This window comes from Hemitrygon akajei, chromosome 11 (genome assembly GCF_048418815.1).
Source record: "Hemitrygon akajei chromosome 11, sHemAka1.3, whole genome shotgun sequence".
NCBI classification, from domain to species: Eukaryota; Metazoa; Chordata; class Chondrichthyes; order Myliobatiformes; family Dasyatidae; genus Hemitrygon; species Hemitrygon akajei.
Window position 1 is genome coordinate 108,670,035 of NC_133134.1, and position 144,179 is coordinate 108,814,213.

The window sequence follows — 144,179 nt, forward strand, 5'->3', positions numbered from 1 at the left end:
GAATCAGACTTTAATCGCCAAGTACCTATGCACATACAAGGAATAATCTACATTATCATGGCTCTTACACTGTAGTTGCCTACCTGCATTGCACATTCTCTGTAGTTGCTACACCATTCTGGTTTTTTTTTGTTACTATCTGTATGGTATGATCGGACTGGATGGCACACAAGTTTTTCACTGAATCTTGGTACGGGTGACAGTGCTCACCAATACTAGAGTACAATACTCTGCATGCCTTGCTGGAGGAACCTCAGCTCCAGCAGGCTTCAACATAAGGAAGAGACACAAGATGCTGGACTTTGTAGCAAAAAAAGCAAACTCTGCTGGAGGAGCTCTTTGGCTCATTTTGGCTGTGGAGGCAAAGGGACAGTAGGTGATAGGACAGTGGTGTCATAGAGATTCAGGACAAGATTCCACTTCAGAACTGGCATTGTTGTGTATTTAATATTTCAATAATCTTTGAATTATATTGTAGTTATATAGTTCGTTAAGTATTCATTGTTGCTTAAATAATTGATTATGGATTATATGTAAAAGTATGTGAATGGCATGCATCATTATGCCACCACATTATATTTGCAAATCTCGCTAAAGTAAAAACAAAATTAAGAGTGCATATGTGACTTATTTTTCTTCCGCGTTTTTTTGTATATCTCTATCTAATCTCCACTCATTCTGCTACAGTCTAGGGAAGGAAGCTTCACATTTTTCTTTCAATTAGTTTTATGCTTTGGACAGTGCCAACCAGTCAGTTTTAAAATGAACCTGAGATGAGTATCTACCAGTTGAAATGCAGTGAGACATTCAAGTTTTAAAAAAATCACATCGTGTGTATCTTCGGAAGAGGGACTGACACAGTCAAATTAAAATAAAAGGCAGAAAATGGATGAAATTCACAGGTTCAGAAACAGTGAGTACTGGATGATAATAATAATTTTTTTTTAAAAAGCAGAAATGGCTAGCCACATGGATGCATTCAATTGCACAAAAGATTAACTGTGTGATGTATACTGAGTGAATTGAGTAGTATTTTAAAGCAAATGGAATAGCCAATAAAAAGTTTTGCTGCATGTAGGTGGAAGAGCATACAGTTTGCTTAGAAGTTTAATTGCTAATACCAAACCAGCTGAAATGTGCTTTGCTGATATTGTTACGGACTCAGCAACAATAAATATATGTTAGGCAGGGTTTTTATAACAAATAAAACATTTATTAAACACTGAAAAACAAACCCCCAAACAGCTAACGTAACCGGAAATCAGCTGCTGTGCGGCAGCTTAAACAGTTCTTAAAGGAATAAAGCAAAAACAGTTCTTAAAGCGATGTTGCCAAAACAGTTCTTCAAAGTAGTACTGCAAAAGTTCAAAATGCTTACAGTCCATTAAAGGAGAGACTTTTTAGACAATTTAAATTCTCTTTCATGTCATGTTGTTGCGGTTCCCAGTCGAACTATACTTTTCCCGGAGAATTTACGAAGATGAAAATGAAACGGCTTAAAGGCACTGACCTTTCCTTTACAAAACTGTACCCAATCCTTTCTGCTATTATTCGCAGGGGTTACCAAAGGGACAGCCAACGAATTCCTTCTGAATGAGGATCAAACAAAGTCGAACCTGTTTCACCGTCAAAATCGACTTTCCTCGATCTTTTAGCTTCCGAACTCCAATCTTCACTCTCCACTGATTTTTAACTGGCAGTATTATAAAGAAACTGCCGGCAATGACCTTTTAAACTTTAGGCATTAAATAAAACTCCACCTTTCAACCAAACTGCGTCATAATATTGGACCACGCAGTGGCATGGAGTCAAAATGGCAAATCCAGCCACGAACTGCCCCTCCTCACAGGGAGGGGTCCTCCTTACAGGGAGGGGTCCTCCTTTTATACCCTGTAAAAAAAACCTGTCACATGACCTCTACTGGCGGGAAAATGACGTCACTCCACCATCAGAAGACCACTACCTTAAGTCCAGTATAGCTTCAACACCACTGTCATGTGACAAGTACAAGATACCCACGAGTACGTAACAATATTGTGAAAGTGATGCAGAAACATTTAGAACCAAAACCATTGTTGATGGCAGAATACTTTAGGTGTCATAAGCTAAATAAATCAAAAGGAAGGGGAGTCCATTTCAGCAATTCTGGCTGAATTGAAGAGATTGCTTGAGAATTGTGAGTTCAGTGATGGGCTTAATGATGCATTAGGAGATTATATAATTTGTGGAAACTTACAAGAAAGCATTTAAGAGAGCACTTGAATCGCCGTATCAATGGAAACTGCAGAAAGGAACATAATTGAGTTGGACACAATTAAAATGAAAGTTAGTGCAAACAAAATTGCAAAGACTAGACAGAAACCTTTCTGGCTGAAAATATTGTGTCACCATTGTGACAGATCCTAAGGGAAACCGGAAAAGATCCCACACTGTCTTAGGTCTACATGGCACCTCCAAGTGGCTGGAATGTGCAGCAGAACTTCCAATTTCTTCATTTTTACCAGCACTGGAATGAACTTGCCCTTGACAGAGTTTGTCTTATGAGAGATTGTGAGGTGTTGCACCATCTAAGCTGAGAGCTAAAGTATTGGAGAAAATATATGCTGGTCATCAAGGCAGAGCCAAAATCAAATCATTGGCTTGAAGCTTTGTCTAGTGTCCTGGGATAGATTAGCAGATCAAGCAGTTTACCATGCACTGTCCCAGATGCTAACACGTCCAGAAGATACCAAGAGTATCTTGGAGAAGAAAGAAGAAATGAGAAAAATGGTGTGCAGAGTGCTCAGAACCATTTCCTGCCATCCCAAGAGTCAACACCTACAAATATCATGGAGGACGCCACAGAAGCTGATATTGTTTCACAGCCTCAGGTCCCTCCTGCCAAGCAGAGTGACACCCCCTTGTCAGGAAAGACGTTATCCCACAAGAGTAAGAAATCAACCACAGTGATTAAATCTTTATATCTGAATAGGACAAATAAAAATTTACTATGCTGTGGATCTCAGTATAGTAGCTGTATGATATAGTATACAATGTATATAGTTGAATTGTATTCTATAGTGATTTGGAGTTTAAATCTAAGCAGAGAGGAGTATTGTGTATTTAATATTTCAGTAATATTTGAGTAATATTGTATATATATTGCTTGATTAAACATTCTTTGTTGTTTACATAATTCATTATGGGTTCAGCAAACATCATACATTATGCCACCACATCATACTTACATGCCTCATTAAAATAAAAACGAAACTAAAAGTAGAAACATTACTCCTGACTCCATGTTTTTCTTTCAAGGAGTTTTATGTTTTGGAGTTACAACGCATAACAGAATTGGCTAATACCAATCTCATGGCTTGCTAATTACTTCCATATCACTTCACGCAGTTGCACTCCAGATGGCCCAGGAGAGAAACCCTTTGATGGCCAATCTATTTTTTTTTGTTCTGTTCAGGTAACCACCGAGAAGGCATCCTTCGCCAGGCATTGGCAAATTTGTGGATAATGGGCATTATGCATGTAGATTTATATATTTCTTTGTTTTGTTTAAGGCTATTAAAGGAAAAGTGTAAATCTCTCTGTGAAAGATTATGCAGATCAGAAAGAGACAAAAGCATAGCATGCCAAGTCAGTCATGCATTTATGAGAAAAGTGCATGGGTATATATTACAAATTAGGTTTTTTACCAGCCCATGTACTACACTTTGCACTGGAGATGGCTTGAAACTGCGGAAGACAGCATCTTGCAATAACCTGTAAATTCAGGCTGCTACATGGGATATCATGGTACAGTTCAGCTATAAACACAGACTGGATAGTCTGAACCAGTTCCTTGGAGCAAAGGAGTTTGAGGGATGACTCAGAATCAGGTTTAATACCACTGGCATATGTTGTAAAATTTATTGTTTAGCAACAGCAGTACATTGCATTACTGAAGTAGTATTCATGGGTTCATTGTACATTCAGAAATCTGACAGCAGTCAGGAACAAGCCATTCCAGAAATGTTGAGTTTGTGGCTTTAAGCTCCTGTACCTCCTTCTTGATGGTAGTAATGGGAAGAGGGCATATCCTGGGTGATGGGAGTCCTTAATAATGGATGCAGCATTTTGGAAGCATCATCTTTTGAAGGTTTCCTGGATGCTGGGGAGGCTAGTGCCCATGGTGGAGTTGGCAGAGATTAGAACTTTCTGCAGCTATTCCGATCTTGTGCAGTGATCTCTCCATACCAGACATTGATACAGCCTGTTGGAATGCTCTGCATAGCATATCTGTAAAAATTGGCAAGTGTTTTTGGTAACATAATAATTCTCCTCAAACTTCTATTGAAATACATCTGTGGTCCCTTCGTTGTAACTGCATCATTATGTCAGGCCTAGTATGGATCCTCAAAGACGTTGACACCCAGGAATTCAAAAATACTCACCCTTCCCACTTCTGATCACCCAATTAGGATTGGTGTGCCTTCTCTCAACTTCCACTTCCTGAAGTCCACAATCAATTCTTTGGTCATACTGATGCTGAGTGCATGGTTGTTGTTGTGACACCACCCAGTCAGTTGATCTATCTCATTGCTCTATGCATCTTCGTCACCATCTGAAATTCTGCCAACAATGGTTGTGTAGTCGGCAAATTTATAGATCATATTTGAGCTGCACCTTGCCACACAATCGGGGATGTAGGGAGAGTAGAGCAGTGGGCTGCACATATATCATTGAGGTCCACCAGTACTGATTGTCAATGGATGGGGGGAGATACTATTTCCAATTTGCACAGACTGTGTTCTCCTGGTGAGGAAGTCAAGAATCCAGTTGCAGAGGGAGGTACAGAAGCCCAAGTGTTGTAACTTGTTACTTAGAACTGGAAGTGTGATTGTGTTAAACACTGAGTTCTAGTCCAAAAGCAGCAGCCTAACATAGGCATTATTATTGTCCGGGTGATCCCCGGCCGAGTGGAGAGCCAGTGAGAAAGCATCCACTGTAGACTTATTGTGCGATAAGCAGATTGCAGTGGGTCCAGGTCCTTGCTTATGCAGAAGTTGATTATAACCATCACCACCTCTCAAAGCACTTCATCACAGTAGATGTGATTAGAGTTTCTACAGGTTTATAAAATTACGAACTGCACAAGTAGGGTAACTAGTTACAGTTTTTTTTTAGAGTAGAGGAGCCAACTACTGTACTAGAGGGCATGGGCTTAAGATGAAAGGAGAAAATGTACAAGGAATCTAAGAGGCAAGTTTTTATACAAAAGGCTGTTGGTATATGGAATAAGCTGCCAGTAGAAGTGGTAGAGACAGGCAAAATTCACAGGTTTAAGAGATATTTAGACAGGTAGATAGATTGGAAAAAGTTAGATCAAAATGGCCAAATGAAGGCAAATGGGATTTGGTTTGAGTGGACAAGTCGGACTGAAGGGCTTGCTTCTATGATTTATGACTCTCTATGAATCACCCTGATCATTATGGTGAATGGAAGCTATTTCATTATCTTAAATGAATGAAAGCCACCAGTGGATAGAGTCCATTGAGGAGAGGAAGAACAGCATTTCACTGGCAGCATTTAAGCTCATCTCCCAAGCAGGTGTTGTATCAGTCCAGTCAATATTAACCTTAGAGCCGATTGCTATTGCATTTACAAACGTGTTAGATTATTGCAACAAAAGAACAGTCGTGCCTTCAAATTATCGAGTTTGATCAGTTCCAGAAGTACAAGTGCCTATAAAAAGTATTCACATTTTATTGTTTTACACCATTGAACACAGTGGACTTAATTTGCTATTTTTTGGCACTGATCAACAGAAAAACATGACTCTTTCATGTCAAAGTGAAAACAGATATCTACAAAGTAATCTAAATTCATTGCAAATATGAAACATAAAATAAATGATTGCATAAGTGTTCACCCCCTTCAAGTCAGTATTTAGCAGAAATTACAGCTTTGAGTCTCGGTGCATAGGTCTCTAACATCTGGACACTGCAATTTTTCCCCATTCTTCTTTATAAAACTGCCCAAGCTCCGTCAGATTGCATGGGATTCATGAGTGAACAGCCCTTTTCAAGTTCAGCCACAAATTCTCTCAATTCAATTGAGGTCTGGACTCTGACTTAGCCACTCCAGGATACTAATGTTCTTGTTTTTAAACCAACCCTGTGTAGCTTTGGCTTTCTGCTGGGGTCATTGTCTTCCTGGAAAACAAATCTTCTCCCAAGTCACAGTTCTCTTGTGGACTGCATTAGGTTTTACCTGTATTCTGCTGCATTCATTTTACCCTCTACCTTCACAAGCCTTCCAGGGTCTGCTGCTGCAATGTAGCATCCCAACAGCATGATGCAACCACCACTATGCTTCATGGTCGGGATGGTGTGTTTTTGATGATGTGCGGTATTTGGCTTACACCAAACATAGCATTTAGGCTGATGACAAAAAGCTCAATATTGGTTTCATCAGACCATGGAACCTTCTTCCAGCTGACTTCAGAGTCTCCCACGTACCTTCTGGCAAATTCTAGCTGAGATTTCATGTGAGTTTTTTCAACAGTGGCTTTCTCTTCACCACTCCCCCATTAAGCTGTGACTGGTGAAGCACCCAGGCAACAGTTGTTGAATGCGCAGTCTCTCCCATCTCAGCCACTGAAGCTTGTAACTCCTCCAGAGTTGTCATAGGTCTCTTGGTGGCCTCCCTCACTAGTCCCCTTCTTGCACAGTCACTAAATTTTTGAAGAAGGCTTGCTCCAGGCAGATCTACAGCTGTGCCATATTCTTTCCATTTCTTGATGACTGACTTACTTGTAGTCCAAAGGGTATTCAGTGATTTGGAAATTTTCTTGTATCCATCTCTTGACTTGTGCTTTTCAATAATCTTTTCCCCGAGTTGCTTGAAGTGTTGTTTTGTCATCATGGTGTCCTTTTTGCCAGGATACTGACTCACCAGCAGCTGGACCTTCCAGACACAGGTGTATTTTTGCTACAGTCAATTGCAACAGCTTGACTGCACAGAATATATAACTAGGACACCTTAACTATTTATGTGACTTTTAAAACCAATTGGCTGCACCAGTGATGATTTAGTGTGTCATATTAAAGGGGGTGAATACTTATGCAATCAATGATTTTGTGTTTTATATTTGTAATTAATTTAAATCACTTGTAGAGATTTCTTTTCACTTTGAAATGAGTACTTTTCTGTCAATCAGTATAAAAAAAAGCCAAGTTAAATCCACTGTGATGCAATGTTGTAAAACAATAAAACTTGAAAACTTCCAGGAGTGAGGAGTGAATACTCAGTATAGGCACTGTAATACAATAGAAATACTGTAAAGTGCATGCCTGTCATTTAAAACTAGTATCTTGTGATACGTCACATAAAAGTGTGGTCAGGCAAAACCAACACTGTAGGGGCACACAGAAAGTCCACAAAGAACTGGTGTTCAGAATACTGGCTGACTAATTACTATTGGTGCAGTCAAAGATGATCTACCTGAGCATGAATTTGGTAGAGCTTTTACATTCTCAGTTGACTAGATTACACAGAAACTGATTATCAGTAAAACTAGGTTTTGTTAATAGAAATGCGGTTGCAGAAGGACGTAATTAAGTACCAGACTAGGTCTTGATTACAGAATAAAATGATTATCCACAAGTCTAACTTGGATGACAGTTTATCCAATCTCCTATTACAGCAAAGAGATTAAAGAAGTGTGGTGAACTACATATACCTGTCTGGACTGCTCCTGTGGCTCCTCCCACAGAGCCCTGCTGACTGCTCCTGTGGCTCCTCCCACAGACCCCTGTATAAAGGCGATTGAGGCCTGAGCCCGGCCTCATTCTCCAGGATGTAGTGTTGTTCATTCTTCCAGTAAATAAAAGCCGATATCTCGTTTCTTAGGCCTCAGAGTGAGTTATTGATGGTGCATCAAGAAGTTCCTGAAACTAGGATGTCATCACTGCTGCATTATACTGTGTGTCTCTACTTTTAGTCTTTGCAATTCCCTGTTAACACATTAGATCAATCCAGATCCCTATTTACTGACTATTAGTCCTCACTATTCTTTCCCCTACACCTGACACCTGAAGACCGAGAGCACAAAGGAAATGCTGGAAGGGATGTATAGCCTAAAAGCAAATGCAAGAGGGAGAGAAGTGAAAGTGGCATTTGACAAGGATTTGCAGGGGATATTTGAAAATTTGAAGGAGTGGCTCCTGTTGAAAAGCGGAGAGCTTATGTAAAGGGTAATGGCCACAGAGACACAGGGAATGCTTCATGGACAGAGCTGTATGTTTAAAGATCCAGACCAGTTACAGATATAGGGAGATGAGTAGCCTTCAAGGGGATTAAATGCAATGATGAAGAGAGTTGATTGGCAAGGGTCACAGAGCCCATGTGAGAGCAGCAGTAGGGTGTTAATGCAACAAATATACCATGAAAATCCAGAGGAGGTGGAAGAAGAGATTAATACAATGGCGGGGAAAACAGCGGCAAGGAATAAGCATTACTTAATTTACATTTCTATATAATTAGTTAATTATGTACATACACTTTTATTCTTAATTGTTTTGAGTATTTTGGTTACTGATTATTTTGTTTTTGCCTTAACTTTAAGGATGTTGGGACCTATTTCTGAATGTTGTTAACTATCTGTAAAAGTTTTTCAGCTACACTTTGCTGTTTTACAGCTTTCTTTCTCGACCCAAGATCCCATTAAGATTCGGAAAGACCTCTCCAAATATAGAGTTCTTTCGCAAAGGATCAGGCTTGATCTAGACCACACTTTTCTACTGACAGAATCTCACTGGTGAGGTACCAGCATTGTTCAGAGATCAACACTAGAAACAGATTTAAGTGGGTATGGTAGCAGGGAGACTAGGTTACCAGACTAATGGCCTGGAGTTTAGAACCATTGATACAATCCCACTATGGTATTTTTAATGAAAATTGAACAACATTCATGTGCTCAGATGTTGTAAAAAGCCACTTGATTCACCAACATCCACAAAATCTGTTTCTTCTACCTAGTTGGGCGCATATATAACTCTAAACATACCAACCTAGTTAAGTCTTAATAATTTCCTCATTTCAGGTGCATTTAGACAATAAACACTGGCATTGCCATGAACATCAGTATGAACAAAGAAATAAAATAGAATGAAATGTTGAATTGAAAGTATCCAGCATTTGAATGTCACCCTGGACATATGGTTCACCCAGTGAACATGATATGCTTATTTGTGCCAGTGCCACAAGCTAGCTTTTGGAGTGCACTGAATCAATGGCATTTGTGCTGGGTTTGCAACAACAACCAAAGCAAAAGCTTCTGTCCTGTCTATTATAACTGGTAGAAGAGAGTTTGAACATCTCAGCTCTCGTCCAATGAACACAGCTCAGTGAACTGTAGAGTCGACTGCTGTTGAAAGACAGTAGAACACTCACAGACAATGTATTAACATTCTGAAGTGAATGCATTGGCTAATTTCACAGTTTATTAACATCAAAAATATTTGTAATATAATAGGCTGTTAATCTCTTAATTGGATGATATATAACTCAAAACTCAGTCTCGATGAAAAGAACCAAAAGTAGGATGAGTTTATATGGCACCAATTAATTCCAGCATTCAAATGGACATAAGAATTCTGACAAGCATTCACAATCAATAGTTTTCAAAGTATATAGAGTTTGAAACTGTCATATCTGTTCCATCTTTCTAAACATAAGTTGTGCGCTTAGCAATAATCAGTTGACTAGAAAACCATCAAACTACTGAACCATACGTCAATTACCTGACTTGTATTGTTCAGTCAAATGACGGTCACGGTCAGCTCTCCACAGAACAAATTACACACTTCACCAACATTCTATTGGCAGTTAGATCAATACATTGTCGTTGTTTTGCACAACCACACAACCTTTGTCCTTTCTTGACTGGCAGGAGAGATATATGATCATGGTAAATGAAAGGAAAGTTTCCAGTAAATTCAAATTCATACACAGTTTACTATGAAATGCTCTTTGTATTTAAATGATCAAGAATGAGTAATGTTGAAAAATTAAGTTTTGCCTTTATTCAAATCAGAAGTTCCTGTTTTACTAAACTAGCATTTCAATATACAGTATTTTGATTAGAAGATTATATTTTTGCTCTGTGTGTATGTACCGTGTTGAAATTTCTGCCTCTTGGCATTTGAAGATAAGAAGAATCAATTCAGCCAGCATCAGCAGGCCATTAACTTTCAATACCCTGCTGGTTCTGTGCTGGACACCCTTGGCTGAACAGAATTCAAGCCACTTAGATGCAGCCAGAAAGATGACAGAAACTGGATGGCTGCCGGTTTGCCTCTTTGACAACTGATTACGTTTTTTGACTGTTCCAGCAGCATGGTCAACCAGATCTTTGATATGCAAACTGTATTGCCAGAAGTATGGTATGAGCCATTTGAAATCTATGAAGGGATTTAGCATTCATCTCCCATCTTAACATTATTGTACAGTTACTACAAATATCAAAAAGCTGAGCCCTCAACCCTTTGTAGCCTTTCTATCACAGAAATTTTCGCTCCATTTGGCTCCAGGCCCTAAAGTAACTTTTCTTCAAAGAGGTCTATTAATACCCACTTGGAATTTTTTTATTGATCTTAACTTAATAGCATGTGTGGGATGGGATCCAGATTTGCACTACACTCTATATGAATCATAATATGGTGCAATATATTTACTTCAATTCTACATCAGCTCTTTTCAAAAGAAATCTGTTTTCTCCATATCACTGAAGATTTCACTTCTTCAAATATTTATCCAATCCCTTCTGATATAGGCTATGGAATTTGTAAACGCTGCATTATCTGACAGTGCATCCCAGTTTCTTACTACCAATGCTACTTAAAAGAGTTTAATCTCATATCAATGCTGGTCCTCTGCTTATGACATTACCATCAATGTCTGGTCGGATTTGACCATATCAGAATCGGCACCTAAATCACATCACTTCGCTAATAGTTTAAATTGAATTATTTCGGACTGTCCAGCAGGTAACAAGGTGAGTAAGATCAGAAGGAGGAATTATAAATGGAAATAAAAATCTTTAAGGTAGAATGTGGGTGGTAACTGATAAACCTAGGGATGATGATAAAACCCCGGTCTATAATGATTATATACAATTATATTGAATCACGTTGGGGAAGTGACAGTCATGGAGTGGGACCTCAGGAAGCAGCGAAGAGCACGCACCATTCTATGTATCAATGAGGTGGAGATTGTTGAGAGCTTCAAGTTCCTAGATGTGAACATCAAAAACAGCATGTCCTGGTCCAAGCATCTAGACATTGTAGCAAAGAAAACACATCAGCACCTCTAATTCCACAGAAGAATAAGGAAATTCAGAATGTACCCATTGACCCTCACCAACCTTTATAGATACACCATAGAAAGCATCCTGCCCGGGTATAGCACAGATTGGTACGGCAATTGCTCCACCCAGGACTGCAAGAAACTTCAGAGTTGTGGAGACAGCTAACTCCATCAGGAAAACCATGAAGCACGTGGACTCTGTTGTCATATCTCACTGCTTTTGAAAAGCAGCCAACATAACCAAAGGCCCACTCACCCAGAACATTCTCTCTTCTCCCCCACCCATTAGGCAAAAAAGACAAAAACCTCAAAACACAACCCACCAGGCTCAAAGACAGTTTCTATCCTGCTGTTAAAATGCTCTTGAATAGACCTCCTGCATGTTAAGATGAACTCCTGACTTCACAATCTGCTTTGTCATGGCCCTTGCATCTTATTGTCTATCTGCACTGTTCTTACACTGTCACCATAACAGTAACATTATAGTTTGTTGCAACAAGAGATCTACTGGAAGAATTTAATGGATCAAACAGCATCTGTTAGTAAAAGGATTGCCAATGTTTGGGTCAAAACCCTACATCAGAAGTACATTTTAGAAACAGAAACATAGAAAACATAGAAAACCTATAGCACAATACAGGTCCTTCGGCCCACAAAGTTGTGCCGAACATGTCCCTACCTCAGAAATTACTAGACTTCCCTATAGTCCTCTATTTTTCTAAGCTCCATGTACCTATCCAAAAGTCTCTTAAAATACTCTATTGTATCCGCCTCCACTACCGTTGCTGGCAGCCCATTCCACACACTCACCACTCTCTGAGTAAAAAACTTACCCCTGACATCTCCTCTGTACCTACTCCCCAGCACTTTAAGCCTGTGTCCTCTTGTGGCAACCATTTCAGCCCTGGGGAAAAGCCTCTGACTATCCACACAATCAATGCCTCTCATCATCTTATACACCTCTCACCCTCCGTCGCTCTAAGGAGCAAAGGCCACGTTCACTCAATCTGTTTTCATAAGACATGCTCCCCAATCCAGGCAATATCCTTGTAAATCTCCTCTGCGCCCTTTTTATGGCTTCCACATCCTTCGTGAAGTGAGGCAACCAGAATTAAGCTCAGTACTCCCAAGTGGGGTCTGACCAGAGTCCTATACAGCTGCAGCATTACCTCTCAGCTCCTAAATTCCTAATGAAGGCCAATGCACCATATGCTTTCTTAACCACAGAGTCAACTTGCACAGCTGCTTTGAGCGTCCTATGGACTCGGACCCCAAGATTTCTCTGATCCTCCACACCGCCAAGAGTCTTACCATTAATACTATATTCTGCCATCATATTTGACCTACCAAAATGAACCACTTCACACTTATCTGGGTTGAACTCCATCTGCCACTTCTCAGCCCATTTTTGCATGCTATCAATGTCCCGCTGTAACCTCTGACAGGCCTCCACACTACCCATAACACCCCCAACCTTTGTGTCATCATGCAAATTTACTAACCCATCCCTCCACTTCCTCATCCAGGTCATTTATAAAAATCACAAAGAGTAAGGGTCCCAGAACAGATCCTTGAGGCACACCACTGGTCATCGACCTCCATGCAGAACATGACCCGTCTACAACCACTCTTAGACTTCTGCGGGCAAGCCAGTTCTGGATCCACAAAGCAATGTCCCCTTGGATCCCATGCCTCCTTTCTTTCTCAATAGGTCTTGCATGCAGAACCTTATCAAATACCTTGCTGAAGTCCATGTACACTACATCTACTGCACTTTCTTCATCAATGTGTTTAGTGTCATCCTCAGAAAATTCAAACACTCTCGTAAGGCACGATCTGCCCTTGACAAAGCCATGCTGACTGCTCCTAATCCTATTATACTTCTCCAAATGTTCATAAATCCTGCCTCCCAGGATCTTCTCCATCAACTTACCAACCACTGAAGTAAGGCTCACTGGTCTATAAATTCCTGGGCTATCTCTACCTCCTTTCTTGAATAAAGGAACGACATCCACAACTCCCCAATCCTCCAGAACCTCTCCCGTCCCCATTGATGATTCAAAGATCATCACCAGAGGCTCAGCAATCTCCTCCCTCACCTCCCACAGTGGCCTGGGGTACACCTCATCCGGTCGCGGTGACTTATCCAATTTGATGCTTTCCAAAAGCTCCAACATATCCTCTTTCTTAATATCTACATGCTCAAGCTTTTCAGTCTGCTGCAAGTCAGCACTACAATCACCAAGATCCTTTTCCATAGTGAATACTGGAGTAAGGTATTCATTAAGTACATCTGCTATTTCCTTCGGTTCCATACACACTTTCCCAATGTCACACTTGTTAGGTCCTGTTCTTTCACGTCTTACCCTCTTGCTCTTCACATACTTGTAGAATGCCTTGGTGTTTTCCTTAATACTGCCCGCCAAGGCCTTCACATGTCCCCTTCTGGCTCTCCTAATTTCCTTTTTAAGCTCCTTCCCATTAGCCTTATAATCTTCTAGATCTCTAACATTACCTAACTCTCTGAACCTTTTGTAAGCTTTTCTTTTCTTCCTGACTAGATTTATTACAGACTTTGTACACCACGGTTCCTGTACTCTACCATAACTTCCCTGTCTCATTGGAACATACCTATGCAGAACTCCACACAAATATTCCTTGAACATTTGCCGCATTTCTTCCGTACTTTTCCCTGAGAACATCTGTTCCCAATTGAAGCCTCCAATTTCCTGCCTGATTGCCTCATGATTCCCCTTACTCCAATTAAACCCTTTTCTGACTTGTCTGTTCCCAGCTCTCTCCAATGCTATTGTAAAGGAGATAGAATTATGATCACTATCTCCAAAATGCCCCCTGTGCACACTATGAGATCTGACACCTGACCAGGTTCATTTCCCAATACCAAATCAAGTATAGTCTCTCCTCTTGTAGGCTTATCTACATATTGTGTCAAGAAACCTTCCTGAACACACCTAACAAACTCTGCCCCATCTAAACCCTTTGCTCTAGGGAGATGCCAATCAATATTTGGGAAATTAAAATCTCCCATCACGACAACTCTATTATTACAAGATGTACAAACAAGCTGGATAAACTCAGCAGGTCGGGCAGCACCTGTAGAAATGAGCCGTCAACGTTTCGGGCCGAGACCCTTCATCAGGACTCGGCCCGAAACGTTGACGGCTCATTTCAACAGATGCTCCCGACCTGCTGAGTTCATCCAGCTTGTTCGTACGTCTTGATTTGACCACAGTATCTGCAGTATACCTTGTGTCTGTTATTATTACACCTTTCCAGGATCTGTTTCCCTATCTGCTCCTCAATATCCCTGTTACTATTGGGCGGCCTATAAAAAACACCCAGTAAAGTTATTGACCCCTTCCTGTTCCTAATCTCCACCTACAGAGACTCCATAGACAATCCCTCCATAACATCCACCTTTTCTGCAGCCGTGATACTATCTCTGATCAACAGTCCCACGCCCCCACCTCTTTTGTCTCCCTCCCTGTCCTTTCTGAAACATCTAAAGCCCGGCACTTGAAGTAACCATTCCTATCCCTGAGCCATCCAAGTCTCTGTAATGGCCACCCCATCATATCTCCAAGTACTGATCCACGCTCTAAGCTCATCCGCTTTGTTTACAATACTCCTTGCATTAAAATAGACGCATCTCAAACCGTCCATCTGAGTGCATCCCTTCTCTATCACCTGCCTATCCTCCCTCACACACTGTCTCCAAGCTTCCTCTATTTGTGGGCCAACTGCCTCTTCCCTAGTCTCTTTAGTTTGGTTCCCACCCCCCCAGCAATTCTAGTTTAAACTCTCCCCAATAGCCTTAGCAAACCTCCCCGCCAGGATATTAATTCCCCTGGAATTCAAGTGCAACCCGTCCTTCTTCTACAGGTCACACCTGCCCCAAAAGAGGTCCCAATGATCCAGTAATCTGAATCCCTGCCCCTGCTCTAATCCCTCAGCCACGCATTTATCCTCCACCTCATTCTATTCCTATACTCACTGACGCGTGGCACAGGCAGTAACCCTGAGGTTACTACCTTTGCGGCCCTGCTTCTCAACTGCCTTCCTAACTCCATGTCGTCTTCTTTCAGGACCTCTTCCCTTTTCCTACCTATGTCATTGGTACCAATATGTACCACGACTTCTGGCTGTTCTCCCTCCCACTTCAGGATATCTTGGACGCAATCTGAAACATCACGGACCCTGGCACCTGGGAGGCAAACTACCATCCAAGTTTTTTTCCTGCGTCGGCAGATCACCTGTCTGACCCTCTAACTATCGAGTCCCCTAATACTACTGCCTTCCTCTTCATTTCCCTACCCTTCTGAGCCACAGGGCCGGACTCTGTACCAGAGACGTGGCCACTGTTGCTTCCCCAAGCAGGCTGTTCCCCCCCCCCCACTGACAGTACTCAAACAGCAGCACTTATTGTCAAGAGGTACAGCCACAGGGGTACTCTCTAGTACCTGACTCTTCCTCTTCCCCCTCCTGACTGTGACCCACTTATCTGTCTCCCGTGTCACCTGCCTATAACTCCTTTCTAGCACCTCCTCACTCTCCCTGACCAGGTGAAGGTCATCGAGCTGCTGCTCCAGTTCCCTAACATGGTCCCTTAGGAGCTGCAGCTCAACACGCCAGGTGCAGATATCGCTGTTCAGGAGGCTGGGAGACTCCAGGACTTCCCACATCTGACACCGAGCACAGAAAACCGGCCTCACACACAGTCTTCCTTTCCGCAATTAACACAGGTAAACCTACCTCACCGCGTTACCACCTAAGCCCGTTGAGCCAAAGTCCTATTACTCTGCCACCTCTCACTCTGCTGCCCGCCGGATATGGCGGTCTTCTTTTTAAACTTTTCCTGCTCTACTGGCTGACATCACGCGCCTCCGCAGTCTTGCCTCTCTTTTACCCCAAGTAGTAAAACGCCTTTGTTCCGGAAATCCTTAGCCATTCTTTTTGTAGCCTTCTTGCTCCGAATTTTGTGTCACTCAATTTTGTATTATATTTTGCATTCCATTATTGCTTTTCACTTGTGTTATTTTAAAGTGCTTATGTTTTGAAATGGTCTGTATTAATGGCATGAAAAAGGATGTTTTTCCCTGTAACTCTATACAATCATAAATTAATTACCAATTTCAATTCTAGTGTTTGAAATATGCAAAATGGAGTATAAGGTCAGAGGCACAACAGATAGTAATTGATTCTGATTAAAGAAAAGATAGAGTAACTGAAGAATTAGAATGATTTGATTTAGAATTGCCCATTTTAAGATAAACATGTCATCTAATTCCTTGCTTCAATAATTACAGCTGGGCATGCTTTCAAAAGCAGGAAGAAACTGCCTCCTCCCCATTCCTTCTTCCTCACCATAAAACCTAGAAGGAGAATTAGGCCATTCAACCCTTCTAAATCTGGTCTGCATTTCAATTAAAGCGGGGGGGGGGGGTTTCAAGCCCTTTTTCCCACCTTCACTCTTATGTAACCTTTAACCCAATTACCAGTCTGGAATCTATCAGCCTCTGCCTTAAATACACCCAGTGACTTGACTTCACTGCCCTCCATGGTAATGAGTTCCCCGCTCTCCACACCTCCCAAGTTGCCTTATCCCTCCCCCCACCTCACCATCATCAGCATTGTTTATAGAGATCATTACATATTTGACGGTTATTTGCCATTCATTCATTTTGGCTAACAATAAAATTCAACATTTTACTGCCTTTTATATTGAATTCCTTAATGCAATTAACTGCATCACCAAAGGCCCAAGGGCATTCATGAGATCGAGAGAGAGGGAGAGTCGTAGTGTTATACTTAGATTTCCAAAAAACACTTGATCAGGTACCATGTGGCAGACTCATGATAACGTTCTGAACAGCTGGGTAATAACTGGAATAACTGACCCCAATGGTATGACAGTGTCATAACAAACAGTGGTCTTTTTTCTATACATTCTTGGAACCTTTGAATGGCAGATCAATTCTCCCTGGTGAAATGAAAGAATTGGTTTCACAGGATGGTACCTGCACGCTCAGGTTATTGTGGCTTCCTCCATCCCCCAGCATCAACTGCACAGCTCCAAAGTGCAGTCCTCAGAACACTTTCCAGTACCACTCTGTCCTCTCCAGAGCCAAGATATCCCATTGCAGCAAGGAGAAGCAATGAATTCATAGTGTTCAAGGAATAAAATCTCACTATTAATTCTGATTTACCTCGAGGCTAAAGTTCCAACAAGGCTGTTTACATTCTACAGGTGTTATAAAGTCTCTATTCTGTTTCAAAGTCAAGCCATACCTGTGTCCTGTATGACCCACATTCCCATATTATTGGTTTGATATCACCACTGAGGATTCTTAACCCTTGCCTTCATTGCCTTGCATTTATCTATACTACAGTAACACTTGTATAGTACCTTAAGCACAGCAGAAAGTCCCAATATCCCTCAGAAGCATGCTAGCAATGGAACTGTGACTTTGATCTATAATAAAGAAGCTCCTCTCTTCCTCAAATTTTACATCTGACCAAATTTTTGACTCCCAGTTCTCCTAACTTCTCTTTCTGGGCACCATGAATTATTAACCTCTAGTAGAGCACTTTGGGGCACTTCATGGCATAGGCACTACATAAAGGTAGCTTTTCACTGCCGATGTTGACCAAAGGCTGCCCTTTGTTTTCCTGACCCAATTTCTGATGTGATTTACCTCTCCCTACATGGGTAAAAGAAGAAAAAGAAGTAGGTACAAGTATAACATTTAAAAGATAATAACAATCAAAATTTGGAAAGATTTGTCAGAATCAGCTCTTTGAATGAGATAGAACAGACATAAAAGGCCAAATGGACACCTTTTCTGCTATTATCATTCTACATCATGTCAATGATTTTAACTGTTTTCTGACTCTTGGTTTCTGTACTTGCAGTTGAATTCAGAGAATCTCTCCTTTGCCTTTCTCTCCAGTGATAGCAATGTGTTAAGATGATTCAATAGGGCACTTCAGCTAATGGGCAGGCTCTCATGAGGTTTGTGTTATCATAGAAATAGTATTGGCAGCTGGGATTTACTACAGAGGTCACCAGCAAGGTCTTCATCAGAAGCAAACTGACAAAGTTTCTATCTCCTCACTTATAGGAATCAAGAATTAACTAAGTAAAATAATGGAGTCATAGAATCCTACCACACAGAAATAGGCCCTTCAGTCCATCATGTCCATGTTCTCCCATAATCTTCTATACCTTACCTATTTAAATGTCTGTCTAAATGTCCATTAAAAGCAATTATTGTATCTGATACCACCATCTCTTCTTGCAGCAAGTTCCAGGTCTCAACCACTCTCTGTGAAAAATCACCATTAAAGCTCCTTCCTTTCACTTTAAACCTATCCCCCTTGTTTCTCATATCCCTACCACGGGAAAAACATTCTGACGATCTGTTGTCTCTGTGCCTCCTATAATTTCATATATCTCTGCCAGGTCACCCCTCACTCATTTACTCCAGGGAAAACTAACACAGTCTATCTAAACTCTCCCTACAATTACAGTCTTGTAATCCATGGAACATCTTGACAGATTTCCTGTGTACTCTGTCCAACACAATCTTCCTACAGTGTAGTGACCAGAAATATACATGAAACTCCAAGTGTGGCCTAACCAGCATTTTGTAAAGTTGCAACATAATGTCACAACTCATATAATCAGTGCCCTGGTCTATGAAGGCAAGCATGCTATATGACTTCTTTACCATCCTATCTATCTATACTGCCTTTTTTCAGGGAACTATGGACTTGAACTCCAAGGTCTCACAGTAATTCAGCATTCTTTATCATCCTACCATTTATTGTACAGAGCTTGCCTCTATTTGTCTTCTCAAAAATTATCACTTTACACATATTGGGGCTGAATTCCAACAGCCAAGCCTCCACCTTACTTTTCGTCTAATCCCTATTCTACTGCAGACTTAGAGAACCTTCGCTGCTATGCACACCACAACCAGCATTTGTGTTACCAGCAAGCTTACTAAGCACACCTCCTAAATTCACACTCATAAAGTCTTCAACCTGAAGCTGTTTTACAGTTGCTACCTGACCAGCATTCTCTGTTTTCATGTAAGCAATGAAGTTATTCTATTTGCTTTCTCAAACCTAGTCTTGCTGACTGCAATTGGACAAGAGGAATATGGAAGAGAAAATCACCAGACATCATCACTCACAGTGATAACTTATACCTCTCCCCTTATGTTGTTACGAAGGTCATTGGAGTACGATTTGACATCAATGAATGGCAAGGATCAATCTTCCACTGTCAATTGACGTCAATGAATGTTAGCAAGCAGAAAGTGGGTGATAGATGGAGGAAGACAGCATACATTTGAAATGAATTTAGAGGATAATTCAATGTTATAATATACAGTCACTGCAGTTCATACGACAACTCATCTCCAGAAAGTAGTTTTCACCATCAATAAGCCTTTTTCAAAATCACTTAGTTTGATGGACTGGCTCATATTATTTACTTTTAACTTCACAGATTTTATTTCTCTGCAAAATGGGATTCATTAAGATGGTTAGAGAGATATGCTTCCGCTGGTGGGTAAATTGGGAAAATTGGCTTAAGTTTAGAGTTAGCCCATCGACAAGTAAAATCAGGAAGCAATCTGTCTTGCAATGGGAGAGAGAAAGCTCATCACAGACAAGTTGGAGGAATTGAGTGAAGATCAGCTTTGATCTGATTGAACAGTTGAGTAAGTTTCGAACTATCAAGTGTTCTGTTTCATCTCTAATATTCCCGTTTCCCACCACACAGACCTACCAAAAGGTAAGGAGGTGCCCTGTGTAAGATAATTTACTCCAGCACAGAGCTTTGCATCCTGTGAGGTAAAGAAACAAAAGGGTCATGGAAAATGTTCAGATAGAGTGTTCTGAAACAAGGAAACCTCATTTGAAAGAGCTGCTTTTGGACAGCATTAAATAAACTATTAATGGAACATAAATGTTCTGTGTGCCACAGTTCCTGAGGAGACACTGGATTGTGTAGCAGGAGGGAGATTTCAAAGGAAACATGCAGAGCAGTCAGGACATTCTACGCAACCCAGTTCTCAAGCGCATAATTAGGCACTTGACAAGGGCCAATATAAATAAATTAGGTTCAAGTGGAGTAGCCATTGTGGGAGGGGTCATTGTGTGAGTGAGCCAGTGTTAAAGTGGGGACTTCAAGCTTTAGCTCAAAGAGGTGAGACGGAGACTGTAGGTAGATTTCTTTTTCATTTGATTTTTATTCCACACTTATGGCAGGGGTGTGCCAGGCAGGATAGTGGAATACTTCTCTTGCAGGGTTTGGGAAGGCAGTGTCCCTGACAACTATACCTGCAAGAAGTGCATTCAGCCGCAGCTTCGTTCAGATCATGTAAAGGAGTTGGAGATGGACCTGAAAGATCATTCAAGAAGCTGAGAGGTTGATCGAAAAGACATACAGTACTGGGAGGTAGTTACACCCAAGGTGCAGGACACAGGTAACTGGGAGACTGTCAGGAGGTGTAAAAGGGATAGGCAGCCAGTGCAGAGTACAGCTGTGGCCATTCTCCTCAACAGAAGGTATACTGCTTTAGATATAGTTGGAGGGTGATAAGGTCCTGCAAAGGAAGTTCCAGAAGTTAGGTCCTAAGTTAAAGGACGGGACCTCCAGCGTTGTGATCTCAGGATTGCTACCTATGCCATGAAATAGGTCAGAAATAGGAAAATCATAAAGCTTAACACATGGCTAAGGAGATGGTGCAGGAGGGAACATTTCATATTTTTGTATTATTGTGCTCTCTTCCAGAAAATGTAGGTCCTTTGCAAAAGGAAAGGTTTGCAGCTGAACTTTAGGGGAACTAATATCTTTACAGGAAGGTTTTCTAGTGCTGCACAGGGGGGAGAGGTTTAAACTAGAGTTAAAGGGGTATAGAAACCAGAGTGCCAGAGCAGACAGTGCAGTGGTTGTAGGGAATGTTAAGTCTGCAAAGTCAGGAATCAAAAGGCCGAGCCTGGTGGGACTAATGTTCTGAATTGTGTGTATTTCAATGCAAGGGGTATGGTAGGAAAGCAGATGAGCTCTGGGCATGGATCAGCATGTGGAATTATGGCTTTGCAGCCATTAGTAAGGGCAGGACTAGTAGCTCATTGCTCCAGGGTTCTGTTGCTTTAGATATAATAGAGCTTGGTGGATTAAAGGGGGAGGGGTGGCATTACTTGTCAGGCAAAATGTCACTGTAGTGCTCAGTCAGAACAGACTGGAGAGCCCGTCTACTGAAGGTATATGGGAGGAAATGAAGAATAAAAAAATGGATGACCTTGTTAATGGGATTATATTATAGAACATCCAACAGTCTGCAGGATTTAGAAGAGCAAATTTGTAGAGAGGTCGCAGACTATTGCAAGAAACCTAAAGCTGTGATAATAGGCAATTTTAGCTTATTGACTAGGATTCCCATACTGCAAAAGGGCTGGATGGGATAGAGTTTGTCAAATGTGTTCAGGAAAGTTTACTTAATCAGCACAGAGCGGTCCCAGCTAGAGAGAGTGTGATACTAAATCTGCTATTTGAGAGTGAGACAGGGCAGGTGACAGAAGTTTGTGGAGGAGACACTTTGCATCTAGTGATCGTGTCATTAGTTTCAAGATAATTATGGAGAAGGATAGGTCTGGGCCTCAGGCTGAGATTCTAAATTGGAGAAAGGTTGATTTTGATGGTATGAGGAAGAATCTGGCATGGCAACTGTGCATTGGGTTAGGTTATCTTCTACAGAGGTGTACCTAGTAAGCAGAAGGCCTACAAAACTGAGATTTTGAGAGTACAAAGTTTGTATGTTTCTGTCTCAATAAAAGGCAAGGATAACAGGTTTATGGTTTTCAAGAGATATTGAGGCCCTGAAAAGAGAAAGAAGGAGGTGTTTAGCAGGTATAAGCAGGAAGTAGTAAATCAGGTACTTGAAGAGTATAAGAAATGCAAGGGAACATTTAATAAGAAAATCAGAAAGGCTAAAAGGCATGGAGTTGTTCTAGCAGACAAGGTGAGGGAGAATCCAAAGGTCTTCTATCAACATATTGAGAGCAAAAATGTAGCAAGAGACAAAATTGGTCTTCTGGAATCAGGATGGACAACTATGCATGGAGCCAAAATAGATGGGGGAGATATTAAATTGATTATTTTTTGCGTATGTATTTACTCAGAGCCTATAGCAGTGAGGCAAAGCAGCAGTGAGCTCATGGACTGTATACAGAATATAGAGGAAGAGATGTTTGCTGTCTTGAGGAACAACAGAATGGATAAATCCCCGGGGCTTGACAAGGCGTTCCCTCAGACCCTGTGGGAGACTAACGCAGAAATTGCAAGGGCCCAAGCACAGATATTAAAATGTCCTTAGGCGTGGGAGATGTGCCGGGTGATTGGAAGATAGATAATGCCATTCCATTGTTTAAGAAAGGCTCCAAGAGTAAATCAGGAAATTATAGACCAGTGAGCCTGACACCAGTAGTAGGTATATTATTGGAAGGTATTCTAAGGGACTGGATATATAAATATTTGGATAGACAGAGACTGATTAGTGATAGTCAACACAACTTTGTGCATGGTAGGACAGTCTCCTGTGCACTCTAATCAATCTAATAGAGTTTTTCGAGGAAGTTACCAGGGAAGTTGATAAAGGCAAGGCAGTGGATGTCATCTACATGGACCTTAGCAAGGCACTTGACAAGGTCCTGCATGAGGGGTTGGTCAAGAAGATACAATTGCTTTGCATTCAAGACGAGGTAAAAAATTGAATTAGACATTGTCTTCACAGGAGAAGCAAGAAAGTGATAGTAGCTGCTTGCTTCTCTGACTGGAGGCCTGTGACTAGTGGTATGCCACAGGGTTCACTGCTGGGTCATCTGTTGTTTGTCATCTATAACAACGATCTAGATGATAATACGTTGAACTGGATCAGAAAATTTGCTGATGACACCAACATCCCATGAGAAGAGATTTCTGGGGCTTTAACTGATATTTTGCAATCTTCACTGAAAACCAATGAGGTTCAAGTTGAGGAAAATGTCAGCAGGGAAAAGCTAGGCAATTACATATTTGTAAGCCCAGTGATAATGCAGTTCTTGGAAAAAGTGTGGAGGAACAGGATTATCAACTACTTGGAAATGCAGGGACTAAACAGAGATAGCCAACATGGCTTTATCAGAGGCATATCTTGTCTGATTGATCTAACTGAAAGTTTTGAGAGGCTACCAGGTGTATCAATGAGAGCAGAGCAGTAGAAATAGTTCACATGAACATCAGTAAGGCCTTTGACTAAATCCCACATGGTCCTAAAGGTCAGTGTTCCTGGGATCTAAGGGAAGTTGGGAAATTAGATCCAAAATTGACTTGGTGATAGGAGACAGGGTGATGATGGAGGGTTGTTTTCACAGTTGGATTCTGCTGCTAGTGGTGTTCCTCAGGGATCAGTGTTTGCAATGTATGTGAATGATTTGGATTTAGCTATAGGAGACATGATCAGTGGGTTTGTAGGTGGTGAAATTGGCAGAGGTGATGACAGTGTAGAGGGTAGTCAGGCTACAGAATGATTTTGATGTGTTGGTGAAATGGGGTTTGAAATGGAAGGTGGAGTTCCATCCTGATAAATATGAGGTGATGCTTGAGGCTAGGGCATGCACCATGAATAGTGGGTTCTTAAGGGAGCACTGAGGAACAGAAGGACATGGAGTACATGTCTAGAGATCCTTGAAATTGCAATGCAGGTATACCGTATACATGTTTGGGGGGAAATGGGTTACTTGACTTCATTAGTCAGGGTACTAAATGCAAAACTAGGGAAGTTTCACTCCAACTTCATAAACCTTCAGCAAATGCTCCAGAAGAATTATGGCAGTTCTGGATGCCACATTATAGGAAGGGTGTGATAGTACCAGACAAGGTAAAGAGGGGATTTCACCAGAATGTTACCTCGGATGGAGCATTTCAGTTATGAGGGTGAAACTGGAGAAGTTAAGTCTGTTCTCCTCGGCGAGGAGGATGCTAAGGGGAGATATGATTAAGGTATATCAAAATTTAAGGGTCGAGATTGGGTGCTCTGCAAGAATCTTTTCCTCATATCAGAGGCAGACAAAACAAGAGGACATAGACTTACAATAAGGGGAAAGAGGTTCAGAGGGGATTGGAGAGGAGTTTTTTGTCCAGAGGATGGTGAGTACCTGGAACGGATTGGCCAAGGGAATGGTTTAAGCAGGGTTGCAGACAATCTTTGGTAAGTCTCTAGATGAGCACTTGAATCACTAACCAGGGTAGCAGACAAGTGCTGGGAGGTGAAATTAATGCAGACGTGTGCCCATTGGGTGGAGTGACTGTGCTGGGCTGAATGGCCTGTTTCCCTGCTGTACATTCACTGACTTCATCTCTCCATACCTGCTCCATCATTCAGTATGATAATGGCAGATACACTACCTCAGTTCCATAAACCTGTATCCCCCAATTCCCTCCATATCCAAACATTTACCAGTATAAGGTTACTCTATATAAATGTGTAGCATACAGCTGTATGAGGGAGGTGATGGAGGAGAAATCCATCTTGTTCATTTTGCACAGAGGACACACAGCTTCTCCAACACGTTGGGCTTCCCCTGGGCACACAGGGTGATTGATTACATCTCTGTGGCACACAGAGCTAACCTGGAACTGGAAGGCATTCCACTCAGTCTATAAATCATGTAGGACCACACACTAGAAAAACCCGTTGGGGATTGGGCCAACTGTATTTATTCCACCACATGCATCAAACAAAGGCAAAAGCTGTCACCAAGGCTCCTGAATGTACTCAGAGCATCAACCACAAAAGCTGAGAGCTCTTGTAGTGTGAGCCATACAAGAACAGTCATCAGGACCATCACTGGGACACACATGGAAAGCTTCTGACTCCCGGACAGAGGTGGAGGCGCACTCTAATTCCTTGCAGGGAAGCTCTCTCCCTTATACCATCCTACATGATATCAACATCACAATCAGGGTTATTATCACCGACGTATGTTGTGAAATTTGTTCTCTTGTGACAGCAGTACAGTGCAAGACATAAAAATTACTAAAATTTATCATAAAAAAATAAATTAATTGTCCAAAAGAGGAATAATGAGGTATTGTTCATGGGTTCATAGATCATTCAGAAATTTGATGGCAGAGAAGAAGAAACTGTTTCTAAAATTTTAAGTGTGGGTCTTCAGGCTGCTGTAACTCTACTTGATGGTAGTAATGAGAAGAGTCAGAAACAGAATCAGATTTAATCTCACCAGCATATATCATGAAATTTGTTAACAGCAGTACAATGAAAGACATGATAAATAAATATAGAGAAGACCGAGTTACATTAAGTGTATATATGTGTCTATTAAATAGTTAAGATAAATTAAGTAGTGCAGAATAACAGAAATAAAAGAAGTAATGAAGTAGTGTTCATGGGTTCAATGTCCATTCAGAAATCATATGGCAGAATGGAAGAAGCTGTTCCTGAATCGTTGAATGTGTGCCTGCAGGCTTCTCTACCTCCTCCTCGATGGTCACAGTGTAAAGAGGGCATGTCCTAGGTGGTGCACATCCTTAATGATGGACACTGCTTTCCTAAGGCACCGCTCTCTAAGATGTCTTGGATACTACAGAGACTGGTGTCCATGACAGAGCTGATTAATTTCACAAGTTTCTGCAACTTATTTCAATCTTGTTCAGTAGCCCCTCCCCCCCCCATACAGGACGATGATGCACCAGTCAGAATGCACTCCACAGTACATTTGTAGAAGTTTTCGAGTGTTTCATCTGACAGATCAAATCTCTTCAAACTCTTAATGAAATATAGCTGCTGTCTTTCCTTATTTATAGCTGCATCAAGTCAAGTTCATTGTCATTTAACTACATACATGTATATAACAAATATAACCATTTTATGTATATAGAAACGAGACAACATTTTTTTGAATCAGGGTATAAAGCACAGTAGCACACATAACACAGGATAACTTATGAAGGTAAGGATAAATCTACAGATGAATCACACATCGATAATAAACTAAAGTGTATTAATATTAAATATTGCAACGTACAGAACAGATTAACCAGTGACACTTCGAACACAATGCGGCAGGGAGTTCAGTAGCCTAATGGCCTGGGGGAAGAAACTGTTTCTCATCCTGACCATTCTAGTTTTTATACATCGGAGTCTCCTGTCTGATGGTAGAAAGCCAAAGAAGATGCTGAATGGATGGGCGGGATCCATAATAACACTAAGGGCCCTGCATACATGCCGCTCCTGAAGAATGGTGGAGAAACACCTATGTTCCTCTCAGCTGTTCTCACAGTTCTTTGTGGGAACTTCTGGTCTGATGCTTGACTGCTCCCATACCAGATGGAGATACAACTTGACAGGATGCTCTCAATTGTGCTCCTGTAAAATGCAGTTAAGATGGGAACAGGGAGCCTTGCTTGCCTCAATCTTCTCAGGAAGTGGAGGCACAGCTGTGTCTTCTTTTCCAGGGAGGTGATATTAAGGGACCAGGTGAGGTCATCTGTGATGTGAATTCCCAAGAACTTGGAGCACTTAACTCTCTCTACGGAGGATCCATGTACTCTCAGAGGGGGATGGTTTGTCTGCACCTTCCTGGAGCCCACAATGACTTCCTTTGTTTTCTCCACGTTCAGGCTTAAGTTGCTCTTCTGACACCGCCAACCACACCACTTCCTCTCTAGACTCTCTCTCATCATCATTCTAGATAAGACCAACCACTGTTGTGTCAATATATTGTGTTCAGATTAGGTCCTCAGAGATATTGACACTAGAAGCACGACATTGCTCACTCTCTCCACTTATGTTCCCTCTGTAAGAATTGGTTGGTGTTCCCTTGCATTACTATTCCTGAAGCCCACAATCAGCTCTTTGGTCTTGCTGATGTTGAGTGCAAGGTTGCTGTTGATACACCACTCAACTCATTGGTGTATCTCGCTCCTGTACGCCCTTTCAGCACCATCTGATATTCTGCCAAAAATGGTCGCATCATCAGCAAATTTACAGATGGTGTTTGAGCTGTGCATTGCCACACAGTCAAGGGTGTAGAGAGAGTAGAGCAGTGGGCTAAGCACACATCCTTGTGGAGCGTCAATGTTAATTGTCAGCGAGGTGGAGATGTTATTTCCAATCCGCACAGATTGTGATCCAGCTGCAGAGGGAGAAACAAAGGCCTAAGAACTGTCGTTTTTTGATCAGGACTGTAGGAATGATGGTGTTAAATGCTGATCCGTAGCCAATAAAGAGCATTCTGACATAGGTATTTGCATTGTCCAGGTGATCCAAGGCTGCATGCAGAGCCACAGAGATATTATGGCAACAGGCAAATTGCAGGGGGTCCAGGTCCTTCCTGAGACCAGTGCTGATTCTAGCCATGGCCAACCTCTCAAGACATTTCAGCTCCATAGAAGTGAGCACGACTGGATGATATTCATTTCGGCAGCTCACACTGCTCTTCTTGGGCACTGGTATAATTGTTGCCCTTTTTGAAGCAGGTGAGAACTTCCAACTGTAGCAGTAAGAGATTGAAAATGTCTTTGAATACTCCCGCCAGATGGTTGGCAAGGTTTTCAGAGCCTTACCAGGCACTCCACTGGGTCCTAATGCCTTATGAGAGTTCATCCTCTTGAACGGCAGCCTCTGAGACAGAGATCACAGGGTCATCAGATGCTGCAGGGATCTTCATAGCTATGATTTGATTCTCCCTTTCAAATGTACAGTATGTCTTTGTAGGCACACACTCATCCACAGAGGTTTAAATGAAGTCAGTAGCAACTGCAGCATACTCATCCAGTCTCGAAGACGACTCCCTGAACACAGTCCGGTCCACTGATTGAAAGCAGTCCTAAAAGCACTCCTGTGCCTTCCTGGTCCATACCTGCTTGGTCTTCACCACCGGTGCTGCAGCCTTCGGTCTCTACCTACACTCAGGGAGTAGACGTACAGTCAGGTAATCAAACTTTCCAAAGAGTGGACTTGGAATAGCACAGTAGGCATTCTTGAACTTAGTGCAACAGTGGTCCAGAGTGGTAATTCCTCTGGTACTACAGGAGGTTTGTTAATAATTATTTAGTGGCTTTCTCAATCTGGCCTAGTTAAAATCCCTCAAAATGGTGGGGAAGGCATCCAGGTGGGCTATTTTACGCCTGTTGGTTACTTTGCTCCATTTCTCTAGAGCCTGCTTGGCATTAGCCTGAAGTGGAATGTACACCGTTACCAAAAAGATCGCTGAAATCTCTGGCAGCAGGTAAAATGGTCGGCACTTAATTGTGAGCCATACTGGGACATCACTGGCACTTTAGTGCACCATGAGGAGCTGATCATGAGGCATACGCCTCCACCTCTGCTTTTGAGAGACTCAACTGAATTATCTTGGCAATGTGTTGCAAACCTCTCTATTTGAATGTCTGCATCCGGCACGGAAGGGGTTAACCAAGATTCCATTAAACAAAGGACGCACGCATTCCTAATGTCCCTCTGATACAATATCCTAGCTCTGAGATTGTCAGTATCATTTACCAGAGACTGCACGTTTGCCAGCAAAATAGATTTTATTATAACTCAAAAGACCAGCATGAAGAGGGAATGCACTGGATGGTGAGGCACTGCCTTTTGAAATTATCCTTGATGAGATCAGTGTAGGATTGATGATGGCTGATGCAGACTCATTGGGCTGCACGGCTTGCCTTCATGCTCATTCTGTGACTCTCTAACAGCTGGACAATATTTTGTTACGTACCAGCAGCAATAGATCACAAATTGAGTCAGGTTTTAATGTTAAAACCACTATCTTTATTAGTATCCACTCATACTATAGAAAACTAAACGAAATAAACAGAAGTTAACAGTGTTATGTGTGTGTGGCTCCCGAACAGTCAAGCTTAGGAACAGTTCCTAAAGTCTTAAGATGGCAAAGTAGAAAGGTCCAGTAATCCACGGAATAAATGAGGGGTGAGATTTATAAATCCACGTTAAAATGTAGAGAGGAGGCAATTACGAAGAATTCCACAGATTCCATGCTAGGTAAACAAAGTAACAGTCACCAAAGATCTTGTCTGTCGAGTCATTCCAAAATCCACGTAGAAATATCACAAGGTGACAGTCACGGAATATCCCTTCGCACAAGTGGTTACCACGTAGCACACCCGAATCTAGGTAAGGGTTAACAAAAACGGTTGCCACAGGATACTCCAACAAAAATCCACATATGGATTATACAAAGTGACGGTCACACATCCAATGTGCACCGTGTGCCGTTAATCAACCCAAACTTGGGCATGGGGAAGTATCAGGCTTTACCCATATTGTAGCGAGCTGTTCCTGCCCGCAGTCCAAAGCTTTCTCTCTCTCTCTCTACCACTAAAAGTCCCAGCGGTCTGTCGCAGCTTGTTACACTGACGTCATTATCCCGCCTCATCTAAGTGTTTGAAAGTGACACCCACAGTACGAAACCATGGTCACATAACAATTTAAATTGGAGTTGTGAATGGCAGGCAGGAATTGTATTCCACAAATGCCAGGCAAGCTCAACCACGTCTAAGGAAAAATAAGCTAATTGCTTCAATCTGACATTGAACAGCATTCTCATCACTGGGTTCCCTGCCGTCAACAATCAAGCAAACAGAAAAATACTTGGACCTGACAGATGTGTGTATGTCAGAGGTCAGGTGATCTGCAGTAAGAGGCTCACCTCCTGATTACTTTTAAATTTCCATAGCCAATAATTTGTAATGTAATTTTTTTTGCATTTGCCTAGATGAATACAGCATAGATATGCCAGTATAGGATGTAAAACATATAAGATTACAGCACAGGAACAGGCCCTTCAGCCCATAACGTCTGTGCTGACCATAATGCTAGTTTAAACTACACATCTGCCTAATGTGTTCTACATCCTTCAATTCCATTCCAGCTCATGGATTTGTCTAATGTGCTTCATTGGAGAATGCCATTAAATATGACAATAGCTATCATCTGCTTCCAGTACGCTGAAGGATTTTGGAGGATGGTACCAGTGGATTAGGGAAGTGGTGAGTGTTATTCCCTTGTTCAATAAAAGATGTACAGATAAGGTCAGCCTTTACAGGCAGTCGGCTCTAAGTGTGGGCTTCAGATACATTGCACTGGAGAAGGTCCACAAAAGATTTATAATAAAAAGTCAATTAGATACTCTGAGACCGATAGAAAACTGAAAGCTTTCTAGCTTTCTAGCGCACAGAAGATCATTAGGACATGGCTCCCAGCCCTGGAGGACACCTACAGCTTGCGCTGCCTAAGGAAAGCTACAAGCATCTGTAAGGGCAATACACACCCATGCAATCATCTGTTTGAACTTCTTCCGTCTGGCAGATGTTATAAGATTTTCTATGCTCGCACTTTCAGACTGAAAAATAGCTTTTTCCCCGTAGTTATAATTGCTCTGAACCAATTGATCAAGTATCATCCATAAATTTGTTACATTGCTACTTTTAATACTGATTTTATGGCTATCATGCATCTGAGTTGCGCTTTTGTACTGCTAGACATTGTTTGTACTGGCTGGTTACTTGATTTTATTTATTGTTTATTTATTTTATTTGTTGTTTTATAGCATTGCGTACGAGAGTTGCAAACTTATTTTCGCTGTATTGGTGCATGACAAATTGGACTATGCAATGACAATAAAGATATTTCATTTCATTTCAAAGCTGAGGCAAGCTTTGATATATGCCTAAAATGATGAGAGCCCAGATAGTGGAGGTTGATAAATTCTTTAGTCAGGGTGTCAAAGGTTAATGTGAGAAGGCAGGTTAATGGGGTTGAGAGGGATAATATATATCAGCCATGATGGAATGGCAGAGTAGACTCAATTGGCCAAATGGCCTATTTCTTCTCCAATGTCTTATGGCCTTTTAGAGTAAATGGTGAGAAGTTGTTTCCTTTGCTAGAGGTCACAAGTTGTCACTATGTTCAGATATGGCCCAAGAGCGGAGTGAGAGATACTGAAGCAGGTCTTGCTGCGAACAGAGGGAACACAATAAACGCTCGGCCAAACCATGCTGTTAACTAAAACTCTCAAATGGAAAACAAAGCCAACACTGCGGCTGAAAGGAATAACTAAATATAAAATGAATATCGCTAGTCTTCAGAGCCAGTTGATTCGACAGTCCGATTTCTCAGGCAAGGCAGTGAAACATTGCTGTGCTTTGCTCAAGGCTCGACAAGCACTATGACAAAAAGAATGGGGTTAAGTACCATCATAATGAAATAATTATTAGCTGACATGTGCATATTCACGAGCACAATTACAGTATCTGCTGTGCTGCCGGATCCGTGGTTGTGACACAAGTGTAAAATATGAGAAGAAAATTAATGGTGATGAGAAAGAAATCGTGTTTACATCACGTGTGTTTGGAATCTGGAAGGAACTACTGGTAGAGGTGACGGAGACAGGTATTGTAACCTTCTCAAAGGAAATGGATACATATGAAAAAAAAAGAAAATGTAAAGAAATAGAGGAAGGGGCTGCGGGTAGAGCACTTTTATCTGGGACATAGCTGAAATGAACACTATGGGCTAAATGGCCTCCTCTGCTATAACCAATGTTTGATATTCTGAACAAATCTGTGCACCCTTTGTGCTTATTCTGTACTTCCCAGTGTTTGCTGATTATTTAAATATTCATAACTGAACTTGCCATGTGAGCAGGTAGTCAGAACAGTGACTGAGATCAACAAATAGATCAAAGCCTCGGTAAGATCAGTATATAGCACAGTTACACAAGATCATATGTTAAAAAATACAATTAAATGATTAATATGCAATCTGATACAATTACATACACATTTAATAAAGATGTTTATTCAACATAAATGCTTAATTGTAAATTATTCTGCACACGTGGTTAACTCAAATCTCCTTTTGAAAACAAGATATCTAAAATTAGTCCGAAAGGTACTTATGCTGAGTAGAAGGGGATCTTTTGGAATATTCATGCAGAAGGTCATGGTTGCTCAAAAAATAAGGGAAACAAGTGGTGATGTCTTGGAGGACATTTACTTTACCAGGGAAGAGGTATTTGCAGGCTTACAGAGTGTTAGGAAGGAAAACTCCCCAGGGCTTGACAGAGTTCATCCCTGGGCTTTGTGCAGGGTTAGTGAGTAAACTATGGAGATATTTGCTCCGTTATTAGCAACTGATGAAGTTCCTGAAGACTGGGAGGTGGCTAATGTCCCATTGCGTTATAAAGGTAGCAATGGCAAGCAGGAAATTACAAGGCAGTTAGCCTGACAGCAGCGATGGGCAAGTTAACAGAGGGAATTGTGAAGGACAGGATCTACCTGCATTTGGATAGCCAGAGTCTGATTAGGAAGAGCCAGCTTCGCTTTGTGCAAGAGAAATCATGCATGATAATTTTTTCCTTTGAGAAGTTAGCTGTAAAGGTACATGACATAGGCAGTGAAGGTTGTCTGTTTGGACTTTGGCAAGGCCTTTGACAGCTTTGACTGTAAATAGCAGGACAACTGGGAAGTGTAATGGAAGAGAAGAGTACAAGTGTATAGTTAATTGAAAGTGGTGAAGAAGATGATGTTAAGCACATTGGCCTTCATCTGTCAGGCACTGAGTAGAAGAGTTAGGACATCATGTCGTAGTTATATAAGGCTACACTCAGAGTACTGTGTACAAATTTGGTTACAATATTCTAGGAAAAATGTGATTAAACTGGAATGAGTATTGGACAAAAATTATGAGGATGTTACCAGAATTAGAGGGCCTGGGTTATATGGAGGATTGGCCAGGCCAGGTCTTTTTCCCTTGGAACATAGGTGAATGAGAAGTAGCCTTAGAAAAATGTTTAAAATTAGGAGAGACATAGATAAAGTGAATAACAACAGTCTTTTTCACAAGAAAGGGAGACGAAAACTAGGGGACATACAAACGATTTAGGATGAGAGGAGAAAGATTTAAAGGGATTTGAGGAGCAATGCAGAAGGTGGTGAGTATGTGGAAAGAGCTGGCAGAGGAAGTGGTTGAGGGAGGTACAATAGGATGGGTATATAAAGGGGTGGGACTCAGAGGGTTATGTGCTGAATGTGGGAAATTGGGACTAGCTGGGTGAGCACAGTGATTAACATGGACTCAGGGTCTCTATTCCTGACAACATCCTTATAAATCTATGTGGACCTGTCCATTTCTGTCCATAGATGTTTCCTGGCTCAGCAGGTCATGTTGCACCCCTAGAGAGAATTGAACAGCAATTTTTTTGGATCAAGATATTCAGCTATCCATTTCCCTTTATCGATGCTGCATGACCCATTGAGTTCCTTTAGCTCTTTTTTTGTTGCTCCAGATTCCAGAATCTGTAGTCCCTTGTGACTACAGTAAGAACACACTGAATCCCACACCACAACAAAGCAACCAATACCACAGTACAAGATCATTATGAACATTCACCCTGTTGGTACCACTCTGCAGGTTTCATATTGACTTGTGTAAGTTGTGTTCCTTCCTTGCTGCCAGTAACACCACATCATTGCCATCTTCACAAAGCTCTCAAGGAGAAGGTGCTCAGTGTCCTTCTGGTGAAGTTACTTCCGTTCGGAGAGGGAGTTCCAAGGCTCAGACTCAGGGATGGTGAAGGAACGGTGATGGAGCTCTTGGGGTTTCAGTGACACTGAAACCCTTTTCCTTCTTTGGTGATAGTGTATCTAGCAAAGGGAGGTGCAGGAACTGCATAGATGAGTAGGTGAGTAATTGCTGTGTGTTTTGTAGACGAGATACAATTCAGTTATTCTGTACTGATGGTGGAAGGAACAACTGCTTAGAGCCCTTGATGAAATGTCAATCAAATTGACCTCTTCACCCTGATAGTATTCATCTTCTCGGGAGATGTTGAAGTTGCATTCATCCAGGCAAGTGGGAATTATTCCATCATGCTTCTGCCCTGCAATTTGTAAATTTGAAACTACTTGCTGTGACTAAGCGCTGTCTGGGTGTGGCTGCATGCAGAGACAGTTACACTTGTTGAGAAGTTGCAAGTAAAAATGAATATTCTGCAATCTTTAGAGAACTCTCTGATTTTATGATGGAGTGAAAAACAGTCAACAATTAAAATGGCAGGTCATTAACTTGAAACAAACTCTTTTTCTCCCTCGACAGATGCTGCTTGACTTGGTGAGTATTTCCAGGATTTTATGCCTCTGTGTTTTGGATTTGCAGTATCTGAAATGCTTTATTACTGAATTATTGTCAGCTAATAAGTATGTTTCTTTTGAGTTCTCTTTATGATATGATAGCTTTGTTTTGGTAACTGGATTGATTTCCAGAGGCCAGATTTCAAAATCTAATAAAATTAGTTTCATCTTCGCAATGCCAGGTGTTTTTGTTTTACAATTTAGTTAAACTTTTCTGCAATTGGAAAAAACTCCACTGAAATGAAATCACTGGACTGCATTAAAATCACAGATTTACAGATTCACAGATGTTTTGTGTTGGGGGGGGTGGGGGGGGATTCTGTCATCTTCATTTTTATGTTGAGTTACAGAATCACCAGAGCTATACACAGAAACAGGCCCTTCAGCCCAACTCATCTGTGCCAGCCAAACTGCCTGACTGGCCTAGCCCCATTGGCCTGTGTTTGTCCCATGTCCCCTAAACCTTTCCTATCCATGTATCATCCTCTTTTGAATGTGACTCCAGAGCAACCATCTCGGCTTTAGTAACACATGCAAAATGGTGGAGGAACTCAGCAGGTCAGGCAATATCTATGGAGGGTAATGAGCTATTGACATTTCGGGCCAGGACCTTTCATCCGGACTCATCTGGGCATTGACTGCATTCTGAAGAAGCCTATTTACCTACACAGGGCAACTTGGAATGGGCATAAATCCTCACCAAGCCAATGATGCCCACAATGCATGAATGAATAAGTTCCTTTTTTTAATATTAACCCTGTATTTTTGCTTTCATTTCTCAGATGCAAAACCATACATATTTTTAACTAGCTGCAGCATGCAGACATCTCAAGCCGTTAAATGGATGCCAGTTGCAATTTCAATTGATCCACAAGTTTTGAACTATTTCTGGGCAATAAGACAATAAGACCATAAGACATAAGAGCAGAAATAGGCCATTCAGCCCATCGAGTCTGCTCTGCCATTCAATAATGGGCTGATCCAATTCTTCCAGTCATCCTTTCAAATACATTATTTTTTAGCTAATGAATTTAAGCCTTCTAAAAAGCAAATGACACAATAAGTCACCCACAGTTCAGGACACTGCAATGATTGAATATGCATTACCTATTTTTAATGATTCTTGTTCAGAAAGATAGCTCCAGTTAATATTACAAGGCAAATAATTATCCATGAGTCACCACCTCATCTTGCTAAGTCATCTTTTTCAAACTTGCAACTGGAAGGTCAAGAAACAGGAAGTCTAATGGTTGAGCCGTGGTGACACGTCTGTTTGGCATAATAATAGCATTCTGAGACTGTTAGCTCAGCAAGGGATATTTAAAATATTGATTCAAAAATGCCTCTAAGACAGATGGAGCTCCCTTTATTTTTGTCTAAGCAACATGCTTTTAATGATGCTCATATACCAAGCAGCGAACTTGTTCTATTTGTTCTGGATAGAAAGTAAACGATTTCTCCCTATTTACAAGTAAGGAAACAGGTATCATCTGCATTCATTGATAGCAAAGGTAGAAATAATTCTTCAACCATACAGGCACAAATTGATCACGCTCCAGTATACTGTAGATGCATACAGTGTAGATAGAATATACACTATAGTGCTGATAGAATATTTATAATTTGGAGCCTTTAATAAAAGTATTATATTTACAATTATCAGGTGAATTGTTGATCTGTACTCCTAGATGTCTCTATCCCACCATACTCCACTGTTCTACCGCTCACCATGCAAGTCCTACCCTGGTTTGACCTCCTAAAGTGCAACACCTCACACTTGTCTGCATTAAAATCCATCTCCCACTTCTCAGCCCATTTTTTCAGCTGGTCTAGATCCCACTGCAAGCTTTGATAGACTTGCTCGCTGCCAACTACACCCTTAATAAGCTTATAGAATATATCAGAATTGAACTTAACCCCATCTGCCAATGATATTTTCTAACCTTTCTTTGCCTTCCTAATTTCATTTTAACCACCTCCCTACACTTAAGAACGTAGAACATAGAACAGTATAGCACAAGAATAGGCCCTTCAACCTGCAATGTTGAGCCAAGCTAATTAAGCTAATGATGCCTAATTGCTTCTACAAGTCCATAAACCCTCCAGTGTCTGCATATTTATCTAAGAGCCTGTGAAACACCTCTGTCCTATCTTCCTCCACCACCATCCCTCGCAACACAGTCTTACCAGTCTCCTTGGAACATTCCCTCTTCTAGCCTAATGCCTGACTTCTAGTATTAGATATTTTGACCTTGTGAGAAAGATACTGGCTGTCTACTCTATATACGGTACGCCTTATAATCTTGTAAGCCTTTATCGTGTTTCCCCTCAATTTTTGCCACTCTACAGAAAACAACCCCAGTTTGTCCAACTCAGCCTTATAGGCAGTAACCTGATAAACATCTTCTGCACCCTTTCCAGAGCCTCCATATCCTTTCTATAATGCAGCAATCAGAACTGAATGCAATGCTCCAGATGCTGCCCACCCAGAGTTTTGTGAAGTTGCAATCTAACTCAAATTCAGCGCTTCTACCAATTAAGGAAGCATGCCATATGCCTTTTTTTGCCACCCTAACAAATTGTGCAGCCACTTTCAGGGAGCTATAGGCTTGGACCCTGATGCCCCTGTGTGTCACATGTACCAAGGCACAGTGAAAAACTTTGCTTTGCAAGCCATCCATACAGATCATCTCATCACAATGGTGTAGTACAAAGAAAAAGCAATAACAGAAGGCAGAATAGAGTGTAACAGTTACAGGGAGTGTGCCGTTCATTAAAACAAAAAGGTGCAATGCCTGAAGGAGGTAGATTGTGAGGTCAAGAGCCCATTTTATTGTACTGGGGAAATGGTGAATAGTCTTATAACGGTGGGATAGAAGCTGTACTGGATCCTGGTGGTATGTGATTTCAAGCTTCTGTACCTTCTGCCCAGTGTGAAGGGAAATGAAGGGAGCATGTCTTGGGTGGGTGGGGCCTTTGGTAATATTGGCTGCTTTACTGAAGCAATGAGAAGTGTATACAGAATCCATGAAAGAGAAGGCCTCTTTCTGTGATGTGTTGACCTGTGTCCATAATTTTTCCATCATTGTCAGCCTTGTGTCACTTCCACAACTTCTGACAACTCCTAACTTCTGACAACATTCCCACTCTTCCCCTCCTTCATCTACCTATTGTCCCCCCCCCACATGGATCTTTCTCTCATCTGCCACCTTTCCCTCAACACTTTATACTATCGCCCTTCTTCCCTTCCAGTCCAGATGAAGGGTCCCAATCTGAAACATCGACAGTCCATTTCCCTCCATAGTTGCTGCCTGTCCTGCTGAGTTCCTCCAGCTCCTTTGCATGTTGTGACTAGTTTTCCACCATTATTTTGTGGGTTTAACTATGCTGGTAGGTTTTGTAAAACAATAGGGTTCTCCTAAGGATATTACTCAAAATACAAATATAACATTTATGAAATACTGTAAAAAAAAAGCTATGCATCAGAACTTTTGTCTCCATTTTTCTGCCCTGAAAACAGTGACTCTCTTTGGGCCGTTGTTCCTTAGGATCTACAAGTCTGATCTTGAATTGTCAGCCATGATCTATAAACACTGTGTCTCCACTTCTCATTATCTTACATGCTACCATCATGTCTCCCCTCAGCCTCTGCCGCTCCAGAGAACACAAATTTATCCAACTTCTCCTCTAATCCCAGAAGCATCTTGGTAAAACTCTACTGCATCCTCTCCAAAGCCTGCACATCCTTCGAATAATGGGGCAACCTGAACTGAAAGCAATAATCTAGATGCTGCCTAACCAGAGTTTTATAATGCTGCAACTTAACCTTCCTGAAATCTCAATTCAGTGCCTCTTCTAATAAAGGCAAGCATACCTTATGCCTTCTGTAATATCTTATTACAAACGCTGTAGTTCAGGGAGCCACATTCAAGGCACTATGGCATTGCACCGCAGGATTCCCTCTGTACATCAGTGCTGGTAAGAGTCCTGCCATTAAGTTGAACATCCCTTTACGTCTCAGTTCCCAAAGTGAAACAACTCACACTTGCCCAGATTAAACTTCTCTGCCGTTTCTCCTTCCAGATCAATATCCCGCTGTGTCCTTTGGCAACTTTCTACACCATCTACAATGCCACCAATCTTCTTGTGCCCCTGATAGGCCTCACTCATTTGTGGTTACCAGCTTCTGGGTTGTTGTGTCATACAAATAGCGGGGGTGGCATCAGATTGGCTTTGCCAGTGCCTGCTCTGCCGATTTCTCCCAACCAGTCACCTCTGTCACTGCACCATCTTAATTTGTAAAGAAGCTCAGTCAGCTAAACTGTGCACTCGGTGCATTCAAGAAATAGAAAGTGAATAACCTTCAGGGTAAACCATCCTATGTGCTCTAAGCTTCTATCCTATTGTTACAAGACCAGTGACTGGACCTCTTATGCAATAAGATGTATCTTGAGCGCACGAATTACCTCGTCATAGCTTTCCACCTTATTGCCTACCTGCACTGCACTTTCGCTGTGAATGCAGTTCTATGTTCTGCAATCTGTTATTGCTCTTTCTTTGGACTACCTCAACGGTCTGTATGGATAGTGTGCAAAACAAGGCTTTTCATTCAACCTTGGTGCCTACAAAATAATAAACCAATTTAGCAATGTATTGTATTTTTATTTAGGGATAACCCTTCCTGGAGAAACACTGGCACTGCTAGTAGAGCTGCTGTCACACAGTGTCAATGACCCACGTTCAGTCCCAACGGCAGGCGTGGAGCTTCCGCATTCTCCCTGTGAACGGTTTCCGCTGGGTGTTCCAGCTTCTTTGCACCTCCCAAAGATGAGAGTGTTTCAGCCACTGTGAATTGCCCAAAATATGTAGGTGCGTGGTTAAACCTGTGAAGACTGTGCGGAGTGGTGGAGGATGTGTGAAGGATAAGTAGGATTTGTGGAAACAGCGCAAACTCGATAAACCAAGATGTATGACCCTGTTGCCCAGCTCTGCTTCTGCCATGACTCCATCTCCACTGCAAGCTAAACATACTGTAAGTTGTAGAGTGGTATCATCACTCGAGTAGGAGTCCAGTTTTATGAAACAAACCTATTCAGAGGGTTTAGAGTGAGGCCAGGTACAAGTATCCCTGAGAACCTGCTTTTCTGGGTGACAGGATGTTAGAAACAGAAGCAAAGTTTCAGCAGCACACGGTGGGTCCAATTTTATGGTTGCCAGCTGCTCCACAGGCCCTCATCTTCCCAATGAAGCTAAGAGTCTTGTGTCACAGTCAGTACTTGTAAACTGTCACCAACTCTCTCCTCAACTTCATCTGCAGTTTGCTAAAAGCCTGTCAGGCTTTACTTTGTATAATCCCCGTAAACTAAGTAGCCATCTCATATTTGTCAATTTCATCAACCTAACTGTATTATCATGTCAGCAATTTGTGATTCCACGAACTGGCACACGTTCAGCTCTGTTCTAGCATCATGAAACATTAATAGGTGAGCACATTTGCTTGGTACAGAAATATTTAAGCTTGTGCATAGTTAATTAAGCATGAAATTCTAATTAAGGGGACAGTTGTAGGGTTTTAAGGATTAGCTTTAATTGTCAGATTTACATCGTAACATACAGTGAAATGTATCAAATTAAATCATCAGGGATGATGCTGGGAAGCCGGCAATGTGGCCACGTTGCTGGCACCAGCATAGCATGCCCACAACTCACTAACCCTATTCGTATGTCCTTGAACTGTGGTGGGAAACTGGAGCACCCAGAGGAAGCTGCCGTAGTCACAGGGGGAATGTACAAACCCATGCACACGACAGCGAGGATCCAACCCCAGTCTTACAGACTGCGCCGTAAAGTGGTGCCCTGACCTCAACGCCATCATGCCACAGGTGGACTTTGGTTGCCATGCAAACAAGCGCAGTTTGTGAAAATTTAACGTGCCATAACTCACCAGCCAATTTGGACACAGTCACTGTGTCTGCACCTCACTCCAGCCTCACAAAAATTAGCAAAATAGAATTGCTCCAACTTTAAGGTTGCTGCAATTACTCTTCACGTCATCAGTAACACCGTAGGTAGCCTAGCATTGTCTGTTAGTCCAGTTACACTGCCCCTTCTATGCCTCACTCTCTAATAACCCCAGATCCATTGCTTCCACATAGTCCCTCTCCTGACTTCACTCGACCCTTGCTTACCCTTCACTTGCTCCTCGCTTCATCCTTGTACTCCCCTCACTGATCCTCACTTGCCCTCTCACTCCTCTCACCACCTATCATTCCCCTCACTCCTTCTTAACTCCACTTCACTGATTCCTCACTTCCCCCACCCCCCTTGCCCTATCTCTGACCTCTCTCTGGCATCTTCAGTCCCCTCACTTCCCCCACACTACACGATCACCACAGACCTGCATTCCATCGTACAGTGGTGTGTCCACCAGTGAGGTACCTCTAAGAACCAATGTCAGCGTGCTAAATGAAGCAAAAACAACAAGCATTGAAGCCTACATCATCAAGAACCAACTAAGATGGAGAGGCCATGTTGTTCGGATGAAAGATGAACGACTGCCGAAACAAATCTTCTACTCCCAGCTTAAAGAAGGAAAATGTAAAAGAGGCAGATAAACAGAAGAGATTCAAGGACGTCTTAAAAGCCAACATGAAGAAATGTAATATCGACATCAACAATTGGGAAACCAATGCCAAGGACAGGAAACTCTGGCAAGCCATCATCCGAGAAGGAACAGCAACTTTCGAAGCCAAAAGATGTGCAGAATTAGAAGAAAAGAGAAGAAAATGGAAAGAGAGGCAGCAACAACCAAAGCCCGATCTGCCATCTGGAACTACCTGTCCTGAATGCAGAAGAACTTTCAAAGCCAAGATTGGACTCATAAGCCACTTGAGAACCCATAAATAGGTCAACAGAATGAAGACCGTCATCCTTGACCACGAGGGATAGCCACGACCATGACGACGACCCCTTTAGCACCAGACTCTGCGTGTGTAGATAATAACATATTGTGCTTCTTTTGACAACATCAATGGTTTCTCCATTTAAGATACTGAGACAATTCAGAAAAGCCCTCTAGACTGTTGGCCAGTCTACAGAAGAGTCTTCAAGTGCCCAGAGGGGGTATAACCGGAGCGGTGCAGATGTTGAACTCAGATATTACCCCTGGACCAGATCCAAAGGCAGGGTCCTGGAGGAGGACACCACAGGTATTGACATTGACATTGGATGGGGTCATATTGCAGGTGACTTTCTGAACAGGTAAGCAGATGAGCACAGTCCTACCAGCTGACAACAGTGAGGGGGGAGTGGAGCGGGCAAGCAAGTCTGCATCTGCAGACAAGCTGAAAATGCCAGAAGCAACACGTTGCCGTGGTCACACAGGATGTGATCTGTCACTTGAATAAGAGCGGTTTCATTTCCATTTCCAGCTGATTAGAAAGATTCAAACAAAACGCTCCAGGAAAGAAGGATAAAGCACATTTAAAAGATTGAAAGAGAATAGAAGGAAATGGGACAGGAGCTCAAAAGGACCGACAAGTGAGATTTGCTGCAGCTTAATGCCATTTATTCACATTGCTCCTTTAAGATTCTAATTACCACAGAAGGAGCATAGAAACTTGTTGCTATGAGGAGCACCAGTTGTGGAACATGAAAAAGACATATAATTTCACCCGGAGTTCAGGCCATTATTGAGCTCACTCGACTAGTGGCTGGGATCCTGGGGCATAACACAGGGGTGCAATACAGTTAATGGGCATTTCTTTTGGTGGTACTGAAATATGCCAAGAAAGTGAATTCATTAAAATTCAGCATTCCAGTTTATTTAAGGAAATAGTTGCAATCAGTTAACTCTAGTTATCTTAGAAAATGTTTCCCCGATGTCAATTCTCCGATTCATTGCATACTGTCTTAGATAACACCTGACAAAAGATTGTGATAGACTTTTACAAATTAGCTTTTTATGATATTAGTTGGTGCAATAATTTCAACTGACCATGGGACACAATATCAATGTGCACACTCTCTTTGCAATCATATATTAAACAGCATAATAAATCTGCAGTGTATGTGTCGTAAACCTGGCTCCAGTTCCCAAAGGATTATCAACTTTCTTTCAATTTCAAGTTCAAGTTTAATTGTCATTCAGCCAACTACACATGAATACCCATGAGCCAAATGAAACAGTGTTAATCTAGGGCCAAGGTGCAAAAGGCATACACAGCACAAGTCACATGTTGCACATCCTTATAAGATAGCAGTAAACATACAGTCACACAAAAAATATGTAATATACTGCAGGTTCCTGAGTGTCATGTCCTTAGATTGACGATGCATGGGTACTGTCAGCAAGAACAAGCCCGCAGCAGTCCGCAGACAAAGGCTATCTAGCTTGTCTTTCACTGAGCGAACACTGGAGGGCAGCACCAACCCAGCATGGATGCTGAGCCAAACCGTCTCTGACATCTCCTCCCCTGGGCGACTGCAGCAGCAACCCTGAGGCATGAGGTCTACTCCACGCTAAACGAAGTCCATGCAGCTTCCCCGTCATTGGTCTCACCAATAAACCAATGAAATGGCCTTGAGTATTCTAAAATGCATTGCCAATGTCAAACAGGGCCTTGCAATCACAAGAATAATGTCCAAGACAATCGCTCACTGTTTGACTGCACACTCCAACAACTTTCTGTAGCAGACAGCAACATGGCCTGCACCAAGTCCAGCAACTCCAGCTCCTCCGCTGATGGGATAGACCGGCAAGTGGCAAATCTGTGAATATTCCTGGGCACCACTTGTGTTTTTGACCAAGAGTTTTCCAGCAGTCAGAAGCCACCCAACGGAGGTCACGATGATCAGAGAAGGTCTGGTCTCTGACGCTCCATGACAAGTTGAAGTAGTTTAGGAACAGTCATTTGCCAAATAGGTTCTGCTTCATCTCCATAGTGAACAAAGATATGCTCTGCGAGATCTCACAGCAGCAGTCCAATGATCAGAGTCTTGTTCATCTTTCATTGGAAGCTGATTCAGAGCAGAAGCAGATACTTACATATCAGTGTGTTCAACATACCACAATATCCATTACACTTAGCTGTCTTGATAAAAAGAGAAGAGTTACTTGACTGCTACCTGGAAAAGGTGAATTATTATGGGAGGAAAAAATTGGATAGGTTGTGTCTGCATCTATTGGACTGAAAGGGACTTAATTAAAACACCATTTGGGGCATTGTGCTCATTTCTGGTCACCTCCTTATAGGAAGAATGTGAAGGCTTTAGAGAGGGTGCAGAGATTTACCAGGATGTAGCCTGAATTAAAGAACATGCCTTTTGAGGTAAGGTTGGACAATCTAGTGTTTTTCTCTTTGGAGCTGAGAAGAGTAAGACACCACATGATAGTGATGTATAAGATTATAAGAGGCAAAGATGGAGAGTTTCCCCAGGGCGTCAATGACTAATATCAGAGGATATCCTCTTAATGTGAGTAGAGGAATGTTTAGGGAAATGCCAGAGATAGGTTTTTCACACAGAGAGATATGGTTGCCTGGAATGCACTGTTCCAGGCGTATAGGAGGGAAGGGTTAAATTGGTTGTGGAATATGTTAAAAGATTGGCACAGCATCATGGGCCAAAGGATCCATGCAATGCTGTACTGTTCTATGTTCTACATAAGATCTGATGATCTGAAGGATCTTGACAGCTTGAATGGAAATAGTTTTTTCCTCTTGTGGGAGAATCTAGAATTAGGGGCCACTGCTTCAAACTAAGGCTTCACCCATTCAGTACAAAGGTAACAAATGTATAATCTTTCCTTTTAGACAGTTGTAAGTCTTTGGAACTTTCTTTATCTGATGTTGATATGAACAGAGTTTCTGAATATGTTTATGATTACATAAGCAAGGGGTGGAAGATTACTAGGGGTAGTTGTGAAGGCGGAGTTGATACCATCACTTCAGCCAGGATTTTATTGAATGTTGGAGAAGGCTTCAATGGCCAAAGAGCTGGCATCTGGAAATGGAACTGGAATTGGAATTGGCTTATTATTGTCACATATACCAAGACACAGTGAAATATTTGTCTTGCATATTGTTCAACAGATCAATTAATTACACAATGAACAAGGTAGACGTGGTCAAACATTAACGATGCAGAATAGAGTGTAAAAGCTATAGAGAAAGTTCAGTGCAGGTAAACAATGAGGTGGAAACTCATAATGAGGTAGATTGGGAGATCAAGATTCCATCCTATTGTACTGGGGAGCTAGTTAATAGTCAGTTATCAACAGCGTAAGAAGCTGTCCTTAAACCTGGTGGTACATGCTTCCAGGTATTTGATGAGAGGAGAAAAGAAAATGTCCAGGCTGGGTGGGGTCCTTGAGTACATTAGCTTCTTTACTGAGGCAACAGGAAGTATAGACAGAGCCCATCGAGGGGAGGCTGGCTCCTGTGATGTGCTGGGCTGTGTCCACAACTCTCTGCACTTCCTTGTGGTAACGTGTGAAGCATTTGCCAATCTTCTGGATGCATCCAGACTGAATGTTTTCTATGGTGCAACATTAAAAATTGGCAATTGTTGCAAGGGACATGCCAAATTTCTTTAACCTCCTGAGCACATTGAGGCGTTTGTGAGCTTTCTTGGACCAAGATAGGCCATTGGAGATGTTCACTCCTAAGAACTTGAAACTCCCAGCCCTTTCAACCTCAACACTGTAGACAGGGCGATGTGCATCAATCTCCTTCCTGAAAGCTGATGACCAACTCTTTCGTTTTGCTAACACTGAGGGAAAGGTTGTTGCCATAAAACCGTGTCACTAAACTCTCTATCTCTATCCTGTACATATAGTGTTAGATATGTCAAAGAAGGGGAACTTTTTCCTGGCGTCAACACACCAAGGTAGAGCTTCTCCAAGAGTGGAAATCAGCCGGCTTTTAGCAACGTACCGTACTCCTCCTGCTTCTGCTCACCTTCAGCTTGAGCTTCCTCAGGCACCAGCTGTGGTTTCCAGTTTGCCTCATTGAGATGCAGGAAGGACATAACCCTGAAATGTCCACAGTAACTGGGCAACCCCAAACAGAAGGAGTCACCTGAATCTCAATTTCAGGAGTCCAATGTCATTCTCCGCTAATATCTCATTATCGCATGGTTTTCATTGCATTAAGCCCAGTCGAAGTGAGTCCCAGCCAGAGGGCTCAAAAATCCATGGAAGTAGAGGGTAATCACCCAAATGCATTCCCAGGAGCAGCATGTTTTTTTAAACATTAGAGAGTGCAAACCACTGAAGGATGGTTTACACAGGAGAAAGCAGGGCGCAACCAAGCTTATTGCCATGTTCTGCAACCTTCCCTCTCACGCTATTATGAAAGGCAAAAGTTAGAAGTTTTATGGCAGATTTCTCACATGAAGTCCTTCACCACTCCCACACAATAAAATTATCAAGAAAAGTTGCTATAATTTGGAGCCTTTATTGGTTGAGCAGAATTGAGTAATTGTGTGTCCAACACAGAGAAAGGAGATCAAACAACCCAGGCTTATTTACAATTACAATTGTCAACAGTAACGACAGGACTAGTAACAGATTGTTATTTCTGGGACATAAGCACTTAAATGAGAAATTTAAATAAATTAGGATCAAATAATATCAGAGACAAAGACCATTAAAAAACTGAAAAATAATGTCCTTTTGGGAAACAAACATAACGTCCTTAACCTGGGTTGTCAGGTTCCAGCCCCACCAATGTGGCTGGCTCTTCACTGCCCCCGGAGTGTCACAGGATTAGACTGGTTTTCGGGCAGTCAGTGGATGTGTGCTTTCCAGCTTCCAGCATCTTTTTCTCTGAATCCTCTTCCCTTTTCATTCTTTTTATATTCAGGGAATGTGGGCTTTGTAGGCTGAGCTGGCATTTCATTGCCTGTTCACGGTAGCATCAGCAACCCGGGTTCAATTCCCGCTGCTGTCTGTAAGGAGTTTGTACGTTCTCCGCACGTCCATGTGGGTTTCCTCCGGGTGCTCCTGTTGCCTCCCACAGTCCGAAGATCTACCGATTGGTAGGTTAATTGGTCATTATAAATTGTCCTGCGATTAGACTGGGGTTAAATCAGGGGTTGATGGGAGGCGTAGCTTGAAGAGCTGAAACGGCCTACTCAATAAAATGTTTCATAATAAATAAATAATGAAAAAATTTGCTTTGAGATGTGGTGGTGAGCTGCATTCTTGAACCACTTCTGTCCTCGAAGTGTGGATATACTCTGTGTGCTTACACCTCCTTCAGAGTGACCAGCAGAAAATAGCAAACCACCACCTCTGGCATCACCACCTCTGGTGCCATTTACATTATCTTGGTCACCACCTTAACATGGGCATTTCCTTTGTTCACTCCGCTCATTCCCTTCACTTGTCATGAACTCATCAGATCAGCAGGGGGCACCAGAGAGTGTCAGTCCTTGGCGTTGCGATGCACCAGAATATCATTGATTTGTTTTAAGTGGAACTTGTTAGTGACTGGTTTTCCTTGTGTTTTACATGCCACTTGTTTTTTTTTTATTAAATGCAGGTTCCTCATGCACCCTGTTTTGAGGTTATTGAGTTTTGATTTTGATACGCCTGGGGTTCCCATGCTATGTGCACTATTTAAGTTTGTCAGGACTAGTGTTCCCACCTGAGTCATGAATTTGGGTTCCAAGTGAATGAATGAATGCTCTGTGTACACTAACCCTCTCGAGTAAGTTCACATTGAGTCATTTGTTATTCCTCTGTTATGGTCTTCGGATAAATCCTCTTTGTTACTTTCTACCTTCAAGTCTCAAGTTTACTCCCCACCTGGGTTTGTTCGCCTGACAATCTCATTACAGCAAGTCTTAGCCACCATGGACCCAGAGGAGTCTGATTAATTACGTATGGTATTGACCTGCCAAGAAGAAGCAATTGGACAGCATGAACATTTAGTCCAGGAGATACTAGCATCATTGCAAAAAGGCTCTGAAACTGGTTGGTGAGGATATTCTTTAGGGATAGGCTCGGGTTCTGAGCATTCACCTGAGTGTCTGGCTACGTTTGTCCTGAACTACCATGAGGGGTCCCTGCCTGCCCCCAAATGGTACAATGCAATGGTACCCCAAGCCCTGTCATGGTTTCTTATCTATGTTCTCAGTGTTTGAGTTACAGCCCACTACGTTCCCCTCAAACAGGAGCCCCTCCTTTGTGACAGGGCCCTTTCATGGGCTACGGCCTTCTGGAAGAATGGCTCTCACATATGTTTTGAAGGCAATTTATTTCTAGGAACTATGAGGAGGGTATTCTTTCACCCTGCCAGTGGTCCAAAGGTAGCCAGCAGACTCTTCTGTTTGTGACGGGGGCTCGATCCATTGCCGACTGTTCAACTGAGTTCTGGACCTTGGCAGCAGAGAGTGGGTGCAACATGGAGGTTGTGGTAGCCCTTTTTCAATGGGGATTACATGACTAAATGAAGGATGATCTAGCAACCAGAGACCTAGTAGATGCTTTGGAGGAGATTACGGTAATGGCTATCAGAATTGATAATTGCGTGTCTGAGAAAAAGAGGAAGAGGTGCGGCAACTTCACCCTTGCCTCCTCTAGTTTCACAATTTGAGACTCTACCCAGCTCCTCGCAGGTCTTTGCACTCTTCTCCAGAGGAATCCATACAACTGGGAAGAACCTGGCTCTCCCCAGTACCAAGAGAGACATGAAGCAGAGGAGATGCCCATTTTTGAGTCTCCTGTCTCAAGTTGTCAGGAGACACCCAGAACTGTCCAGTGAGGGTAAGAACTGTGACAGCCCCTAATCTCTCTCTCTCTCCATTCAATGAATTACCTTCCCTATTGAGACATCAACATTCCCTTGGGGCCTTGGTAGATTCTGGTTCAGTGGGGTATTTCTTAGATCTTGGACCGGCCAAGAAGATCCAAGTTTCTAAATTACGTCAGAGCCAGCCGCTCATTGCTACAGCCCTGGATGGGAGACCATTGGGACCTGGTCAACTTTCTCAACTTTCCATTCTTCTCAGGTCAACAATTGGTATACACCAAGGGACAATTTAGTTCCACCTTATTCACTCTCCAGATAATCCCCTAATCCTTGGTTTCTCATGGTTACTTTTCCATAATCTGTGTATTAATTACACTTCAGGCACTGTTCAGGGTTGGTCAAACCTTTGTCAGAATAACTGTCTTTCTAAAGTTTTTAAGGTACCAAGGCACCAGCCAGAGTTTAGCGATGCCAGCCCTAAATTATGACAAGTCATTGGTCGTAAGTCCTAAGATGCCTTCTGATTCCTCAGAACTGGACTCTAAGTCAACCAAATTGTCTAGAGTGCTTTCAGAACATTCAGACTTGCTGGAGGCATTTAGCAAGAGGAGAGCCTCCATCTCCTCATTACGTTGATGGTCAACAATTATACACAGGTCAGCAACTGCTAGATTCTCATTTTATTCATGGTAAGGTACGGTACCTTGTGGACTCGGAGGAGAGATGCTGGGTTTCCTCCCATAACATTTTGTATCCTCAGTTAATTACAGATATATTAGCAGATATCCAGATCACCTGGACCAGCAGGTGCCAGCCATAGGAGGGCGAGTTCTGTCATGAACTCTTTGGATCAGCATTGGGCACCAGAGAGCATCAGGCCTCAGTGTTCAGACACACCTGAACTGATCCTCTGATTTGTTTTAACTAGAGCTTGTTAAGCAACTGATTTAATTGCCAGTTATCCTTGTGTTTTGAACTTGGGCTCCTCGTGCATCCTGTTTTGAGTTGATTAAGTTTTGATTTTGATACATATAGGGTTCCTATGCTTTATGCAAAGTTCATCACAACTAGCGTTCATCACTGAGTCCTTAATCTGGATTCCAAGTGAATAAATGTTTTGTGAATTCTAGCCCTCCTGAGCAAGTACACTTTGAGTTATTTTCTATTCCCCTGTTGTGTTTTTGAATAAATCTTTATCATTAGTTTTTGCCTTTTGATTTCAAGTTTACTCCACACCTGGGTTTGTTGGCCCGAAGATCTCAATGCATCAATAAAATCTAAATCATTTGTTTTTGTTTATTTTTTTCAATTCTGTTGAAAGATGATCAATCTGAGATACAGGTGTCCTCCGCTTTCCAAACATTCACTTTACGCAACTTCGCTTTTATGAAAGACTTACATTAGTACTTGCTTTCACTAACTGAAAGAGGATTTTCACTTTTATGAAAAAAGATGCCCGCTTTAAACTTGTGTTTACCCCGAGAAAGACTACCATGACTGTGAAGCCTTGTGCGGGCAGGTGTGTGCGCATGCGTGTACGTGCCAATTTTTTTCTACAAATCGGTTTTGGCTCAATCTTCCTGATTCTGAGAAGTGAAACTACACTGTACATATATTATTTCTACTTTATATAGCTGTGTATTTATCATATCATTCCTGTTATTACTATATGTTAGTGTTATGTTAGGTTTTATGTGCTATTTGGTATGATTTGGTAGGTTCTTTTTTGGGTCTGGGAACGCTCAAAAATGTTTCCCTTAAAAATTAGTGGTAATTGCTTCTTCGCTTTACGCCATTCCGGCTTACGAATGGTCTCACAGGGAAGCTCTACCTTCGGATAGCGGGGGAAACCTGTATTCACTCTGGTGCAAACAACAAGAAGCTGGAGGAATTCAGTCAGGCAGCATCTGTGGAGGGAAGTGGACAGTCAAGCTGAGACCCTGGACTGAAAGTTCACAAGACATGGGAGCAGAATCAGAACATTTGGCCTATTTAGTCTGCTCCATCATTCCATCATTTATGATCTCTCTCAAACCCATGCTCCTGCTTTCTCCCTGTAATCTTTGTTGCCTTTAGAAATCAAGAACTGCTTAAAATATAAACAAGAGAAAATCTGCAGATGCTGGAAATCCAAGCAACACACACAAAAACCTGGAGGAACTCAGCAGGCCAGGCAGCATCTATGGAAAAAAAAATACAGTTGACATTTCAGGCCGAGGTCCTTCTTAAAAATGCCCAATGACTTGGCCTCCACAGCCATCGATTGCAATGAATTCCATAGATTCACCACACTCTGGCTAAAGAAATTCTTCCAAAGTTCTGTTCTAAAGGGATATCCCTTTATTCTGAGGTCCTAGACACCCCAGTATAGGAAACTCGGAGGGGCCTCCCCATGTCCACTCTGTCTAGACCTTTCAATATTTGATAGATTCAAATGAGATCCTCTCATTCTTCTAAACTCCTGAGAGTACAGGCCAACAGCCATCAAATGCTCATCATACGTAATCCTTTCATTCCTGGAAATCCTCAGGACCCTCTTCAATACCAGCACATCCTTTCTTTGATAAAGGATCCAAACCTACTCACAATAATCCAAGTGTGGTCATATCAATGTTTTATAAAGACTTAGTATTGTGAGGCCCTCCATTGGTCAGAGTCAATGATGGATATTGCATCCTAGCTGTCTGTGAAATGCCAACCAGTACACAAGTCAGGGCACTGTGATATGGCGAGCAAGCTGTTGCCCATGCAGCAGACTCCCCTCTCCACGCAAAGGAGAGGCAGAGACCAATACAGTATGGCATCAGCAACATCGCAGGCATTGCCTGTCAGCATTGAACCAAGCCTTAGGGACTCCAGCTCTGGAGTTTTCCTTGAGGCCTTACCTATACCCTGAGTGGGTATAGCTGCAAGGCAGTAGTTTGAGATCCGAATTTTCTTTCTCCGAGATGAGCTGCCAACCATAGCTATCTGTCCAAAGTGACTGGTTTTAAGGTACCAATTACCTTCCTTTGCACCTTCTCCTGTCAGTAGAAACAGTTCCACCGGGCTTAATAGCTAAGCCACACATGAAAGGCAGTAGCTAGACTTGGTTGTCTGAGGCTATTTGAGACACACACCATTGGGAGCATTTAATAGGTAGCAAGAGCTTAACGCCACTACCTCCGCCGGCAATGACAACCTTAAGAAAGCTTCGGCAATACATTCCTACTTTTACAGGAGCAACAGCCAGTATAAAGATTGGAAGGGAGTTAAAGATTGGAGTTAGCTTGCTAACTCTTGATTCCACATCTGCAATCTCTTCTGCCTCCCTTCACGTTGGTGCTCTCTCCACAGATGGTGCCTGACCTTTCATTGGCTCTGCTTTTAATTCAGCAGTATGCCACAGCCACAAATTAATTAAAACAAAATATCATTCATCAACAAATATATGATATCATTAATAGAAGTAAATTATGTCATTTATCAGTTGCTTCCTTTGGGGCCAAATATGGACCAACAAATTTAACCACCAGCACTGGTACAAGATTGACTTAGCTGTGGCATCTAGGCCACAAGGAAAAGCATACACATAATTATACAAAATTATACAAGAAAGAACACAATTAGAACGGAAAAGAAAGAAAAACTCTTGTACAAAGTCATCATAGTGTTGATGTACTGAGATAGTGATGAGGGCTGTGCAGGTTGGTTCAAGAATCAGATGGTTGAAAGGAAGTAACTGTTCTTGAACCTGGTGGTGTATGACTTCAGTGTTCTATACATCCTGGTGGTAGCTGTGAAGATGACTGTATGTCTTGAATGGTGGGGTCTGCTAAAACCAAGGGTGATAGAGATCATGGAGAAGTCATATTTAGCATAAGGGAAGGTGATTTAGGTGGCTGGAGACCAAACTCAAGGACATAAAAGCTGAAGTTCTTCAGAGGAGTTTTCTTGACTCAAGTAGCTTCATCTCCATTCTCGACTCTTGAGAGAGCTGGAACTCGGTTTGTATCTGATGGTTGTCTCCATTCAGAGTTCCTTCTTGCGCTCTGTATAGCCAACTAGATTGAGTCAACAACAAGTCTTGTACTGGATAAATGGTAGAAGAATAAGAACATCTCCAACATAAAAATTGGTCTATTTATATCGATTCCTTCCAAAAAAATCTTCCAAAAGTTGCAACTTCTATCATGTAGAGAGCAAGGAGAAAGGAGCGCATACAACTTTGGTTTACCTTCTAAATCAGGCACCGTAATGTCTTAGAGATGTGTCACCTTTTTTACAAAGTTTATAAAACTTTTTTCTGAAGAGCAATGTGGAAACTCCTTCATCAAAGGCAATAAATCCCATGGGTAAAGATGTTAATAAATGTCACGTCTTTCCTGACGTCCCTATCCTGTGAGTTAATTCACAAATACCTAACCTATTACATCTCCAATTTAGTATTGCTGCTGCATGTCTGGTTTTCAACCTCAGCTAATGAATGTCAAAGTAATTTTGCCTATAAATTTATAGCAAACCAAGGCACACTGTGGGTAGTTTGTCTTATTTCCTGAAAACACCTCAGAGTCAGAATGATTATTGTTTGTACTATGGCAAGCATAACTCAAATATTTAATGTACAAGATTTATCAGAAGCCAGCAAGTTAAGTTACCGGAAAGTTTATTTCTGGCTTCCAACACCTGCATCTTTTTGACTTTTAAATATCCTGGAAAGGTTTTGGAATTGTAAAAATCATCAGGTGCATCTTCAAAAGGTCTTAAAGAAGAGGAAAAGCTCCTGATCAGTTGCCAAGATTGTATGGATTGATCAACAGAGGTATGACTGTCAGAAGTACTTGGACAGATGGAGAATGAAGTTTATCACCTGAGATGTGGTAGCCAGAAGGGAGAAACCCCCGAAGAAATTCTGCCAATTACCAAATTTTAGCAATCCATCCTAGAAAACATTCGGTCGAGATGCATAACGGTTTGGTATGGTAACTGCTCTACATGTGATCACAAGAAACTGCAGAAAGTTGTGGACACAGCTCGGCACATCAGGAGAGGCAGCCTCCATTCTATCTATAACAAGAGAAAATCTGCAGATGCTGGAAATCCGAGCAACACGCACAAAGTGCTGGAGGAACTCAGCAGGCCAAGCTGTATCTATGGAAAAAAGAACAGTCGACGTTTCAACATGTTTCAACGTCACCTGTACTTCTTTTCAGTGATGCTGCCTGGCCTGCGGAGTCCCTTCCAGCATTTTCTCTGTGTTGCTCCATTCTATCTATATTTCTCAGTGTGCCTCAGGAAAGCAGTCAGCATAAACAAAGACCCCCACACACCCTGGATGTTCTCTCTTCTACCCTATGCCATCAGACAGACCTTGTGCTTTATCACTGACCTGAATTGCACTTTTCTATAGTTCTTACACTGTATGCTGCATTGTTACTGTTTTGCCTTGTTCTACCTCAATGCACCGTGTAGCGATTGGATCTGTATAGACAGTGTGCAAAGCAAGCTTTTCACTGTATCTTGGTACATGTGACAATAATAAACTAATATCAATAATGAAGAATAATTGGAGTCCATCTGTTGACTACAGTACAGGTGTCCCCCCCCCCCCTTTACAAAGGTAGAGCGTTCCTATGAAACCTTTCTTAAGCCGAAATTGTGTAACGCAAAGAACCATTAATTTATATGGGAAAAATTTTTGTAGAAGTGATCATCCTCTTTGTAATGCGAAAACAGGTTACTAATGTAGGTTTTTGGTAAAAGTGAAGTGGCGTAAAGCGAACATTCGTAAAGCAGGGGACACCAGTAATGGGAAATATTAGAGGATGATTTTAGTAAGAGCTGCTCGTATAAATGATGGCCCATATGTCAGAATGCTATAAGACATAACAGCAAGTGATTTCCTTGGACATTCCTCTTGCAATCATTAGGCCCTGTGGGACATTGGTAATGTAAAATTCCGCAAGTCCACTTCCCTTGTTTATTGGAGAGACAGATGCTGGGGGAGACGCTTGGCCTTGGGTGCAGTGAGGAGCAGGCCTCATGCTGCAGGCTTGCCTGGTGCAGCAGTCTGGGAGAGGAGACGCCGGAGACGCTGTAGCATGGCATCCATGCTGGGATGGGGGCTGACCTCTCCCATCGGTGCTGCCCTCCAGTGTTCAATCAGTTGAATGACAAGCTGAAATATGTGCATGTGTACCTGTGTACATTCATGTGAGAAATGTTTAGTCTTGCTGACAACACCCAAGTCCACCTGTTTGCAGCATATACACTCAGGGACTTGGGTTCTATATGTTTATTTTGTGTGACTGTAAGTTTACTTGCTGATTTATATGTGCTATATGTGCCTTGTGCAGAGTATGACTGTTGTTACAGTGTCTTGTACCTTGGCCCTGGAGGAATACTGTTTTGTTTGGCTGTATTCACAGGTCGAATGATTCAACAAATGGTTGAATGATAATTTACCTGAACTTGAACTTGGCTTCTTGATACACTAAATGGATTGCACTGCTTATTCAGAGAAGGCACAAGGTGGGGGTTTGTCTTTCATGATAAACATTATGTGGTGCTCAGACGTAGCAGTTTGGTGCACTCTTGTTCCCCCAACCTGAACATCTAATGATTAACTGCCTACTGTTTTACTCCTCTGTGGTCCTGACCACCGTTTACATACCACCAAAGGCCAATGTTACGCTGGCACTCAAAGTACTGAGTGCCACCATCAGCAACAAGAAACGGTCTACCACAACGCCCTCCAAATCATTGTCGGGGACTTCAATCAGCCTTGTTTGAAGAAATCTCTGCCCAGTTATCATCCACATATAACCCACAGCACCAGGGGTGTCAACACATCCAAGCACTGCTATACTACGTATAGATACATCTTGACCAGGTATGGAAATACCAATGCACTTGAACAGAAAAGCCTGCAGAAAGTAATGGATATGGCCCAGTCCAGCACAGGTAAAACACTCCCCACCATTGAGCACATCTACACAAAGCACTGTTACAGGAAAGCAGCATCCTTCATCAACGACCCTCACCATCCAGACCATGTTCTCTTCTCACTGTAGCCATTAGAGAGAAGATACAAGAGCCTTAGGACTCACACCACCAAGTTCAGGAACAGTTATTACCCTTTAACTATCAGGCTCTTGAACCAAAGGGGATAACATCACTGAACTGTTTCCACAACCTATGGACTTACTTTCAAGGACTCTTCATCTCATGTTCTCAATATTCATTGCTTGCTTGCTTGCTTATTTACTTATTTGTTTGTTTGTTTATTTACTCACTTTTTGTGTTTGCGTAGTTTGTTGTCTTTCCCACATTGATTGTTTGTCTGCCCTGTCTGTCTTTCATTGTTTCTATACTGTTTCTTGTATTCAGCAAGGAAATTAATGTCAGGTTTGTATATAGTGACATATATCTACTTTGATAATAAATTTACTTTCAACTGTGAATGTTGGGATTCCAGCATCTGCAGTCTCTTTTATCTCTAAGAGACTGCCTTCCCTGAAATCTTTGTTACCTACCGAGCTTGGCAGAGAGGCAAAGCATTATTGGTCTAATAGTTATGTAATATTTTAATCTAAAGAACCAATTTTTTGAATAATGTAGTTTTATGGTGAACAATGTAATTTTGCCTTAGACAACTAACAGGTGTTCCTTTTTTCTGACAGGTGATGTTTGCTGTTCTACGTGCTGAGAAGAACCAATATCCTTTATAAGACAAAATGAAAAAGTAACAACAAACAGTGAACAAAAAACAAGGTCAACAAATCAGGAAAGGTATTCAATAACAGCATTCAGTAGAATTTCACAACATGATTATCCAGAACAGAAAGCTGAGTTCCCTCAATACATTTATATTAAAGTTTAGCATCAAGCCGCAAGAAAGAGCTTTCAGTAAACATACTGAGCAGAGCATTCAAACAGACCAACTTCAATCAATGCCTGAAGTAGAGTTAAAGTTAAAGTCTGTATAGGCTTTATAGGCTCATCAGGCCAGTGCTTATGCCGGTTTCCGTGGCGTGAAGTGACTGAGAATACGAGACTCCCCCCCCCCCCCCCCCCTCCCCCGGATAGGACGCCAGTCTATCGAGAGGTTAACCCCTAGCATTTTGCCTGTATCCATTTTCAGCTGGGTGGATGGAAGAGTGTGTGGTTAAGTGCCTTGCTCAAGGACACAACACGCTGCCTTGGCTGGGGCTTGAACTCACAACCTTCAGATCGCTAGTCCAACACCTTAACCACTTGGCCATGCGCCACTGAAGTAGAGTGGGTTCACATTAACTGGGGCACTATACACTCAGTGACCACTTTACTGGGTCGCTCCTTTACCTAATGTAACATGCTAAACATGTTGAGAAGTGACATAGTAGAAGTATACAGTATAAAATGATGAGAGGCACAGAGATGGTAGATTGTCAGTGTCTGTTTCACATGGGCAGGAATGTCCACAACTAGAAAATATAGTTTTAAAGTGTTTAAAGGAAATCTGAGGGGTACATTTTTCACCCAAGGAGTAGTTGGTATTTGGACAGCTAGTGACACAGATAACCAGTTCATTCTGGCTATGAGAAGATATATAGATAGCTAGATACTTGCAGCCTGCAAATAATGAGCTGTATGCCCCTGACTACTTTGTACATGCTACGATTCTACTTAATATAGAGCAGTGCTTTCTTTCTCTAGGATCTGAGATTGACCTTTAAGGACAGTCAGTCTGTCCTTTCTCCAGTAGACCAGCTATGTTATGTGTAGCAAGAGGAACATAATTAAAATTTCACAACAAAGATTATATGTCAGAACCGTTGACTATTGTTTCACTGTTCACAATTGCTGTCAGATCTGCTGAATGTTTCCAGCATTTCCTGTATTTATTTCAGTTTTCTAGCACTTGCAATTGAGTCCAATTATTCTGTTGCAGCATGGTATTATATTAATTTCAGTTATTCTTTGTTCTGCTATTTAGGCACAGATTTGGTTAATGCTTCTTCATGTTCCAATGTGATTTGTCAGTTCCTAAAGACTTCCTCTCAGAAATTATTGGGCAGAAGATAAGTTTAAATAAAATAACATCAGGTAAGTCTCCTTTAAGGAACATGATTTTAAGTGATAACTCAAGGCAATTGGTTGCAATACCATGGATCTTTTGTCAAGGAATTGTTCAAGTGGACCAGCCTGTGTCAAAACCATAACTGGGAGATTTTAGTAATTTTGACAAAGGACAGGAATCCAATTACATGGTACACTTCTTCCTTCTGCTCTGTGTTTAAATCACAAGAAAGATGTATCTCTCGATGCAAGAGCTGCTAAAGTCACTCACCTACCTGTTTGGGGACTGTAACACATTAAATCATTTACCAGTCGCCAGTTGCACTCAGCTTTATTTCATACCGTGCTAGGTTTCTATATGTAAACATGGGCTGGTAGCAGGGTTAAAGAGCTCTTTGCCCTTGCCCAAAATGTTAACTCTTCCAGTTTTCCCCAAAATCCTGCTTGGATGGCTTGACATTGTGTAAGTGTATTATTAAAACAGTACAGTACAGCACTGGAACAGACCCATTAGTCCACAATGCTGTGCCAAACTAATTAAAGTCGTAAATCAAATGCCTACTAAATGAGTCCCTTGTGCCTACACAAGTACATATCCCTCCATTCTCTGCACATTCATGTGTCTAACTGCCTCTTAAACATTTATATTGTACTTTTCTCCGCTACCGCTCCTGACAGTGTACTCCAGGCAGCGACCATTCTCTATGTAAAAAGCTCTGAATTTATCCCCTCTCACCTTAAATGTATGCCCTCTAGTGTTCAACATTTCAATGCTTTCTATCTATGCTTCTCTTCAGCTTATAAATTCATATCATGTCTCCCGTCAGCCTCTGCAGCTCTAGACAGCACAGGTTTATCCACCCTCTCCTCTAATTCAGGCAGCGTCTTCATAAAACCCTTCTGCGCCCTCTCCAATGTCTGTAAATCATTTTAATAATGGAATGACCAGAACTGAATGCAGCCTAACCAGAGTTTTATAAAGCTGCGACATAACTTCCTGACTGTTGATTTCAGTGCCTCTACTAATAAAGGCAATCATGCCTTATGCCTATCAAACTGTGAGGGATCTATGAACTTGGACCACAAGGTGTCCGTGTGCATCAGTGCTGTTAAGGATCTGCCATTAAAGGAGAATTGTCCTTTTACATTTAATTTCTCAAAGTGGATCACCTCACACTTGCCCAGATAATAAAACAATTAGTTTTCCAGGCGGCAGGAACAGGAGCTAGAAGCAGCCAAAGTTAGCAGAATCCACCCATGGGAGGGGCAGAAGGGACACAGATCATCTATCCAATATGTTCTAACCCTCTGTGAGGTTCCTTACTTTCTCCTCATTAACCCTCCTCAGCATTTCTTTGAACTCCTGTTCCAGGCCTAACCCCTTTGTGGGAGCAAGGAGACTAATCAAATAAGCAAGCAGAAAACTGTTTGGGCATGCCTGCATTTGGAAATTACTCCCAAAGGAAGTTGTTAAGGAAAATGGAATGACCACGTTAAAGTGCAAATGTGATGGATGAAGGAAGAGGGGCTGGGAAAGATAAGATAGAATCCTGTGCAAACACCAATACTATGTTCCAGACCCCTAAAGACCACCAGCAAAACTACATGAGATGGTTTGATTCTGACGAGAATGGGTCAGAGCAAATGTTCCTGATGTTTAGCAGTGCGCCTGATTTTGCTATAGTTTGAAGGGAACATTAAAATATGGAAGGGGAAGCTAGTTTCTGTGACGTGCTGAATCGCATCCACAATTCTTCCATCATCTTCAGCCCTTCATCACTTTTACCCATCAACTGCTAGCTTCTGACATGACACCCACTCTTCCCTTCCCTCGTCTACCTATTCCCCCCCATCGCCTGAATCTACCTATCACCCACCAACTCATGTTCCCCACCTTCCCCTCACCCCTTTATACTGACTATCTCCTCTTTTTTATTTCTAGTCCAGATGAAGGGTCCCAACACAAAACATCGGCTGTCCATTTCCCTCCATGGATGCTGCCTGACCTGCTGACTTACTCCAGCTTCATTGTACACTGTGACTAGCTTCCAGCTGTTATTTTGGGCTGAAATGTTTTTCAAAACCATATGTGTTCATCTATGGAGCTCACCCAAAATATAATCAGAATGTTAATTAAATACTATCAAATAAACTGTGCATCAAAACTGTATCTGCCCTGAAGACTGTGAGTCTTTCTGGACCATGGTTCCGTAGAGTCATTCTACTGGTCTTAGCCAGAATTGGCAGCAATTTACTTTATTTTATTATTTTATTGTTACAGTGCTTTCAGCCATGTCTCCCCAGCAACCCCCAACAATCTCGAATTTATCCCTGAACTAATCATGGGATAACTTACTATGACCAATTCACCTACCCAGTACGTCTTCACAGCCAGGGAAAACCCTCGCATTCCATGGGGAGGAAGTTCAATCACCTTCAGATGACGTTGGGATTGAACTCTGAACTCCAATGCCCCAATCTGTAATAGTGTCACTATAACTACTACACTACTGCGGATCATTGTGCAAACATTACGACCCTTATATTCTACATCCAAAGGCTGTCTTCCACTGGGAAGAAAGATTACTGTCACCCATTCCTTGAGGACAATTATAATACTTCCCTCTATGCAATACCTGATGTGTAGGACACCCATGACTGTGTGGCTACGTCCTGCTCAAATGTCATCTATAAATTTGCTGACAACACAACTATTGTTGGCACAATTTCAAATGGTGATGAGAGAGCATACAGGAGCAAGATATATCAGCTGAGGAAATCTGCAGATGCTGGAAATTCAAACAACACACACAAAATGCTGGTGGAACACAGCAGGCTAGGCAGCATCTATAGGGAGAAGCACTGTCGACGTTTTGGGCCGAGACCCTTCGTCAGAACTAACTGAAAGGAAAGATAGTAAGAGATTTGAAAGTAGTGGGGGGAGGGGAAAATACGAAATGATAGGAGAAGACCGGAGGGGGTGGGATGAAGCTAAGAGCTGGAAAGGTGATTGGCGATATATCAGCTGGTTGAGCGGTGCTGCAGCAACAACCTTGCACTCAATGTCAGTAAGACCAAAGAACTGATTGTGGACTTCAGAAAGGGTAAAATGAGGGAGCACACACCAGTCCTCATAGAGAGATCAGACAAGGAAAGAATGAGCAGTTTCAGGTTCCTGGGTGACAACATCTCTGAGGATCTATCCTCAGCCCAACAGATCGAGGCAGTTACAAAGAAGGCACCACAGCAGTTATATTTCATTAGAATTTTCAGGAGATTTGGTATATCACCAAAGACACTCACAGATTTCTACAGATGTACCATGGAGAGCATTCTAACTGACCACATCACCATCTGGCACGGGGTGGGGGCTACTGCACAGGATCAAAAGAAGCCGCAGAATGTTATCAACTCAGTCAGCTCCATCATGGACACCAGCCTCTGTAGCATCCAGGACATCTTCAAGAAGCGATGCCTCAAAAAAGCGGCTTCCATCATTAGGGACTCCCATCACGCAGGACGTGCCCTCTCCTCATTGCTACCATCAGGAGGTACAGGAGCCTGAAGGCACACACTCAATGATTCAGGAATAGCTTCTTCTCCTCTGCCAAGAGATTTCTGAATGGACAATGAATCCATAAACACTACCTCATTACTTTTTTTGTGGTGTGTCAGCCATTGCTTCAGGTCAATGATTGATCATCAGAATTTACCATGTTTCCAGCATTTTCTGTTTTTACTTCAGAGTCTGCATTTTCACATACCAAACCTGACATTTACTGCATCAACATGGGTCTGAGAGTGTCAAAGAAGGAAAATAAGAGTTGTTGGAACATTACCCCAGAACTTGTGCTTTGACATAGAACATGGAAAAGCACAACACTAAAAAAGCCTTTCAGCCCACAACATTGTCTCGATCGTGATGCCAATTTATACTAAATGGCCTCCTCCTGTGTGTCGTCCATTTACTTCAGGTTCATCTGTCTATCTAAAAACCTCTTAAACTCCACTAACCTGCCTGCTTTCACTACTCATTCTACACACCGACCACTCTCTGCATAAAAACTTGCCCCTCCCTTCCCCCTCTAAGTTAAAAGCTTGTTGACTGGTGCTTGACGTTTCTACCCTGGGTGAATGATTTTAACTGTCTACCCTATTTGTGTCTCTTTTTTTTTGTATTTTATTTTTTATTGAAGTTTATCATCAAACAAACATTTCCATAAGATGTATTTCAGATACTGTACGTATATATCATATAATCATATTTGTCACAAATCTCCGCATAATAATTATCTGAGGTATACACTCATAGAAAGGAGAGAACAATCGAGATAAGAATACTAAGTGCAAAGTAGGGAGTGATCTTTTTTTACAACATATTCACTGACTTGTGAGAATAAAATCAGGCGTATGAGGTGTTAGATAGATAGATAGATAGATAGATACTTTATTCATCCCCATGGGGAAATTCAACTTTTTTCCAATGTCCCATACACTTGCTGTAGCAAAACTAATTACATACAATACTTAACTCAGTAAAAAATATGATATGCATCTAAATCACTATCTCAAAAAGCATTAATAATAGCTTTTAAAAAGTTCTTAAGTCCTGGCGGTAGAATTGTAAAGCCTAATGGCATTGGGGAGTATTGACCTCTTCATCCTGTCTGAGGAGCATTGCATCGATAGTAACCTGTCGCTGAAACTGCTTCTCTGTCTCTGGATGGTGCTATGTAGAGGATGTTCAGAGTTATCCATAATTGACCGTAGCCTACTCAGCGCCCTTCGCTCAGCTACCGATGTTAAACTCTCCAGTACTTTGCCCACGACAGAGCCCGCCTTCCTTACCAGCTTATTAAGACGTGAGGCGTCCCTCTTCTTAATGCTTCCTCCCCAACACGCCACCACAAAGAAGAGGGCGCTCTCCACAACTGACCTATAGAACATCTTCAGCATCTCACTACAGACATTGAATGACGGCAACCTTCTTAGGAAGTACAGTCGACTCTGTGCCTTCCTGCACAAGGCATCTGTGTTGGCAGTCCAGTCTAGCTTCTCGTCTAACTGTACTCCCAGATACTTGTAGGTCTTAACCTGCTCCACACCTTCTCCATTAATGATCACTGGCTCCATATGAGGCCTAGATCTCCTAAAGTCCACCACCATCTCCTTGGTCTTGGTGATATTGAGACGCAGGTAGTTTGAGTTGCACCATATCACAAAGTCCTGTATCAGTTTCCTATACTCCTCCTCCTGTCCATTCCTGACACACCCCACTATGGCCATGTCATCAGCGAACTTCTGCACATGGCAGGACTCCGAGTTATATTGGAAGTCTGATGTGTACAGGGTGAACAGGACCGGAGAGAGTACGGTTCCCTGCGGCGCCCCTGTGCTGCTGACCACCGTGTCAGATCTACAGTCTCCCAACCGCACATACTGAGGTCTATCTGTCAAGTAGTCCACTATCCAATCCACCATGTGAGAGTCTACTCCCATCTCCGTTAGTTTGTGCCTTAAGATCTTGGGCTGGATGGTGTTAAAGGCACTAGAGAAGTCAAGGAATGTAATCCTCACAGCACAACTGACCCCCTCTAGGTGAGAGAGTGTTATGTAGTTAAACCATTTTTCCCTGTATGAATCAAATTGTTCCAGCTTATGATTAACAGATGCTGTTATCTTCTCCATTTTGTAAATGTCTATTGTAGTCGCCATCGCCATTTAAAGTTGGACTCTCCTGTGATAACCATTTCCTGGTAAGGGCCTTTTTACCAGCCACCAGCAGTATATTCATTAAATATTTATCTCTTTTCAACCATTCTTGAGGTATAAACCCAAAATATATGGTCTTACTCTCTAAGGGTATTTCACATTTAAAGATGTCTTGCAGGGTATTATGTATCCCACTCCAGTAGTCTTTGATAACGGGACATTTCCAGAAAATGTGATAATGGCTTGCATTTTGATTTCCACAACTTCTCCAGCAAACAGGGAGGTTACTATCATAATGGGATTTCTGAAAAAATATCTTATCAAGTTTTACCACCCGAACTCCCTCCATTTCTGTGAACTGGTACACTTCCATTGATACCTCTATATTATTGTCCATTCTTCCTCAGATATAATTATCCCTCCTTCTTTCTCCCATTTTGTTTTAATGTATGAAGTCAACTGTGTCTTAAGATTTGACAACCCTTTATACATGCTTGAAATGATTCTACTACCATTATCTGAATTATATGCTTTTCTAAGTAACTCTATCAGACATGTACTTGCCTTGTTAACATTTTTTACCATCCTATTAACATACTTATTTGTGTCTCTCTTAATGTTAAAATCCTCTATCAGGTCTCCCTCAACCACTGACGCTCTATGAAGATCAACCGGTTTGTCTAACCTGCCCTTATAGATCATACACTCTAATCTAGGCAGCATCCTAGTAAACCTCATCTGCACCCTCGGGGGGTGGGGGGGGGGGGGTAGGAGGGAACTATCAATTCCCAACTGTGTAAGTTCAAAGTGCAGCTGATTGAGTTAAGGCAAACAGTGTGCTGGTCAACAAATCTATGCACTAATCTTCACCTCAGATACACACACACACACACACACACACACGTTTTCAGAATGAGATTAACACTGAAGATTTAGGATCAAACGAAACAAATGTTTTCTGTTATGGTCATCATGGACTCATCAATGTTTCTGGTTCCCTTTCTGAAACATAATACACCACTGACATTTAGTGGCAAAGTTGGTACACTGCAACAGTGTGTTATCTGACTTCAGTTCCACCATTACCCAGTGGAAATATCATCTATGAAACAGTATGTGATTAGTCTGTGGAATAGTTATGTCTCAGTACGGTTACTCATCAATGTTAAGATTAAATTTCGGGGGAGGTCTAGGAGAGGTCCATATGGCCGCATAAGTGTGAATGATATGGCATTTTGACAAAATAGCCTTCAATTAATCAGTGCGGGTTGAGAAGAATTTACACCATCCACATCAAAGAGGAACATACTACCGGTAGTTGGTGTTCACCTGAACACTGCCTGTCACATACTTCTGTGAATACTAATTCATAAAAGACGGGATGTATAAGTCAGCAGATGTGTCATTTCAACAGGCAGAATGGTGTGAGACCTGCTTGCTATTTTAATCTCCTTTTGGGTCACTGTGCAGAGCCCCATACTGCAGCTAATGGATCTGTGACCTGACTAGTCCTTGCTGAGTAGTGTAAAATATATATATATATCTATTAAGCCCTTCAGTGAAGCATTAAATGTGAAAGATCAGGGTCAAGAAATTAATTCCTTCTGCTATCTTCTAATCGGCTAAAGGACTACGACATGTTTTAGGCTGGTTTATGCAGCAAGTTATTGAAATGAGCTGCATACTTAATTCCTTAAAATGAATAACTTGCAGGGTCACAGGGAAAGCTGTACCACATAACAAATGGGCACAGAGACATGGAACAACTGACGCGCTGAGCTGTATAATTCAGGCAACAAGTCTAATGATAAACAACAGAACAAGGACTGATACCAATCTGTGAAAGCGTTTAGCATTTCTCAGCTTTAAATTTATGTGCAATAAAAAAAGAACCTGCATTTCAGGCATGGATTACGTCGAAACCATGCATTCTTTGAAGGCATTGCTTGAAGGCAACAAAGCACCATCTAATTTGCACAAAAATGCACATCAGGAAGTATAGAAAGTATCAGACAGTTGCTAAGATCACAAGTACCTCAGCTGTACCAGTCAGTTATATGACTTCAGCAACACTAATACTTGTAGCACCTTATTAACGGTGTTCAAGACGCAAAGAGGGTTATCTGTTCAGGGACAGTAAATTCACCTTGTACACAGGATACAAGCTACGCGGTACATGTGACTCCCTCTAGACATGTGCAGATTGTCCAGGAACCACAAGAGAATCAGAATCAGGTTTAATATCACTGGTATATGTCTGTGAAATGCGTTATTTTTCAGCAGCAGTACATTGCAATACATCATAATAAAAAAATAAATTACAATAAGTAGTTCATATTAAATTTTTAAATTAAATATGTACAATGTACTGAGTATGTTAATCAAAATGGCTTCTTTGGTTTGCTAGAGTAGGAATGCTTTTATGTTTGATAAGTGTTTTCTCTCACAGTTGTTTAGCTTTGGACTTGCTGATATGGGGATTGTATTAATTTGTTAACCAATGGGGAGTGTTATTTTGTCTTGTGAGGCTGTGAGCTTGGGGGTTTCGCGGTCTTTTCAGGGGAGGTGGGAAGGAGACGCCGGGGAAGGTGGATGTGCGCTGCACTGCTCGGTCGACCACCGGGGGTGGTCCCAGGTGCGAGGACGTGGAGGTCGGAGGAAAGTGACGAGGGGTCAAATGGTTCGATGGTTGAGCTCCAACAATGTACACTAAACTGATTGAACTTTGATAAGTTGGTGCCTTTTACTTTATTTTCTTTTCCTTCATATATACTGTATTGCATAGTACTCTTTTAGTTTTAGTAAAATCTTTAAAGTGTATTCCATAATGGTATTTGGTGTGAGTTTGACATTGTGTGTGTACGAGCAGCATAAACTTGATTCCCACAGCACCTGTGTGTATGGGAGGTGGGGTTGGAGAGTGGCTGGATCTCCTTTTCCCCGAGACATATACCAGCCTGTTGGGTAAGTGTTACATTTGTGGGGGCTTGTCCGGGATTGGATTGTCAGGGGCTGTGGAATCGCGCAGGCAGCAGAGCGGAGATGGACAGAGATAAGATTGTTAGCTGGTGCGAGTTGGAAGATGTACCGGTGCAGTATGCCTGTGTAGTGAGCGGGGTGGATTTTCGAATTTCGGGAGACGCGTTAGTGCAGTGGTTAAGTTTGGTAAAATGTATTGGGCAGGTAGAATTGGTAGCTAGACGGTGTGGTAAAGAGATGGAGTCCAGCTGGGTGTTGGTTAGTACGAGTGCTGACGTCATGACGTTGGAACTGCCGGCGACAGTCACTGTTCCGGGGGAGGCGGGGCCGTGGGGGCTCCACACCCTCTCCGAGGATGAGGATGACGAGACACCGGAGGTGGAGCTAGAGCTAGAGGTGGCCCCCGGGGAGGTGCCCATCACTAGTAAAGGGGGGTCGGAGGGGGAAGGTGTGACTAGGCCCCGCCCCCCAGGTAGGGGGGAAGCCTCGTAGCTGGCAGCCGCACTTAACTCCCTGGTGGGAGTGGCCGAGAGGCCACGGCTGAAGCTGGGGGTGTTCTCCGGAGCCAAGCCTACTCCGGACGGGGAGGTGGACTATGAGACCTGGATCGAGCATACATCTTTGATGTTAGAGGAGTGGCCAGGCTCGGAGGAGGAGAAGAGGCGGCGATTGGTGGGAAGTTTGAGGGGTTCGGCAGCCAAAACAGTCCAGGAGTTGAAAGCTGAAAAGCCTGAGGCTTCAGTGGAGGAATGTATAGAAGTTTTGGAGGGAGCATTTGGGTTGTCAGGGGAACCCTGGCTGCTTTTAGCAGAGTTCCAACGCCTAGAACAATGGAGAGGGGAAAAGCTCTCCGAGTACATATTTCGGATGGAGGGGATGCTTACGGGGCTGCGGCGCCGGGGGGTAGTGAAGGCGCCTGACGTGGCTAGTGTGAGGATGAGTCAGTTATTCAGTGGCTCTCTGGAGGAGGACAAGATGGCGTGGACTATCCGGCAGGCTTATAGGAAAGGCCCCCTCCATCCTTCGGGCAACTAATCAGAGAGGTGCGGGAGGAAGAGAGAGCGTTGGGGCGGAAAAGGGGCTCGGGCCGCTGGGAGCGATCCTCAGCGATACAGGAAGTGGTGGCTGGGTGAAGGACTGAAAACCCCCAGGGGAGTAGGGACCCCCCTCTGGAGGGGAAGAACAGGGAAGGTACTTACTCCCGGGTGTGGCCCATGCAGTGGGTTGGGAGCGGGGGTCGTCCTGGGAGAGGAGGGGCGGCGGGCAGCGTGTGCTTTAACTGTGGGAAAGAGGGGCATTTCAGGCGGGACTGTGGGCAGTCAAGGGTGTGCTATAGCTGTGGAGAGGAGGGACACTTTAGGTGGGATTCTGAGAGACAAGAAGTCTCGCGGAGGGAAGCCCCCCTGTGACTAAGAAGGGAGAGGTGTCGGGAAACTTAGGAGAGGCTCAGTGGGGGAATGGACTGGAGCCTCTGGAGGAACACGTTCCCAGAGATCAGCCAGGGGACCACCGGGTGCCCATGCCTCTATTCCGGATGGGCTGGTAGGACCCCGTGCCCGTGTGTGTCTACGGATAGAGGGAGTTTACACAAAAGTCGTTCTTGATACGGGATCGCAGGTGACCTTATTGTACCGGTCTTTCTACAACAAATATCTAAAGCATTTGCCCGTAACCCCATTTGACGCCTTGCAGATTTGGGGTGTAAGCGAGGGTGATTACCCGTACGATGGGCACCTATCAGTGAGATTGGAGTTTTCGGAGGGCGATGTGGGAGCATCCGAAGCTATTGAGACGTTGGTGTTGGTGTGTCCTGACCCGGTGGAAACCGGTGGTGCTGCCCTCCTGGTGGGGACTAACTCCCCCATTGTGCAACGGCTCCTGGGAGCTTGTAAGGAGAAAGGGGGGGATCACTTCCTGGAGACCCTCTCGGTGCATCCAATGTTTTGAGCGGTGTTCGAAGAAGGGGTTGCCTCCCAAGGGCTGGACCCAGAGTGTAAACGAGGGACGGTGTGGTGTACGCAGGCGAGGACCAAGGTGATCCAACCAGGGGAGGTAGCACTCGTGATGGGGATCCCCAGATTCCCAGGAGTGCCGACGGGCGAAGCCCTGTTAGTAGACGCCCCAGACGATCTTGAAGGGGAGACACGATTTCCGGCGGGGGCGCTGCTAAGGCCCGAAGTGCAGAGACCAGGGGTGGTACATGCGAGGCGTATAGCCGTGTCAGGAACACTACGGCAAGAGAAATCACCTTTAAGAGGGGAATGCCGCTGGCACATCTGTTCCCGGTGACGGTAATGTCTAGCGCACCAGTGAGGACCCCTAACGGGGAGGGATCGGAGCATCGAAGGGAGCTGACCGCTGAAGCCTTTAACTTCGGGGATTCCCCTGTGTCGCCGGAGTGGAAACGTAGGCTAGTGGAGAAGATGCTGAAGATGGAAGCTGTTTTATCTCGGGGCAAGTTTGACGTGGGCTGCTCCAAAAGCACTCGCCACACAATCAGGGTGACGGAGGACACCCCGTTCCGAGAGAGATCCCGGCGGCTGGCCCCAGCAGATGTTGAGGATGTGCGGCAGCACTATGCCAATTGAAGGAAGCCGGAATCATGGCTGAGTCTTGAAGTCCTTATGCATCCCCAATAGTGGTGGCACGGAAGAAGAATGGGAGGGTGCACATGTGTGTTGACTACAGGACTTTGAATTGGCGAACTGTCCCTGATCAATATACTGTCCCGAGGGTCGAGGTTGCGTTGGCCTGCCTGAGCTGTGCGAAGTGGTTCAGTGTGCTGGACTTAAGAAGTGGGTATTACCAGATCCCGATGAGTGTGGGCGATAAAGAGAAGACAGCCTTTATCTGCCCGCTGGGGTTCTTCCAGTTCGAACGAATGCCCCAAGGCATATCGGCGGCCCCAGCCACCTTCCAGAGGCTCATGGAGAGAACTGTGGGGGATATGAATCTGTTGGAGGTCCTGGCATACCTGGACGATTTGATAGTGTTTGGATCGACTTTGGAGGAACATGAAGAGCGGCTGTTAAAGGTATTAAGCCGGCTTAAGGAGGAAGGGCTGAAGCTTTCCCTGGACAAATGCCAGTTCTGCAAGTTGTCGGTCAGCTATGTTGGCCACGTCATTTCATGAGAGGGAGTGGCTACTGATCCAACTAAGATAGAGGGCGTGACCACCTGGCCGAGACCCCAGAAAGTGGGCGCTCTGCACTCATTTTTGGGGTTCTGTGGGTATTACTGCCAATTCGTGAAAGTATATGCCAGAATGTGTCACCCATTGACTCAGCTGTTGTGTCGCTATCCCCTGATGGGAAAGAAAAGGAAGAGGGACCGGAGGCAAGACAATGGAGGATACTGGAACCCGGTGGAACCTTTTGGCTCGAGATGGGATGACCGATGTGAAGAGGCGTTCCGATCTTTGAAAAGGGCGCTGACCCAGGCCCCGGTGTTGGCTTTTACCGATCCCCAGAAGCCATATGTGCTGCACACGGATGTCAGCCGAGAGGGTCTAGGGGCTGTTCTGTACCAGGAGCATGGCAAAGCATTGAGACCGGTAGCCTTTGTCAGCCGAAGCTTGTCGCCCTCTGAGAGAAACTATCCCACTCACAAGTTGGAGTTCCTGGCACTGAAGTGGGCGGTGGTGGACAAGCTGAGCGATTACCTGTACGGAGCCAAGTTTGAGGTGAGAACAGATAACAATCCTCTCACTTATATTTTGACTTCGGCGAAGCTGGATGCCACAGGACATCAGTGGCTGGCGGCCTTGTCGGTATATGAGTTCAGCCTGAGGTACTGCCCAGGAAGCAAGAATGTTGATGCAGATGCTGTGTCACGTCGGGAGCTGGGGGAACAGGAGAGGGACGAGGAGTGGGAGAGTGTCCCTGCCCCTGGAGTGAAGGCGATGTGTCAGTTTGCTATCACCGTGAAGGCCAAGGGAAGAGGGAGGCTGGAACAAGCCGTGGACCATTTGGGGGTTTTTGACGACGCCATACCCCTAGCTTACTGTGACCTGACTGCACTGCAGACTAAACAGTTGCCAGAACTGAGTCCGGGGGAAGTGGCAGCTGCTCAGCAAAATGACCCGGGCATTGGCACTGTATGGAGAGCGGTCGAGAGGGGGGATGGGGGGTTGGCCGAGAAGGCGAAACACCCGTCCGTGCCTCTGTTATTGAAGGAATGGTCTCGGTTAAAGTTAAAGAACCAAATCTTGTACCGGGTCACGGCACCTCCAGACCAACCCCGCCGTTGGCAACTGGTCCTGCCGGAGAAGTATCGGCAGACTGTACTCCAGGCCTTGCATGATGATTCTGGACACTTGGGGGTTGGAAAAGACCTATGGATTACTCAAAGACCGGTTCTACTGGCCCCGGATGAGGGGGGAGGTCGAAGAATACTGTAGGGGATGCAGTCGTTGCATCCGGAGGAAGATCCTGCCCGCGTTGGCGGCTCCACTGTCGCACTTGCAGAGTGCGGGACCTCTGGACCTGGTGTGTATGGATTTCCTGTCGATTGAGCCTGACACCAGCAACACCGCGAATGTCTTAGTCATCACCGATCATTACACTCGCTATGCTCAGCCATTTCCCACTAAGGATCAGAAGGCGACAACAGTGGCGAAGGTGTTATGGGAGAAGTATTTTGTTCATTACGGCCTTCCCAGGCGAATCCATAGTGATCAGGGGCAGGACTTTGAGAGCCGCCTTATCCATGAATTACTGACTATGCTTGGGGTTGAGAAATCCAGGACTACCCCTTATCACCCACAGGGAGATCCGCAGCCAGAGAGGTTCAACAGGACCCTGTTGGACATGCTCAGGACACTGGAGATTGGCAGAAAAGTAAGTGGAGTCATCATATTGGACAATTGTTCACTGTTACAATTGTACTCGCAATGATGCTACAGGGTACTCGCTCTATTATCTGATGTTCGGGCAGGAAGCGAGGTTGCCCATTGACTTGTGTTTTGGGGGTGAAGTGGGTGAATTACCCGGGAAGCCCTATCTAAAGTATGTGTCCGACATGAAGAGGGGGTTACAGAGGGTGTACGAGTTGGCCGAGGCGGCAACTACCAAACAAAATCAGAGGAATAAGATGAGATATGACCAAAAGGTGAAGTTTGTCCAATTATTGCCGGGCAACCGGGTCCTTTTACGGAATTTGGGACTCCCTGGTAAACACAAGCTGGCCGATCGATGGGCGGCCAGCCCCTATGTGATAGAGAGCCAGATGCCAAACCTGCCAGTTTACCGGGTGAAACCAGCGGATGGGAATGGGCCTATCAAGGTACTCCATCGGAATCACCTGCTGCCCCTGGGTCAAGCAGTGCAGGTGGACAAGGAGCCAGAGTGGGAGGTTGCGCCTAGTACAAGGACTCTGCGAGGGCGCGGAGCGAGGGAGGAGGCCGCTGCTGAAGAGCGGGGACAGGTCCGTAACCCGGGAATGGATACCGATTCGGAAGATGACGACTCAGATGAGTGGCCCCTGCTCCCATTCGCTGGCGCTCCAGTACCAGAAGAGGAGGCTCCTGGCCCTTCCCCTACTGAGTTGGGCGAGTGGGGGGAAGGTGTTGAGGGTCAGATGGAGAGGCAGCCAGCGTTGGGGGGAGAGAGGGTGGAACCCGAGCATGAGCCAGAGGGTTCTCAGGTGAGGGGGGAACCCCGTGAGGGTCTGTCAGGTAGACCTGGGGTGTCCGAGGCAGTGGGTTCGCAGGTGAAGAGGGAGCCCAGTGAGGGAGGGAGTGAGGATCTGACAGGTAGACCTGGGGTGTCCGAGGCAGTGGGTTCCAGGTGAAGAGGGAGCCCAGTGAGGGAGGGAGTGAGGATCTGACAGGTAGACCTGGGGTGTCCGAGGCAGTGGGTTCGCAGGTGAAGAGGGAGCCCAGTGAGGGAGGGAGTGAGGATCTGACAGGTAGACCTGGGGTGTCCGAGGTAGTGGGTTCCAGGTGAAGAGGGAGCCCAGTGAGGGAGGGAGTGAGGATCTGACAGGTAGACCTGGGGTGTCCGAGGCAGTGGGTTCCAGGTGAAGAGGGAGCCCAGTGAGGGAGGGAGTGAGGATCTGACAGGTAGACCTGGGGTGTCCGAGGCAGTGGGTTCGCAGGTGAAGAGGGAGCCCAGTGAGGGAGGGAGTGAGGATCTGACAGGTAGACCTGGGGTGTCCGAGGCAGTGGGTTCGCAGGTGAAGAGGGAGCCCAGTGAGGGAGGGAGTGAGGGTCTGACAGGTAGACCTGGGGTGTCCGAGGCAGAGGGTTTGCAGGTGAAGAGGGAGCCCAGTGAGGCGGAAGGGTCGGCAGAAGTGGGTACGGAGATCTCAGAGAAGTAGGCGCCCCCCGGAGCGGTTGACATACGTGGTGCCAGGAGAACCGAGTGTGATTTCTGCTGCTCTGGGTAGTTATGTCGCTGCTTTCTGCACCTGGGTTGGGTTTTGTGTTTTGCAAGAAGCCTTGGGGAACTCTGGTAATGTCATGAGGGCATGACATTTGCTGGTGGGGGAAGAATGTACAATGTACTGTGTATGTTAATCAAAATGGCTTCTTTGGTTTGCTAGAGTAGGAATGCTTTTATGTTTGATAAGTGTTTTCTCTCGCAGTTGTTTAGCTTTGGACTTGCTGATATGGGGATTGTATTCATTTTTTAACCAATGGGGAGTGTTATTTTGTCTTGTGAGGCTGCGAGCTTGGGGGTTTCGCGGTCTTTTCAGGGGAGGTGGGAAGGAGATGCTGGGGAAGGTGGACATGCGCTGCACTGCTCGGTCGACCACCGGGGGTGGTCCCAGGTGCGAGGACGTGGAGGTCGGAGAAAAGTGACGAGGGGTCGAATGGTTCGATGGTTGAGCTCCAACGATGTGCACTAAACTGACTGAACTTTGATAAGTTGGTGCCTTTTACTTTATTTTCTTTTCCTTCATATATACTGTATTGCATAGTACTCTTTTAGTTTTAGTAAAATCTTTAAAGTGTATTCCATAATGGTATCTGGTGTGAGTTTGATATTGTGTGTGTACGTGCGGCATAAACTTGATTCTCACAGCACCTGCGTGTACGGGAGGTGGGGTTGGTGAGTGGCTGGATCTCCTTTTCCCCTAGACATATACCAGCCTGTTGGGTAAGTGTTACATATAAGAAGTGTAAAAATAAAGGAAAAACAGTGACACAATGTTTATGGATTCATTGCCCATTCAGAAATCTGATGACGGAGAGATAGAAGCTGTTCCAGAAACATTGAGCATGTGTGTGTTCAGGCTCCTCTACCTCCTCCGTGATGGTAGCAATGAGAAGAGGGCATGTCCTTGGTGAAGCAGGTCAGTAATAATGGATGCTTCCTTTTTAAGGTGTCGCCTCTTGAAGGAGTCCTCGGTGCTGGGGAGCCTAGTGCCCATGATGGAGCTGAGTGACTTTACAACTTTCTGCATCTCCTGCTTATCCTGTTCAGTGACCCCTGAACATTGAACATTGACCAATATTGTTTCCCAAGGAGCCTTCTTAATTCTCACTCTGCCATGTCCACACCAAATCACCCAGGATGCCACGATAAAAAGTGGCCTTCAAGACAAAAGGGCATGTTCTTGAATTCCTGGATCCTGAACCACATCTTGTCCAATAGCCTCCTGTTTCTACGTGGGTCTGCCTTGAGAGGAGATTACCAGGCAGCCTGAGGAAAATTTTCAATGGTGTTTTCAAAACACACAAATACAAGACCCTCACTGACTTTGGGAACCTGTGGCCAATGACTATTCAAAGTGGAGAAGGAACATTCAGAAAGTGAGGAAATCAGTTCAAAACACAGTCAGTGATGGGCCTCTAAATCAACTTGAAAACAATAATAATAACTTTTATATAGAGCCTTTCATACATTAAGATGCAGGCTCAAAGTTCCTTACATAGATATAATATAGGCAACCATTAGTCTCCTGAGACCATGGATTTGCACTTTGGAAGGTTTCCAGGGCGCAGCCTGGGCAGGGTTGTATGGGAGACCGGCAGTTGCCCAAGCTGCAGGCCTTCCCCTCTCCACGCCACCGATGTTGTCCAAGGGAAGGGCACTAGGACCCAAGCAGCTTGGCACCGGTGTCGTCGCAGAGCAATGTGTTGTTAAGTGCCTTGCTCAAGGACACAAACACGCTGCCTCAGCTGAGGCTCGAACCAGTGACCTTCAGACCACTAGACCGATACCTTATCCACTAGGCCACGTGCCAATATCTTACATCGATATTAAAGATAAATCATTATAGTCATAAAAAATGCAAGACAAATTTAAAACTCATAAGTAAAGACAAACATTCTATAGAATAAAATGTAATCAAATCTACCAAATTATATAAATGTAATCAACATCAACAGGTATTCAGTAATCCTATAAGTAGGGCAAATTAGAAAAGTAGGTTTTTAGAAGTATTTTGAAACGTTCCACAGTTCTAGCCTGGTACATCTCAGTCAGTAGAGTATTCCAGATTTTTGGTGCACATGCCTACAGCACCAGTTTTTATATGCTTGGCTCTGGGAACACCGAGCAAACCAGTATTCGCAGATCTAAGATTATGATTAGGGGTGTAAGGGGAGAGACACTCCAAAATATACAGAGGATCTAGGTTATTCTGGGCCTTATATACAATTAAGAGTATTCTAAAATTGATTCTAAAGGACTCAGGCAGCCAGTGTAATGAAGTCAAAATTGGTGAAATGTGTGAAATGTGGATCATCCCCCCCGCCCCATCCCTTCCCACCGATCTCCTTCCTGGCATTTATCCTTGTAAGCGGAACAAGTGCTACACCTGCCCTTACACTTCCTCCCTCACCACCATTCAGGGCCCCAGACGGTCCTTCCAGGTGAAGCGACACTTCACCTGTGAGTCGGCTGGTGTGGTACATTGCGTCCGGTGCTCCCAGTGCGGCCTTTTATATATTGGTGAGTCCCGACGCAGACTGGGGGACTATTTCACTGAACGCCTATGCTCTGTCCACCAGAGAAAGCAGGATCTCCCAGTGGCCACACATTTTAATTCCACATCCCATTCCCATTCTGATATGTCTATCCATGGCCTCTTCTCCTGTCAAGATGAAGCCACACTCAGGTTGGAGGAACAACACCTTATCTGGGTAGCCTCCGACCTGATGGCATGAACATTGATTCATTGATTTATTGAGGCCATTTATGACCTCCCGTCCCATGATCCTTTCCCTTCTCCAGCTCTGGATCCCTTTCGCCAATCAGCTTTCCAGCTCTTAGCTTCACCCCACCCCCTCCTGTCTTCTCCTATCATTTTGGATTTCCCCCTCCCCCCACTACTTTCAAATCTCTTACTATCTTTCCTTTCAGTTAGTCCTGATGAAGGGTCTCGGCCCGAAACGTAGACAGTGCTTCTTCCTATAGATGCTGCCTGGCCTGCTGCGTTCCACCAGCATTTTGTGTGTGTTGCTTGAAATGTGCTCAGATTTTCTTTTTCTGGTTAAGATACTTGCTGCTGCACTTTGAACAAGCTGCAGCTGATTTACAGTATATCTTTCTTAGGCAGACCTGAAAAGAGTGCAGTCCAATCAGCTAAAAACAAAAGTGTTTATCAATTTTTCTGCATCTTCAAGTTCGATTAAGAAATCAAACTTTTGCTATGTTTCTTAAATAAAGAACATAGTCTTAATAACTTGGTTAATAAGTGATTTGAAATGTAGCTCACAGTCAATAATAATGCCTAAATTCTTTACCTCTGGCTTGATTTGTAAGGCCAGGTGATCATTTTTTTTGTTAGTGTCACACTTTTTTTTATTGCTGCCAATAACCAGAATTTCTGTTCTTGTTCCTTAGTGGATTTAGTTTAAGGAAATTCAAACACATTTATTCTGTAATGCTAGTAAAACGTTGGACCAGAGGGTTTAGAGCCTCAAGATCATCTGGTGTAATAGACAAATACAGTGTGTGTCCTCTGCGTAGCTGTGCTAATCACATTGTCTTTTGAAATAATCCGACCTAATAGGAGCAGGTAGAGTGAGAACAACACGGGCCGAGAATTGGTCCTTGCAGCACACCGACACAACATCGTGGATTTTTGATGCACAATCACACAGAATTTTCTTTCTGTTATATAAGACTGAAATCAGATTAAGGAAATACCAGAAAGAGCTACCCATTGAGAATGCTGTGATCTACGGTATCAAATGCTGTGGTCAAATCTAAGAGAACAAGAATTGATATGTTACCTGTGTCGGCATTAAGCCTCAAGTCATTAACTCATTTAAGCAATTCAGTTTCTGTACTGATTTGATCTAAAACCTGACTGATATTTGTCAAGAATAGAATTTTTATTCAAGTAATCACTAAATTGTCAAAAAAATAACTTTTCTAAAATTTTACTCAGAAAAGGCAGATTGGATTTAGGTGTAAAATTGTCCAAAACAGAACAATCTAGATTATTTTTCTTAAACTAGAGCTTAACTGTGGTAGTTTTGAAGGAATATGGAAAAAGTGCAAGAAACTAGTAATTAACTATGTCAAGTATACTGTTGATTAGTGCATCTGAAGCTTCTTTTAAAAAGTCTGCAGCAAGTGGATAAAGGGCATGAGTTGATGGGTTTTAGCTGAGTAATTATTTCTTGAAGTTCAGGTAATCTTATTTTAGTAAAGGGGTTTTGTCCCCAGTCTTGAACTCATTGAAGTTCAACAAGTTTTATTCATGAGGTCTGTATTATATTACATCTTACTGTATATTATTTATTTTTTTCTGTAAAAATTGCAGCAAAACTCTCACTTTTGGCCTCAGAAAGTTTTCAGCAGCCATCAATGGATGAAAACAATACTCTTGAATTACCTCCATTGTCATTAATAACTTTAGAAAAGTGCAACTGTCTCTCGAGGCAAACTCAGAGTACCGGTAGTTAAATTGAAGCAAGTCACAGGCAAAATAAACCCACCTGAGAGGAAAGTATCCCAGAGAAGTTACTTGGAATATCCTTTCAGGTTAATTTTCTCTCTCTCTCTCTCTCTCTCTCTCTCTCTCTCTCTCTCTCTCTCTCTCTCTCTCTCTCTCTCTCTCTCTCTCTCTCTCTCTCTCCCTCCCTCCCTCCCTCCCTCCCTCCCTCCCTCCCTCCCTCTCTCTCTCTCTCTCTCTCTCTCTCCTCTCTCTCTCTCTCTCTCTCTCTCTCTCTCTCTCTCTCTCTCTCTCCCCCCCCCCCTCTCTCACAACAAATTCCACAGATTTATCACCCTCTGACTAAAGTAATTTCTCCATATCCCTGTTCTAAATGGACATCCTTCAATCCCGAAGTCATGTTGTCTTGTCCTCGGCTCTCCTTCCATGGGAAATAACTTTGCCATATCTAATCTGTTCAGGCCTTTTAACATTCGGAATGTTTCTATGAGATCCCCCCTCATTCTCCCTGAAACTCCAGGGAATACAGCCCAAGAGCTGCCAGACATTCCTCATACGGTAACCCTTTTATTCCTGGAATCATTTTCAAGAATTTTCTCTGAACCCTCTCCAATGCCAGTATATCCTTTCTAAAATAAGGAACCCAAAACTGCACACAATGCTCTAATTTTAGTCTCACGAGTGCCTTATAGAGCCTCAATATCACATCCCTGCTCATATATTCTATACCTCTAGAAATGAATTCCAACATTACATTCACCTTCTTCACCACCGACTCAAACTGGAGGTTAACCATTAGGGTATCCTGCACAAGGACTCCCAAGACTCTTTGCATCTCTGTATTTTGAATTCACTCCCCATCTAAATAATAGTCTGCCCATTTATTTCTTCCACCAAACTGCATGACCATACACTTTCCAACATTTCATTTGCCACGTCTTTGCCCATTACCCTAAACTATCTAAGTCTCTCTGCAGGCTCTCTGTTTCCTCAACACTACCCGCTCCTCCATCTATCTTTGTATCATCGGTAAATTTAGCCACAAATCCATTAATCCCATAGTCCAAATCATTGTCTTACAGTGTAAAAAGCAGCGGTCCCAATACCAGCCCCTGTAGAACTCCACTGGTAACCAGCAGCCAGCCAGAATAGGATTCCTTTATTCCCACTCTCTGTTTTCTGCTGATCAGCCACTGCTCCACCCATGCTAGTAACTTCCCTGTAATTCCATGGGCTCTTATCTTGCTAAGCAGCTTTGTGTGTGACACCTTGTCAAAAGCCTTCTGAAAATCCAAGTAAACCACATCTACCACATCTCTTTTGTCTACTCTGCTTGCAATTTCCTCTAACGATTGCAGTAGGTTAGTCAGGCAGGATTTTCCTTCCAGGAAGCCATGCTGGCTTTGACCTATCTTGACATGTGCCTCCAGGTACTCCATAATCTCATCCCTAACAATCGATTCCAACATCTTCCCAACCACTGATGTCAGGCTAACAGGTCTATAGTTTCCTTTCTGCTGCCTCCCACCCTTCTTAAGTAGTGCAGTAACATTTGCAATTTTCCAGTCATCCGGTACAATGCCAGAATCTGTCGATTCTTGAAGGATCATTGTTAATGCCTCCGCAATCTCTCCAGCTACTTCCTTCAGAACCCAAGGGTGCATTCCATCAGGTCCAGGAGATTTATCCACCCTCAGACCATTAAGCTTCCTGAGCACCTTCTCAGTCATAATTTTCACTGCACAAACTTCACTTCCCTGACACTCTTGACTGTCCAGTATACTGCATATGTCTTCCATTGTGAAGACTGATGCAAAATACACATTCAGTTCCTCTGCCATCTCTGCATCTCTCATCACAATATCTCCAGCGGCATTTTCTATTGGTCCTATATCTACCCTCGACACTCTTTTACCCTTTATATACTAAAAAAGCATTTAGAATCTTCTTTGATATTAGTCGCCAGCTTCCTTTCATAATTCATCTTTTCCTTCCTAATGACCTTCTTAATTTCCTTCTGTAAGTTTTTAAAAGCTTCCCAATCCTCTATCTTCCCACTAGCTTTAGCTTCCTTGTATGCCCTCTCTTTTGCTTTTACTTTGGCTCTGATTTCACTTGTCAGCCGCAGTGGTGTCCTTCTTCCATTCAAAAATTTCTTTTTATTTGGAATATATCTGTCTTGCACTTCCCTCATTTTTCGCAGAAACTCCAGCTATTGCTGCTCTGCTGTCCTTCCTGCTAGTGTCCCTTTCTAGTCAACTTTGGCCAGTTCCCCTCTCATGCCATTGTAATTTCCTTTATTCCACTGAAATACCGATACATTGGATTTTAGTTTCTCCTTCTCAAATTTCAAAGTGAACTCGATCATATGCTGATCAATGTTCCCTAGGGCTCCTTAACCTTAAGCTCTCTTGTCACCTCCGGATCGTTGCACAACACTCAATCCAGCACAGCCAATCCCCTAGTGGGCTCAACAACAAGCTGTTCTAAAAAGCCATCCCTCAGACATTCCACAGATTCTCTTTCTTCAGGTCCAGTACTGACCTGGTTTCCCCAATCCATTTTCATGTTAAAATTCCCAATGATTATCATGACATTGCCCTTCTGACACACCTTGAACAAATAAATAGCAAAACAATTAGATATTTACCTTGATTCTCTTTCCACAAGGGAGGCAGAAATAACCTCCCAGATGTGACATGGAGCCAAGGGTCTACAGAGTGAGGAAACTGAAGGAAGTCAGCACTGGTAAAGACAGAATATTTGGGAAATCAATTGGACAAAGTCTAGGGACTTATTTTCTACATGTCAGAAAAGTAACAGAAGTAGCCCTGGAAAATGTTAGGTGCATTGGTCTTCTTCTTGGAGAGGGTGCAGAGAAGATTTACCAGGATGTTGCCTGGATTGGAAAACAAGTCTTATGAGGCAAGTTTAGCAGAGCTGGGACTTCTCTCTTTGGAGCGTAGAAGGATGAGAGAGGACTTGATAGAGGGCTGCAAAATTATGAGAGGCATAGATAGGGTGGATAGCCAGTACCTGTTTCCCAGGGCATGAATAGCAAACACCAGAGAGCATATGTACAAAGTTAAGGGAAGGAAGTTTAGGGGAGACATCAGGGGTAAGTTTTTTACACAGAGGGTTGTGGGTGCTTGGAATGACTTGCCAGGGATGGTGGTGGAGGCTAAAACATTAGGGGCATTTAAGAGCCTCTTGGACAGGCACATGGATGAAAGCAAAATAGAGGATTACGGGTTAGTATGGGTTTAGTACCTTTTTTTAAGGAATATATGGGTCAGCACAACATCGAAGGCTGAAGGGCCTGTACTGTGCCTGTATTCTAGTGTTCTAGTGTTCTTCCAAACTTCACTGGTTTCAAGAGCAGTTAAGGTTGGACAATAAATCTGCATCCTGAAAATAGATCAATATTGTTGTGTCAACATATTATCACCTGACCATTTAGTTTTCTCCCAAAATGATCTAAACGTCATTCAGATATTTGTATTCAGTACTGGGAGAGTTTAAAAAAAGAAAATCTTTTGCTGTCCGTTCTATTTATTGTGGGATCTTAGCATTCAAAACCACAGACAGTCTGAAGCATTTATCAATTCAAAATGATAAAGAATAAAAGTGACTGACATCAATTCAAAATTGTTTGTCCCCCTTCTCTATGCTTTGCATTAATTCTGTCCCAAATAATTGAACTTTGTTTCCACCCTTTCATCACTCTTTACCCTGATTTATTTTATCACACGGTTGCAGCCAGTGAATGGGGCAACAATAGAAATATAAATAACCATAGCAACTGAGCCTTCTGAAGGAGTACATTAGAAAATATATTTCAATCTATCCTTCCTCCTCATACACTTCAAATTAAAATATAATCCTCACGTACAAAATTGTTTTTGTAATAAATATATGGCTGATTTTCTTTAGATTCTATGAACGTAGTAGAGAACTCTGTTCCTTGCCACTATTTTTAAGCCATGTAAGAGTTTTTTTAATATTATAAATGACATAAATATAGCAGAAAATAACAGAAGAAAGGTAATGACTTTAAAATAACATTTCATCCTCTGTGGCTACAAAGAGTGCACAGCTGATTATATCCCTTATAATATTCAAACAGCACCAGTAAGCTCTTCAGGGAACCACTCATTTTACCCAAAGGGATAGACTACTGAAGCAAAAGTTCTCCAGCAGACAATGCCTATGAGGATCCTGTATACTGCCTCATCAGCAACATTTTATCATATGTAAGCAGCCTGTCATTCCTTTTAGCACAGCAATATCTGTGTCCTTGCTGCAATTTCTCTTAAGATGTTCCTGAAGTTAATTCTTTACCATGTGATCTTTGTGCTCTGGTAATGGGATGTTGCATGCTCCAATAGTCTATTTTCCTTATTGTTAACGAAACCACTTTCAGATGCTGAATCAACATAAATAGAAATTTCAGTCAGTGCACAGTTTATATTGTTGCTTGGGTATTCATTTGTGCAACGCTGGAGTCGATTCACAATCACTGTAAAACCCTTACACTGGAAGTGCTGAGTGCATGGAAATGCGACTTCCTGTCACTCACCAGGTTTCTCACAGGTTATGTCATGGCAGTCAGTCGGCAGTTTCTCAATGGAGCAGGAGGTTCAGTGAGAGCAATGCTGTGTTCACTGAGACTCCATCATTATCAGTGGTGTGATGAGGGGAGTGAAACGAGATCATCGATTTAACATCGCTGATTATCAACACTGGTGCACCTCAGGGGTGTGTGCTTAGCCCACTGCTCTACTCCCTCTATACTCATGACTGTGTGGCTAGGCATAGCTCAAATACCATCTATAAATTTGCTGATGGTACAAACATTGTCAGTAGAATCTCAGATGGTGACGAGAGGGCATACAGGAGTGAGGTATGCCAACTAGTGGAATGGTGCTGCAGCAACAACCTGGCACTCAACGTCAGTAAGATGAAAGAGCTGATTGTGGACTTCAGGAAGGGTAAGACGAAGGAACACATACCAATCCTCATAGAGGGATCAGAAGTGGAGAGAGTGAGCAGCTTCAAGTTCCTAGGTATTAAGATCTCTGAGGATCTAACCTGGTCCCAACATATCAATTCAGTTATAAAGAAGGCAAGACAGTGACTAAACTTCATTAGGAGTTTGAAGAGATTTGGTACGTCAACAAATACACTCAAAAACTTCTATAGATGTACCGTGGCGAGCATTCTGACAGGCTGCATCACTGTCTGTTGGGGGGGGGGGGGGGCTACTGCACAGGACCAAAAGAAGCTGCAGAGGGTTGCAGATTTAGTCGGCTCCATCTTGGGTACCAGCCTACAAAGTATCCAGGACATCTTCAAGGAGCGGTGCCTCAGAAAGGCAGCATTCATTATTAAGGACCTCCAGCACCGAGGGCATGCCCTTTTCTCACTGTTACCATCAGGTAGGAGGTACAGAAGCCTGAAGGCACACACTCAGCGATTCAGGAACAGCTTCTTCCCCTCTGCCATCCGATTCCTAAATGAACTTTGAACCCTTGAACACTACCTCACTTTTTTAATATATATTATTTCTTTTGCATGATTTTAATCTATTCAATATACATATACTGTAATTGATTTACTTATTTTTTCTTCTTCTATAATATGTACTGCATTGAACTGCTGCTGCAGCTAAGTTCACGACACATGCCTGTGATAATAAACCTGATTCTGATTTATCCAGAGCCTGTTGTAGGCACAGGGAGACTGCAGATGAGGCATTCTGGAGCACAAAACTGCTGGAGGAGCTCAAACAGGCAGAGGAATGGTTCACAGTTCAGGGTTGTGCTGTAGTTCATCACAGGAGAGAGAGGACTGTGGTTGGATCGCACCTTTCCTGATATCCCAGAATTGAGGAGCTCTGAAATTAGGAAGTGAACAGTTACAAAAAATAAATGGTAAATTTTGAATCGAATGAAAATTCAGGGTGAAATGGTGATTCACTTACACCAACCTTTTAAATTTATTATCATAAATAGATTTTGAATATAATCTACTGTATTTATGAAGATAAACTTTAAAAGTTTGTGTACCCTTTTTAAATTTTATTCAAAAGCATGATGTTAAACGTTTAGAGATCATTGCTTAGGTCTCTACTGGATGTGTATGTAGTTCTGGGCACTAGGCTCCTGGAGAAATGTTGCAGTGTGTCTTTGGGATTGAATATGCTGCTGTTCTTTGTGTATTCAGTTGTGTGCACATATGGTGATCCTGATTGGACAGAAAGCCTGTTTACAAAAAGTAACAGTGTCACTGATATTTAGACTGCAGCAAAATGTGACATGCCGATTTTTAGAGTAAATCATTGCTGCCTTAATCACTTCATGAATATTTGAGACAAGTCGGCAATGAGGACGAAATGTTCCTCATTGGAATTAATGTGGGACTTTAATGGATTTAGCTTGATAAGCTTTAGGTAATTTACCAAAACCAAATCTGATGTTCGCAAGTGTTTCCCTGTAGTCAGAGAAGCCTAAAGACATGAAAAAATACAAGTTGAAGGCCTTTCAGCCCCTCATGCCTGCTGCATTATCTAACTCGATCATATCTAGTTATTAATTCCGTACATCATTCCTAACCTACTCCCAGTATCCCATGATCCTCCTGCACTGAGAAGTATGACAAACATCTCCTTCGATATGTTCAGTGACTTGGCCTCCACTGAAAATTCCACAGGTTTATCACCTACTGGGGAAATGACATCCTGATTCCTGTTCTAAATGGTATTACTCGTAGCCCAAGCCTGTGGTCCCTGGTTCTGGACTTCTCACACTTTAGCAAAATCCGCCCTGTATCCAGTCTGTCTTTTCTGTAAAACCATCGTGAAAACCGACCTCCCATTTATTTATTCTGTCCACACTTCACGGTGCCTAGAGAATGCAGCCAACATGATCAAAAACCCCACCACCCAGACATCCTCTCCTCTCCCACTTCCCATCAGACAACAAAATCAAAAACCCTACCACCCGGGCATTCTCTCCTCTCCCACTTCCCATCAGCTAGAAGATAGAAAAGCTTGAAAGCATTTGACATGGGGCTTGAGGGCAGCTTCTATCCCGCTGTTGTAAAACTCTTGAACTGACCTCTTAAATGCCAGAGATGAATTTTGGGTCTCTGAGTCTACCTCACTGTGGGCCTTGCACCGTATTTAAATGAGCAAACATCCTTTCCCTCAACATATCAGTCTGCAGCAGCAGCTCAGTTGCTCAATAAGTGAATAGCTTAAGTGTCCTGCTTTACAAATCAGTCATTATCTTTTTGGATTTATATATGCTGCATCTTAATAGCTTTCTGAGGATACTATAGATGTTGTGCCTTAGGAAGGATGCAAAGGAGATTTATTGGAGTGATGGACTTCATTCTAAGACTAAGAATTCATGTGAAGGATTACAAAAGCTTAAGATTTCTGTCGATCAGAATAGGTCAGGAGAGAGAGGTGAATGATAAAAAGTAAATACAGAAAACTATTTCCTCTGGCAGGAGGGCTGGTAATCAGATTTAAAATAATTGGTATTTTGCTAATCCAATAAACTATAATCTAGAGCACACTCACTGAATGAAATGAAAATAGAGTACATAATAACTTGCGAAAAGAAATCCAAAGAAAACTCAAGCCTGCTGGAATTTGCAAATGCTAAGAGGGTGGCGGAGTGACAATACATCTCTACCAAAGGAGGTGTAAGGTGCTTGTTCCCTCCTCTAGGCTGCAGGTCACCCTTGGGCAAGGAGTAGCCCCTGCTTAGCCCCATGATCAGGGTCACGTGAAGCCATGGGGGCAGGTGGATGGTCGTATGAGCAGCTGGAGCATATCACAAGTCCTGGTTGTGTGACTACTGACGCCAGGCAGGCAATCTCTGAAGCAACACATCCAAAATGATGGAGGAACTCAACAGACCAAGCCACATCTATAGAAAAGACACTTTGGGCTGAGATCCTTCATCAGGACTGAAAAAAAAAGATGAGAAACCAGAGTAAGAAGGTGGGGAAGGGTGGAAGAAGTACAAGGTGGTAGGTGATAGGTGAAATTGCGAGAGGGGGAGGAGGTGAAGTAATGAGCTGGGATGTTGATTAGTGAAAAAGATAAAGGGCAGGAAGAGAGGGAATCTGATAGGAGAGGGTATTAAGCCATGGAAGAAAGGGAAGGTGGAGGAGCACTAGAGGGAGGTGATGGGCAGGTAAGGAGATAAGGTGAGAGAGGGAGACAGGAATGGGGAATGGTGAAGGGGGGAGTGGGTGGGGAGGGCTATTACCAGAAGTTCGAAAATTTGATATTCATGCCATCAGGTTGGAGGCTACCCAGACAGAATGTAAAGTATTACTCCTCCAACCTGACTGTGGCCTCATCACGACTGTAGAGGAGGCCATGGACTGACATGTTGGAATTGGAGTGGGAAGTAAAATTAAAATGGGTGGCTACCAGGAGATCAGACTTTCTCTGGCAGACGGAGCATACGTGCTCAGCAAAGCGATCTCCCGATCTACATTGTCTCGGAGGCCACACTGGGAGCACCGGATATAGTAGATGGCCCCAACAGACTTACAAGCCAGGTGTCACCTCACCCGGAAGGACTGTTTGAGGACTTGAATGGTAGTGAGGGAGGAAGTATAGGGGCAGATGTGACACTTGTTCCACTTGCAAGGATAAGTGCCATGAGGGAGATCAGTGTGGAGGGATGAGTGAACAAGGGAGTCATGTAGGGAGTGATCCCTGTGGAAAGTGGAAAGTGGGTAGAAGGAAAAGATGTGCTTGGTGGTGGGATCCTATTGAAGATGGTGGAAGTTACGAAGAATTATGTGCTAGACGTGGAGGCTGTGGAATGGTAGGTGAGGACAAGAGGAACCCTATCTCTGGTGTGGTGGCGGGAAGATGGGGTGAGGGTGGATACCCATAAAATGGAAGAGATGCAGGTGAGGGCAGCATTGATGGTGGAGGAAGGATTTCCAGCATCTGCAGTTTGTCTCATGTTAGAGACAATCTCTGAAGAGTATTGATAATGGCTGAGGTCACTCATCTTGTAAAGACGGTGCCCGGAAGAAAGCACTGGCAAGCTATTTCTGTAGAAAAATTTGCCGAGGTCAATCATTGTCACCATGACCATCCACATCATATGATACGGTGAATGATGATGAAGGGGACAAGCAAAGGAGTGAAATTGATTTGGAAGAGATCACATGCATTTCCATCACTTAGATCAAGACTCACTGACCTACATATTGAGTCCCACTCCCAGCCCACTGCCCAGACTTTCTCTAATGTTCATCCTTGGCCTAGATCCAATCTCACTTTGTTCTCTATCTTTGTCCCTTACTCCATGCATGCCTCCTAATGCACAAACCTAATCATTACCTCAGCATGGCAATATTATGACCACTTTGACCAGTTAGCCACAATCAGACCACAATCAGAACCAGACTCAGGTTTAATCTCTCCCATTTCCCGCACATCTGCCCTCACCCCATCCGGCTGCCACCCCACTCGGGATAGGGTTCCCCTTGTCCTCACCTACCACCCCACCAGCCTCCAGGTCCAACATATAATTCTCTGTAACTTACGTCACCTCCAACGGGATCCCACTACCAAGCACATCTTTCCTTCCCCCGCTGATGGGGGATTTCTGCTTTCCGCAGGGATCGCTCCCTATGCAACTTCCTTGTCCACTCGTCCCCCCCATCCCTTCCCACCGATCTCCCTCCTGGCACTTACCCTTGTAAACGGAACAAGTGCTACACCTGCCCTTACACTTCCTCCCTCACCACCATTCAGGGCCCCAGACAGTCCTTCTAGGTGAGGCGACACTTCACCTGTGAGTCGGCTGGTGTGGTATACTGCGTCTGGTGCTCCTGGTGTGGCCTTTTATATATTGGTGAGACCCGACGCAGACTGGGAGACCGTTTCACTGAACACCTACACTCTGTCTGCCAGAGAAAGCAGGATCTCCCAATGGCCACACATTTTAATTCCACATCCCATTCCCATTCTGATATGTCTATCCATGGCCTCCTCTACTGTCAAGATGAAGTCACTCTCAGGTTGGAGGAACAACACCTTATATACCAGCTGGGTAGCCTCCAATCTGATGGCATGAACATTGACTTCTCTAACTTCTGTTAATGCCCCTCTGATGCACCATCAATAACTCACTCAGAGACGTAAAAGCGAGGTATCGGCTTTTATTGACTGGAAGAAGGAACAAGCAGTGAGTGACCACCATACTACATCCTGGAGACTGAGAGGCCGGGCTCAGGCCTCAATCGCCTTTATACAGGGGTCTATGGGAGGAGCCACAGGAGCAGTCATCAGGCGGCGTGTCCAGACAGGTATATGTAGTTCACCACATTCACCTTTGTTTTAAAAAGAGTCCCCATGTGGCGAAGTTCCTGACAAGTATATTTACAGGTTAAGTCTATCAGGTGGTTGAATCTGTCGCTGCGATCTACGTAGCACCGGCTGTGATTGCACAGATGCCGGTGGTGGTGATTGCACAGGTGCCGGTGGTGCTTTTCGAGCCCGCAGAAATAACACAGCTCAGGCTTTCGCCTGGCCGCAGCCGTGGTCAGGTTCAGGAAGTTCGTGGAATCGCGACTGGCATCGGCGTTGGCGAATTTGCTCGTGGGAACCGGCAGCGGCGGGGTCTGAGGTGTCCATGGAACCGGTGGGGAATCGCGCGACTGGACAGCGTCAGCATTGTGCAGAGCAGCCTCCAGCGTGTGGGCCGTCTCGATCGCCGAGCGTAAGGTAAGATCGGCATTTTCCAGCAGCCGTTGCCATGCGTACACTGACCTCATTCCTGTCACAAAGGTGTCTCGTACTAGCAGCTCCGCATGCTGTTCCGCCGTGAGAGTTTTGCAGTCACAAGTTCGGACAAGTGTCTGTAGGGCTTGGAGAAACTGGGCGCACGACTCTGCAGGCCGCTGTCGTTGCGTAGCTAAGCGATGTCTTGCGTAGACGGTGTTCACCGGCCGCAGGTACTGTCTTTTGAGGGTGTCCAGTGCCCCTTCATAGGTCGACAGGTCCCTGATAAGTGAATAAACTTTTGGGGTGACCCTCGAGAGGAGAATTCGATGCATAACAGCAGGTTCAGTTGCACTAACCTCCTCCAAGTATGATTGGAAGCATGCAAGCCAGAGTTCAAAGGCAAGAGCTGCTTCAGGGTCTTGGGGGTCCAAATCCAATCTTTCCGGACGTAAAACGCTTTCTATGTTTTAAAACTTCCAGTCAATAAAATTGATGCACCATCAATAACTCACTCTGAGACGTAAAAGCGAGGTATCGGCTTTTATTGACTGGAAGAAGGAACAAGCAGTGAGTGACCACCATACTACATCCTGGAGACTGAGAGGCCAGGCTCAGACCTCCATCACCTTTATACAGGGGTCTATGGGAGGAGCCACAGGAGCAGTCATCAGGGGGCGTGTCCAGACAGGTATATGTAGTTCACCACACCCTCCTCCCCTTCTTACCCCATCCCTGATGTATTTAGTTTTTTTTTTCTCTCTGCCCATCACCCTGCCTGTTCTCCATCTCCCTCTGGTGCTCCCCTCCTCCTTTCTTTCTCCCGAGGCCTCCCGTCCCATGATCCTTTCCCTTCTCCAGCTCTGTATCACTTTCGCCAATCACCTTTACAGCTCTCAGCTTCATCCCACCCCCTCCGGTCTTCTCCTATCATTTCGCATTTCCCCCTCCCCCCACTACTTTCAAATCTCTTACTATCTTTCCTTTCAGTTAGTCCTGACGAAGGGTCTCGGTCCGAAACGTCGACAGTGCTTCTCCTTATAGATGCTGCCTGGCCTGCTGTGTTTCACCAGCATTTTGTGTGTGTTGTTCAGGTTTAATATAATTGGTATACGTCGTGGAATTTGTTGATATGTAGTAGCAGAACGTTGTAATACATAATAATAAAAATTGTAAATTACAGTTCCTGTACCTTCTCCCTGATGGTCGCAATGAGAAGAGGGCATGTCCTGGGTGATGAGGGTCCTTAATGATGGATACTGCCTTTCTGAGGCATTGCACCTTTAAGGTGTCCTGTTTGCTGTGGAGACCAATGCCCATGATGGAGCTGACTGAGTTTACAACTTTCTGCAGCTTATTCTGATCTTGTGCAGTGCCTGCCCCTACATACCAGATGGCGATACAGAATGCTCTTCACTGTACATTGTAGAAATTTGTGAGCATCTTTGGTGACATTCCAAATCTCCTCAAACTCCTAATGAAATATAGCCAGTGTTGTGCCTTCTTTGTAACTGCATTGACATGCTGGGCCCAGGATAGATCCTCAGAGATGATGACACCCAGGAACCTGAATCTGCAATCCTTTGGTCTTGCTGATGTTGAATGCAAGGTTGTTGCTGCAACGTCACTCAACCAGGTGGTGTATTTCACACCTGTACACCTTCTCCTCACCGTCTGAAATTCTGCCAACAGTAATTGTATCATCAGCAAATTTATAAATGGCATTTGAGCTGTGCCCAGCCACACAGTTATGGGTGTAGAGAGAGTAGAGCAGTGGGCTAAGCACACACCGTTGAGGTGTGCCAGCGTTGATTGTCAGCGAGGCGGGTTATCCAATCTGCACTGACTGTGGTCTGCAGGTAAGGATTGGAAATATCATCTCCATCTTGCTGATAACCGACAATGGACCCTTTTCTTCTAATTGTATCTTTTTTATACAATTTGGTATAATTTAGGTTTAATTTATGTTCTTCTTGTTTCCAATGCTATGTCTGTGATGTTGCTGTAAATACATTTTTCATTACATCTATGAACAGGAATACTTGAGCATATGACAATGATCTGGACTTTGATGGAATCACCTTATGGGTGAGATGCGCTATCTACTCACTCATCCTAATCTGCACTAAACAGTGGGTCTGTGTTCTTGCCTCCTACATTGACTTAATTTGGTGACATTTCTCTCTCATTCAGGTCTTCTCACAACACTTTTCCCACAAATCAAAGTACTGCAAACTTCTTCCTCCCCTCAACTACCTCCTCCTCACTATGAAGTTAAAATACATTCTCCTCTAACATGCTAAATCTTGAATCTCTCAAGTTGGGATCCAGCCCTATAACAGCACGTAACGCCTTACCATAGACATAAATGGCACAGATGCCAGCAGTGATCTAGGTTGTCTGTTCTTTTCTTTCTGTGTCTAATCAAAGTCGATCTGTAGAATTCCAAGAGGAATGAATGGATTAGAAGCTGTTTCTTCCTGTTTAGACCAGGGAAATTGTCTTGAAATGAGAGGTCAGCAAATTAGGACTGTAATGAAAAGAAATTCTGCTATGTAGCATTCCTCCAGCGTTTTGTGCGTGTCTGTTACACGACGCCGATTTTAATGTGCTGGTTCTTGCTTTTAAATCTCACTATTGTTTACTTCTCCCAATTAAAACTTCATAAAACTTGATGTTTCTCAGGGGCACAGCTGCCGTCCCACAGCATCAGAGATGTGGGTCCATTCTGTTCCAGTGCTGTCTATGTGGAGTTTGCACGTTCTTCCTATGACTACTTGAGTATCCTCCAGGTCCACTGGTTTTTTCCCATGCCCGAAAGGCATGAAGCTTTGTAAGTAAATCTGGGGGGAACTGATAGGAATGTGGGAAGGTTAAGAATGGGATTAAAGTAAAATCAATCCAAATGGGTGATTGATGATTAGTGTGAACTGGGTGCACTGCTGGGCCTCTTTCCTTCAAATGTTAAAGTCTGGCCAGCTGTTAAGAGCAAGTGATGAAATGGATGTTGCCTTTCAGTTGTTAGGAGAAGGACGACATGTTGGGCAGCATCGATGGGGATAGCTTACAACCTGGGCATTGAGAACAGGAGCATCAGGCAAGGAACTTCACTGCTCACCAAACCCTGTGTGGATTGCACTTTCATAAAACAAACACTGCTGAAAGGTTGGAATAGGTGACCAGAAACTGTTTTCTGCTTGTGGCCTGTCTTTTCAATTTCGACAAGAAGGAAACACTGACTGCCAGCTTCACCTGTGTTTTCCTCCTGTGCATTCTGTGCACGTTATGTGCTAACACGTGGAGCAGCCCAAACATACACTCAGGATTTCACCGTTATACAGAATGTGTTTCCCATACCACCCTCAGAAGCAAGACCTGATATCAAAGAATCTGATAGCACTGAGCCAGTGAAGCAGTGGTAAATTAGACTGACTAATCACTGAGGGTTCTCATCCGGCTACCTCATCTCTTAGGGAGGGGGAGATCACAAACAGAATTTCTATATAAAGGTAGATCCCCTGTGTGGATATAATTCACAGGCAGGTTTCCTGGGAGTCTATTCAGAGCGGAATTTCCCCGGTGCACTTCCTTGACATTATTGCTTCTGTTTGTCGGGGGAGAGGGCGGGGTTCACTACTTGGAGAGGAGTACTTTGGGAAATTGACATTACTTACCAAACATCACCTGGTGAAGTTTACTGTTGAAGGGAATCATACTGTTTGAAAACAATATGTCAGATAGATATTACAGTAATAAAGAGCAAGGAAACATGGCAGACGGAACTTAATGCAGATGAGTCTAAAGTAAGTCAGGGTAAGACATACAGTAGAAAAGAGGGATCTGGGATTATTGATCTGTAATTCCTCAAAAGTGGCATCACAGGTAAATATGGTTGTAAGGAAAGCTTTCATAAATCGAAGTATTGAGTACAGGAGTTAGGATGTTATGTTGAAGTTGTATAAAATGCTGGGGAGGCCAAATTTGGAGTATTGTGTGCAGTTACCTACCTACAGGAAAGATATGAAAAAGATTGAAAGAGTACAGAGAAATTTACAAGGGTGGTGCCAGGACTTGAGGACCAGAGTTATAGAGGAAGGTTGAGTAGGTAGGATTTTATTCCTTCAAGCATCGGAGAATGGGAATAAGAATCAGAATCACTTTGCTGCCCGTATGTGAAATATACGAAACTGATCGTGGTTCAGTGCCAAACATAAAACACAGGACAATACCACGACAAACAACACAACAGCAACCGACAATTTACAAGACAATAGTGTAAACAGCCATGAGGAATTAACAATTAGCAGAATTGTCTCTTGCATAAACATCAAAAATCAAACTTAAATAAATGTGAACATATGAACAGACTCAATAATTATCAACAGAACAGGGAGAGCAGGAAAGACCATCTAATGATATTGTGCAGGGACAGTTGGGGTCTTAGACCTGAGTGAGGTTTGTTGAGAAGTTGGATAACTACAGGAAAGAAGCTTCGGAGACGACGTGTAGTCCTGGTGGTGATGGACTGGTAGCATCTCCCTGATGGCAATTTGGTGAAAAGGTGACTGCTAGGGTGGGTGGGGCCAGCAGTAATCGTTCAGCTCTTTTCTTTGATCTGACGATGAACAGGAAATTTAATATTGGTAGCTGACAGCCATTGATCTTCTCCACTGAGTGGACCACTCGCTGCTACCTGGTCTCGGAGAGGGAGGAGGCGGTGATGGAGGTGGTCACAGCACTCTCAATGATGGCTGAATAAAAATTCATCAGGAGGTGCCCTGAGATGTTAGGTTTCTTAAGCTGGCACAGGAAGAACAGTCTCTGCTGGGCTTTCCTAGTGATGAACATAAGATATTTGTCCCACTTCAACATATTGGTGGGATGAGGGGAGACTTGATACAGGTTTCCAAACTTATGAGGGGTATAGATAAGGTTACAGCAAGCAGGCTTTTTTCACTGAGGTTGGATGAGACTATAACTAGAGGTCATACTTTAAGAGGGAAAGGTGAATATTTAAGGAGAACCTGAGGAGGATCTTCACAGAGGGTGGTGTGAGTGTGGACTGAGCAGATGTGGTTGATGCAGGTTTGATTGCAACACTTTAAGAGAAGTTTGGATATGTTCATGAATCAGAGTGAAATGGAAAGCTTGATCCAGGTGTGGGTCAATGGAACTAGGCCAAATAACAGCTCGACATGGACTAGATGGGCCAAAGGGCCTGTTTCTGTGCTCTTGAGCTCTATGACTCTATGACTCTAACCTTAGTCACTAATTTGTTATTCTGTTTCCAGAGATGTGGTCCATTAAATTGAACTTGGAAGGCAGCCCTACACAAGAAGTTTTGAGTTTAGCTAAAACAAAATGCTGTAGATGTTGTGAATCTGAAATTAAAACAGAAAACTTTCAGCAGGTAGAGAAAGAAATAGAGTTAACGTTTCAGTCATTCAGTTTGTGTTTGGTAAGGGGGTTAAGGGTTATGGGGAGAAGGTGGGATAATGGGGTAGAGAAAAGTTTTTTTTAAAAGATCAGCCATGATTGAAATGTGGAGCAGACTTGATGGGCAAAATGTCCCAATTTTGCCTCTATATTTTATAACCTCACAGTTATATCAGAACGAACATTAAGCCAAACAAGAGAAAATCTGCAGATGCTGGAAATCCAAACAACACACACAAAATGCTGGAGGAGCTCAGCTGGCCAGGCAGCATCTATAAAAAAAAGAATACAGTCAACGTTTCAGGCTGAAATGAAGGGTCTTGGCACAAACCATCAATTGTTTAATCTTTTCTATAGATGCTGCCTGGCCTGCTGAGTTCCTCCAGCATTTTGTGATGATGCATTGGGATCTGAAACATTGACTCTCTCTTCACAGATGTTATTTGACCAACTGAGAGTTTCCAGCATTTGTTTTTATTTCAAAGCCCCTTGTGAGATCCATGTCACATTAAAGATTATTAATTAAAAATATGAATGCAGGCCCTTATGTGGTGTGTTGCCTAGTAACCAGACTATGCCATTTTAATTTTTTACAATGAAAAGATATAGAAAACAACACCTGGTCTATTGTTAATTCTTATATCCTTTTGCTACACAGCTTTTGGTATCAAAGGTACCAGAGCTGTCAGAGATCAGTCAAAGTCTCAGCATTTTCTTTTGTTTCACCTTTCACTCGGGGAGTTCTTCACACATTCCGTGGCCTCTGGTGGAACTCTGGAGATCACTTGCACTCCCAGGAAGGATTTCATGGACTCATACAGCAAGGAAACAGACTCCTCAGTCCAACCAAGATGCCTCATTCAAGCTAGTCCCATTTGCCAGTCTTTGGCCCATAAGCTTCTGAAGCTCCATGTACTTGTCCAAGTGTCTCTGATAAGTGGTTATTGTAGTTGCTCCATCCACTTCACCTGGCAAGTCATTCCACATGCCGTACATACCAGGCTTAAAATTGGCATTACCTTTTCCCAAGTTCTATTCTCCACAGTTGATTTGCAAATGTGTGCATTCCACACCCCGTTGGAAGATCCTTAGGGAAAACACACGTGTCATTTTAGTATGTATTTCATCATCAACTTCCCTTCAATAAGAGATATCAATCCAACTCCTTTTCAAGCTTCCAAATATTTCTGCATAACCTTCCTGATCACGATTCCTTATTCCCATCCTTTGAGCACTTGGTTCCGACCTGTGCTCTTCTTCTTGACATGTCACTGGAAAATCTTGCTCATTAACCAATAAGAATGCAGTAGAGAGCTGGTTGCATCACCACTTGTTAAGGAAGCTCAAATGCACAGGATTGAAAGAAGCTACAGAGGGTTTTAAACTCAACCAGCTCCATCATGGGCATTAGCCCCCTCATCAACAAGAGCATTATCAAAAGACAGTGTCTCAGGAAGGGAATATCCGTCATTAAAGACCCTCACCATTTAGGACATGCCCTCTTCTCATTACTACCATCAGGGAGGCGGCACGGGAGCCTGAAGACCCACGCTCAATGTTTTAGGAACAGCTTTTTCCTCTCTGCCATCAGATTTCTGAATGGTCCATGAACCAACGAGCACGACTTTGCTATCCCTCCTTTGTTTCTTTATTTATTGTAACTTAAAGTAATTTTTGTATCTTACACTCTACTACAGCACAAAACAACAAATTTCACAACACACACTCAGTGGCCGCTGTCTAAGGAATAACTGTACACAGGTTTATTAATACAAATATCTAATTAGCCAATCACGTGGTAGCAACTCAATGTATAAAAGCATGCAGACATGATCAAGAGGTTCAGTTGTTGTTCAGACTGAACATCAGAATGGGGAAACATGTGATCTAAGTGACTTTGACTGGGGAATGATTGCTGGTGCCAGATGGTTTGAGTATCTCAGAAACTGCTGATCTCCTGGGATTTTCATGGACAGTCTCTAGAGTTCTCGGAGAATGATGTGAAAAACAAAAAAAAAGTCCAGTGAGTGGCAGTTCCCTGGGCAACAAGAGGGGTCAGAAGAGAATGGCCAGACTGGTTCAAGACCGGAAGGTGACAGTGATTCAAATAACCATGTATTACAACAGTGGTGTGCGGAAAAGTATCTCTGAACACACAGCAGTTCTTTTGAACCTTGAAGTTTATAGGTTACCACAGCAGAAGATCACACTGGGTTCCACTCCTGTACCCAATTAAAGTGGTCCCTGAGGTATGTCATTGGTAATAAATCAGATTATGATTCTCATCTCCTTTTCCAACAAAACTTTTTCTCTAGGACTCTTTCCTCGGTCTATCCTTCTCTGATAAATCTAACTGTGGTCACTTGAGTGTCTAGGTGCATTTGAAAACATTCAGCAATCATGTGTTTAAGGTCTGACAGCTGAATGGTCTTCTGCAAACAGCAGATCACCCTATGAGTTCATCTGGGCTTTCCACCACAGTGGGAGCAGTGAAAAGTATCCACAAGACAAAGGACAAGATTCAAGATTGAAGACTCAAATTTACTTATCTTGTGCACATCGAAGCATATAGTGAAATATGTCATTTGTGTTAACAACCAATGCACCCAAAGGTGTGCCTGGGGCAGATTGAAAAGGAAGGGTGGTGGGACTAGAGGCAAGGGTTGGACTTGTTTTGCTTGCTGCTCCACGATGTTTACACAGCTGTGCTCTGAACTGAGGCTACATCCACACTAGACCAGATAATTTTGAAAACGCCTGTTTCACATAAAAACGATAGGCATCCACACTATATGTTTTAAAAAATATCTCTATTCACATTGAAACAGAGATTTCGAAGAATCTCTTCCTCCTGAGCATGCGCGGGACACATCTACTGAAAACAAGTGACATGTTTGGTGTCGAATCTCGCCATGAAAGTGCACGTTTGTGTAGTTACAGACTAGAGAAACTTAAAACGACAGACAGCTGTTGGCCCTCTCACAGGAGAACTTAAAACTAAAAAAAAACAAATACTGGAGCGTACAGCGGCAACCGACAGGGAGTTCACAGACAGATTGACCCAGCAGATGACAAACATTGAAAAACTAACTCTGTTGCATTAATAAAGCACCTTGTTAAATGTATAAAACATGTCTGCATCAGTGTTATCTTGTATTTCCATACAATGTTACATTAGGCTGTTACACATCTATTGTCAGAGAAGTACTTGCATAAATAGGTAAACCACCTTCATACGAGCAAGGACAGAAAACGGCAAAGTGAGTACAGTATACTTATTTATTCAGTAAGTTATGGGTCATAGTATTTGGTGAGTACATTTCTAACTCTTCTGGCATCAGTTTCGTTGCCGTCTGTTCTGAAATTGTTAGGTTACATTTGAGAAAACAATGAAATAGTGCGCTGCCATCTGACAGCGGTTTCAAAAGTCTCCAGTTACCCCGTCCACACTGATCTGCCCGAGCAGCGTTTTCAAAAATACCCACCCTGGAAAGCGTTTCTGAAAAGCTCCAGTTTCAGGGGATGAAAATGCCATTTTAGTGTGGGCAGATGGTAAAAACAAAGAGAAAAAGCTTTGGTTACAGATTTATCTAGCGTAGTGTGGATGTAGCCTGAGGCTGTGGCCTGCTCTGCCCATAGTGATTCCTGGCTTTGTGAGGTCTCATTTTCATTCTGAATGTTATTTGCTTATTTTTATTGTTTACACGATTTGTTTTTTTTCTACACATTGGGTGTATGACGATTTTTTTTATGGGTTCTTTTGGGTTCCTTTGTTTTGTGGCTGCCTGTAAGGAGACAAATCTCAAGGTTGTATGATGTATATATACCTTGATAATAAATGTACTTTGAACTTTGAACCTTGAAGTGTTGCCGTACATTCCACCGGCAACATAGTATGTCCACAATGCTCAGCAGAATACAGAAAGCAACAAAGCAACAACAGCAAAACAAAACCTGTTCCTCCCTCCCACCCACCCACACAGTCCTCTAGCCCCAAGAGAGGCTACCTTCTTCAGCCTCCAACCTCTAGTGGACTTGGATTCGGACTCAGATAGAAACCCGGGCATACATACACTGGTGGATTTATAGAGATTCATAGACCTGGGGCTCCAGCCAACTAGCTTCGACTTCCAGATTTTCAATTTGACCTTTGGGTGGGCCTTGATCCTCGGCAATAATCACAGGAATCACCAAACACCAGGCATTAAACTCTGGACATTGATCACGGGACCCCAGACCCTAGACCTCGAACTCCAGTCTCATTGAACGTTGTTCCTCCTGTTCACACGGAATTCCAACTCCAGAAACCGCCGACAACTCGCTGACCTTGTGGGGGCCACAAGCTTTTGCCCATACTGTACTAATCTTTTGGCCTGACATCTGGTCAGATCTCACAGCCTGGTCCATGGATATCCTACATCCATGTCACTGCCCTTCAAACACAGAGTGGAGACTTAAAGCTCCGGTCTGTCCTCTAATTCCTCTACCCCCTCAACTTTCCTGTCCCTAAAACCTACCTTGACCCTTAACTCCCCTCTCTGTCCCCACAAACATAAAAACAGCCACTAAAAAAACAATTAAAACTGAGCCATCACTTTCCTCCCTCCTACTGAGTGCACCAGACTTCCAAGATTTGAAACTGGCACCTAGATTTCCTTTACAGATTTATTTCTCTTAACATCCACCAAAACAAGACTGATCAGAAAAGACGGTCTGTAAATGCAGACTCAGCATTTTCCAGCAACACACACAAAATACTGGTGGAACGCAGCAGGCCAGGCAGCATCTATAGGAAGAAGCACTATCGACATTTCGGGCCAAGACCCTTTGTGCTTCTCCCTATAGATGCTGCCTGGCCTGCTGCGTTCCACCTGCATTTTGTATGTGTTGCTTGAATTTCCAGCATCTGCAGATTTCCTCGTGTTTGCTTTTTAATTTCAGTATTTTCCATATGGCTTTTCAGTCCATATCACACTCTATCCGGCAAATCACTTTCTATATAGAATCAAACTTGCCTCCAACAACATTTTCATCCTGGAAAATTTCAGGTTCAGTGGCCGCTTCAATGAACAGCATCAGTTTCTGTTGTAACATTTCTCATTGTAAAATGGATACGGGCCAGTAATCACCAGTGAGATAAATTTCAGATAGTGCCAGATATTCTAAGAAGCACAATCCAACAAAACAACTTCATTAGTAGTTAATCTAAAAATAAATACCTAGCTACAGAATTTTTATGTCCTTCATTATTTCCTACTCAAAAAAAGCACATGGACTGGGACATGCAACCTATGGGAAAGCACATGGAATTGAATGTGTCACACATGGGATAGCTCACAGAATGGAATGTAACACTTGGGATAGAAAATGGAACAGAATGTTTCTTACAATGGGAAAGCACACAGAATGGAAAGTGTTACACATGCGATAGAACATAGAGTGGAATATATCTTTAGTCTGGAGGCATTGGTGAAAGGTCAATCGGGAGTAGTCAGTTAAGTGTTTGGTTTCATGGTGTGACATTGGTGTCAGCAGTGAGTCTTTCCTGACACCTGTAGTTTAGAGACTATTAGTGAGGGTGAGGCAGAGCAGGTCAGTTTAGCTGAGTGGAATCCATATCCTCCATCCTACAGGAGAGGACGGATGTTTCCAGTGTTCCAGACCACCTGGAACGTGCAGGAAGTGTCTGCCGGTGTAGCAGCCCAAGCTCTGCGTTTTGGAACTGGAGCAGGTGCATCGAGTGATTAAGCACTTCGTGGAGAGCTTGGGAATAGTTGGTACAAAACAGCATCTCAGAACCAAGGTTTGGTGGCCTGTTGTGGATAAAGCATCTGAGAAATGCTGCAAAGCTTGTCACGGCTATCAGACAGTACCTTGACCCAACCCTCCAGAACCACCAAAACTGACACCATTACCGGGTGGTCTTTGGCAGGAGGTAGCCATTGACTTGCTTGGACCATTACCAACAAACTATTCCATTCTAGAAGCAGTTGTTCACTACGGTCAATTATATGAATATGACATTTTGACCTCTACAACTGCAGAGAGAGTTATTGACAGTCTGGAGAATATTTTGAACAGATATGGACAGCCCATATCTATCAAATCAGATAATGGACTTCAGTTCAGATCTGAACAGTTCAAGGAATGTTGTGAGAGTAATAGAATCAAACACCTGAAAACAATGCCAAAGTGGGCTCAGGCAATTGGTGAAGTGCAGCGCCAAAATGCATCACTGATGAAAAGGATTAGGATTGCTCGAGCAGAAGGACTTGACTGGAAACATGAAGTGAGAAAGCGTGTGACTATATACAAGTGTGTGTAACATGCGACTACATGGGAAAAGTCCTGTCAAACTTCTCTACACAACCGCAAAATGAGTGGGAAGTTACCAGACATAAAGGAGGTACACACAGCAGAACTGGAAGTACAAGGTTGGGACGGAGAACAAAAAGGAAAGTACAAGCTGTATGCAGATGATCACAGAGAAGCACTGTAAAAGTTGGGGACTCTGTGCTTTTCCAGCAAGAAAAGGTGGACAAATTCACCACATCTTTCAACACAACACCACACAGGGTGGTGAGGAAAACAGGAAGTCAAGTAGTAATTGAATCTCCAACTGCAGTGCAGTATGCAAGGAACAGCACACATGTGAAAAAGTTCAACACAAGAAAGACTTTTGACAAACAGGATGAATTTCAAGGATTGGACAATGAGGTACTGGGACAGGAAGGCAATAGGATGGACAGTTTGGGCAAGCTCAACTTCACAGTGAGCAAAAGCCATTACCAGCCATTGAAAGCAAAGAGAAACCAGAGAGACCTCAAATGGTTAGAAAACAACCTCTGAAGTTTAACGATTTTGTATTGAAGTAGACCTTAAGTTGTGGGTTTTGAAACATTTCAAACTATTGTAAGTTGTAAATGAAGTTTTTAGTACCAGAGTTATCATTTAGTTGAAACAGAAAATGTGTTGGTTAAAGTCAGGCATATCAGAGAATATGTGTTGAACTGAAATGGTTAAAGATCTGAGTTGAATGGGTTCCATAACATTAAAGTTCATTTCTCAAGAAAGGAGGTATGTCATTTATTAAAATGGAATGTCAGTTAATGTAGTTTGATACTTGTCAGGTACGGTGATAATGTCATCAGTTGGAGACAGAACAACACGTGATGTTTGGGAGCATGGAAGCCGGAATGAGAAATAAAGACACGTTCAGACCATGAAGTGTCAAGTCATGATATATACACTATCTAATTAAATACTAAGATACACTGCAAATACACAACACCCATCTACCTCAGTCTCCCAACTCCACCCTCCATCTACTCTGCCTTTTATCCTTTACCCCTCCTTGGTCTATCTATCACCTACTGGTCCTTGTCTCTCCTGATACCAACCATCTTTTCTCTTCATACTCAGGGTTTCAACCCAAAGCAACAACAATTCCTTCTTTGCTGTCGCACCACTCTATCACCCACAGACACTGGGCAACCCATTGAGTTCCTCTGACAACTTGTTTCTTTACCACAGATTTTAAACAGTTTCACCAGCCTTTGTCTCTCCTCCTGATACCAAAAATCTTCCCTCTTCACACTCAGTCTTGATGCAGGCTTTCAACCTGAAACATCAACAATTTCTTCTCTGTCGTCACACCACTGCACCACCCAAAGATACTGCGTGACCCATCTTGTTTCTCTCACCGTTTGTTTCTCTGCCACAGATTTAAAACTATGGGCAAAAGACATAGAGAGAGGAGAAAAGGGGTATTAAAATCTTTTCAAGAATTGTCCGGAGTGGAAAACCTGTTTCTGAAAAGTTAGTGGAAGCCAAATTGAAAAGTAGTTTCACCTGAAGTCGTGGCAAATAAAGAATTGCAGAAGTGTGGGGATGTGAGATGGCACAAGATGTTCTTTCAAAGGTCCGCAGCTTGCACAGTGACCCCTGCTGTGCTGTGAGATTCAATGCTCCGATAATGAAGAGGGATGGCTTGCTTGAAGAGGAGAGGGATGCCGCTAATGAGGTTCAATGGCCTGAGAAGTACTTCTATTTACATTCTGTCTTTCATGGCCTCAGAATGTCCAAAAGCACTTTACAGTGAATTAAGCAACTTAGATGTGTCCTCGCTGTTGGGATGTAGTAAATACAGTAGTCAATTAGCACACAGCAGGCCATCACAAACAGCAGTGTGATAATAACTAGTTAAGTAGTGAATAGGACGTTCAGTGAGTTGGCCATACCGCAGGTAAAGGCTACACAGGCAGAAAGGGAAGGGGTGGCCACTAGACAGCATAGCAGTAGGCAGCTAGTGCAGGAGTCCCCTGAGGTCATCTCCCTCCTAAACAGATATACTGTTTTGGATACTGTTGGGGGAGATGTCTCATCAGGGGAAGGCAGCAGCAGCCGAGTTCATTGCACCATGGGTGGCTCTGCAGCACAGGAGGGAAGGAAAAGGAGTGGGAGAGCTATAGTGATAGGGGATTCGATTGTAAGGGGAATAGATAGGCATTTCTGCAGCCGCAAACAAGACTCCAGGATGTTATGTTGCCTCCCTGGTGCAAGGGTCAAGGATGTCTCTGAGCGGCTGCAGGACATTCTGGAATGGGAGGGAGAACAGCCAGTGGTCGTGGTGCACATAGGTGCCAACGATATAGGTAAAAAGCGGGATGAGGTCCTACAAGGTGAATTTAGGAAGTTAGGAGATAAACTAAAAAGTAGGACCACAAAGGTAATAATCTCTGGATTACTACCAGTGCCACGTGCTAGTCAGAGTAGAAATAGGAGGATATTTCAGATGAATACGTGGCTTGAAAAATGGTGCAAGGGGGAGGGATTCAAATTTCTGGGGCATTGGAACCAGTTCTGGGGGTGGTGGGACCGGTTTAAACAGGACGGTCTGCACCTGGGCTGGACTGGAACCAATGTCCTAGGGGGAGCGTTTGCTACTGCTGTTCAGGAGGCTTTAAACTAATGTAGCAGGGGGATGGGAACAAGTGCAGAGAGACAGAGGGGTGTAAAATGAGGGTAGAAGCAAAAAGTAGTAAGGTGAAAAGTAAAAGTAGCAGGCAGGCAAATCCAGGGCAAAAAGCAAAAAGAGCCACTTTTCAACATAATTGTATAAGGGCTAAGAGTGTTGTAAAAACAAGCCTGAAGGCTTTGTGTGTCAATGCGAGGAGCATTCGTAACAAGGTGGATGAATTGAATGTGCAGATAGTTATTAATGAATATGATATAGTTGGGATCACAGAGACATGGCTCCAGGGTGACCGAGGATGGGAGCTCAACATCCAGGGATATTCAATATTCAGCAGGGATAGACAGGAAAGAAAAGAAGGTGGGGTAGCGTTGCTGGTTAGAGAGGAGATTAACGCAATAGAAAGGAAGGACATTAGCCTGGAGGATGTGGAATTGATATGGGGAGAGCTGCATAACACTAAGGGGCAGAAAACGCTGGTGGGAGTTGTGTACAGGCCACCTAACAGTAGTAGTGAGGTTGGGGATGGCATTAAACAGGAAATTAGAAATGTGTGCAATAAAGGAACAGTAGTTATAATGGGTGACTTCAATCTACGTATAGATTGGGTGAACCAAATTGGTAAGGGTGCTGAGAAAGAAGATTTCTTGGAATGTATGCAGGATGGTTTTCTGAAGCAACATGTCGAGGAACCAACTAGAGAGCAGGTCATTCTAGATTGCGTATTGAGCAATGAGGAAGGGTTAGTTAGCAATCTTGTCGTGCGAGGCCCCTTGGGTAAGAGTGACCATAATATGGTGGAACTCTTCATTAAGATGGAGAGTGACATAGTTAATTCAGAAACAAAAGTTCTGAACTTAAAGAAGAGTAACTTTGAAGATATGAGAAGTGAATTAGCTAAGATAGACTGGCAAATGATACTTAAAGGGTTGACGGTGGATATGCAATGGCAAGCATTTAAAGATCGCATGGATGAACTACAACAATTGTTCATCCCAGTTTGGCAAAAGAATAAACCAGGGAAGGTAGTGCACCCATGGCTGACAAGGGAAATTACGGATAGTATCAAGTCCAAAGAAGAAACATATAAATTAGCAAAATAAATGCGGCACACCTGAGGACTGGGAGAAATTCAGAGACCAGCAGAGGAGGACAAAGGGCTTAATTAGGAAAGGGGAAAAAAATTATGAAAGAAAGCTGGCAGGGAACATAAAAACTGACTGTAAAAGCTTTTATAGATACGTGAAAAGAAAAAGATTGGTCAAGACAAATGTAGGCCCTTTACAGTCAGAAACAGGTGAATTGATCATAGGGAACAAAGACATGGCAGACCAATTGAATAACTACTTTGGTTCTGTCTTCACTAAGGAGGACATAAATAATCTTCCAGAAATAGTAAGGGACCAAGGGTCTAGTGAGATGGAGGAACTGAGGGAAATACATGTTAGTAGGGAAGTGGTGTTAGGTAAATTGAAGGGATTAAAGGCAGATAAATCCCCAGGGACAGATGGTCTGCATCCCAGAGTGCTTAAGGAAGTAGCCCAAGAAATAGTGGATGCATTAGTGATAATTTTTCAAAACTCCTTAGATTCTGGATTAGTTCCTGAGGATTGGAGGGTGGCTAATGTAACTCCACTTTTTAAAAAAGGAGGGAGAGAGAAACCGGGGAATTATAGACCGGTTAGTCTGACATTGGTGGTGGGGAAAATGCTGGAGTCGGTTATCAAAGATGTGATAACAGCACATTTGGAAAGAGGTGAATTCATCAGACAAAGTCAGCATGGATTTGTGAAAGGAAAATCATGTCTGACGAATCTTATGGAATTTTTTGAAGATGTAACTAGTAGAGTGGATAGGGGAGAGCCAGTGGATGTGGTATATTTAGATTTTCAAAAGGCTTTTGACAAGGTCCCACACAGGAGATTAGTGTGCAAACTTAAAGCACGTGGTATTGGGGGTATGGTATTGATGTGGATAGAGAATTGGTTGGCAAACAGGAAGCAGAGAGTGGGAGTAAACGGGACCTTTTCAGAATGGCAGGCAGTGACTAGTGGGGTACCGCAAGGCTCAGTGCTGGGACCCCAGTTGTTTACAATATATATTAATGATTTAGATGAGGGAATTAAATGCAGCATCTCCAAGTTTGCGGATGACATGAAGCTGGGCGGCGGTGTTAGCTGTGAGGAGGATGCTAAGAGGATGCAGGGTGACTTGGATAGGTTAGGTGAGTGGGCAAATTCATGGCAGATGCAATTTAATGTGGATAAATGTGAGGTTATCCACTTTGGTTGCAAGAACAGGAAAACAGATTATTATCTGAATGGTGGCCGATTAGGAAAAGGGGAGATGCAGTGAGACCTGGGTGTCATTGTACACCAGTCATTGAAGGTGGGCATGCAGGTACAGCAGGTGATGAAAAAGGCAAATGGTATGTTGGCATTCATAGCAAAAGGATTTGAGTACAGGAGCAGGGAGGTTCTACTGCAGTTGTACAAGGCCTTGGTGAGACCGCACCTAGAACATTGTGTGCAGTTTTAGTCCCCTAATCTGAGGAAAGACATTCTTGCCATAGAGGGAGTACAGAGAAGGTTCACCAGATTGATTCCTGGGATGGCAGGACTTTCATATGAAGAAAGACTAGATTGACTAGTCTTATACTCACCAGAATTTAGAAGATTGAGGGGGGATCTTATTGAAACATATAAAATTCTAAAGGGATTGGACAGGCTAGATGCAGGAAGATTGTTTCCGATGTTGGGGATGTCCAGAACGAGGGGTCACAGTTTAAGGATAAAGGGGAAGCCTTTTAGGACTGAGATGAGGAAAAATTTCTTCACACAGAGAGTGGTGAATCTGTGGAATTCTCTGCCATAGGAAACAGTTGAGGCCGGTTCATTGGCTATATTTAAGAGGAAGTTAGATATGGCCCTTGTGGCTAAAGGGATCAAGGGGTATGGAGAGAAAGCAGGTACAGGGTTCTGAGTTGGATGATCAGCCATGATCATACTGAATGGCGGTGCAGGCTCGAAGGGTCGAATGGCCTACTCCTGCACCTATTTTCTATGTTTCTATGTAATCGGCTTTTTCCTTACTGATGTTAGATGAGGGATGGACAGCACACCGAGTACTCTTGCTTTTCTCTGACATTAATGCTACATCCACACTAGACCGGATAATTTTGAAAACGCCGGTTTCACGTAAAAACGATAGGCGTTCACACTATGTGTTTTTAAAAATATCTCTGTCCACATTGAAATGGAGATTTCAGCGAATCTCCTCCTACTGCGCAGGCGCAGGACACATCAACCAAAAACAAGCAACATGTTTGGTGTCGAATCTCGCCGTGAAAGACAGTGCGTGTTTGTTCAGTTACAGACTAGAAAAACTTAAACGATGGCACAGGAAGATTTAAAAGTTAAAAAAATCAAATTGCCTAAAAAACAAATACTGAAGCGTATGGAGGCAACCAACAGGGAGTTCACGGACTGTATGACCCGGCTGACGACGAACATTGAAAAACTGACTAACTCTGTTGCGTTAATAAAGCACCTTGTTAAATGTATAAAACATGTCTGCATCAGTGTTATCTTGTATTTTCATACAATATTGCATTAGGCTGTTACACATCTATTGTCAGAGAAGTACTTGCATGAATAGGTAAACCACCTTCATACGAGCAAAGACAGAAAACAGGGCAAAGTGAGTATACTTATTTATTCAGTAAGCTATGGGTCAAAGTATTTGGTGAGTACATTTCTAACTCTTCTGGTTTCAGTCTCTTTGCCGTCTGTTCTGAAATTGTTAGGTTGAATTCAAGAAAACAATGAAATGGCGCGCTGCCGTCTGACAGCGTTTTCAGAAGTCTCCGGTTACCCCGTTGATGCACCATCAATAACTCTCGGATACAGGAGGCGAATGATAGGCTCTTATTAGCAGCAAAATGGATCACAGCATCTCAGAGACTGAGGGGGGAGCAGTGCCTCCAATCACCTTTATACAGGGGTCTGTGGGAGGAGCCACAGGAGCAGTCAGCAGAGGGGCGTGTCCCGACAGGTATACATAGTTTACCACATTCACCACCCCCCCCTTTGTTTTAAAAGAGAGTCCCCATGGGGCCAAGTTTCTTACAAGTATATTTACAGGTTAAGTCTATCAGGCGGTCGAGTCTGTCGCTGTGATCTATGTAGCACCAGCTGTGATTGCACAGGTGCCGGTGGTGATTGCACCGGAGATGGTGGTTGTGCTGGCTCCGGCCTGACTCGAGGTGTCAGCCCATTAGGCGTCAGTAATCCCTCATGCGTGTGTGAGGCGCCCGGTATGGGAGTGTCGTGAGGAGTCTGTGTAGGGCTTGGTGTGCGCGGTGTCTTGTGGGTATACACCTCGGTGGATACGGGGTTCATAGTCACCATGGAGTTTTCGGGGTAGGGGTCTGGTGCTCCTGCGGGCGCCAGGTCGCGGACGGAGACCATGTCCTCCCGCCCATCAGGTAAGACCACGTAGGCATACTGGGGGTTCGCATGAAGTAGGTGAACCCTCTGGACCATCGGGGAGTATTTATTGCTCCTCGCATGTTTCCGGAGCAGCACGGCCCTGGGGACATCAGCCAAGATGGTAGGGTGGTCCCAGTGGCAGACTTCCTGGGAAAAGAGAATAGGCGCTCATGAGGGGTGGCATTGGTGGACGTGCATAACAGAGAGCGGATGGAATGGAGTGCCTCGGGGAGGACTTCCTGCCAGCGAGAGACCGGTATTCCCTTTGACCTAAGGGCTAAGAGTGTGGCCTTCCACACCGTGGCATTCTCCCTCTCCACCTGTCCATTTCCCCGGGGATTATAGCTCGTGGTCCTACTAGTAGCAATACTCCTAGCCAGCAGGTACTGGCGCAGCTCGTCACTCATAAAGGAGGACCCTCTATCACTGTGGATATAGCAGGGATATCCGAACAGAGTGAAGAGCTAGCGTAGGGCTTTTATGACAGACGTGGCAGTGGTATTGGGGCAGGGGATGGCAAAGGGGAACCGCAAGTACTCGTCGATTATGTTGAGAAAGTAGACATTGCGGTCAGTGGAGGGAAGGGGGCCCTTAAAGTTGACACTCAGTCGCTCAAAGGGGCGGTTGGCCTTGATAAGTTGTGCCTTTTCAGGATGGTAGAAGTTTGGTTTGCACTCAGCGCAGACTTGACAGTCCCTGGTCATCGTCCTGATTTCCTCAAGGGAGTAAGGCAGGTTCCGGGCTTTCACGAAATGGTAAAGTCGGGTGACCCCCGGGTGGCAAAGACCTGCATGGAGGGCACAAAGCCAATCGAGCTGCGCGCTGGCACACGCTCCCCATGATAGGACATCAGGGGGCTCATTGAGCCTGCCAGGCCGGTAAAGGATATCATAGTTGTAGGTGGAGAGTTCTATTCTCCACCTCAAAATTTTATCATTTTTGATTTTGCCCTGCTGTTGATTGCTGAACATGAACGCAACTGAGCGCTGGTCGGTCAGCAAGGTGAACCTTTTGCCAGCGAGATAGCGCCTCCAGTGCCTAATAGCTTCCACTATGGCCTGGGCTTCTTTCTCCACTGCGGAGTGCCAAATTTCAGGGCATTGAAGGGTACGAGAGAAGAATGCTACCGGCCTTCCTGCCTGATTGAGGGTAGCAGCCAGCACGAAGTCAGAGGCGTCACTCTCTACTTGGAAGGGAATGGTCTCATCCACCGCATGCATCATTACTTTGGCAAAGTCCCCTTTAATGCGGCTGAAGGTCGCATGGGCCTCGGCTGAGAGGGGAAATGCAGTGGACTTGACCAGGGGGTGGGCCTTGTCTGCGTAGTGAGGGACCCATTGGGCGTAATAGGAAAAGAAGCCCAGGCACCGTTTGAGGACTCTGAGGGTGGTGGGAAGAGGGAGTTCCAACAGGGGGCGCATACGGTCGGGGTCAGGGCCAATGACCCCGTTCTCCACGACATACCCAAGGATAGTGAGTCGGGTGGTTCCGAACACACACTTGTCCCTGTTATAGGTGAGGTTAAGAGCTTTGGCCGCTTGGAAAAATCATTGGAGGTTAGTATTGTGATCCTGCCAGTCGTGACCGCAGATGGTGATGTTATCCAGATATGGGAACGTGGCCTTCAGTTGGTACTGGTCCACCATCCGGTCCATTTCCCTCTGGAAGACAGAGACACCATTCGGGACACCGAAGGGGACGCACAGGAAGTGATAAAGCCTGCTGCCCGCCTCGAAGGCAGTGTAGGGGCGGTCCTCCGGGCGGATGGGGAGCTGGTGATAAGCAGATTTCAGGTCTATGGTCGAGTACACCTTGTACTGAGCTATCTGATTGACCATATCCGCGATGCAGGGTAGGGGGTACGCATCAAGCTGTGTGAACCTATTGATGGTCTGGCTATAGTCCACGACCATCCTATTTTTCTGCCCGGTCCGAACAACAACCACCTGGGCCTTCCAAGGACTTGTGCTTGGCTCAATGATCCCCTCCCTGAGCAGCCACTGCACCTCCGACTTAATGAAGGCCCTGTCCCCCGCGCTGTACCTCCTGCTTTTAGTTGCCACAGGTTTACAGTCGGGGGTCAGGTTGGCGAACAGCGTTGGGGGAGGGATCTTGAGGGTGGAGAGACTGCAAGTGGTGTCAGTAGTGTGGCTGTTGGCATGGTGTTGGATGGGATGTGCGGGTCGGTGTGTGTGTGTGGTCAGTAGCGAGGTATATGACAAAGTCCCACAAAACTGAGGATTTCTGACAGTGATTGGTGGGAGGGGCCCGTCATACTCCATTGTCACACTTTTCAGGTGGCTCTGGAAGTCGAGCCCCAATAGCACAGGGGCACACAGTTGAGGCATGACCAGTAACGCAAAGTCCTGATATTCTGTGCCCTGCACCACCAGTGTTGCTACACAACCCCCCCGGATGTCTGTGGAATGCGACCCAGAAACCATGGTGACCCTCTGGCTTACCGGCTGTGTCACGAGTCCGCAGCATTGCACTGTGTCCGGGTGAATAAAACTCTCAGTGCTGACCGTGTCAAACCGGCAGCTAGTCCTGCGCCCCTCCACCGGGATGTCCATCATTGACTGTGCGAGCTGGTGTGGAGCACTTTAGTCGAGGGTCACGGAGGCCAGAGTTGAATCGCCGTCTTGGTGCCTGGTAAGCACCCGTGGGTCGGAAGCGGGGCGAGGTGGCGCCGACAAAGATGGCCGCCCCCATGCCTCGCATGCGGCGCTGCTCGACCCCGCTCGTAGTTTGGACTTACAGGCCTTGGCGAAGTGGCCCTTCTTTCCGCAGCTGGAGCAAGGTAGCTTCACAGGCCGGGCAGCGTTTTCGGGGGTGCTTTTCGAGTCCGCAGAAGTAACACTGCGCGGACTCGCAACTGGCAGCAGCCAAGGTTGATTCGCCAACGGGTTGCGGGGTCTGCAGCGTCCACAGGGCAGGCGGGAGATCACGTGCCTGGAGAGCGTCAGCGTTGTGCAGAGTGGCCTCCAGTGTGTCGGCCAGCCTGATCGCTAAATGTAAAGTAAGATTGGCGTGTTCCAGCAGCTGCTGGCGCACATAAACTGACCTGATCCCCATAACGAAGGCGTCTCGTACTAGCAGTTCCAAATGCTGTTCCGCTGTCAGTCCCCTGCAGTCGCAGGCCCGCACGAGTGTCTGTAGGGCCCGGACAAACTCAGCGCCCGACTCTCCGGCCCGCTGCCGCCGTGTCGCTAAGCGATGTCTCGCGTAGACGGTGTTCACCGGCCGCCGGTATTGCCTTTTGAGGGCATCCATCGCACCCTGGTAGTCCGTTTGGTCTCTGATCATGGAGTAGACCCTTGCACTGACTCTGGAGAGGAGAACCCTGCGCTTTGTGGCAGGGTTGGTCACATGAATCTCCTCCAGGTACGATTCGAAGCATGCTAGCCAGAGTTCGAAAGCGTCGCCGGCTTCCTGGGATTGAGGGTCGAGATCCAATCGGTCTGGTCATAAAATGCTCTCCATGTTTTAAAATTGCTGCTAATAAAATTGATGCACCATCAATAACTCTCGGAGATGGGAGGTGAATGATAGGCTTTTATTAGCAGCAAAATGGAACAAGGCATCCTGGAGACTGAGGGAGGAGCAGTGCCTCCAATCGCCTTTATACAGGGGTCTGTGGGAGGAGCCACAGGAGCAGTCAGCAGAGGGGCGTGTCCAGACAGGTTATACATAGTTTACCACACCCATCCACACTGACATGCCCGAGCAGCGTTTTCAAAATACCCACCCAGCGTATCTGAAAAGCTCTGGTTTTGGGGGACAAAAATGCCGTTTTAGTGTGGACGAAGGGTAAAAACGAAGAGAAAAAGCTTCGGTTACGGATTTATCCGGTGTAGTGTGGACGTAGCCTCAGTCAAAGAGACATTGTTTCAAGGTAATGGGCACAAGGAAAGGGGCTGCACTGGGCAGACATTACAGTGCATGCTGTGAAAACAGGGGGGCAGAGCACAAGGCATTTCCCAAAGCAACAGCAAAGCAAAAAGGAAGGCTCAAAGGGCAAATGCAGGAAATGTGGAGATAAGCTCATCCCAAAATGCATCCTGCTTATGGAAAGTCATGCAATAATCGTGGGAAGAGGAGTCGTTTTGCAAAGTGCTGCAAAGATGGGACTACCAAGAGAAAGATGCACACGATTTCTGAAGAAATGGAGGAAGTCTTTGTAGAGTCTTTATAGATCACTGGTGCTGGTAAGACAGAATGGATTGCTCCAGCGACTGTGAATGAGACAGTCGCTCCATTCAAGCTTGACACCGGACCCAGGTAAATCTGATACCCATGGATGATTACAAGACTCACAAAGAGCAAGATTTACCCAGTGAAGTTAAAAATGACAGGCTATACTGGAGAGACCATTCCAGTAAAAGGAGGCTGTATAGTGATCTTCAAGCACAAGGTACAGCACCTAAAGGCATTCCTACTGATTGTAGAAAAGAGAGCGCAGCCAATATTAGATCTGAGTGCATGTGAGAAGCTCATCCTAGTGAAAAGAGTTTTCGTAGTGGCTTCACAGACTAGAGATGACCACACAATGCTCACGGAAGAGTATGCAGACGTCTTTGAGGAGCTCGGATGCTTACTTGGTGTAAGCAAAATTCTTTTAGATCAGACAGTACCTCCTGTTGTCCATGCATGCAGAAAAGCTCCGTTTGCACTTAGAGCCAAATCTAAACGTGAACTGGTATGCATGGAACTGGTAAATGTCTTACAGAAAATTGAAGAACAAGCAAATGGATTGTAGGGTTTCACAAATAAAACAGGTTAATGAAATCTGTAACATATTTTATTGAACTCCAAAACATAAACACAAAAGTACACTAAAAATCTTTAAGCAATGATGTCATCACACCAGACCTGCCTCTTTAAAGTGAAGCCCCATCTCAATATTGGTGGTTGTGAATTATGTATTTTTCTGCCAATTACATTACCCTGCACAGCAACCCCCCCTCACCCCGCCCTGCGCCACCCGGAATTCACCAGAACTGGCATTGTGAGCCTATCTGGAGCTCGAAGGAGCTGTCCAGCTTGGGTCCTGTTTTCCATGGGTGGAGGAACAGCAGGTGCCTCTGGCTTGTTCAGAGATGCGTTCCTCATGGTCATGTTGTGACGCCAGGGGCATGGCAGCGGAATACTTCAAATCTTGGCGGGTCAGTTTTAGGTTATCTACCAAAATATGTTCAAGTTTATCCCTCTTATCTATGATAAAAGTCTCTTCCCCCTGCTCCAAAACGATCCATCGTAAGGAGGCCGAAGGAAATGATGGAGGACAAAAACAAATGAGGGGGAATGTAGGTCAACAGGAACTCAAGAGTGCTGTACGCCATGATGGGAGGTAGGAATAGGTGAAAAGGAATTGAGTTTACTGAGGAGGGTGGAATGCTTTTGAGATGCCGACTAGGCAGTTGTGGTGTCAGGAATAAAATCACCTGATATACCAGCTCAGCCTCAGATGTCTGCAGGTCCTCTTTTGGAGCTGTTCTGAGCCCCAGTGGCACCCATGGGAGATGATCTTGCCAACACTCATTGGTCAGGAAAGCCCTCAGAGCAAGTCAAGTCAAGTCAAGTCAAGTCAAGTCAACTTTTATTGTCATTCCGACCATAATTGCTGGTACAGTACATAGTAAAAATGAAACAACGTTTTATCAGGACCATGGTTTACATGACGCAGTGCAAAAACTAGACTGAACTACATAATAAAAAAAAACAACACAGTGAAAGCTACAGTAGACTACAGACCTACACTGGACTGCATAAAGTGCACAATAAAGTGCATGATGACGGATGTAAGTGCAACGGGACAGTAGTCATTTAGGCAGGACACTGAAGACTTCTTTGGCATGGGGACGATGGTGGCGGCCTTGAAGCACGTTGGAACGGTGGCGCTGCTCAGGGAGATGTTGAAGATATCAGTGAGAACATCTGCTAGCTGGTCTGCACATCCTCTGTGCACTCTACCAGGGATGTTGTCTGGTCCAGCAGCCTTCCGTGGGTTGACTCTGCACAGGGTTCTTCTCACATCAGCCACGGAGAGACACAGTACCTGGTCATTCGCATGAGGGGTGGACTTCCTCTCCGCCATGTTATTTTCCACCTCAAACCGGGTGTAGGAGTTATTCAGCGCATTTAGGAGGGAGGCATCACCTGCACAGTCAGGTGATGTTGTCTTGTAACTGGTGATGTCCTGGATGCCCTTCCACATGCGCCGTGTGTCGCCGCTGTCCTGGAAGTAACTGTGGAAGCAGCCTGTAATGAGTGGTGAAACTGCTCACATAGACCATTGAACTACAGATGATCACTGTGGCGTGATGTAGCCCAATGCCAAGATCCAATGTGAATTGGGGACGACAGTTAAAAGAAATATCAGATGGGGTGCCAAACTGAATAACCCAGATGCTGATGAATGCCCGAGGCATGTCGGCGGTCATCATTGAAACTAGAGGGACAACTTCTGGCCACCTGATGGTACGGTCCACAGGTGCGTGAAACCAGTGGGTTGGGGGGGAGAGGACCAACAAGGTCCACATTGACATGGTCTAATCATTGCTCAGGGACCTCAAAAGGTGACAATGACACCTGAACGTGACAGATAATTTTTGCCCACTGGCAGTCCACACAGGCTGCAGTCCAATAAGAACATAAGATACAGGAGCATGAGTAGGCCATCTGGCCCATCGAGCCTGCTCTACCATTCAATAAGACCATGGCTAATCTGGTCATGGACTCACCTCCACCTGCAAAAATCTATCTAACCTTAACGTAGACCTCTTCACTTCCCTAGGCAGAGAATTCCACAGATTCACCACTCTCTGGGAAAAGCAGTTCCTCCTCATTTCCATCCTAAATCTATTCCCCTGAATCTTGAGGCTATGTCCCCTAGTTCTAGTCTTACCTACCAATGGAAACTGCCTCTATCTTATCTATCCCTTTCATAATGTTATATGTTTCTATAAGATCTCCTCTCATTCTTCTGAATTCCATCAAGTACTGTCCCAGGCAACTCAATATCTCTTAACAGTCTAACCCCCTCATCTCTGGAGTCAACCTGGTGAATCTCCTCTGCACCGCCCCCAAAGCCAGTATATCCTTCCTCAAGTAAGGAGACCAGAACTGCACACAGTACTCCAGATGCGGCCTCCCCAGTACCCTGTATAGTTGCAGCATAACTTCCCTGCCCTTAAATTTTATAAATTCAATCATGCATGCCCTTTCTGAGGTTGTGCCAAACAAACTTTAGTGTAATCGGTTTCCGTGAGGCTTCCTATCCCAGATGCAAAAGGCCGTGCATGGAATTCAAAATCAGCCCATCCCCAGATAGAGGGCACAACAGGGCAAGGGTGACAGATTGAGACATCGCACTGGAGAGAAACCCAGCTTACCTGATCTTAATGACAGCCAACTGCAGGCCTGTGACTGCTGTTTGGTAAGCCTGGACCTCTGGGTCAGTAACTTGATCAGGTTCCATGCTGGCATAGCCAATCCCTATGTATATTGCCTCAAAGGCTAGCTGTGAGAATATCAGACATGGCATTATTTTTCCCCTTGATATGTCGTATATCTGCTATGAACGCAGATATCTCAGCCAGGTGGCTTTGCTGCTGTGGAGACCAAGTGTCTGATATTTTGGCTATCACGTGCGTGAAGGGAAAATGGCAGCCAGCCAGATAGAGACCGAGAAGCTCATGGTCAGACATGCTGTACTTCCTTGCAGGGGGACCTAGCTGAGGCCGAAGAAGGCACGTCTCTGCCACACTCCAACGACCAACTGTTTGTGCACAACACCCACAGCATCGTCTGAGGCATCCATAGCAATGGCAATAGGTGCATAGGGGAGCAGGGGCACCATTAGGGTCGTGTTAGAAAGAGCTCCTTCAGTTTCATCAGATCAGGCCTGCTGACCAGTCAAGCACTTAATAAGGGGTATTGCCTTTAAGCACACTATATAGGAGGAGCTTAAGTTCAGCAGCTTGCAGAATGAAGCGGTGATAGAAATTTGCCATACCTCAAAACTCCTGCTGGTTTGCAGTAGTGCAAGGTGATAGGAAATCCATAATAGTGATTAACTTTGATGGGAGGAGCTTCACACCTTCTGTGGAGATGTGATGGCCAAGAAAGTCAATGGTTGATAACCCAAACTGGCATTTAACAGGGTTACTATTCAACCCATGTTGGCTTAAGCACTTGAAAAGTGTGTGGAGATGAGGTGACGTGTCTGAATTTGGATGCACTGGCGACAAGAATGTCATCCTGTTAAACAAAAAGAAAATCTAGATCTTTTAATACAGAGTCCATCGGCTGTTTGAAAAGTCTGTGCTGATTTTTTCAATCCAAACGGAATGTGCAGACACTCAAAAAGGCCAAACGGGGTTGTCACAGCTGTTTTGGGAATGTCCTCTGAGCACACGGGCCCCTAACTAGATCAACTTTGGAAAAAATTAAGCTTCCGGCTAAACGTGCCAAAAGGTCTTGGATTTTTGGGACTGTGTAATGATCGGGGGTACTAGTCTCGTTAAGGCATTGGTAATCACTGCATGGGCAGCAACTGCCATCAGACTTAGGGACCATATGGAGAAGTGAAACCCAGAGGCTATTCGACTGGCTACAATACCAGTCTTTCCATGTTGGCAAACTCGCCCTTCACGGTTGCCAGCTTTTCTGGGACCAATCTATACGCACGGGCATGGACTGGCAGGCCAGTTGTGGGAATGTGGTTCTCAATCCCCTGTTTTGTGACTAAAGTGGAGAATGTGGGCTTGGTGAGATCTGGGAATTCACCCAGCAGTCAAGTATACTCACATGTGATGGTGCACTTGCTTGACAAAGCTGCTGTGGGGATCTTACTGGGGGAGGAGGATAACGACTCAAAGTCATTGACATCCACAAGCCAGTGGGCCTTAAGATCGACTAACAGCCCTGGGGCACACAGGAAATCTGCACCAAGCAGAGGTCTAGCCACCTTTGCCACGACAAAGTCCTATGTATAATGTTGCCCACTGAAGCAGAGCATCACCCATCGTGTCCTGTGAGTCTGGATCCTGCTGCCATGGGCAGCCTCCTGTGAGGTTTCAGTGCACTTTGCTTTCTCATCGATAGGCGATGCTGGCAGCACACCCACGTCACACAGGAAGTGTCACCCTGAAGGGGTGTCCGTAAAGAACAGTAGACAACCCTAATAGCTGCAACCCACGGTGTTCACAGACCTCTGATGTCCCAGTGTGCTGGCACTATTGAAGCTGCACGGCAGTCAGCACTTCCTAGCATTCGTACCAAAACGGATATGAAAAACACAGGCCTGGCATCGTCTGTTTCCAGCCACAGACGTCCTTATGTTGGATGCCTTGCTGACCGGGCTTATTGAGGCAGGGAAAAGAGGAGGAATTATGCATCTCCCTGGCTGAGAGTAAGCTATCAGCCATTTTAGCAAGCTCCCTATAATCCTTCACGGGTGCATTAACGAGGGCTATGTGAACTTGATCAGACATTTACTGCATGAAGCGTTCTTTAGAAAATAAAACAATGATGGTGATTTCCCAGGAGAGACAGCAAGTGGTCCATTAGCTCTGAAGTCTTAGCATTGCCAATGACAGACAAGGAGAGCAACTGTTTGGCGCGCTCAGACTCCAACAGTCCAAAACTCTGTAAAAGATGAGTTTTCGGCAATCAGTATTTATCATGTTCCGGCAGACTCACCACTCTCGCAGCTGTGGAACTGCTGAGTGACGCTACCATTTAGTAACATTTGGTGTCGTCGCCGATGATTTCTTGCAGAGCAAATTGGGCTTCAATTTGTACAAACCAAGCAGCTGCATTTTGCTCCTAAAACTCCAGCAGTTTCAAAAAGTCTACATTGCCACCATGTTCAATAACTCTGGGATCATCCTGGAGCATCAGGGTCACCAATGTAGGGTTTCCCAGATAAAACAAAGTGAGGCATTTGATGTTTAATGAAACCTGCAACACATTTTATTGAGCTCCAAAACCTAAACATAAAAACAGGCTAAAAATCTTTACGTAATAATGTCCTTACATCAGACCAGCCTCTTAAAGTGAAACCCCAACTCAATGTCAGTGATTGTGAATTCTGTACATTTCCCCCAAATATGTTACCCAACAGGGTGAGGTCACTGGCCATTGTGCAAAAGAAAAATGGAGCTTTGTGGATATGTCTCAACCCAGGAAATCTGAACAGAGACATCAAGAGAAAGCTTTTTAAATTGCAACACAGGAGAAGATCATATCCCAGTTCGCAGGTCCAAAGTGGCTTAGCAAACCCAACGTTTAGCAGATGAAGCTTGATGAGGCAAGTTTGACACAGTGTAGTTTTCAAAGAATCAAAATACATTCATTGTCAAAGAATGTATAAATTTTACAGCCTTGCAATTTGCCTGCTTACAATTAGCCATAAGGCAAGAAACCCAAAAGAACCCAATTAAAAAGAGAGATCAACACCGGATGTGCAGAGAAAGAGAAAAATACAGAAATCATGCAAAGAATGGAAGTCAGTAACAGCATTCCAAACCAGTTTGAGTCCTTAGATCTGAATCCCCAGACCAGCCTGGAGTAGGCCCAAAGTCTCAGTCTCAATTCATCATATTAGCTGGGCAAATTGACGTGAAGCTCGCAGACACGAAGCACAGCAGTTGGGGCAGTCTCACGGCCTCAGCGTCATGGAAACACGGGTGAACAATTTGAAAATGGCCCAAATCTTGCCTTCAGTCTCGGCTCCCTGCCTTTCCAGCCTATCTGGACCGGCATTTAGGTTGTCCAAACAGTGGATCGTACATCGCATTAACACCCGGCTCCGGTACAGTGAAATGCTCCAGGTCTATACCAGTCCACGCAGCAATTCACTTTGGGCCTCGTTGCCCAGCTCAAAGCCATTTTCAACCTCTCCAAATCAGCATGGCACTTAGAACAATCCAACCTTGCACCTGGGTTAGTTGGACAGACATCAAGACTCCTTTCAATTTCTCCTCTCCGAATCACTCACTCCAACTGCATCTGCATCAATTTTGCAACGCACCAACACAGCTCATCCCTCAAATTCACTTTGCCTTCGTTTGCCTCTTTACTGTTTGCGGTGATTGCTTGCCACAATTTTACTTCAGAAAATCTGTTATTAATGATGTTTTCAGTCAAATTTCTTGCCTTTCGAACTACCAGGACATTGGCGCTCGCCTTCAGTAGTGCCATCTTAAACCAGAAGCCACACAACTTCGATTACCATTCGGCATTCTATCCACATTAGACGTCTACCATAAAACCATCCACATTTTCTTTACACAGCATACCTGATTTTGAGACCATCACTTAGGATGAACGTGAGGCAAAACTGAGAGTGGTGTTTGACATAACTCGGAATGTAAATTTGAAATTAAAATTAAATAAAGAGAAATGTGAGTTTGGTGTTAAGACACTGACTTTCATAAGAGATATCATATCAGAAGAGGGAGTGAAGCTTGACCCAAGAAAGACATCAGCCACTGAAGATACGGAGAGGCCCCAAAACATAGAAGAGGTGAGATGTTTCTTGGGGATGGTGACTTACCTGGCTAAGATCACCCCTCAACTATCAACTGTGTCAATACCACTTAGGTCACTCCTCGAGCAGTGAAATGAGTGGATTTGGTCTCATGAGCAAGAAGAGTGTTTCCAGATCCTAACTGAAGAGGTCATGCCCTTTTGTCCTGTTTATTATTTATTGGAATGCCTGCACTGTTTTGTGCACTTTATGCAATCCTGGGTAGGTCTATAGTCTAGTGCAGTTTTTTTTCTGTGTTGTTTTTTACATAGTTCAGTCTAGTTTTTGTACTGTGTTATGTAACACCATGGTCCTGAAAAAACATTGTCTCATTTTTACTGTGTACTGTACCAGCAGTTATGGTCGAAATGACAATAAAAGTGACGACTTGACTTGACTTGATTTTATGATCCAGGATCACAGCTGATGCATCCCGGTACAACCTTGGACCAGTACTACTGCAGCAGCATGAATGCACATGGCAACCTGTGGTTAACCTGTGGTTAAAGAGCTTTAACAAGTGTGGAAGCTAACTATGCACAGAAAGAGAAAGAGCTTCTCGCCAGCACATATGCATGTGAAAGGTTCCATCAGTACATCTATGGACAAGCTTTTTAAGTGGAGACAGACCACAAACCACTGGTCTCAATTATGTCCAAACCACTGAACGACTTTCCCATGAGGATACAGTGCATGTTGATAAGGCTGCAGAAATATGACGTGAAGATGATCGGCACACTGAGAAAATAAATGTTTGCTGCTGATGCACTGTCTGAAGCAGTCAACAAGAAAGAAAATAGTGACCAAGAGATTAATGTAGATATACAGGCCTATGCTGACGTGATTGACACCTCCATTCCAATATCTCCTGATAGAATAGAGAAGATTAGGAAAACAGCTGGGTCAGATGAAGCAATGAATGTACTCAAATATACAATTCAGAAAGGATAGCCAGTAGCTGAGAGTGACTGTTCAATGTGTATTCGGGATTATTGGGCATGCAGAGCTGAACTGTCAGCAGTGGAAGATATGGTCTTCAAAGGGAACAGGTTTGTGATTTGCGTGTCTCTAGACAAGGGAATGCTCCAGAAGACACATGAAAGGCTTTTTGGTGAAGGAAAATGTAAACAAAGAGCTCATGAAGTGATGCACTGGCCAAGAATAAACCAAGACCTCAGCCAGACCATTTCTTCATGTGAAATATGCCTTACCCACAGACCAAAGAAGCACACAGAACTGTTTATATCACAGTCTGTTCCAGACAGGCCGTACTTCAAAGTTGGAGTGGATTTGTTTGATTGTAGTGGGAAGAGTCACATTGTTGTAACAGATTACTTCTGCAATTACCCAGAGGTTGCAACAGCACAATCAATATCCAGCAAAGCGGTCATCACCTTCCTGAAAGCTGTGTTCGTGAGGCATGGAGTTCCTTATGAAGTTGTATCAGACAACGGTCCACAATTTTTGAGCAGTGAATTTGAGTCCTTTGCCAATGACCAGGGGTTTCGACATACAACTTCAAGCTCACATCGCCCAAAATCTAATGGGTCAGCAGAGAGTTCGGTCAAGATAGTGAAGGGCCTCGTGAAGGAAGCGCTAGATGGATGAGAGGATTTCCACAAAAGTCTAATGACTTACAGAAGTGGACCACTACAGAATGGCCTCGCACCAGCCCAGATGCGGATGGGTCAACACATGCACACTAACCTTCCAGTGCGTGAAAACCCATTGACACTAAAGGAGCACACAAGGTCAAATTGTTGAATGCTTAACTGTAATCAGTACTATACTGAGGATATGATTCTGCTGAACACTAAGCTGTAATCAATAAACAGCAGTCTGTTGTAGGTGTTGCTATTGTCCATGTGATCCAATGCCACATGGAGAGACAGTGAGATTGCAACTCACTGATAGAAGATTAGCCGACTGGCAAGAGGGTAAGAGTAGGAATAAGTGGAGCCCTTTCTCGCTGGATGCCAGTGAGCAGTGGTGCTCCACTATGGTCAGTGTTGGGATTGCTTCTTTTCATGTTATAATATGTCAATGATTTGGATGATGGAATTGATGGTTTAGTGGCCAAGTTTGCAGACAATATAAAGACAGGTGGAAGAGCAAGTAGTGTTGAGGAAGCATTGCCATGTGGAGAGTGTGGTTTATTCTGCTTGTTGAAAGCTGTTTCCATTGTGATTGGTTAGTTTAGAAACTGCAGCTGCTCTTCCCATTGGTTGGTTACCTAGTGTTGAGCTTCAAATATCCTGGCTATAAAGGGTAACGTGGGGGGATTTATTTTTCTCTTCCTTTGTTTCAGGCAGGCTGTGCAGAGCCTTTGGGAAGGTATGCTTCATGCGAATTTTTAAAAAGAATCTGCTTGTTGAATACAAAGCTTTGCAGTTTGTGTAACTTGGGGGAACATGAATGTTTGGTCGAATTGTAACTGTTTGTAAATAAATGATTAATACACCTATTCAGTATCAGTGTTTTCTGTCTCATTCACCAGACCCAAGAACCTGCTTCCACATTACAAGCATGCAGTCATGGAAGGATTTAGACAGCTTAGAAGAATAGTCAAAGAAGTGACAGATGGAACATAGTGTAGGGAAACTGATGATCATACAATTTGATAGAGGGAATAAAAGCATAGAAGATTTTCTGAATGGGGATGAAAATTCAGAAATCAGGGGTACAAAGGGACTTATGAGTCCTTGTGCAGAATTTCCTAAAGGTTAATTTGCAGGTTAAGTCAAAGGTAAGGAAGGCAAAGTCAACGTTATTATTCATTTTCAAAGGACTAGAATACAAGAGCAAGTGGGCAGATAAAACTCGCAAATGGAGCAAGTTGGGGGTCAGGGATGTTGAAGGTGGCGATTGCGGCTGGAGGGATGGAAGTGGCATATAAAGACTACCAATGCCGGAGACTCAATGCTGGAAATCTTGAGCAACCCACAAAAATGCTGGAGGAACTCAACAAGTCAGGCAGCATCTATGGAGGGAAATAAACAGACGACAGTTTGTGCCTCTGTTCTGACAAAAGGTCTTTGCCTGTAACGTGCACTGTTTATCTCCCTCCATAGATACTACCTGAGCTGCTGAGTTCTTCCAGCATTTTGTGCGTGTTTGACCAGTGCTGGAATCTGAGAAGTAAGAGGGGAGATAATGAGAACCATTACGGGAGAGGTGAAGGGCAGACAAACCAGACCTAGCCAGGGAAAGGGAGGATCCTGTGAGTGAAATATGGATGAAACCAGCAGAACGAGAAGGGAAATGAGTCATGAGATGGCTTAAGGGTGAATATGCTAATGGACACAAAAATGGGAGGCTGAAGGAGAATCAGAAATGGGGGGGCACTCCAGAAATCCAGATTCCCTTAAAATTTACACGACAGCCACCTGACCTCGTTACGTTGGTTTACTGTGAGGCAAATATGTTCTTGCTGTAAGACTGGATACATATAGTCAATGTTCCTTCGTATATTATCCTCTCCCTAGATTGATCAAAAACAGACTTATTGCCTGACATTAGCCTCTAGACATGTACATGTGAATTACTTCAGGTTTTTTGTGTTCTTTCTTGTATAATTTTCGATGTGGATGTTGTGTCTCTGATGCTAAATGCCTGTGATGCTGCGGCAAGTAAGTTTTCCATTGTTCCCGTGCATATGAGAATAAACCCATCTTGACTTAAAGAAATACAAAAGCAGACATTAGGAATCAATTTCAAATTTCACCTCTAAGTTCTGCATTGTTTTCCATTTCTGTTCCTGTCATCAAATGACATTTTGTTTGCTACCGGCTGTGGTCGTGATAGAACAGAATTTTAATCATCTGGTCACAGAAAGAGCCCATTGGGTTTAATGTGATACCAGCTCGACAACTGTCATTACCAATAGTTTGTCAGGGCAAAGAGCTGAAACTCTGCAGGCTTGGATTTTGACACATGTCAGAGGGAACATGAGTATGTTGCCACGAGGATAATCGGATCACTGCCTGAAACTTATAAAAAAAATTAACTGATGGCAGAAGCAATGCACAAAAACACTGTGTATTAACAATTGTATTTATGCAGCACCTTAAAGGGACATTCCAAAACATATCACTGGACTGTTATTGGATAAGACTTGAAAAACAAACTGGAGAAGGAAATGTAGACACAAGAGACAACGGATGGTGAAATCTGGAGCAACAAGTAAAGGGCTGGAGGAACTCACAGATCCGTAAAGGGAAACAGTTGAGGTTTTGGGTGGAGATCCTGCATGTGGACTGTATAAAGAAATGTTATTACAGATGACTGAGATTTCTTCTGCCCCAGGAAGTATAATTTGACCTAACAGAGTATTGGATTGATTACCAAGTGTACAGCAACACAGATTACAGTCTTAGAGATTGAACTATCAACATGCTGACTCTAAACTGACTTGCCAACACGATTTTAATGAGTGGAGGAATTATTCTCAGTGTCTTGGCCAGTATTTATCCCTCAATGAACACCAGAAAAGCCTTAGCTGATCATTATTACTGGATGTACAGGTTTGCTGTACAAAATCTTCGAGGATGTAACAAAACACATTGATGAAGGTAGACCAGTGGATGTAGTGTACATGGATTTCAGTAAGGCATTTGATAAGGTTCCCCATGCAAGGTTCCTTTAGAAAGTAAGGAGGCATGGGATCCAATGAGACCTTGCTGTGTGGATCCAGAACTGGCTTGCCCACAGAAGGCAAAGGATGGTTGTAGATGGTTCGTATTCTGCATAGAGGATGGGGACCAGTGGTGTTCCGCAGGGATCTGTACTGGGACCGCTCCTCTCTGTGATTTTTGTAAATGACCTGGATAAAGAAGTGTAAAGGTGGGTTAGTAAGTTTGCTGATGACACCAAGGTTTGGAGTGTTGTGGATAGTCTGGAGGGTTGTCAGAGGTTACAGCGGGACATCGATAGGATGCACAACTGGGCTGAGAAGTGGCAGATGGACTTCAACCCAGATAATTTGAAGACAGAATATAATACTAATGGTAAGACTATTGGCAGTGTGGCAGTGTGGAGGATCTGAGAGATCTTGGGGTCCATGTCCAGAGGACACTCAAAGCTGCTGTACAGGTTGACAGTGTTGTTAAGAAGGCATATGATATGTTAGCATTCATCAACTGTGGGATTGAGTTCAAGAGCCATGAGGTAATGTTACAGCTATATAAGACCTTGTTCAGACCCCACTTGGAGTTTTGTGTTCAGTTCTGGTCAACTCACTACAGAAAGGATGTGGACTCTATAGAGAGAGTGCAGAGCAGATTCACAAGGACGTTGCCTGAACTGGAGGGTGTACCTTATGAGGATAGGTTGAGTGAACTTGGCCTTTTCTCCTTGGAGCGACGGAGGATGAGAGGTGACCTGATAGAAGTGTATAAGATGATGAGGGGGCATTGACTGTGTGAATAGCCAGAGGCTTTTTCCCAGGGCTGAAATAGCTAACATGAGTGGGCATGGTTTTGAGATGCTCAGAAAAAGGTACCGAGAGGATGTCAGGGATAGGTTTTTCACACAGAGAGTGGTGGGTGCATGGAATGCACTGCTGGCAGTGGTGGTGGTGGAGGTGGATACAACAGGGTCTTATAAGAGCCTCTTTAATAGGTACACGGAGCTTAGAAAAATAGAGGGCTATGCGCTAGAGAAATTCTAGGCAGTTTCTAGAGTAGGTTACATGATCAGCATAACACTGTGGGTCGAAGGGCCTGTAATGTGCGGTAGATTTCTATGTTCTATGTTCTATAACTAGGTTGCAATGGTAAGGAATAACTTCAATGTAGAAAGAGAGCTCAAAAAGTAACATGGAAGGAATTCCAAAGTTTGGGGGCCAAACTCTTAGGATATGGGCTATCAAATCATAAATATTTATTGGCTCTCATTATTTCTCTAATTTTGCTCATTTTTATCTGCTTCTGAGCTTGAGGTCTCCACTATTTTCGGAACATTCCTTGTGTGTTCTTCCAGGAAGACAGACAGGAACCGTCATTTAATTTCTTCTGGTTTTTCTCATTCCCCAGTATAATTTCACCTGTCTCATCCTATAAGGGACCCAAGCTGATCTCCTGTTGGAAATGGATTTTACTATCTGTTTTCTGCCTCTCTCTCGATTGCTGCTGTTTTCTACTTCCCCTCTCCTTTCCAGTGCCTTGGTCCTCCTTTGCTTTGATCAAATTTGCTCTGTTCTGCAGTTTTGAAATCACTATTATACAGCTTTTCCTTTTATCTAATACAACATTTAACTTCCTTCTTAGTTATTGCAAAACTAAATTTCATCTTGAGATTTGGAGCTTTGAAAGAACAACGGGATTTGCTATAAATTCATAAGTAAAAGTTTAACGGTTGGTCATCTAATTTTATACCTGTTAACAAATGTTTCCCATCGACATTTACCAATTCCTGCATAACTTTCTGTTTCAAAAATAAACTTACTTCCTAAAACTATGCTAAACAATATAAAACAGTACTTATTTGTCTTGCAAGCGTAATGCCATCCAGTCTATAGATCGATAATGCTATCAAGTCAGTTCACTCAGAGTGTCATCAGGTTAATACATTCTATATTCATCACACCAGTGCCACTCATGTGGCCTCTTCATAAACCCCCCATGTGTTAGCAAAGCTGTGATACAGGATCCAGCTCCTCACTGCCCACTGATGGCAGGGCCTCAGATTGCAAGTCCTTCTCTAACAAGCCCTTGGTACAGACTGAATGACAATATGAATATAAGGAAAGTCATACACTGTTTTTTTGTGTTTTTTGCATTTCTTTTATGAATATGGTTTATTTTTGAAATTAAAATAAACTGGGTCAAATGAACAGCTGTTTAACAGGGTCCCAGTAACCAGATTCTAAACCATTGGCCCTTGCACACTATCAGTTAGTCATTTTCCATGTACTGTAACGCTACAGACTGGCACAGTCCAGTCTGAAGGAGTACATGCTGAGGGACGCACTGAAGCTCCCTGCAGCCAACACCAAGGCTCTGTGGGAAGGACCACAGTACAGGCTCCTTCCGCAACTGCACATATAGTTACTTCAGCACGTACAGTCGCAAAATAATATTAGCCCAAGTCCCTGAGTGGCATTGCCCGAAAATTGATGGTGTATGGGATGTTGTCCTGGAGCCACGTCTCTGCAAGAACGAGTACGCAGCAATTCCTTATCTCGTGCTGGCTCAGCCGACGAAGATAAATCAGCCTGTCTTGCACTGGGTCAGCCACAGGCAATTCAGCTCGTCTTCCCAAGAGTGACACTGTAGAACTTCACTGACAGGAGGGGCCAGACCCTGACCCAGCATGGATGATATTTCCAGCATGTACCCTGCCCCTCTGTTCTCTCCTCCACTGCCTCCAGCGTCTCCTCCCATGGGTGGCTGTAACGGGTGACACCATGACCTGAGGACCTGCTCTGCCCGGCAACAAGGCCACACAGCTCCCCCACCATCAGTCTCACCAGTGAACCAGAATGCTGTCTTTATATTACCAATGTTCATCATAGTCTTATGGTGAGAAAAGTCACTCACCACACACATTTGCATCAATTGTAGGACCCGAAGAGTCTGTTGTGACCAAGTATGCTGCCATCTTAACAAAATCTTACCATTTATTATTGTGAAAAATTTCAGTTTGCTGTAAAGAGACTTGGGAGTGCTTGTGCATTAGTATGCAGATGTAACAGGTTATCAAGAAGGCAAATGTGATGTCGGCCTGCATTGCAAGAGGAATTGAATTTAAGAGCACGGAGGTCTTTGTGAAGCTGCACTCGCAATATTGTGTGCAGTTCTGATCTTCTTGAGGAAAGATATACTGGATTTAGAGGCGGTACAGAGAAGGTTCACCAAGTTGTTTCTGGAGATTAGTGGTTAGCTTATGAGGAGAGACTGAGTTGACATAGGCCATACTCACTAGAATTCAAAAGGATGAGCGGGGATCTTATAGAAACATAAAATTATGAAAGGAATAGATGAGACAGAGACAGGAAAGTTGTTCCCATTGTAAATGAGACTAGGGGACATAACCTCAAAGCTTGGGGTAATAGATTTTGGATGGAAATGAAGAGTAACTACTTTTCCCAGAGAGTAGTGAATCTGTGAAATTCTTTACTTGGGGGAAGCAGGAGAGGTTACATCAATAAATATATTTGAGATACAGATTTCTCCATGGCAGGGAATTAACAGTTATGGGGAAAAGACAGGTAGATAGAATTGAATCCACGGCCAGATCAGCCAGGATCTTATTGAATGACAGAGCAGGCTCAATGGGCCTGATGGCTTACTCCTGCCCCTATATCTTATGTTATGTTCTTATGAAGTGTCAGTTTGTTCGGATATGTCCCTAATGTGGAGATAGGCACTGAAGCGGGTCGATAGTTCACAGACTTTAATGCGAACAGAGTTTAGAGGAAAAAGAAAACAATAAACGTTAGGCCAAACAGGGCCATTAACAAAAAATCTCAAATGAAAAGCAAAGTCAACACAGTGGCTGAAAGGAATAACTAATATAACATGAATACCATTAGTCTTCAGAGTCAGTTGGCTCAACCATCCAATTTTCTCAGGCAAGGCCGAATGCAGGCAGGCAGCATAATTTTTCTGTGCTTTGCTCAAGTCTCGACAAGCACTATGACAAAAAGAATGGAGTTAAGTACCATCATAATGAAATAATAATTAGATGATACATGCATATTTATGAGCACAACTGCCAAATCCATGGTTGTGACAGTAAGATCATAACTAGGTGGATTGGTCAAAAGTCCAAGTTATCATGTTAGGAAATACTTAATAGTTTTATAACAGTGGGGTGGAAGCTGTCCTTGAGCCTAGTAGCTCATGCTTTCAGATTTTTGTAGTTTCTGCCTGATGGAAGAGGGAAGAAGAGAGATTATCCAGGATGGGTGGGAACTTTGATATTGCCTGCTGTTTTACCGAGGCAGTGAGAAGTATAGACAGAGTCCATAGAGTGGTTTCTCTGATGTACTGAGTTGTGTCCACAACTCTATGCAATTATGTGCAATGTTGTGCAGAGCAATTGCCATACCAAGCTCTTACACATCTAGATAAATGGTCCATCAGTAATATTGGCAAAATCAATGAAAATCTTGACAGATTTTGCTACTCTGTAGTATTACAATGCCCTTTCACTCTACAGTTCCCCTCATCTGACTCTCCCTTCCCCATCGATTCAGTTTAAGGTATTTCCTACAGCACTGGTCACTTGATTCCCAAGGACACTTGTTTCCGCTCAGTTCACTGAAGCTTATATCCTCTTCCCCCAGAACTGGTGCAGGTGCTCCACAACTGAGACCCATTCCTCCCTTAACAAGCTTTGAGACAGAATGCAAAGCACATTTCAGATTTATTTATCATGTGTACATTGAAACGTACAATGAAATGCGTCGATTGTGTTAACAACAAACAGAGCCTTACAATGTGCTGGGGGCAGCCTACAAGTGATGCCACACATTCCAGTGCCAATGTAGAACATTAATTTACAGAGGCACATGACTCCTGCAAGAGAATGACAATCCTTGGCTCAGTCAGGCAGTCATCTGGGTCACTGGGGGATAGGAAAATGCGTGCACTGTGGATTAAGCTCAGAGGTGAAATACAGGCTAGATATTCTGCCTTAAAATTCAGATATCGTCTCAAGGACAAAGGTGAGGATGCCTCACCCACTAATGGTCCGATACTGCCCCTGGGATAGGTGAATCTGAAAAGCACCATTGCCAATACTATAACACAACTCAGTACTATGTTAGATATTAATGAGGATTATGTGCTCAGACCCTGGAGAAACACTTGAACAGTCCTCTCCACAGAGTCACATAATGAATTCTGATCTGGAAGACATTAAAATGATATAAAATGAAAATTGCTTATGCCAGACGATTATTTTTCAGTTCATATTATGCGATACAGTTCATAAATAACTAAGTTCATATGTGATGAAATTCCTCCGTAATGAAATTCTTCAGAAGTTAGCAGTTTGCCGGAGACCACAAAGGAATTCAAGAATGCAGACTAATGTTTGGCACTACAGTGAGTTGCACAAGGTGCAAAGGATGTGTTTCAAAACCTGCGACTAAATGGCATTGGAGCAAGATTTGAGAGTTACTTGTGTAAGACTTAATGCTTCTAACTAAGTTCACGTCTACGGCACTTTTCCACACATCTGCACGGTCACATATTCTGGTCACACTAACAGAGCGCTGATCGGTAAAGGTTTAAACATTTCCCACTTCAAGAATCAACAGCTGATCCAATTTGAATTCTGCTTCAGGGAATGGCGGTTTGTGATATTACACCCTTACTGAATCTTTATGAAAATGTCTTTCTGCTTCCATTGTTGTTTATCTGAGTAGAATGATGACCCACACACACTGAAGCCATGTTATTGACCTTCACAGATAGAGCAGCAAGAGATGCAACTATATTCCAAAAGCACGACTGGAAGATTAACTCGGAGAGGGCTACTTGGTCAATTCCACCTCAACTCTGAAGACTATTAAAATAATTATCTTCCTTTTACAACAGTGAACTGTCACTAAAATTAGTCCAGCACCTGCTTTTTCTGCACCACCAAATAACAGGCTCCCATAGCGAACAGGATGAAAAATGTCAACATAGAATGAAGAGAGAAGTTAGGAGTGCTTTTTCACAGAACTAATAGTAGGTTTCATGAGAGCAGAGAATAAGGATTGTACAAAGGGACATTTCGGTGGATATGGTGAAAGGGGAAGGCAGTGGGACAAAATGACGGGTACAGTGGGTGTGCCAAATAGGATATTGAATCGTGTAATTCTATAGAGACTGAGAATCAAGGAGTTCTCAGATTTTGTGACTGAATGGAAGAATGAAGGTCTGATGAGTTTTTATTTTAACAGGATAAAGCTTGTAGACAGCACACGTCAGTCTCGAAACAATGAGGAAGAAAAATGCCTATTGTAGTGACACAGAAACTAAAGGACAAAAATGGTTGCAGTGATGAGAGGAAGCCAACTACCATACGATGAGCTTTGCACATTCTTCCTTCAAATCCAATAGGGTCTAAAACAGACTTACAATATAATAAAATGAGTCATAAAGACCATTCAGCCCATCAAGTCTGTTCCACCATTCCATCATGGCTAATTTATTATTCTTCTCAACCCCATTCGCCTGTCTTTTCCTCATAATCTTTGACACCCTTATTAATAAAAAATTTACTAACCTCCTTTCTAAGTATATACACAGCTGTCCATGCAATGAATCCCACAGATTCACCACCCTCTGACTAAAGAAATTCCTCCTTATCTCTGTTCTAAACTAAGGAACGTACTTGTATTCTGAGACTGTACCTTCTGGTTAAAGACTCCCCCATTATAGGAATTATCCTCTCCACATCCACTCTATCTAGGGCTCTCAACATTCAATAGGTTTCAATCATATCTCCCCTCATTCTTCTAAACTCCAGTATGTACAGTTCCAAGTAATATATTAGAGTGATATTCAAAATGAACACATGCTTTCTGGAAAGTTGAGATTTGTTCTGGAAATAGAAATAAGTATTTATTTTGAATGTGACAGGCTTAAAAGTGAAGGAAAACAAATGATATTGGATATAGGCAGTCTAATGATGCTTTACCTGTTTTGCATTTGGGTCTGTAACTTGGACAAATAATTTACATACTTCATTAATTGTGAGGTAGATGCCTAGCATATTTTGAGCCTTTTTATATACAAGTGTGTTTCTGTCCCTTAATGTTCCTCTGGACATTTCTCCTCTGTAGAAATGCTGCAGTCCCAGTGACCCTTTGCTGTCATAGAAAAATGAGGCTACATGGAATCGGGCTCAATGTGTTCAGGTCAGGTTTTCCCCTGATGGGAGATCAGCTGGTCTGCACAAAGGTCCCTTTTTGCAGCCATCAGCCATTTAAAAGCCAGAGCATCTTTTCAACATTTAGGTGAAATCTGACTTGGGAAAACTGATGGTGTAGACTAGCTCTGAAACTTCCCACTGAAAGGATGTTAAGATTAAACACCAGGGTGATACATCAGGGAAGTGGCCCTTCAGACCATTGAGTCTACAGTGACCGTCAATCAGCTAGTTACATTAATCCAGCATTAATCCTATTATTTATTTTGCCACATTCCCATCAATTCCCCTCAGATCCTCTCGCTTTCCTACGCTCAAAGGACAATGTCCTGTGGTCCATTAATCTATTAATCCACATCTCTTTGGGATGTGGGAAAAAACTGGAGCACCCAGAGGAAACTCACTCAGTCACAGGGAGAACATGCAAACTCCACATTGTCAGCAGCAGAGGTGAGGACCAACAAATGTCTCTGGAGCAGTAAGAGTAGCAGCTCCACCCACTGCAGAGCTGTGTTACCCATGGCAGTAATTATTGATTACAAATACCATACCTGCTCTGTTTGGCATTGTTACTCAATTTAACTTGTGGGAGGTGTTCTGCTAAAGGTTTGAGGTAAATTTATACTATGCCAACAGTTCACCAGTTGAACATCTCAGTATGAATAGAGAGCTGAGCCTTCCTCATGCAGTGTCCTAAATTCAAGGACAGCTTCTATCATTAGACTCCCAAATGGACCTCATGTACAATAACATGGACTCACAATCTCGCTACAGATTCACCACTCTCTTGCAAAAGAAATTCCTTCTAATGCCTGTTCTAAAAGGATGTCCTTGTATTCTGAGGCTGTGCACTCTGGTCTTAGACTCTCTCATTATTGGAATCATCCTCACCACGTCCACTCTACCTAGGCCATTCAATATTTAGTAGGTCTCAATTAAAATCCACCCCCGCCCCATTATGACCTCGCTATGACCTTGCTCTTTATTACTCACCTGCACTGCATTCTCTCTATAGTTGTTACCCTTTATTCTGCATTGTTATTGTTTTACTTTCTGCCTCAATGCGCTGTGTAATTCTTCATTCCATTTTGATTAACAGTATGCAAGACAAGCTTTACACTGCATCTTGATAAATCTGACAATAGTCAACCAACACTCGTACATCGTCTGGCCATACCTGGCAGTCCACATGCATCATGCTCCTAGTACCATCATCAGCACATCAGATCTGTCACCGGCCTCGGTAAAACCTGTCACCGGCCTCGGTAAAACCTGTCATCGGCCTCGGTAAAACCTGTCACCGGCTCGGTAAAACCTGTCACCGGCCTCGGTAAAACCTGTCACCAGCCTCAGTAAAACCTGTCACCGGCCTCGGTAAAACCTGTCACCAGCCTCGGTAAAACCTGTCATCGGCCTCGGTAAAACCTGTCATTGGCCTCGGTAAAACCTGTCACCAGCTCCATCCTGACGGCAAAGTGATGTGGTGCAGAAAGTAAATCATTCATAAGAACATTCAGGGTTGTATTGTGACCTTACACTTTAATGTCTGCCTGCACTGCACTGTAGCACCTGGAGGAAGCCCACACAGTCATGGGGAGTCTCCTGAAAGCTTGTTACATACAGCAGCAGGAGTTAAACTCTGGTCACTGACGCAGCTAATTAAACGCTGGACTCTGATGTAGCTAATTAAACCCTGACTGCTGATGTAGCAACTACTACACCTCTCATGGATGGTATGCAAGATAATTTTTCACTGCACCTCAGTTCATGTGACTGTAATAAAGCAACTTACCAACTTATTAACCATAAACTCATACCAACAGAAAGTCAACAGTTAACATACAAGAGGCTTGCTTCCTGTTCCTGTGCAGTTATGGAACAAAAACACCTGAAGCTCCTAGAACTGAAATAATATGCCAATGGTGGTGATGCACCATCAATAACTCACTCTGAGACGTAAAAGCGAGGTATCGGCTTTTATTGACTGGAAGAAGGAACGAGCAGTGAGTGACCACCATACTACATCCTGGAGACTGAGAGGCCGGGCTCAGACTTCCATCACCTTTATACAGGGATCTGTGGGAGGAGCCACAGGAGCAGTCATCAGGGGGCGTGTCCAGACAGGTATATGTAGTTCACCACAGGTGGTGAATGCAGCACTTCGCATGGATAATCCAAACACCCCCACAACCCGACGCGAGGTGCAATCCTGAGATAACCTGCAGCACAGCTCTCTACCCAGCACCACTGCAAAGCTGTTGAACAGACCTGGAGAATAAGCTCTCAGTGATTTATTGAACATGCTGCTTTTGCCATAGCGCTGTGTTAATAAAATGTGGGGGCAGTGACACACAAATTGAAACTGCAGGCAATCAGAGACATAAATTATCCCAGGAATGAAAGGGTTAATGTATAAGGACCTCTGGGCTTGTACTCACTGGAATTTAGAAGAATAATGGAGCGGGGGTGGATTTTAATTGAGACCTACGAAATATTGAATAGCCTAGATAGAGTAGACGTGGTGAGGATGATTCCAATAATGAGAGAGTCTAAGACCAGAGTGCACAGCCTCAGAATACAAGGACATTCCTTTTAGAACAGACATTAGAAGGAATTTCTTTTGCAGGAGAGTGGTGAATCTGTAGCATTCGCTGCCACACTCAGCCATGGAGGCAAGTCATTGGGTATAGGGAAAGTGAAGGTTGACTAGTTCTTGATTAGCAAGAGGTTACAGGGAGAAGGCTGGACAATGGCAGGAAAGGAAATCATATATGATTGAATGTTGGAGCAGACTCAATGGATTAATTCTGTTCCTACACATTATGGTCTAAGTATTACAATCTGGGATTTGTACTTATTACAAAGGGGCTTGCATCAAGAAGGCATTATTGAAGTGCACACAAATCATTGAATCTGAATTGGATCACAGTGCACAGTTCTATCTATTATAGAGATGCTGAAGAAAGTGCAAAAAAGATTTACAGTGGTGATAGCGGAACTGAGAGTTAATAATTATCTTTAAAGTCTGCACAGCCTGAATCTGTTTTCTCAGAGAGATGAAGTGCCGAATAAGAAGTCTTCAAATTTTAGGGTAGATAGAAAGGAATTATTTCTATTTATAGGTAAGTTTACTTTAGAAGCTATAAATCAAAGACAGATTAATACAGAAGTAAGGAGGCACTTCGTTATCCAGAGAGTAGGAACTTGGTTGCTGTCTTTGTGGAGTATATACATTCTCCATGTGTTTCCTTGGTGTGTTCCAGTTTCCTCCCACATCCCAAAGAAGTGTCTGTTAGTAGGTTAATTGACCACTGTAAATCACCTCTAGTGAGCTGGTGAATGGTAGAATCTGAGTGGGTGTTTAATGAGATTTTTTGTAAATGGGTGTTTGACCATTGTGCAGACACCATGGTCTGAAGGTCAGTTTCTGTACTAAATGACTCTTTGCCTCTTTAAGGTTGCAGGTTATCTGATGATTCGAGTCCATTCTGGACACTTGATTTGTTCTGTAAAGGTCACTGCAGTCTACCCAATCAGGAGTTGGTGTTGCCAGTTCTCCGGAAGTGCTTGGCAATGCTACAGGTCATCTCCAGCTCAAATTACACTTCTCATGGACCACAGGGGAGTGGTTAGTGTCTGGAACTTGCTATGGCAGGGAGCAGCTGGGGTTGTCACATTCAAGAGGAAACTATTTAAGCACATGAACAGAAGGGTATGCTGCTGGAGTCAGAGGGAAGTGAAGCATCAATATTGCAAGGAACCATCAGGATAAAAGGTCTAGTTCTACACTTTTGATTCTGTGAAAAATTATTGCACAAAATTCAAAAGAAATTTTAAAAATAAATTTAATGAAAAATGGGATCAAACACAAACAAGTGACCTGAAATATTAAAGTAAAGTGAATCAGAGAGCTAAATTTAAACAGCCTGTGCTGCAGACACTCAGAAGGTCAGGCAGCATCTGTGGAGAGGGGAACAGAGTTAATGTTTTGGGGTAATGACTGTTAAAAGTCATGACTGTTCAACCAAATGGTTGAAATCCAGCCGTTATCTTTGAAACCACCAGTTATCAGAGCACATTAGGACTGCAGATCAGTCCTGAATATTTCCCTTACAAATGCACACTAACTTCATTGGGATTACAGATACAAAACAAAACTGTCACTCAAAGTTGGAAATCTAAAAAAAACTTAAGTTTTGGAAATACACATGTAAAGGGGGTTTCTTCTTTTTTCTTTGTTACTGTGTATGTAATCAAAATGGCTTCTTTGTTTTGTTAAAAGCAGGAATGCTTCTTTGTTGCGAGAGAGTGCTGGAAGCTTGTTTGGGTTAAAATTTACTGATAACGAGAATTGTATTCCTTTGTAAACCAATTGGGATTAATGTTGTCCTTTCTTCTGAGTCTGTAAGCTATTGTTGGCGGGCTTTTGGGGAGATCGGCGTGAGGGGGTGAGAGAGAGAGGATGCGATGCTGTAAGCTGGGCGAGGAACGGACCCCAAGCGGGGGCCCAAGGCCAGGAGGTACCCTGAGGAGAGGAGACGACGATAGATGTGCTTGGTTGACCACTTCGGGTGGTCCGAAGCTGCGAGTCGAGGAGTTTGGAGGGGATTGAATGGTGGCCAGAAGACTTCAGTAATTGAGCTCCAACGGTTGTGCATGAAGTGGTTTGGACTTTGATAAGTTTGGCGCCTTTTCTTTATTGTTTTTCCTTCATATATACTGTATCGTTATTAATCACTTAGTTATAGTAACCTTTATAAATTGTACTCATTTAATTGCATATGGTGTACTGTCTGTTTTTGGGTGAGGCAGGGACATCACACAGCATCCACACCAGCTGATTACCCAGATTGGTGGGGCCGAAGGCTGCTCCCCCTAGACGAGAACGAGCTGAGCGAGCCTGAGGTGACCCGGGGGTTACACACAGCTGGTCAGACAGCATCTGTAGAGAGGGAAATCAAGATAGTGTGTCAGATTGAAGATCTTATGGCAAAATAAGGCATGGTCGGGGAAATAATTCTAAATATCTGATTTCTTGCTAGTTCCTTGTTTACCTTTAAATTATGCTTCGAAGAGGGAGCTTGTTTCCCAGTTCTTACAGTTTCAATCACTCCTCAGGGGGAGTAGGTATCCTAGTGCTCACAATATCAGTCACTTCTCGAGGAAAATCTTACTTACCAGTGCGTACAATTGAAGCCTCTCCTAAGGGGGGGAGCTTTCATCTCAGTGTGTACAAGTTAAATCAAACTGCAGATTTATATGAACGTGCAAGCTCTCAAAAACTGCCCTGAAGTCTTCTGTAATAATAATTCTTGAAACCTTAATGTAACTGCTGAACAAATGCCACTTCACCACATTTAGTGGAGAAAGACTTTGGCATCACTGAGGGATGTGTTGAGCTCCTGTTCCTGTTCAGTATCACAAGACTGAGCAATGTCTTTCAATCCATTAACATTACCATTATCTGGTTGCCATGGATTCACAAGCAGGACATGCACGTGGAGCTGGCCTGTAGCTAATAAAGCATTTGTCAGAACTCATTTGGAGTAACATAGAAACATAGAAAACCTACAGCACAATACAGGCCCTTCGGCCTACAAAGCTGTGCCAAACATGTCCCTACCTTAGAAATTACCTAGGGTTACCCATAGCCCTCTATTTTTCTGAGCTCCATGTACCTATCCAGGAGTCGCTTAAAAGATCCTATCGTATCCACCTCCACCACCATTTCTGGCAGCCCATGCCACTCACTCACCACTCTCTGCATAAAAAATTTAACCCTGACTTCACCTCTGTACCTACTTCCAAGCACTTTAAAACTGTGCCCTCTCATGCTAGCCATTTCAGCCCTGGGAAAAAACCTCTGTCTATCCACACGATCAATGGCTCTTATCATCTTATACACCTCTATCAGGTCACCTCTCATCCTCCGTCGCTCCAAGGAAAACAGGCCGAGTTCACTCAACCTGTTCCTATAAGGCATGCTCCCCACTCAAGGCAACATCCTTGTAAATCTCCTCTGCACCCTTTCTATGGTTTCCACATCACAGTATTGTTCACAGTTTAGAGCCCAATATCTAAGAAAGGATGGGCTGACATTGGAGAGGGTCCAGAAGAGTTGCATGAAAATAATCCCGGGAATGGAAGGGTTAATGTATGAGGAGTGTTGGATGGTTCTGGGCCTGAAGTCGCTAGAGTTTAGAAGAATGGGGGGGGATCTATTTGAAACCTATTAAATATTGAATGGCCTAGATAGAGTGGATGTTTCCAATTGTTTGGAGAGTCTAGGACTAGAAGGCACAGACCCAGAATACAAAGACGTCCCTTTAGACCATAAGACATAGGATCAGAATTAGGCTATTTGACCCATCGAGTCTGCTTCACCATTCAAACATGGTTGATCCCTTTTTTCCCTCCTCAACCCCATACTCCAGCCTTCTCCCCGTAACCTTTGATGCCGTGTCCAATCAAGAACCTATCAACTTCTGCCTTAAATACACTCAACGACCTGGCCTCCACAGCTGCCTGTGGTAACAAATTCCACAAATTCACCTCCCTCTGGCTAAAGAAATGTCTCCATATCTCTGTTTTGAAAGGGCACCCCTTTATCCTGAGGCTGAGCCCTCTTGTCCTAGATTCCCCCACCATGTAAAACATCCTTTTCACATCTACATTGTACTCTGTTTTTCTGCTTTGTGGGTGACTTCATATTTGTCTGCATTGGGCTCCATCCATTAGGCCCCACTCACTCAGATACTCCATATCCTCTTGAAGCATCTTTACATCTTCTTCCTACCCGCCTAATTTGGTATAGTCAACACACTTGGAAATATAACATTTTCTAGGGCTAAAACAGATTCCTATGGTATTACAATACACATGGCCTTCAGAACAACCCACTTATACAATAACCAAATCTAAATCCATGCCAGTGCATTAATCCCAATTCTACGTGCTCTAACCATTTTGACCAAACTATTGTGCAGGACCCTTTGAGTACTTTTCTAAAATCTAAGTATATCATACCTCTTCAAATGGATCCTTGACTTCCTTATCGGGAGACCATAGTCGGTGCGGATCAGAAATGACATGCCTTCAATCAACACTGGTGCACCTCAAGGATGCATGCTCAGCCCACTGCCCTGCTGCCTCTACGCTCGTGGCTGTCTGGCTAGGCATAACTCAAACAGCATCCCTAAAATGGCTGATGATACAGCTGTTAACAGAATCTCAGCTGGTGATGAGGAAGCATACAGGAATGAGATAGATCAGCTGGTCGAGGTGAGTTCCAAAAACAACCTTGTACTCAATGTCAGCAAACTGAGGAATTGATTGTGGACTTAGGAAGGAGAACACTAAAATGGGTTCTCATCAAGGATTCAGCAGTGCGAAAGGTAAACAGTTTCAAGTTCCGGAATGGCAACATTTCAGAGGAGCTTTCCCGGGCCTAACATACTAATGCAAATAGTAAAGAAGGCATGCAAGCAACTATACTTCATTTGGAGTTTGAGGAGATTTAGTACGTCACCAAAGACTCTAGCGAATTTCTACAGACGCACTGTGGAGAACACTCTGACTGTTTGCACAACCATCTGGTACGTAGGCAACAATGCGCAGGATCAGAAAAAGCTGCAAAGGATTGTAGACTCAGGCAGCGCCATCGTGAGCTCTAGCCAAACCAGGATCAAGGACATCTTCAAACAGGTAATGCTTCCAAAATGTAGCATCCATCATGAAAGACATGTCCTTTTCTCATTTTTATCATCAGGGAAGAGGTACAGGAGCCTAACGGTGCACACTCAACATTTTAGGAACAGTTTTCCCTCCGCCATCAGATTTCTGAACGGTCCATGAACCCATGAATGAATGTGGTGAACTACATATACCTGTCTGGACTGCTCCTGTGGCTCCTCCCACAGACCCCTGTATAAAGGCGATTGAGGCCTGAGCCCGACCTCATTCTCCAGGATGTAGTGTTGTTCATTCTTCCAGTCAATAAAAGCCGATATCTCGCTTCTTACGTCTCAGAGTGAGTTATTGATGGTGCATCAGCTACCTCACTATTTTACTCTATTTTTGCACTATTTATTTATTACATATTCTCATTGTAACTGATAGTAATTTTCTATGTATTACACTGTACTGCCACAGCAAAACAACACATTTCACGACCTATATCAGTGACAATCAGCCTGATTCTGAATCTATAGGTTCCCTCATTTCTATTGGTCACATCCAGCAACCCTAACACTAACTCAATGATTTTCCTTTCATAAATCCATGATGGTTCCACCCAGTTCCATTCTGCTATCTGTTATTACATCTTTCCCTATAGATTCAGCCTTTTCCCACTGCTCCTGTCTGGCTACTTCTCTTCTTCCCAGGTTTTAAACAGGGAAGAGTGTAACCTAAGGACCAGAAAACCAATATCATAATGTTTCTTATGTGTACTTGTGGTAAACCATGTATATCTGTCTGGACACGCCCCTCTGCTGACTTCTCCTGTGGCTCCTCCCACAGACCCCTGTATAAAGGTGATTGTGTCACTGCTCCTCCCACAGTCCAGGGCAGTCATACAGCATGGACGTGCTCCATTTTACTGCCAATAAAAGCCTTTCAGTATTTACTCTACTTCCAGTCTTTTGGAGTTATTGATAGGGCATCAGTACTCCCCTATTTTAAAATATCAGTGTAGTGTTGTAGGGAAAGAATAGTAAGGACTAATAACTAGTAAATTTGGGTGTGGATTGTGCTAATGGGGTGACAAGGAGCCACAGACAAAGCCTAGAAGTAGAGACATAGAACACAGCAAAAATAACACCCAAGTTTCAGAAGGGTCATTAGTTTTGCTTTAGCATGCACCCGTTTTTGTAATGGAAAACTGGATTTACTGTTAACTAATTTAAACTTATGAATAATAATTTTATACTGTAATCAAGATTTAGTTTGTTTCTTAATTCTTTCTGTAATCTCCTTTCTGTTATCAAAGACTTAATTTTACTGTTACTCAAGTTTCTGTATAATCGTGTCAACTGGGAACACACAAGCTGTTCCCAGCTTGGGTAGGTTAGCTTTGACTGGCCTCTTGATGCACACCAGTTTTAACAAGTCGCCTGTTATTTCAGATGTTCAGTCGTCCAACCTTGAACAAGTTAGGAAAGTCACTCCAGCACTCCAAGTATTGATCATGTTGATCCCTGTGATACAGTTAGGCCCTTGTGATACAGACCTTTAACCAGCAGAGATGATTTTCTCAATTTTATTTAATCACTGTTCACCAAAACAGAAGTGAAGGTTATTCCTGATAAAGGAGACTGAAAGCACTGGGCGCACAGATTTAGTGTGTTTCTACATCCACTTTCAGTAGAATTTTTGAGAAGAGAGCAAAATCTCAGAAAGCACACATTGGATTATGTTTAGCCACATAAAAGGGCAAATTGCCATTTACAAAGCTCTGTTAAAAAAATCAAAACTGTGAACCTGAATATTTGGCCCAGAAGCAGTCAGCTTCTTGCAAATTGATGTTGACAGCAATGAATCCAAATCTGCAGTGCCAGCTATACTGCATGAAATGTCAAACCTCACATTAAATGCCAATCCCTCATATTGTATTAATGGCAATCTTGACACCAGTGTTACTGTTTTAAAAAGTACAAATTATATTAAAATAACTGTTTCAATCACCATCATAAAAAGTGCAATCTAAGGTTACCATTAATGTTGTGTTATGCTCAGCTTTAATAAGCTCCAAGTAACTTTCATCAATCTTGAATGTAGCACCTCACTGAACTACATTGGAATAGGGATGCAGGATCAGCCAATAAGCTTTCAGGAAGGAACGGGGCTCAGAATCGGGTATGGTTCCATGATTATCAGCAACTGTCTCAATCCTCGTCAAAAATTCGAAAAACCTTTTGGATTTAAAACAGACATTAATAAAATAAACATTCCTTGAGGACAACTGAAAAAAATCAGTTTATACATCTTTAGAGCAATGACACTTTTAATGTTTATCATGCATTTTGCTTTAAGTATGCAGCATTCAAACTGCAGGTATTGTTTATAAATTATACAACAACTTCGTTTGTTCTGGAGCATAATAGATTTTTTTTTTTGTGTGCCATACTCTGCCAGAGCCTCAGCGACCACTTTTTTATCCAAGTGGTTGTCTTGGAGGAAAGATTCTGTGGGTGGTCCCCCACGTCCTTCTCACAGCGCAGTGTTTTCTTATGAGGCCGAGTTGCAAGCTCAACACTCAACTCAAGTGTCTGGGAGCGGTCCGACTGGATTAGAAGTTGGGAACCTTCGCTCCAAAGTACAGCGCTGATGTCACTGCGCCACCAGACCTAATAGATTATAGCCGAGTTTATTGTCATATGCACAAGTACAGGTCTGAACAGGTATAATGAAAGACTTGCAGCTGCAACATAGGCACATAGCATCTGATAGACAACATTCAGAAGAAAAATGTAAATTAAACATAAATTATACAAGAAATAATCCAAATAGAACAAAGTGGTCAAAGTGGCCAAAATTCATCCAAGGCATAATGAGCATTGAGATGAGGTGTATATTAAATGCTGCCACCATTTTGTGCCTCCATTACTCTGTTTACATGGGAAATGCCTTAGACTGACATTTCTTCTCACTTCCATGACTATCTAGCTGCAATGAGCAAAATCGCAACTCTATGGGATCAGAAAATGCATTGGATTTTCACATGTGGATGGACAACCAACATTGCAAGAAGCAGAAAGGGAATGCTGCCAGTATCATTAGAGAATCAGCAAGCTGTTACATGGTTATGTTGGCACTCTATATGAAGTAAACGGTGCAGACAACAAATCATAAGATACAACAGATATTAATTCATGGCTGCTTTTTTCACCCTCCTTGTTTTGCCTTCCCACCTTAACTGTGTATTTATGTAGCACCTTTCATGACTCTTGAATAGCCTAAGATACCAAGAAACAAAATTATTCAATTTTTTTGGAGTCTCATCTAAATATTGATTCACCATTAAAGCTGGCCAAACCTCTGAAAATACGTCAAAGAATCCAAAAGTGTTAAATTTGATGAACATCCATTTGGCTCTTTCCAAATGGTGTTTACAAAATCCTGTGCAGTTTATTAACTAATTCTTATTCTAATCTGTTTCCTCTGCAGCTGCAATTCAAATCAAGTCGAGTTTATCGTCATTTAACTACATAGAGTACATGTATACCGTCAAACAAGAAAATGTTTCTCTGAATCATGGTGGAAAGTACTGTAGTATACATAACACACCTGCCACCATTCTTGTTTTTATGCATCAGAGTCTCCGGCCTGATGGTAGAAAGTCAAAGATGCTGCTAGATGGATGGGTGGGATCCTTAATGATACTAAGGGCCGACTTCTGGGTTGAGCATGGAGTGAGTAGGTGCGAGTAAGTGTGGCTCCCAACTTTTATTGAAAATCTACCTGTTTATCTTCATCGCATGCTCGAGATAACTGAATATTTAACATTGTGAACAACGTTGCTGGACACTGACATGGCAAACAAAATGCACCTTCAAAGTAAAATTGGGGAAAAAGATAGCGAAGCCTCGAGCAAGAAAGCTGATGTTACAGTAATGGCGCCGTTGCACGGTGCTGGACCTGCGCTACCCGATGACTTGGAGAAGCTTCGTTTAGTACTTCTTACTGACATGATGCAAGCAGTGCATTCTGCCCTAAAAAGAGAACTTGAAGTTGCTTTCTCACCAGTGAATGCTACCATGGAACAAATTATGTCTTATTACGAGTCACACGACGAACGCATTTGTGAGGTTGAAGATGTCCTGAATGATTACAGTGACCCACGGGCGAGCACCGAAGCTGCCATTGCAGTGAAACCGCATTTCTGAAAGGGAAACTAGATGACCTCCAAAATCAGTCGCGGAGATCCAATTTGAGAGTGGTTGGCATTCCTGAAAATATGGAAGGTTCGGACCCTGTTAAATTTATGACCGAGTTTTTTGACAAAGTGCTGGGGACAAATTTCTTCCCGAGGCCTCTCGTGCTTTTGCACGCTCACCGAGTGGGGCCTAAACCATCCAGTGTCTCTGAAGCCAAGCAAACAAGGCCAAGAACGTTCCTGGTTCTCTTTCACTTCTTTCAAGATAAGCAACGTATCATCAGTAGATGGAAGCAGGAGCTGTATTTCCACAGGCATCGTGTGTTTTTTCATGAAGGTTTTATTGCGGAGCTGGGGAAAAAACAAGCAGCTTTCAAGGAGGTGAAATCCCTGCTTTACGGGAAAGAGGTCAGGTTCGGTCTCTTGTATCCTGCCCGGCTCCGGGTCATCCATGAAAGTAAAAAGCATTATTTCGATACACCAGAGGCGGCCAAAGAGTTTTACCATTCGCGCTGGGGAGAAGAAGAACGAGAAGAGCAATGACTTTTTTTTAGCTTATCCATGCAGCATTGAACGGTCCTCCTGCCGAGGCAAACTGTTAATTTTCGCAATTCACTTCTTTGTTCATTTTAACCATATAACCATATAACAATCACAGCACGGAAACAGGCCATTCCGGCCCTCCTAGTCCGTGCCGAACTCTTAATCTCACCTAGTCCCACCTACCCGCACTCAGCCCATAACCCTCCACTCCTTTCCTATCCATATACCTATCCAATTTTACCTTAAATGACACAACTGAACTGGCCTCTACTACTTCTACAGGAAGCTCATTCCACACAGCTATCACTCTCTGAGTAAAGAAATACCCCCTCGTGTTTCCCTTAAACTTTTGCCCCCTAACTCTCAAATCATGTCCTCTCGTTTGAATCTCCCCTACTCTCAATGGAAACAGCCTATTCACGTCAACTCTATCTATCCCTCTCAACATTTTAAATACCTCGATCAAATCCCCCCTCAACCTTCTACGCTCCAATGAATAGAGACCTAACTTGTTCAACCTTTCTCTGTAACTTAAGTGCTGAAACCCAGGTAACATCCTAGTAAATCGTCTCTGCACTCTCTCTAATTTATTGATATCTTTCCTATAATTCGGTGACCAGAACTGTACACAATATTCCAAATTTGGCCTTACCAATGCCTTGTACAATTTTAACATTACATCCCAACTTCTGTACTCAATGCTCTGATTTATAAAGGCCAGCGTTCCAAAAGCCTTCTTCACCACCCTATCTACATGAGACTCCACCTTCAGGGAACTATGCACTGTTATTCCTAGATCTCTCTGTTCCACTGCATTCCTCAATGCCCTACCATTTACCCTGTATGTTCTATTTGGATTATTCCTGCCAAAATGTAGAACCTCACACTTCTCAGCATTAAACTCCATCTGCCAACGTTCAGCCCATTCTTCTAACCGGCATAAATCTCCCTGCAAGCTTTGAAAACCCACCTCATTATCCACAACACCTCCTACCTTAGTATCATCAGCATACTTACTAATCCAATTTACCACCCCATCATCCAGATCATTTATGTATATTACAAACAACATTGGGCCCAAAACAGATCCCTGAGGCACCCCGCTAGTCACCGGCCTTCATCCCGATAAACAATTATCCACCACTACTCTCTGGCATCTCCCATCTAGCCACTGTTGAATCCATTTTATTACTCCAGCATTAATACCTAACGACTGAACCTTCTTAACTAACCTTCCATGTGGAACTTTGTCAAAGGCCTTGCTGAAGTCCATATAGACTACATCCACTGCCTTACCCTCGTCAACATTCCTCGTAACTACTTCAAAAAATTCAATAAGGTTTTTTCCAGTTTAATTTGTGGAACGCGATCGGGTCGAACTGCTGTGCTGCGGAATCTGATAAACAAAAACTTTCAACCAGCAAAATGTAAATATTTGGGATTTGTATCTCTGGCGTTTGGTTTCCTAGATTTATTTGTGTTTTTGATGCTTTGCTTGACCTGTGTTATCTTTGGCCTATATATATATATCAAAGGTAGAATAAGTGTTGGTATAAATTCTAAGGAGGGAAGCCACCCTAGATTAGATTGAAGGTTTGGTTGTATGGGGAACGCTTTGGAAGTTTGTTGTTCGGTAATGCCTGCGATCATCCTCAATTGGGGAGGTAGATCTAGGTTTTGGGGGTTAATTGTTTTTTGGTGTTTGTGTAAAGGGGTGGGGAGAGTGTTTTGGGGGATTACCATGGCAGTTTATTCTT